General features: G+C 42.6%; 4 protein-coding genes across 10 annotated transcripts in view; all 4 read left to right on the forward strand.

The window, feature by feature from the left end:
* The window catches only part of LOC131557773 (patatin-like phospholipase domain-containing protein 2), a 16,932-nt gene extending 13,970 nt beyond the window's left edge, over positions 1-2,962 (forward strand). The window contains exon 9 of the mRNA XM_058805229.1: positions 801-2,962. Coding sequence (XP_058661212.1) covers positions 801-1,092 — 292 coding nt within the window. The 3' untranslated portion in view covers positions 1,093-2,962. The remainder of the gene's footprint in view (positions 1-800) is intronic.
* A 1,296-nt stretch (positions 2,963-4,258) lies between these two features.
* SAMM50 (SAMM50 sorting and assembly machinery component) lies at positions 4,259-18,995 on the forward strand. 3 transcript variants are annotated; one of them, XM_058804580.1, is made up of 15 exons: positions 4,259-4,389; positions 6,033-6,143; positions 7,159-7,260; positions 7,711-7,798; positions 8,307-8,413; positions 10,324-10,454; positions 10,662-10,749; positions 11,238-11,366; positions 12,027-12,098; positions 13,172-13,258; positions 14,608-14,678; positions 15,088-15,155; positions 16,002-16,151; positions 17,245-17,386; positions 18,781-18,995. In XM_058804580.1, exons 1-15 carry the CDS (start codon positions 4,369-4,371, stop codon positions 18,824-18,826), a joined length of 1,413 nt encoding a protein of 470 aa, XP_058660563.1. In that variant the 5' UTR covers positions 4,259-4,368; the 3' UTR covers positions 18,827-18,995. The 3 variants fall into 3 exon arrangements, with proteins under 3 accessions (XP_058660563.1, XP_058660565.1, XP_058660566.1); XM_058804582.1 differs by having other exon boundaries at positions 16,005-16,151; XM_058804583.1 differs by lacking the exon at positions 4,259-4,389 and adding an exon at positions 5,261-5,278.
* Positions 18,996-25,519: 6,524 nt separating this feature from the next.
* Positions 25,520-76,653, forward strand: PARVB (parvin beta). 5 transcript variants are annotated; one of them, XM_058806103.1, is made up of 13 exons: positions 25,520-25,806; positions 44,969-45,058; positions 46,893-46,963; positions 53,493-53,595; positions 56,833-56,973; positions 57,329-57,444; positions 62,622-62,680; positions 64,283-64,302; positions 65,513-65,574; positions 66,760-66,828; positions 67,727-67,828; positions 69,384-69,456; positions 73,629-76,653. In XM_058806103.1, the coding sequence occupies exons 1-13, from the start codon at positions 25,692-25,694 to the stop codon at positions 73,703-73,705; spliced, it is 1,098 nt and encodes a 365-aa protein (XP_058662086.1). In that variant the 5' UTR covers positions 25,520-25,691; the 3' UTR covers positions 73,706-76,653. The 5 variants fall into 5 exon arrangements, with proteins under 5 accessions (XP_058662086.1, XP_058662087.1, XP_058662089.1 ...); XM_058806106.1 differs by lacking the exon at positions 25,520-25,806 and adding an exon at positions 26,100-26,167; XM_058806107.1 differs by lacking the exon at positions 25,520-25,806 and adding an exon at positions 37,584-37,634.
* A 1,242-nt stretch (positions 76,654-77,895) lies between these two features.
* PARVG (parvin gamma) lies at positions 77,896-99,062 on the forward strand. The gene is made up of 13 exons (XM_058805261.1): positions 77,896-78,034; positions 82,827-82,928; positions 83,429-83,493; positions 86,276-86,378; positions 87,306-87,446; positions 87,841-87,956; positions 88,841-88,896; positions 89,776-89,798; positions 91,760-91,821; positions 91,933-92,001; positions 92,841-92,942; positions 96,354-96,426; positions 98,391-99,062. The coding sequence occupies exons 2-13, from the start codon at positions 82,850-82,852 to the stop codon at positions 98,468-98,470; spliced, it is 969 nt and encodes a 322-aa protein (XP_058661244.1). The 5' UTR covers positions 77,896-78,034; positions 82,827-82,849; the 3' UTR covers positions 98,471-99,062.
* Positions 99,063-120,791: the final 21,729 nt, after the last annotated feature.

Genomic DNA, 120,791 nt, shown 5'->3' on the forward strand with positions numbered 1-120,791 from the left:
TCATGGAAAGAGTCATAAAGTTCTGGAATGGTCTGCCCGGGGAGGTGGTGGAGTCCCCATCCCTGGATGTGTTTATTAAAAGACTGGATGTGGCACTCGGTGCCATGTTTTAGTTGAGGTGTTAGGGCATGGATTCGACTCAGTGATCTTGAAGGTCTCTTCCAACCTAGTCATTCTGTGAATAAATTTGGAGATTGCCACCTTCCTGCTTTTACCCTTATTTAGCAGTCTCTCATATTCCAGTTTTACCAATCCTGAATCTCTTAATCTGAGACAGGCTTTGGGAAGACACAGAATCACAAGTTTGTCTCAGAAATAACTTCTGAGAGAGGTTCTTTGCTCACTGCATCACGAATAAACAGAAACGCGGTTTTCCTTGTGGAAAAGCAGCTCAAGCAGTGTTGAAGTGTCTGTGTATGGCAAGTTGAGGTATTTTTGTTTGTGAGAGGGATTATGGCATGTTGTTTTGTTGGGTTTTTGTTGTTTGGAGTTGTTTTTTTCTTTCCCAAAAGCACTGCAAGAGAGAAGAGAAAACTTTAAAATAAAATACGGTGTTCTTGGCTAAAACTTCAGTTTCCTGTTTCTCAAATTGGAAAAGGCTAACCTGGTGATTCAAGTGCTGGTTTAGTGTAGATAAGTTCTGTTCCAGTTGTTCAGGTTAGTGATTACAAGCTGATTGTAAAGTGGAATGCAGAGATAGCCTTTGGGAAGGTAAATGACTGTATTTGCTATTTGTAAACATGACAAAAATGCCATTGAAACACTAATAATCTCCTTTTCCTTCCTTATTTTTTAAACAGGAAAGACAATTATGCATCACTAAGAAAATGTCAGACTGTCCCATCTACTGTGGAATTTCATTCTTCATACTGCCACCTTAAAATGCCTCACTCTGCTGCACACATTGAGAGCTGGCTCTGGGAATCTTCATGCTTCATGCAGTCAGCTATGAAAAATGCTCCTGCTGATATCCAGGAGCAGTCTGACTTAAAGTCCTATCCTAATTTCCTCCCAAATCCTGATGAATCTGCATTGGAAATAGATGTTGACTCTTCCTCAGAGACAAGTTTCCAAACTGCTCCAGAGTATTAGTAGGGAAGTACATCCCACAGTTTCCAAAATTGAAATTGGGGAGAGAAAATTAAAACCTAGACTAGGGATCACTTTGTTTGTTGCCAATAAGTCTTGGAAAATTACTTGTTTACAGCTTCCTGACAAATCTGCCTTGGGACTCTTACTGTTTTAAGGATTATAAAAACAGTGGCTGCTATACTAAGTAACAGATTATAGCTCTGTCGAAGCACCAGCTCAATCAGCTCTACTAAGACTTGTAGTTAAACAGTGTCTCTCTGGAAATAAATATTTTTAAAAATTCCTTCCAGCATAAAAATGTAAATTCTGTAAACAGGTTGTTAGACAAATAGGCATATATAACAGAACGTTTTTTAAAATGGAACAATATTGTGTGTTAGGATTACTTTTATAGCACTTAAATGAAACTGGAATTTTTACTCCCTGAAGAGGAATACACAAGTGAGTTTCTTAGTGGCCTCCAGTGTCCATTTGCCTTATATTTAAACATACTGTTGTGTTTATGGAAAATTGTCTGCAGAGGATAATGTAGGAACAATATTATTCTAGGTTGTTGTATGTACTCTGCAGTTCCTATTACCTTTTCTCTGTGTCTCTTTCTCTCCTGAAATACTTCAGGCAAAAATGGCATGAGAAATGGGACACCTTCCCCTGAAGTATAAACAAGTACACTTTCAGTGACTTCAGAGGACTTTTTTTTTTTTTTTGGAACTTAACATAAAGGCTTAATACTTGATCAAGTATTGAAAAGTAGGTAAAATAGTAACTGTGGTTAGTAGCAAGCAGTATGTGGAGAAGGTGTTAAACTTTACAGAAGATCTTAACAAAAATCAATTTATAGCAAGTGGTGAATCATGTTTAGGTTGTCTCTCTAATTGTTGCCCCATTGTTTTGGGGGTATTTTTCCCCTCCAGTTTCAGAGATTTTTCTTTCCTTCTTTCACTTACCTGTTGCTAAAGGAAGAAAAAGAAAGGTGTCCTTCCTATCTCAGGTAGGTAAGACGACCCAAAGGAAGTTCCCCAAGACTGTCAGGCACAGCAAAAGTGTAAGGCTTGGTGGAAGTATCAATATTCAGGGAGCTCTGCAGAGGTCTCAAATCATAGGTAGAAAATTTAGCCAAATCATACCTCTATTGAGAAATGGCAGCTTAAACCATTTCCACTACAAAGGTTCTGCTTGACTTTAACAAAGACAATGCATTAGTGGATGAGAGCATCTGGGAAGGAAAGTAATGTTAGGATTAATTGCTGTTCTCATGGCTTATCAGGTCTTGTACAATTTTTGAGTAGAAGGAAACAATAATGGCTTTAAAGTTGATTTGCACATGTGTTTGGGGGAGCCTTTCAATCGAGAGGGAATTCTGTACAACCCAGGGAAGAGCTGCTTGAGGACCTCTTGTTCAGAGAAAGGGGTTGGATTGTGATGGTCAGGAGCTGGGATATGGGAGTGTGAGCTTTGGGCAAAATGTAGCACTTGAATTGGGGCTGCCTTTCAAACAGTGTCTCAGTTGTGATTTCCCTAAGCTTAGAATGCTGCATTTTACAATATTCAAATGGATTTTAGGTTGGGAATGAAGTGCTGAGCTCTCTATTTCTGTACTCTACAAGGCTGGTGCTACTTTACTTCGACTCTTCTGATCATTTTTTGGGTGTATATATCATCAGACTTGCAAGAAAAAATGTTGGAATTGTTACTCTAACTACAATTAAAATATATAAGATCTGTTTTATATTGTCTTCATTCATTAGTTTACCAGTTTGTTTTAGAATTAAATCAGGAATGCCAAGTTTTGCTTCTGTTCTTTGTTGGAATACTTCTATTAACTACATTTAAATCAACTACTTCTACTGTTGGGCACAGCTCCCATTTTGTCTCCTTTTTCTAAAATAAAAACACAATCTCTGTTACTATGGTCTCTGAGCTTTCTTGAGTGTAATTCACCCTAGTGCAAGTTAAATGTCATTGATGGCTCTGAGGTGTTTTTTTTAAGAGTACTACTCTGAAGTTTGAGAGATGCTTGTGCATACTCTGGCTGGATCTGAATGTCACCTCACCCTAAAGTTTTGTGGGGTTTTTTGTCTTTTCTGGGGTTTTGATGGGATTTTTTTGCTTTCTGCAACCAGTTATTTTACAAATACTTTGTTGCATTTAAACAAATAATTAAAAACCAGAGAAAGTTGGGTGTGAAAGGAGAAAAAAAGGGTGTGTTGTTTCTGAGCTAAAACTAACTTAGAAGATAACTAAATATAAATAAGATAATAAAAAACTATTAAATAATTTGTTCCATTGATAATAGATGTGCTAAAATATTTATTTACATTTAATATAGATATTTTTAAACATAAATATATAATAACTATATTATCTATAAATACATAATACAAATATAAAAATGACATACAGAAATAGCTAGATATAACAATTTCATGGAATGTAAAATAAATAGTAGTAGTAATAATAATAATGATAATTACAATACCAACAATTTAAAGTAATTTACAACATGAGCTTTCAGTTTCAAGTGCCCAATCTGCTTTCCCGGGTTTGGGGCAAATCCCATGGGTTTGGGATGTAACACGTGTGTGAATTCCCCGGGTTTGGGACAAATCCCATGGGTTTGGGATGTAACACGTGTGTGAATTCCCCGGGTTTGGGACAAATCCCATGGGTTTGGGATGTAACACGTGCGTTTGGGGTGAATTCATGGGTTCAGGGTGAAACGAACAAGTGGGTTTGGGATTAACCCCCCCGGATTTGGGCTGAATTCTCCGTGTTTGGGTTGAATCCCGCGATTTTGGGGTGAATTCCCCGGGTCTAGGGTGAATCCCACGGGTTTAAACTGAATCCCGCGGGTTTTAGGGTGAATTCCCCGGGTTTGGGATTAACTCCCCGTGTTTAGGGTGAATTCCCCGGGTTTGGGATTAACCCCCGGGTTTAGGGTGAATTCCCCGGGTTTGGGATTAACCCCCGGGTTTAGGGTGAATTCCCCGGGTTTGGGATTAACCCCCGGGTTTAGGGTGAATTCCCCGGGTTTGGGATTAACTCCCCGTGTTTAGGGTGAATTCCCCGGGTTTGGCATTAACCCCCGGGTTTAGGGTGAATTCCCCGGTTTCGGTGACCCCCGGCCGCAGGAAGCGCTCCCCTGGCCCCGCCCCTTCCGCCGTTCTGACCAATGGGCGCCGGGCGGGGCCGCCTGTCATGGCCGCCCCCGCGCTGCGGCCCTGAGCGCCCCGAGTCCGCCGGAGCCGCCGAGGCCGCGCCCGCGCCGCCGCCGCCATGGGCACCGTGCACGCCCGGGTGAGCGCCGGGGCCCTGGGGGTCGGCCGGGGCGGGACCCGCCGGGGGTGGGACCCGGGCAGCCGCCCCGGAGCCGCCCGAAGGTCGCAGGGCCCCGCGCTTCCCGCCGCGACCTTCGGGCCGGGCACGGCGCGGGCGGGAGCGGGGCTGGGGCTGCGAGCGGGGGCCGTGTCCCGCCTCAGCCGCTCCGCGCCTCCGAGCCCGCCGGTTGTGGCACAGTCGGGGCAGAAAGAAGGGGTCGGAGTCTGTGCCAGTGCCCAGAGGCGCCTTCCCTTCCCTGCTCATTTCTGGGGATTTTATAGAATCAGTGATACTGACGGCTTGGGAGCGACCTCTATGGTCGTGTGGTGACACGTCCCCGCTGCCATGGGCAGGGACACCTTCCACTGTCTCAGGCTGCTCCAAGCCCCATCCAGCCTGGCCTTCCATGTAAGGAGCAGCCACAGCTTCTCTGGCCAGCCTGTGCCAGGGCCTCACCACCCTCCCAAAGGAGATAAATTTCTTACTACTTTTCTCCCTATAGAATACCTGGGTGTTTTCCCGGTCTTTCCTGAGGCATTCGCAAAGCTGACCTCCCCAGGGGGTGGGCTGGCAGGAACGAGGCTGGGGAAATGAAAAGAGAATAAAAACGACCAAAACCAAACAAAACCCCAAACCAAGCAGCTGACAAAACACAGTGCAAAGAGAAGCGCCCTTGGTGAGACTTGGAGGCTGGAGCCTTGCATTGCTTGGAGAGGGCTGAGGGGCTCATGCCTGAAATCATCGTGAATATATGCACAAATCTCCAAATCCATCTACCAGTGCTTAAAGAAGAAACACAGAGGTCTAAGTGGTCAGTTTTAAGGCTGAAGAACAGCTGCAGAGAGCTGCCTCCAATTAAGGCTCTAGAGTATGTAAATACCATGACTAATGTAATTTCTGTTTCAAGATTTTTTGCTTGCATTCTGTGTTTTGTGTCCATCTATCGTGTGAACTGCTAGATAATATTATGTGGATACAAAGTGTTTCACACTTGTCTGAAATTTGTGGGAGTAGTAGAAGCTTCTGTCTTCCTTTGACTGGATTTTGATATGCAACAGCAGTTTACTATTCAGGAAAGCAGCTATTCTGATAAGTCCTCTTTTAGGACTCTTTCAGGTATAATAAATAAAGCCATGCTGTGTTTCATTAAAGTGTTTGGCTCTGGTGGTCAGAACCCGAGGTTCTTGAGCTGTATTTGAAAAGAATAAGGCTAAAAATAAAAGAAATACTGAAATATAAAGGCAAATAAATACATGCAAAGCAAACTAACATTCTGAGAACACCCTTTTTATTTTATTGTTTGACATTCCTAGTCTTCTGCCTCCTAAAACCCAAACTAGAGAAGTGACAGCATGAGCTTTTAGGGTTTTTTTAAGAATTTGGAATTAGTTTTTTTTCAGAAATCATTCAATGTGGAAGCTATTTAGCTTTCATTAAAAATTTCAGCAAGCAGGTAGGTGTCATGTGTTTTGGTAAATTCCTTTCATTTTAGTTCTCTTTTGCTTTTTTCCCTTAGGATTGGATGAGCTCACTGTTGAGAACCATGGGTATTTCTCTTTACAAAAGGCACCAATCACAAATCTGTGTACCCTATTAAATGCTGTTTTCTCTTATGCTTTCAGAGTTTGGAGCCTCTTCCAATGGCTGGGCCAGACTTTGGTTCCTTGGGAGAGGAAGCTGAACTGGTTGAAGTTGAACCTGAGAGCAAGCAGGAAATTCTTGAAAACAAAGATGTAAGTGCCTGAGCAACATCTTGAATTTTTTGGAGAGCAGTTTTTTCAGCAATTGGCAGTAATAGAAGGTTGCTGTTATTTTGCTGTTGTATAATACATAATACACAGAGTCATACAAATATTTCTGATCGAGTTATAATATGCATAGCCTCTTTTACAAACTCTGGTATAGAATTGTTTAGGTTGGAAAAGACCTCTAAGATCACAGAGTCTTAACTGTTAACCCAGCACTAAACCATGTCCCAAGTGCCACATCCTCTTGGTTTTTAATCTTCCCAGGGGCAGTGTCTGCCCTGGGCAGCCTGTTCCAATCCTTGACAACTATTTGAAGCAGATTTTTTTTGACATTTACCCCTAAAATGATAATTCACTGAAAAGATTGGAAAAATAAGGGAAATACCATCACTGGACTCCGTTTGTACTGGGTAGTGTGGAAGGTGCTGTGATTTTTACAGTAAAATTGTCTCAAGTGATTATGTATCAAAATGAAAGTATAATACCTCATAGTGGGAGTGATTTTCAGCTGCATTTCAAACTGCACTGCTTCTGTGGTAGTGATGGTTTTAACAGAGTTTAAATATTTTTGGCTTGTACACTTGCTTGATTTTCTTCTTTTAATTCTTTGTTTATGTATAGCTGATAAAAGAAGTAGCAAATAACTACAACTAACTACATAATTCTGGCTTATGTACTTATTACTTGTGTGATTTCTGCAGTTGCTTCTTTGTCCAAACAACATTTATGACCACAACCCCAGCAGCTGCAGTCCATCAGTGTTTCTTCTGCTACATCCAGTGTTAACTTTGGTGTCAGAAATCTCTTTTCTTTTGTTTTTCTGCTATGGGAACAATGTCCCAGAATCTCAGAAAGCAGTCATTTCTGATGATGTAGGTTAGCAGGAATTAGCCCTAGGAATCATCAGGGTTTCTCACAATAATTTTTGTGCATTAGTGACCTTGATCCTCGTTATTAGATGCAAATCCAGTACTTGTGTGTAAAGATTTGTTGTGTTTAGGTGGTGGTTCAGCATGTGCACTTCGAAGGACTTGGAAGGACCAAAGATGACATCATCATGTATGAAATCTGTGATGTTTTCAAGGCAAAAAATCTCATTGATGTAAGTGCTGCAACAAATAACAGACTTGCTGTTTAGACATTAATTTAAATTTTTTCTCTCTTTTTCCTGCTTTGGGCAACTCCCTTCAGACATGGGGCACCTCTGTCAAGAACAGGGGCCCCCTAAATAAGTTGTAGCTACTGGAACCTATTTGAGTAACTGTTCTAACTATTAAAGTAATTAGGAAGCAAACTAACAAAAAGTATGAAGGTGTTGAGCCAGATGCTCTAGATTTAAATTATTTCTGCAGATGCAAGTGTTAAAGTGGTTGTGTTCTGTTCTGAAGATGCACATCTGTGAATATTTTACAACTTAGCTGCATTTTAACTAATTTATCCTCATTATTTTTTGTTAACCTGAAAGACTCGAAGGGACCAAATTATCTTGAAAGCCCCTTCCATCCCAAATATCCTCTGATTCTGTGACTGAGCAACTTTTCTCATGCTGTAGGTGATGAGGAAATCACATGAAGCTCGTGAGAAGTTGCTTCGTCTTGGAATCTTTAGACAGGTGGATGTTCTGATTGATACCTGCCAAGGTGTGTATTCCCTCACTTATCCTCACCTTTATTCTCTTATGTTCATAACTGTAATATATATTTCCCTGTGTAATAGGTTGGGTGTTTTTTGTGTGTATAACTTAGTCTTGTATACCTTCGTATGTATTTTAGAAGAATAGGTGGGTGTGCTGTGGGTACAAATGTATCAACATCAGTTATCCCTATGAAGGAAATCTATTTGCATGTGTTTGAATATATGTGTATGTCAATGAGTGAATTTTCAGCACTTACAATGATTACAGTAAGCTTTTCTTAATCCACAGTTTCAAGGAACATGTGAGGGAAAGCTTGAAAATGTGTCCTGTACTTGTATTGCACATCACATGCACATGAAATTATTAAAGTCAGTAATCCTATGATTGAGTCAAATTCTGCACTCACATCCAATTATGCCTTAACTCAGTTTTCAAATAATTCAAGTAACCTTCTGTCTGCAATTTTTAAAATATCTCTTTAGAGATAACATGCACTTCATTTATTTCTTTAGGAGATGATGCCCTTCCAAATGGTTTGGATGTGACCTTTGAGGTAACCGAACTGAGAAGGTTAACTGGGAGCTATAACACCATGGTTGGCAACAATGAAGGCAGCATGGTATGGATTATTTCAGATTATTACTAATGCCTTTTGATATTCCTCTTACCTTCAGTTTCAAGCCTAGCTAGGAATTTGGTGATCCAGTCTTGATCCAGCCTTACTAAGACTTTGTCAGGCCTTTGTGCCAGGCTTTCATTCAGCAAGAGCCTATTTTGAGCTGGGGGACAATGCTGTAGATTCCAGCTCAGCATGTTAGTTTTTTAATTCTTGAAACTTCTTGAATAATTTCTTGCTACTTTTAAGATGTTTCATCTCCTGGAGAGATTAGCAAGGAATTTGCCATTTTGTTTCTATGAGATATACTTGAAGTATTTTTCTTCTCAGTCAAAATGCTTTATATTTAACCTAGAAATTTTTCTTGTTTTTTTCTTTTAGTGTGGTATCAATTATTCTGGGCTGTAGGTTTTCATGAATTCTACAAACTTTGGAACTTGTTTTCATATGACTCAATTAAGGATGCATCAGATTAAAGTCTTGTATGAACAATATTTGCCAATTGCCCCAGGAAGCACCAGCTGTACTGCTGGTCTGTGAATGTGCTTTTACCAGAGGTGCTGCTGTGAGCAGGTTGTGCTTTCAGGTGCTCATCCTGCACCCTTTTTGCCTTCTCACTGCACAGAGCAGCTGTGCCTGGGGCTGGTGGATAACCCAGATCAAGGGGCTCATCCTTTTCCTCTTAGGGATATTTTTAACCTGAGTATGATCCCACATGACTCAGGTGATGGTGTTTTGCATGTGCAAGGAGAGTTGGAACTGGGTGAGTTGAGAGCTGCTTATGCAGCTCCACTGCCAGGAGCCAAGTTCATGGTGTTGTGGCCTGAAGGAAACCAGCAGGGAATCCTACCTGTTGCTTCCAGTGCTGCTCAGAACTGACTGAAAGCTGCTTGGGTTTCTCTTTTTGTGCTCAGCTTCCTCTTCTGTTTGATTTTAATTTATCACAGAGAAGTAAAACTTGTGAATGCTCTAAAAGCATGATTTGTATACACTGATATTGGCAACCCAGATTATGTTTCCTTAACAGTTGAATAGATTTATTTATTCTAATCCCATAAATTCAGCTGAAGTTTATACATCTAGTACTTCATACTAAAAGCCTTTTCCTTTTTATGGCATAATAACCATCATTACAAAGCTCAGGTTACTGGTTTGCTTCCAACAGCTGTCAGACAAGGCAGTCAGGATTTGGGAGTTTTTTAGTATTCTTTTCCAATAGAACACACAACAATAGTACAGTGGTAGTGTCTGTGTTGGTAGGAAAGCTGCTCCATCTTTTCTGTCAGAGGGCCAAGAGCTGGCTGAAGGATGCAAGGAATTTGTGTCAGAATTGGCAAAACTGTTTCAGTAGTTTCAGGAGAATTATAGAATTGTGTTGTGCCACCAGGTCCAGTTGCAAAAGGATCCTGGTGCTCAAAACAAAACTACAGGGAAGTGGCTCCATAGTGATAATTTTCCCTTGCTTTGGTTCTGATGAACCCTCCCTGACATGGGTTTCTCCTGAGGATCACTGGGAGGGTCTGCAGTTGCAGGGCAGCTGCTTGTTGTGCCAAAGATTTGTTCTCCGGGGCTTTGAGACAGGCTTGGAGATTTTGCTGGAAGTAATACCAGTACTGATGTCTCAGTGAGAGTGCAGATTAAGTAAGCAGCTACTAAACAGCAATAAAAGTTGGATGTTTAATTGTAATTTGCACTGTTGGCTTTTGCTGCCAGTGCAGAGAGAAAACTAACAGAAAAAAACCACACTCAGTTATGTGTATTTTTAAATATCTTAATTCCTAATTCTCATGATGTCCCTGTCTTCAGCATATGATTTAGATGCAAGGCAGCAGACAATATAAAATGTTATGGTGTGTGGAGGTTTTTGTTTGTTTGTCTAGTGTTTTGGGGTTTTTTTTATTTATTTTCTGTAGGTACTTGGGCTGAAGTTCCCAAATCTCCTTGGACGTGCAGAAAAGGTGACCTTCCAGTTCTCCTATGGAACAAAAGAGACTTCATATGGCCTGTCCTTCTTCAAACCACGGCCTGGAAACTTTGAAAAAAAGTAGGGGATGTGGTTTTTGCTACTTCTTTTTTTAGTGTAGGAATGTAAAGCAATTAAAAGATCTTTCCTCGAGTAAGACTTATATCTATTCTTTTCTGAGTGCCTGGTAATGATGTAGCAGAGCTAGTTTCTTAAATTTTTGTAGTTGCTCAGAGCTGTACCTTAAATAGTTTCCCTTTCAAACCTGCCAGTAATGTTGTGTTTCAGTTTTTCAGCTAATGTATACAAAGTAACTGGACAGTTCCCTTGGAGCTCTCTTCGAGAAACAGACAGAGGAATATCAACAGAATATAATGTGAGTGTAGCACAAGTGTAACACATGCTTAATTTAGATTTCAGTTGGGCTCTTGGAAATACTTGTTTTACTTTTTGAATAATTGAATCACTCATGCACAGGGCTGACTTGTCTTTATTTGAAAGAGGTCAGTGATTTGAAAAGGACAGAGGTTGTGCATCTTGGATTTTTTGTTACAATTCATTCTCTTTTTGGCCATATAAAAATGCCAGTATGTTTTTCTTCAATTTTTTTAAAATTATCATTTCAGAAAGGTAGCTGACTGCCTAGTTTACTGTATCAGCCCAATTCAAGGTATTTTTCTTTGGAATGGATTCATTAGTGTGCATCTGACTCTCTTTGCTGGAGCAGAATTAGCATAACTCAAATGGAAAAGGGTTTCTCTCTGTTTCAAGAAGTTTGGGAAGAATTTTAGACTCAAATATAAAAAATATTTATTTTAATTTTGTAACAATTGTTTTAATGACTTTCTCAATCCTTTATTGTAGTTTCCCATCTGGAAGACCAATCACACAGTGAAGTGGGAAGTTGTGTGGAGAGAGCTTGGCTGCCTTGCTAGAACAGCATCCTTTTCTGTTCGAGAGGAAAGTGGGCACTCTCTAAAATCTTCTCTCTCTGTAAGGCTTTTTCATTATAGTATTTTAAAAACACATAACTTTGAGTCATCTCATACTTAGGAGTGATACCAAAGGAGCTTTTTGTCTTTGGAGTGAATGTATTTTCCTTCAGACATCTTTTGCTGTGTCCGGTCATTGGCATGGAGAATCCAGGAGGCCCAAAGGGAAAACAGGGAATTAAGAGAATTATAGTTGACTGTTAGGCTTTGGCTTGTTCTCCCTCTGTCTCACCTGCCATTTCTTTTTGCAGAATTGCTTTGTTGTGTAGCAGACAGGAAGAGTAAATTTCCTCATCCTCAGCCTTTTGTAAACATTCTCCCTGATGCCAGCTTCTGGTCACTTGCCATCTTTCACTTACAGCTTACAAACTGTAAGAGATAAACTCTTTGCAGATTGGTGGGTTGCAGTTGGGCTGCTGCTCTGTTTCTGGTGTGTGCCATGGCAGAAAATACAAATGTATGCATTTCATGTGGCCTGTAAATGTCAAACAAAGCCAGTCTACAGGGGTATTGTTCCCAAATCCATGTAGCTGTACTAATCTTAGCTGGAGCTGTGCTTGTCTTCCACTGTTTGCACAGTTTTGGAAGGAAAATAATGGTGTTGCTCTGAGGCATTCAACAGATATGAGAACCTAACCCCAATTTTTTTTCTTCTTTTCAGCATGCCATGGTAATTGATTCCCGGAACTCCACAATCTTGCCAAAACGAGGTGCTTTGCTGAAAATTAATCAGGTAGCTTTAAATCACTTGTGCTATTATTGGGGTTTATCTGTGTGTTCAAATAAGTCTTAATTTATCTAATTAATGTTCATGTTCAAAAGTCTAAAGTTAGAAATTAATCTAAAATTGACTAGGGGACAATGCAGACTACTAATTACCTTTTCTGTTTACCCAGTGTGCCTTTTAAAATCATGAAAGTATTTTTATGGTGGAAAATTTTCATTTGTATGCCATTAGTCAAAGAGCACAGCCTCTCCATCAGCCTTAAATTATTTATTAGCTGAGAGACACTACCCCTGACAGTATTTGCACTACACTTTCAGTGGGTTATAATTAGCCCTTCTTTTTTTTAACACTGTCATGCAGAGACTGCCAGGCTGCAGTCCTGTTGCTCCTTACATAATTTCTGAGAGTTAAAAATGAAAGACTGGGTAAAAACTTTCCAAGGCATATGCATGTAACATTTTGGCTGAGAAAATGCTTTTCCCTCTTGTTACAGTCAGAGCCTTTCTAAAAGCAGGCTTTTCTGCTGTGTGGGTAATACTTCAGAAGCATTAATTTCTCTAGTGCTTTAGAGGCAGATTTAAAATGCCGCTGGAACTAAAAGTAAGCAGCAATGGACTGTTGTGAGTGAGAAAAGTGGTTGTAATTCAGGGTTTAGGTACTGTGTAATTTGTTAGATTCTGCCTCTTAACACTGAGTTAGTTCAGTCACTTAATGAGAACTGAACATAACAAATTGCATCATGCCTTCTTCAGCAGATGAAATCTTCTCAGATCTAGGAAAATACAGTCTTGATTTTGGATGCTGCATTTTCTAGCTCCATTCTGTCTTGCCTTCATTTAAAAAATGGCTTGGAAAGCAATAGTTTGGTTTAATATTTGGAACAGAAAAAAATGCAGCTCATTTTTCTGAGGCTCAGAGGTTCATGCATGGCTCAGTCCAAAAATCAGCAGCCTCACCATGCCAGTGTTTCTGTATTTCTTGTAAAGAAAAATACTTCCTGTGCTGATGCAGACATGCTGGGCTTTTAGAGGAAAGAAACATATATCTGTTGCAACTTCCATAAATTTATGTCTTTGCAGGAGTTGGCTGGCTATACAGGTGGAGATGTGAGCTTTCTGAAAGAGGACTTTGAATTTCAGTTGAATAAGCAACTTCTCTGGGATTCGGTAAACTTTTTAAAGATATTTGAGTAATTGACCTGAGGTTTTTCTGGAGCTATTAAACCTGTGTCTTACGATTATTTTCTGCTATGGATTAGGAAAAAGATTGTGAAAAATGGCTGGAGTAGATAACTTGATTCTGTTTTCTGGAAAATGGACTATCTGTATTTTTAACTTTATGTTCCTGCTCTGCACAATCACTTGAATACTGAATCACTTGAAAAGTGGGAATTTTGGAGAGAACTTGTTTCACAGTTAACCTTAAGAATGTTTTTCCTTCCAGAAGTGATGTTGGTTGTGTCTGTTCTTTGCGGTCTTCCTTAGAAGGGATTTTTCAAAGATCTTGGAAGTTTTTGAAAAACTTAGAAGTTTTAAACCTTCATGAATATTCTGTATAATCTTGGTTTAATTTCCTTTTTAATTGAAATGTTGAATATATACCTGTTCATCTTGGTGTGATAGCATGTAATTGTTTCTTGTGTATAAGATTATTGGGAAAAAATTGGAAGGCTGATTTCAACAGCATTGATTTAGTATTAGGTGGAAGTAGGATTTTGAATTGAAATGCTGAAAAACTGTAATAAGAATTTCAACATATCCTGGGAGTATTTCTAACTGAATTTAGAAAGAAGTTTTTTATCACATGGAGATAGTGCAGTAAATTCTTCTCAGAGCTGAATGGGGAATTAAACAGCAACTTCCATCATGAAGATTTTAAAGTCAGGGGTTACAATAATTTCTATCCCAAAGGTACTGACAATAGATGTCACTGTTTATCAGTGACACCTAGCACACAGGCAGCAAGGAAATTATTAAATATGTTTATTTCAGTGACTTGAATTGCAAAAATTACTTTTTATAGATAAAGAATAACTCTGTAGTTTATTTGATGTCATTATAGTGAGTCGCAGAAGGTGGTTTCATGTAATTATAAGGGTAATTTACAGACAAGTTATAATTGTACATTTTTGGCAGCTGCTTGTTGGACTCAGTCTCCTGTGAGTTTAAATTGCCAGGAATAATTGATGGCAGCAGTGTTGTCTTAATTCAGGACATGAAAATTCTCAAGACAAGAGGTTGACAATGAGGTTCTCAAGACAATGAGGTTGAGTGCTCCCTTAAGGTGTTGTGGAAGTAGCATTTGGTTCAATTGTGCTATATTAACATTTTCAAGGCACAACACTGCATAAAAGAAAGAGGGCAGCAGCCATCAAGAATTTCTTGAAAATCCTGTTGCAAATCTGACATACAGGCTGTGATGTCCAAAGGATGTGAGCAGCTGTAACTCTGGGAGACTGATGGGAGCTCTGCCAGAGGAATAGGTACTAATAAGCAACTTGTTTTTCTCTCCAAAGGTTGTTTCAGCATCATTATGGGGTGGAATGCTGGTACCTATTGGAGACAAGCCATCCAGTATAGCTGACAGGCAAGTTTTTTAAATGTTTGGGGTTTTTTCCCCAGTCAACAGAGGTGTTGTATATAGAAAACTCTGCACAAGAGAAAAACAGTAGTAGTTTTGAGGAGAATAAAATGTTTGCAGTTAGCTGTAATTGCATGTTCCTACTCAAGCCATTTTCATATTGGGCTGGTAAAAATTTATAAATGGCTGTGTAGTAGCTCTGCCTGCCCATATTTCTGGTTGCAAAATGGTATTTACCACCTGCAAAATTCTGTAACAAGCATAGGTTTATTCAGACACAAAGCCATATTTTGACTCTGTTCACTCTGTAGCAAATTTTGCCTTCTGATGCTGGTGTTTAAAGATCACATTACTAAAGCTGTTGCAAAGTCACCTTTAGGTGAAGCATTAAAGTAAATTTATCTCTATTCACTAGGTTTTACCTTGGTGGACCAACAAGTGTGCGTGGATTCAGTATGTACAGCATTGGACCCCAGAGTGAAGGTCTGACACTTTTAAGTCCCCCTTCTCTGAACAATAGTGTAAATATTAGTGTGTCACAGAGAATCCTTAAACTTTGTATAGCCTGAAAATAGTTACACTCATTCTCTACTTTTGAGAAGTGTTATGGCTTCTCAAATATCAAAATATCAATATATCAAAATATGTTGTTTACAGATCAGTTCTCAATGGGATAAAGCCAGGTAGTTCTTAGTTAAGCTGTGATTAATTACTAATGTTATCAACCATGTGTGCGTTCAAACTTGCACACTTCCAGTGTGTCATTTTAATTAGTAAGCAACCTTCAAGCTGGAAAAGTTCCCAAAACATGGTTATAGCAACAGTTTGTTTGATACAGGTTATGTTCAGGTAGCTTAGGGAGAAAGATAATCTGCTCAGCAGAGGTGTTTGGAGGGCCAGGAGCTTCCTCAGTTTTTTTCCTTACTCTGCTGTTATCAGTGGATTCAATATCCAGTCTATTTTGAAATTAATAGTTCAGTTGTATCAATTGCCCATTTTTATTACAAAGGGAAGTATTGCAAAGGTGGCCAGGACATAATTCTGATGAACTGTCATGCCTCAGGCTGTTCTGGTGAGGGAAGGAAGAAAAATGTACTTCCCTTGGAAGGTTTAAAGAAATGTGGAAGTTCTAATTTTTCAAACTAATAGTGGTGAGTTTGGAGTGAGTTGGAAGCAAATGGGAAGAGTTGTAAAGGGTAGAAGTGGAATATAAACTCATGGAACGTAAAACAACTTATGGATGATTTTTTGTGCCTTTAATAAGTGATTCTTTTAATATGTTCCACAGTAAATTAAAATTAAAATGTTTATTCCAACATTTTTTCCAAGCAGGCGATTATTTGGGAGGAGAAGCCTACTGGGCTGGAGGGTTGCATCTCTACACCCCTCTCCCTTTCCGGCCTGGCCGTGGAGGGTTTGGAGACCTTTTCCGAACACATTTCTTCCTTAATGCTGGAAATCTCTGCAATCTCAACTATGGTAAGACTCAACAGAATAAAAACCCCCTCTTCTCTTCACATAAGAGCAAAAAGGAGAGTTCTGTGTCTGTTCACTCAGAGGCACTTTGTTTACTGCATATATTTTGGTGTTTGTCTAAAACCTGCTGCTTTTAACTAATATATTTGACAGATTGCCAGTAGTTTATTTAGCTGTCTCCATAATTTCCAGCAAAACTTGTAGGAAAGAGAGCCAGGAGGGTAATGGTACTGTCTACGAACAGGTGATGTTTGCAGACCAGTGTGTAACTAACACTTGCTATCTTACACCATTCTGAAGGGAGAATGAAAGATGATGTTTTAGTGGGGTTCTGGTGTTTACTGGGATGAACTAAAGAAAAAGTGGTAGCATTAGAAGAGGGTGTGGTAGCTGATGGGACTCTTTTATCTCCCATCCCTAACTCTATTCAGGATACATTTCAGTGTATTAATGTATGACTTTTCAATATGATTTCATTCAGTTTTAGAATATAGTGGTATTTGATGTCTGCCTCATTTGATGTAAGAAAGGTGACATCCATACAGGAGGGAGATAATTCAATCAACTTAAAAATAGTAGAGACCCACTGAATCATAGAATACGGTCCCAGAATGGTTTGGGTTAAAAGGGACCTTAAAGCTCATCTTGTTCTTCTGCCTGCCCTGGGCAGGGGCACCTTCCACTATCCCAGGTTCCTGCAAGCCACATCCAGCCAGGCCTTGCACAGTTCTAGGGATGGGGCAGCCACAGCTTCTCTGGGCAACCTGTGCAGAGCCTCAGCACCCTCACAGGGAACAATTTCTGTCTCATATCCAATCTAACCCTTCTCTCTGTCAGTGTGAAGCCATTCCCCCTTATTCTGTCACTCCAGGCTCTTGTCACTTGGTCTCTCTCTATTTTTCCTATGGGTTCCCTTCAGGTACTGAAAGGGAGCAGTAAAGACATTGAAGTCTTTAATACTCATTTCCTCCTTCTTGCTAGTAGATGCCCTATAGTGGGACATGGAGAGCAGCCAACAATCCAACTGAAATCACAGTATTTTAATTCTAGTTCTGCTCTCTTGCTGTGCTGCTCATCTGTTGGTGTTTGACTGCAGGTGACGGTCCCAGGGCACACCTGCAGAGGCTGGCAGAGTGCATACGCTGGTCCTACGGCTTGGGAATAGTGCTGCGCCTGGGAAACATCGCCAGGCTCGAGCTCAACTACTGCTTCCCCATGGGAGTACAGCCTGGAGACAGGTTGGTTTGCTACACCAGCTTCTGCAGAGGCTCCTGCACTCCAGTCTGCTTTCTGAGAGAGAGTTGTGATTCGTGGGTTTGTTTAGTCCATACCAACAGAGACATCTTGCTGCTTTCCCAGCCTGTTTTATTCACCTTGGTTGCACAGTTGGGTGAAGACTTCGCTTCCCAAGTGCCACAGTTCATTTATCTTGAGAGCAGCTGTTGATATGTGCAAATAGCTGTGCAGCAGCTTCATTTCTTGTGGGGAAGTGATCACTCAAACAGCTTGTGGGGTGTTCTTAAGCCTTCTAAACCCAAGTGATTGGATAAATACCTCATTTGCTGTCTTTAATAAATACCTAGTTTAGCGTCTTTGCTTGAAAAATGAAAACAAGTTTATAAAGAGGAAAGAAGAACAAATTCATTTGTTAGCAACCAATTATCCTGCATCAAGCAAATATTATAATGTTGTCATCTTACTGCAGAAGTTCCATACTGTTTTCTCCTATCACCAAAGTTTCATACTGTCTTGGTGTTTTCTCATGGGGTGCTCCTCTGAGCACTGACTCTTCACAAAGCAGCCAACTGATTCCAGTTCCCTTCTCAACCAGCCACCCCACTCTTTTATAGCACTCTTCTTCTCATTGGTTACAGCTGTGGCCTGTTAAAGTCAAGCCTGTTCCTAATCTTTAATAATTAACCCAGCTGCAACTCCTTAGGGGTAAGATTACTTTCTACTCTGTAGGGGGATAGAATATAAGTAAATAAAGTTAATATAGAAAGTAATCTTACCCCCTAAAGAGTTGCTGTGAGGTAATTATTAAAGATTAGGAGCAGGCTTGATTTTAACAGGCCCCACCTGTAGCCAATCAGAAAAGTGTTATAAAAGAATGGATTGGTTGGTTGAGGGGAACTGGAGTCAGTTGGCTGTTGTGAGGACAAGGAAGAGTCAGTGCCTAGAGGAGGTGCCTACGAGAAACATCAAGGACTTATGAAACTCTAGCAATATGGAACCCTTGCAATATAATGATAATAGAACTCTTGCAATAAATGACAACACTACTCTATCTTTATTTTATTTTCTTATATTCTATCCCCCTACATTATAATATGCAATAAAAAGCTTCAGGAGGCCTGTTCTTGTTTGTGAATATTGTGTGAGATAACCAGTCTTTCATACAGGAGGATTGTTTCTGTGGGCAATGTGAATATATAATAGCAATTTCAAAATTATAGGCTTTATTTGGAAATGTAAATGCTCCATATGGATGGCAGAGTGTCAAAGCATTTATTTTAAAAAACTAATGTTAGCTAAAACCTTTGGAATTTGGGGATAGGGAGAATTGATTTTCATTTCATTTCATTAGTGATTTATGGATCGCTTACATTGTTTATTGTTTGTTTCTTTTCAGGATATGTGATGGTGTTCAGTTTGGAGCAGGAATAAGATTTCTATAATACAGAGATATTTTACATCACGGAATGAAATTGTAATTTGGAGATGAAATCAAGACTATAACATAATTCAAAATGGTCCTTTTTCCTTGAAATGCAGATATATAGCTGAGTGATTTACCTCTTGGACTCCACAAGAAACTACATTAAATAATTATGCTCTAAAGGTTCATTGTACCTCTGATTCTTATCAAAGATGGGAGAGTGTTTGTAGGATTCTATCTTGCAGCTTTTAGTTGTTGGTTTTTACTTGAAGTATTAGAGTTGTGTCAGATATTGGTTCTTGGATGTGGTTCGTATCATTAGAGTTCTATTGGTCTGCACAGCTTTCCTTCCTCCAACCACAAGTCCTTGAAAAAGCTGTTACAAGTCAAAAATGATACCATTTTAATGGTTCTAAATGAATCACAATGTTCTGATTTGAATATATTTCAGTTGTAATTCACCTCTGTTTAAATTTCTAAAATCTGAATTGCATACTGTAAAAATTCAAGTCATCTGTCTAGCATAGTAAATACTAAAATGATGATTTTGAAAGGTTCAGGGCTCTGAACTTCGAGTGTTTTAATGCTCTCAGCAAAGCTGTTGATTTGTCTTGCAAAAGCAGCTTTTTGTAGCAGTTGCAAAAAGTGACTCCAGACATACAAACATGTGGAACTGCCTGGTTTCTCTGTGTCTTGCTCCTGACTTGTTGAGATGCTAATTTCATCTCCAAGTCACCTCTGACTTTATCACTTGGGGTATAATTCAGTTTATAAGAATGAACTTATTCACTACTTTGGTCCTAACATCTTTGGAGGTAGTTGCATACTGATTTTTTTTATGAGCATCAACCCTGTGTGGTCATGCTGAGAGAATATGAACTTGGAGTGCCCTTTCCCTGTATCACTTTTTGTTGTTGTCAAGTGTTGTCAGGTTTAAAATCACAATACAAAGAAGATTCTGGGGGAGCAGAACAGAAATACATGAGCTGTTAAACTCCTGATTTCTTTTGTGCTCAGCTAAAGACAGCTTTGGATATGCTGGTGCTCTCCTTGACTTTGCTGAATATGTCAGGACTGCCATGAAAGCTCATTCCAAATCAAGTCAGCACTCAAACTCTACCATTTTAAAGAGAACATAGTTTTATACATTGGTTTAGCATTGGTATGTATTGCTGTGGGTGTAATACACTAACTAAATCTGGTTTAGTTGATAATTCTCTAAAATATGAAGGCTACAAACTGGACTGTCTGGATTTGCAGAGCTCTGCTTGATTAAACATCCTTCCCCTCTTAAAAAGTAGCAGCACCAGGCTTACAGATATTGAAAATGGTGTGAATGACAGAAGTCAGCTGTTTCAAATAGCAAAATTTGATATAAAAAACTTTTTCAGTGTGTTTATCTAACAGATACTGCAGCAAGTACATATTTAACCTAGCATTTTTGATGATTCTTTTGTTGTCATGAGATAAAATATGAAACTATGTCAAGAATGTCAACAAATGTTAATAGTTTTTTCCAGCACTATCGACAATTTGGCATATAAAAATATTTTTAATGTGAATGTTTAGATACTGAAATACTCTTAGGCTTTTCTTGTAGTAGTTCAAAGTTAGCTGCATTCTGCAGCCTTGAGAGCTCTCTTTTGTGCACACTGTGTTTACTCAAGGCTGCTCAAGTGCCATCCTCTATCATGACACAAGACCCTAAGCTCAGCTGGCTGTTTGAGAGGGCTCAGCAGTGTTCTGAGTTGAGCAGGCCTAGGGAGAGCCCCGAAATCAGTGTGCTCACCACACACCAGCCAGGCCACAATGAAGCTTTGAGAGACTCTGTGAGCATCAAGGGAGGAATGGAAGAAACTGCTGAAGGCTGAAGAGAACTTTTGAGCACATCTTCTCACTGTGCCGCTGAGCAGAGAATTGTCCAGTAGGATAACAAGGGCAAAATCATGTTCCATGAGGCTCCACCTGCATCACTGTTTTCCTACTGGCATTGCACTAGGTTGAAAAGTTACATTTTCTTATGGCATAACACAAGTGCACAAAAGCTATCCAGTACAGAAAGTATGTCTGAATTCCTCTGGAAGAAGCATCTGTATGTGGTTTCTTCTATGGAATACTGTATGATTAATATATTTCCATTTAAATTTTGCTGCAGAGGCCCAGATACTTCAAGTGGATAAGGTAGAAATCAGAATTCCAGTAAAAGCTGCCATAGTGTTCAGTGGGAGAGCTTTGGGCAGATCTGAATCCTTGTTCTTCGTGGTTGTGTTTCTGGCCAGAGTTGAAAGGATAAATGGAGTAAGGCCTGCAGTCAGAACTGTGATTCAAAAGCTTGGTGCTTGTTTACATGGACATTTTTGGATATCAGTTTACCTGTGGAGTAGTGAAGATGCTTTTGCTTTTCAGGCATGCCACTGTTAGGGACACCAAGGTGGCAAGGAGTGTCCCCAGACAGCACACCTGGAATGCGCTCGTGGTCTCCTGATTTCATGTGAGCAGTGCTGAGGCTGTAGGGCCCACCAGGCTGGCAGAGTCCCTTCAGCTGTGGTCTTAATTCACTGCTTGCAGCCCTTTCTGGGGGCTGAGGGAGGCGTGGGGAGGAGAGGATTGTTTTGGGACAAGGTTTCAAGGGTCTCAGTGATGTGTCAGGGCACCCACGAGCCTGGGAGAAGGTGGCAGTAGCATGTCAGAAGTATGGCAAATATTTCCATCACCTCTTCTAAGACAGGGGTAATTTCTAGCTTATATAAAAAAGTTGAAATTGCTCTTTATATTTGGAAGATCTGGTGTTCTCAGGTGCTGTTAATGAGTGAGTTTCTAGGGGACTTAGGTGAAAGTTGAAGAGGAAACTGGGAGGTTGTGAGAAGGTAAGGGGCAGGTTTGCTGCCATAGTAAGGCCATAAATGTATTTGATTTGAAAATAAAGCTTTAAAAATAAATTCCAATGTTGACCTCAATAATGCAGAAGTGTACTTCAACATAAGTGCCTTTGCTGTCACTCGGTGCCTTTTTTCACACAGATCTGGCTGCCAGTCTTTGCAGAGGTGTAGCAACTAAGGTCTAGGACTTCTACCTTTGCAAAATACCTGCTGGTTTTGTCAGGTATTTGTGTAGAAACAACTGTCCCTGTTGTGCCCTTTGAGGGAAGTGTCCCAAGACTTTCCTATGTGTGATGAAATACGGAAAAGTGAGGGGAGGTCACATCGGCTCTCCCTTCTCTGGGCTGGGTGAGCACTCACATGAAAAGGTGTGAATTTTTACTGTGGTGTTACAGGGAAAGAAAACCCCATGAGTGCTTTGTGGGACTATTAAGGAGCTGGTCAGGTATCTTGAAGATTATCCAAAACTTTGTATGGGAGAGCATAAGAATCCCAAAATTATGGAATTTGAGCGTACACTATACTTTGTTCTGCTATTCTTGTCTTGTTTTCAAGAGGGCTGGAACTTGCAGCCACAGCTTCAGTAGGAATCTTTTCCAGGAGAATTTTTGCACAGCTTCTCAACCGTAGCAAACTTGTTGAGATAGTGGATGTGTGTTTTGTGAGAGCAGTGCTAAACTGCTGTTAGCAACTGCAATGCTGTTGGATGGTTTTACTGTAATAGGGATGTGACGCTGTGCTGAGCATATCCTGTGCTTGTTAAGCAAAAAACACAACCCAGAGCCAACATCTGCATGGGATAAATGGTCTTTGTACAAGCTGTTCAGTTAAATAGAATTCATAATAGAAGGCACTCTGAAGCAAATCAGTGGCATCAGTTACGTGGGACATTCCTGCCTCAGTATTTAATAAATAACATTATTAACCCTACCCCCCACTCCCCCAGCCCAGAAAAACCCCAAACAACAAACCAAACCCAAACACCAGCAGTCACACTCCCAACACAATTCATTTGTCTGGCAGACCAGGAGGAAAAATTAACTCTGTCTTCTGTCTTTAAAGTTTATTTCCAAAGTCAGTACAAGTGGTGTTATAATAGAACAAGACCAATGATTTGCTGGTTTAAGAAGTGGCTGGGCTTGCCTTGCTTCAATATCTGATGAAGAGAGACCATATATTCAATGTCACTGTCATTCTGTGATATATTTAATAACAGTAACCTCAGGTGGTCTAAAATTTTGAAAGTAGTATAAAGTGCTATGAGGTTCAAATAAAGGAAGCAACACCTCTATCAAAAAGGTGAGCAATGTTAAAATGAGCAGATGTGGATTCAGACTTTTAAATGTTCAGCTAAATATTAAAGTAGCAGTTCAGTGCTGAAAATAAAAACAGATTTTAAACAAGGCTTAGTTTTTTTAGTGTAATTCTCTCATATTACATGTTTATGCTCTGGCAATTTTTAAAATGAGAATACACTCATTATTGGAATATTGAATATATTCTTATAGAAATACGTAGGAACTTCATCCGTAATGAGTGGAAGGTACAAGAGAGAATTTTCTGGCTGCAGAGGGCTGATATTTCATTCATTATGGCGAGTTTAAACCACGTAGCTGGGCTTGCTCTGAGCTGCAGGCCACTGACCTTGCGCAGCAGCAGCTGTGTCCCTGTTAGTGGCTATTAGCCAGTTAAATCTGCACACTAACACTGATCAAAGCAGTCGTGGAAGCTCTCCATTTCCTACTTGGAAGAGCCCTATTTGTTTGATGAGTCTTTAAAAGGCTCCAGGTTTTGTTTTGGTGTTTCTGAAGTGTGATTTCACTTTTTGTTGCCACGGGCTCTCCTGTCTCAAAAACTCCACCTCCTTTTTTCTTTGCAATAGGCTGAATGCTTTTTCTACTTAGCTATAGATTGAAGCATTTTATAAATAGATAGGACATCAAAGTCAGAGGTGAATGGATCTATCTGTGTGGCTTTATTTCAATTATTAAAAGACGCTTTCTTTTAAGGGGTTACATCTTGAGTGTTGCACTGGAGTCAGTGAAGTTTTATTTACCATTTGTTTCATGTGTGTAAATTAACCAGTTTGCTTTCTTGCTCAAAGTTTGTACTAGTACATTTTCTGATTGTAATTTCATTTAAAAAAAATCTGGTATGAGAACTGATTGGGCTTTTTTCCCCCAGATACTGGATAAAATGCTTTTTCCACACTGCCTTAATGCTAAGTGTAATCTAAGATTTCAGTAGGTATTTTATGAAATGAAAATATCCACTCTACTAGTCCTGTTGGAGATTAACATTAATGTGTGGGTTTTGTATGAATTCAGGTTATTGATGAACTGAAAATGGAGCTTGAACTTGTAAAAGGTCTCATGTGGCTTATGCCAGGAGAATGCAGTTGACATCCTCGCTAATTATTTAGTTTTGCAAAGTGGTTTTGTAACTGGTATTAATCCCACCCCTGGTAAATTCTCATTTGCAGTCTAAAAGCCTCTGCTACAGGCAACACACTGTTGTAGCAGGAAATGAAATTTATTTATTGTTCCAAAGGAGAGTTTCAATAAAGTTCACAGAAGTGTGCACTGCCATTCAAAAGAGCCTTTCCAGCCTGGTCATGTGTGCCCTCCACTTCCCTTCTGCTGGCACTTGCCCTTGGGTGACTTCATGCTCAGTCACACTGGAAAGCTTAGCCTCGGTGATTTTGGTTTTTGTTTGTTGGGCTTTTCTTTTAGTTGCCAAAGTGACTGTGGAAAAGCAGCTGGAGGTGAGGGACAAGGGTGGGTCTGGGTGACAGAGGGGATTAGCTGGGGTTAAATCTCGAATGAAACTCAGAAAATTGTCTCTGCTACATTCTGCTCTGGATGTGTCCTGCCTCTGTGTCAGGTCAAGCCTGCAAATCTGTCCCATATAAGCTGGGTGTGCAGCTCCTGAGCCAAGCTGTGTTGGTTTGAATGCACTCCTTTGTTGGGGCTAGGGCTGCCAACAGGGACACTGCTCGCAGGAGCACAGACAAAGGTTGTGTGTGACTTTGGGGACCCAGCAGTCCCGTTAAAATCAGTGGGATCACTTCAGGGGCTTAAACAGGACCAAACCCTAACACTAGAAACTCCTCAGGCCCTGTTTTTAATGTGTATTTCACAGCCCCCTTATCACGCTGCTGTGAAATGATGAGGAATAACAAACTCTCTCTGTGGGGTCCCAACCGAGTGTCTGGTTTGGGGCGTTTCTGTGCACACAGCGTGCCGATGGCAGCAGCAGTGCGGGGACACCTGGGAGGTGGTGGCTTGGCAAACACAGAGCCCACGGCCCCTTCTCCTCCATCCTCCCACAAACGAGATGTCAGACCTGACCGGCCACGTGCCAGGAGGAGAAAGCAGGCTGGTCTGCCAGAAGGGGCGCATGGCCGCAAAATTAGGCGGCACACCTGAATAGAGCCAGCAAGGAATTGCGGTGCCCTGACAAATGGCACATGCTGAGCGTTTGCTTCCAGTTGTGTCCAATTGTTGTAGAATGTGGACTATATAAAACGGTTCCTAAGACAGGATGTCATTTCAAATTTGATCTTTGTGTACTTTCAAGCCTAACACCATTCTGGTCCGGCTGCGGTGGGAGCGGGGCTCTTGTTTTGCCGCAATGCTTTTTATCCATTTTTCCTCGCACCCGCGTGGGTCCGGCGCACCAGGTGCTCTGGGGGAGCGGGGAGGGACCCGCCCGCCCGGCCGCAGGTGATGCTCGGGTGGGCTCGGTGCCCGCCCCCGGCACCCGGGGGTGTCCGAGGCTCGTCCCGCCCCCGCCTCCCTCGGACTTCCCGGCCGTGGCAGGGCGCTGTGGCCGCGGCGGCTCCCAGCCCGCCTCCAGTGCTGCGAGCGCACACCGCGGGCTCGCCCCGCTCGCTCGGGCCACTGATTCCCCGCTGCTGCCGGACGCGGTTCGGCTCCGCGGGCCCCGCAGCCGCCGGGCGGGATCGGGCCGGGCGGGCTCCCCCGGCGAGCCCCGGCAGAGCCGATGTCCGCCGCGCCCGTCCGCTCCCCGACGCTGCGGCCGCACAGGATGAAGAAAGAGGAGTCGTTCCTGGGCAAGCTCGGCGGGACCCTGGCCAGGAAGAAGAAAGCCAAGGAGGGTGAGTTCGCCGGCGCGGGGGAAGGAAGGAACGTGCTCGGGGCCGGCGTGACTCGCGGCCGCTCCGCCGTCCCAGCCCGCCCCGTCCCGGCCCGTCCCGTTCCTCCGCGGGAGCAGCGGCGGAGCCCCCGAGCCGCGCTTTGTTCGGCGGCCCCCGAAGGGGCCGTGCACGCCCCCGAGAGCCACAACGCGGCCGGGCACGGGCGTGGGGGGCGGCTGGAGCGATGGGGGAAGACTGGAATCATGGGAGATGGATGGCAGCGATGGGGAGAGGCTGATAGCAGTGGGGGGAGGCTGGCAGCGATGGGGGAGACTGAAGCGATGGAGGGCGGGACATCAGCTCATGTCTCGTGTCCGGGAAGGTAAGCCCAGAACCCTTTTTGTGCTATAAAATAAAGTCCTAGTGACCAGCGAGACTGTGGCTGTCGTTTTCTTGTGGTCTGAGAGATGAGGACCCTAGAGGGAATGGTTAAGTCCACCCCTGTTTCGTTCCAGGTCCGCTTCATCCATAGGCTTTATGTTGGTGTAGGCACAGTGCTCAGAGACACACCCATCCTGCCCACCTCACTGTGAAGGGTTCCGCATGGGCACACATCGCCCAGGCTGTACCAGTGTGTCCGTGTGGGATGTCGCTGCTCGTGCTACCTAGGCAGGGAGGCAGGAGCCTTCCCTTCGCTCCAGAGAGCACAGAGAAGCTCCCCAGCCCGAGCCCAATGGACCAGCACCTACACTGGGGGCTCAGCCTGTTGCGCACCCTGACCTGGGGCGTGGGCACATCAGTGAGGCCCTCGCCAGGGCTGTGCAGATAGCAGCGTTGTTGCTGTTGGAAAAGGGAGGTGTCTCCTTGCTGGACTTGATAAAGCTGGCCCAGTCCTGAATGCTCAAAGTGTGCCCGTCCTCTGGCGATGGTGTCTGGTGTTCTCCCCAGCTGCCCCGACTCACCAGTGCTGGTTTCTGTGGAGAAGATGTGTCTGTGTTATCCCCAGGCTCCCGGCATCTGCCAAGGAAATATGTGTGTCCTTGCCCTATGGCTTAACACAACTGTGACTTGATGGCTGGCCTTGGTTTGTCCTAGTGTCTGCTGTGTGTAGGGTCGGGATGTAATTCAAGTTTCAGCCTCCTTTCATCTGACTGTTGAGCATGTTTTGCCTGTATTGAGTCTATGAATTGCCAGCAGCATTCAGAAGACAGCTTTTTAATCTTAAAAAACACAATATTCGGCCTTGAAATCTGGTTCAAGGAAATTGCTTCCCTTTCCTTCTGCTGCCTGTTTTGGTGTGGCTTACTGGTGTTTCCTTTGTTATCTATTTTTAATCAAGTTTCCCTGACGTGGTTCTACTGAGGAGCAGCACAAGCAGTTGTGTCTTCCTGAGATGATCTCATTTGCTTTTCAGGAAGATGGTGTAAAAAACTCATCTCTGGCAAGGAGGCCAAGCACGTGCTCCAAAAAAGTGCATGTCAAAGGTGTCTTCAAAGCTGAAACAGTTTGGCAGCTTCCCTTCTTAGGCATTTCAGCCTCACTAGGCCATGTGGCCACTTACAGCAGGGGCCAGCTGCTGGTTTTGCTGACTTTGCCTGTGGTTTTACCTAGTTGTGTGGCCACAGCTCCTCGTGGCATTGGAAGGGCCTCTTTTGGTCATTGTGCCTGGTATTTGGTGGGGAGCCACACCACAGCCTCGCAGCCCTGCTTCTGTTGGTGTGATGGGGAGGAATCTGCAACACAAGGGGCAGCTTTTCATGAGAGCATTCCTTCCAGTCTGAAATGCCACTGTCTGCAAGACTGAGGAGCCACTGGTGTGACACTCCCTGGTGCTGCAGGGGCTCAGCCCTTTGTTGAGAAGGGATATGGCCTTTTCCCTTTGCAGAGCAGCTCTCCAGTGGAGGCTGTGCCAGCCATGCCTGTGCAATGGGAGTGGGCCAAGGGGTGAGAGTGATGAGCTGCAGGGTCTGCACCAGGGAGAGAGAGCCTGGAACACGTCTTGAGGAAGGACCTGGGCAGCCTCAAGAGCAAATTTCAGGGCTAGAAACTAATTTTTTTTTGTTTTTATGTGAGTGTGGAGCAGAAGTAAACTGGAAGATCATCTGAGTGGTGTTCCTTGAAAGAGTTAGTAAAAGCAGATGTGTTCAGCATTTCCCCATGTGCTCAGCCCTTGGGAATTCCTGGCCTGCCTCCAGGTTTCTGCTGGGTTTGCCTGAGGGGACCAGCAGAGGTCAGAATGATCTTCCCAGAGTAAATCCTGTCCATGGCAAATGAGAATGCTGAGGCTGCCACAGCCTGAAATGATCCTTTCCTCCTCTGCCTCCATCAGCTCCAAAAGCTCCAGCCTGAGGGCTCTTTGTACCTTCTGCTTGCTTTCACTGCCTGTCTATGTATTGCAGCTGTTATTGTCCCAGCTGTGCTCAGATAGTGACCTCTGATGGGGTCTTTGTGAGAGCTAAAATGCACTTATATCAATCCTTTTCATTTTTGTGCACAACTTCTGAGCCATGCAGCTCAAAGCTCCTTGTAATGATACTGAAAAAGTTCTCATTTGTGGTTTTTGTTTCTTTAATCGCAGGTTGTAAATAATCATAATGTGTGGCTGCTAACAATGAGCATCTAAATTTAATTTTTTTTTTTTGCTAATTACTCCATACCTTATTGCAATGCATTTTTGGGGAGAGTTTTTAGACAGCCTTAACTTGAGAGAGAAAGCAGCTCGTGGGGAAGCTGTTTTTACCCTGGTTTCCTATGGAAGCCTGGTGAGTGATCTCAGTGTCTGTTTGGCTCCTCCCTTCCTCTTCCTTCCCAGGAATATTTTTAACCCCTAGTTTGGGTAAAAATGTCCCAGGGAGAAAAGTCTTGCTGATTATTAATGCCTGCAGGCTATGTCAGAATGGGTCACCAGTGAGTATAGGAACATGTCGGAGGAGCTCTGCAGTAGGAAAACCAGCAGATGAACTCAACCACACCATGACAGTACTGAGAGCCCACTGGGGAGGGACTTGGCCAGAGAAAGGACAGGAAAGGCCATGGGATAGCATGGAGGGAGATGTGTGTTCCTTATCTTACAGTCAGTCATGATGCACATCCTTAGAAAAGTGGGATGTGTCAGTTCCAGTGCTCTGTGACCTCTTTGGTTTTTACTTCTCTCCCTGTTCCCCGTTTAGGCTACATGGACATCTGCAAATATCTGTTTACTGTTCCACGTCTCTTTCGTGGTGTATCTGAGATTTACATTAGGTATTAGGAAGAAATTTTTCACCTTGAGGGTGCTGAGGCCCTGGCACAGGGTGCCCAGAGCAGCTGCAGCTGCTCCATCCCTGGCAGTGTCCAAGGCCAGGCTGGATGGGGCTCTGAGCAACCTGGGCTGGTGGAAGGTGTCCCTGCCCATGGCAGGAATGAGATGGGCTTTAAGGTCCCTTGCAACCCAGACCATTCTATGATTCTGTGATTTTGGTCTTTCAAAATGTGCCACCTGTTCAAGAGCTCCAAAATCTGCTTTAAATACCTTAGAAAAATGTTGGGGTGCTGGCAGGGCCCATAGAGGATATGGTTTTTAAAGCAGATGATTCCTTAGCTTCTTTTCAGATTTTGTAGGTTTCAGGTAGTACTGCATTTCAACTTCATCTGCAAAAGGAAATTGAAAAATCTGCCCTTCCATGTTTGTCAGAGTGATGCTGCTGTACTGAAATAAAGGAGGGGGTTTTGCTGCAAGCTTCACTCCCAGCCTTGTTGTTGCAAAGCTTGATTTTCTTTTCCTCATGACACGCTGTATGGAAGATCTGGGCAGCAGGTGTTTGGCTGAATAAGCTTTCTGTTATTGTATCTGTGTGTGTGCATAGCCAATATGGGGCACTCAGTGAGAGAAATAAAACAGAAGCAATTGCTTAGTGCTGTGTCCCAGTGACATGATGGAGGGTGGACACAGGGCTGAGGAATCTGTTCTGGAAAAGTGCCATTCATTTGTGCCTGATGAAATCAGGTGGAGAGGGGAGTGAAAGAGAGGATAGCACTGCAGAGGGCAGGATTATTGCAACAGGAGCTGAATCTGGGGAAAGTTTTGTGCATTTCAAGGGGGGCTGAAGCGCTGTTCTTGGGATCCCTGTCTTGGTGTTACGATGAGATGTCCTGATGGTGTCTCACCCCCTTCTTAATTTACTTTCTGCACTCACAGGATGTGGCAGTGAAATTTTAGGCAGATGGAGAGACAAATACAAAAGGAGTGGGGTCTAATTCTGTTGTCTTGCTTCACACGAGTACATTAGCTGCAGACTGAGAGGATGCTTGGCTGGAGAAGTGTGTCTGTGCATTGTGATGTGCTACTGCTGCTGAAATACCCCCACAGAAGATGAGAGGAGTGCTGGTTAAGTAGAGGGACTTGCTCTTTAAGAAAGGAATTTGCAGTTCCTTTCTGCAGTAGTAGTAGTTATGTTGAAGCTACACACTGTTCCAGATATGTGTGTATATATAGAAAGTCTGTGCAAACACACGTAGATAGATTCATATTTCAACCTCGACTTATTATCCTTTCTACCACTGATTTAGAAAGACCTAAATTTGCAGTTGGAACCTGTGTAGCCTGATTGCTGTTTCTACTGTAGAGCTCAGGCCTGACCAGGTCTGGTTGCAATCTTGGTAGAGTGGTGCTGGTTTGGTTCTCTGTTCTATTCTGGCAAAAGCTGTACTGGGAATATATTTTGTGTTAATATCTCAACTGAAATGAACTTTACATGCACAAGAATTGTGCTTTTAACAGTATCATAACCCCCACATTTTTCTCCTGTAGCTGCACTTAGGCTAGGATGGTTCACCCAGTTAACCTTCAGGCACAATCTCCTGGTGAGACAAGTGAGTTAGGAATTACAGCTCCCAGTTTTCTTCCCGATGGGATGCAGCAAGACACACAAAATAGCTCTGTAGCTCTTCAGTAGTGTTAAAGGAATGCCTTGCCTTCCTTTGAGGAAAACAGGCATTCAAAAGTCATTTTATTTCCAGAGTTTCAATCTTTCAAATAAGATTCATTGTAAGAATACTGTTAACCTTCATTGTAAAACCTTAGCAGGGTGGTTATCAACATTTCCAGGTTTCCAAAACCAGAATTCCAATCCTTTTCTCCCTAAAGTCTACCCTTATTTCAGAGCATTTTTTCAATGATACCTGTTTTAATTTCTTCTAAAGGATTTATTAATTATGACGCTGGAGAGAGAGACTTTTAGAAGGAGGCATCTGGCTGTGTCCAAGGAGTTTATGGGTGAGACTGATGTAGTGCAGAGCTGCACATGGACTTGATGGGAATGGGGGAGCTGCAAAGTCACAACTCACGGAAAGTCTGTGTGAAGGGGGACTCCTGATCTTGTGGTGAATCTGTGCAGGGACATCAGGCTGTCTTCTGCAGTGCATTATCATCAATACATGAATCTACTGATTGTGTGCTTGTGTTGGTAAGCGTTGGGACACTTAGATCACTTCATTAACATACATGCATCCTGCTGATGTGCACACTGGCAACAGGGCAGTGCAGAAGAGAGAGTATAGTCATGCATGACAGTGCTGAATGCCTTTTTATGTACTTCAAGGACTGTTACAGGCCAGTGGATCTGAGAACAGATGGAGCTGGTGGAGTCTTCTAATGCACTGCTCTGAGCTTTGGATTGTCCTTTGATGTTAGGAGATTTGGGAGATTAGCTGGCAAGCTTTTTTCTTTGCAAAAGCATGTCAGAACAACTTGCTGCTAAGGGATCCAGGCTTATGTGGTCTGAGGCTAACCCAGGGCAAGACAGAGTCTGCTGGTTGCAGGAATTGGTGTTTCAGCAGCCACAGCTCTGCTGTTCAGCTGGAAGGAGCTTTGGTGTGTGTGCCTTGTGCGCACAAGTTTCACAGTCACAGTTGAGGAGATTCAGGTTTGTAGCTGTGGAAGTCCAGCAGAGCTGCTACTTCAGAGCTGCCCACGTGGGATTTGGATGCCAAATTGCTTTCAGCTTTCAAATGCAGCCAGTCAAGTGTACAGATCTCTCGGGCATCACTAGAAATCTCAGCCTGCAAGATTCCTGCAGTTGTCTCTGTCAGTGTTTCTGGGATATGATGTCTCAAAGGGGAATGTGACCATACAGAGACACTGGTGTGTATCACAAGGAGAAGGAATTTTCTGCCTCACCTGTACCATCACTGGTTTGTGATCCTTGTCACTCCTGCAGTGCGGGAGGGACTGTATGTGCCTTTTCAGCCCTGGAGTCTTGTTCTCTTTTCAGCCCTCCAGCTCTCTCAGCCCTTTCAGGAGATCTGGAGGTCAGCAAGGAAGAAGGAAAGGAAATTGACCATGTTTCTCAAAGGCTCCTCCTTGTGCTGACCTCTGAGCATTAGAGAAATTGTAACTTCAGCACACTTCCAGATTCTTTGAACTAACAGGCTTCTCTTGTTAGAGAAGCCAACTACCTGAGGGTCATGGAGGTGGTTGCAGAGAATGATCTGACCTGTGCCAGTGTCAGGATGAGGCTGATGGCATGATTTCTGTTCTGCTCAGCTCTCACAATATCCACATGCCTTACTCTGCCCAGCCTTGAGCTCTTCTCATGGTGACCTTGGTAGTTGCTTATCCCCACCCTCGTAGAGCCACTGCGTGCTCTGTGGGATGTGCTGTGGGTGTGCACTGTCACTGATGAAGCTCAGCTTTTCTGCTCAGGGCACAGCCCAACCGAGTTGTTCACTCACTCACAAGGGATGGTGTGGACTGGCCCTTGCTTTGCCTGGTGGAGGCCTTGTGTCCAGAGGAGGGCTACAAGCATCCAGAGCAGGCTAATATGGTGCAGGGCCTTGAGGGGAAGCACATGAGGAGCAGCTGAGGGCACTGGGTCTTGTCAAATGGAGGAGACTGAGGGCAGAGCTCACCAGGGCCTGCAGCTCCTCTTTGGGGGCGGCAGAGGGGCAGGCCCTGATCTCTGCTCTGTGTGACCAGGGACAGGACCCAGAGAACAGCTGGAGCTGGGTCAGGGAGGGATGAGGTTAGAGTTTAGGAAATTTTCTTCCTCCAGAGAGTGCTGGGGCACTGAACAGGCTTCCCAGGAATGGTCACGGCCCCAAGGCTGCCAGAGCTCCAGGAGGGCTTGGACAACGCCCTGAAACACAGGGTGGGATTGTTGGGGGGTCTGTGCAGGGCCAGAGTTAGACTTTGATGCTTTGTGGGTCCCTTCCATCTCAGGGGATTCTGTGATTCTGTGGTGGCTGTAGCATACCTGTCTCTGGTTTGTGTCATAGGCTGCATCAGCATTGGTGCCCTGCTGAGGGAGGTGAGAATTGTTGTGAGGAGGATGGAAGTGGAAGGGAATGAAGGAGAGTGTGACCAGTAGGAGAGCGTTGCTTGTCCAGGGCTTCTGCCAGGCTGCCTTCAGGAGGGGTTCCTGAAGCTGGGTGCTGGAGCTCTGCTCAGGACAGGCTGCTCGGTGCCTGTGGGCAGGGGTCTAAACCAGCAGCTGTGTGTAAGCAAACCCTGTTTGCCTTTGGGAGTGGGCACAGCACTGATGGGAAGGGGGAACAGAAACCTCTGTGTTGTACAGCTAATAGGCCAGCGGCCAAGTGATCTCTCCAGGGTGAAGCATATTGTGCTCAGGTGCAGATTCCCTAATTTATACTCTTCTGATGGCCAAGTAGAAAGCTGCAACCTGAAATTCGTGACTTCTGTTGTGTATGTCTGGTTTGGCTGGAACAGGATGATAGGAAATACGTGGTGTCAGCCTTCTGTAATTTGAATCCAGTGAAGCCTTGCTCTGAAAACCAGATGTGGAGAGAACAGGCACACCTGGCAGCACGTACTGGGAGCAGTGGGTCTGTAGGCTCCAGGCCCTTAAATCACTGTCACTTCCTCCTGGAGGAACAATGGGGCTCCTAATTATAAACCCTGTACACTGATTTGTTTCCTTGCACTCTCTGCAGACCTCTCCAGAGCCCTTAGGCTGAGAGGGGAGACCATGGGATGAGAATCTCATTTTGGCTTTTCTGGTGGTGAGAAAACTGGGAATTCAGTTCTGCCTCTCAATGATTGTTTCTCCAGGTCAGAAAAGGTTTCTTTATAATCCCCTGTCTGGCAATCAGATACAGACTTTTATGAAAACTCTTTTCAATGTGTGCTGCATGTTGGTCATAAAACAAGCAAACTGTTCTGGCTCCTGGAATCCCAGTTCCTTCTTTAGTACTGCTTTCATTGTGTGGTTGGATAATAATGAAATCCACTGAAAAAAATAGTGTATTTTCCATTATAGCTGCCATATGGCCTAACTGCTAATTTTTAATTAGCTGTGGGAAGGTTGCATACACAGTTTATTTGGAGTAAGGAAGGAGACAGAACTGGATGAGGAGATGTCTGTATAGAGGCATGGTATCGTGTCTCTTTGAGTGTCTTTAAATAGAAGAATGTGTAATCCTCAGAAAGTGTTGTTCCACTAGTCTGGCAGATGCATGCATTGGTGCCATTAAACAGATGTAGACACTTCTGTCATTTTAAAATAGAATAGTGTTGTTTACTCTCTGGCTTGCCTAGTCCAGCAGATGGATCTGGAGGCTTTGCAAAACTGACAGTATTTTCTTCAAAAATGATTGGAAAAAGTAACCACTAGCACTTCCCACTTAACATTCTCCCACAGGAGCAGGGTTATGAAATTGTACCTCAGGATTCCTGTTTGCCTTCTTCCCCATGTGTGGCTCCCAGTATTGTTGCAGTGAATTGGTTCCACTGGAAAAGAAGGCATGGTAACTCTGCAGAATTTGGTCTGACAGGAATCTTGATGCTCTACTTCGAATTCTGGAGTTAAGTTGCATAAGATCATCAAGTCCAATTGTTCCCACAGCACTGCCAAGTCCATCCCTAAATCATGTCCCCAAGTGCCTACAAATCTTGTAGGTACCTCCAGCAATGATAACCCCAACATTTCCTAGGGAGCCTGTTCCAGTACTTGACAGCCCTTTCAGTGAAAACATTTTTTCCTCATATCCAACCTGAACCTCCTCTGGCACAACCTAAGGCCATTTCCTCTTTGCTTCATCATTTGTTCCCTGGGAGCAGAGCCCGATCCCCCCCCGCTGTCCCCTCCTGTCAGGGAGTTGTGCAGAGCCAGAAGGGCCCCCCTGAGCCTCCTTTTCTCCAGGCTGGGCCCCCCACTCAGCCCCTCCTGGTGCTTGAGACCCTTCCCCAGCTCCGTTCCCATCTCTGGACACGCTCAGTGTCTTTTCTGCCATGAGGGGCCCAAAAGTGATTCCAGGATTGGATCTGCTCCCTGGCCCTGTCTTCCAGCTCAGGGGCTGGGTACGAGGAGAACAACCAGTCTGATTGTTAAAGAGTGAGGCAGAGAAGGCATTTGTACCTCTGCCTTTTCCTCAGCCTTTTTCATTATGTGTCCCCATTGCAAGCAGTAAAAGGTGGGATTTTCCTTAGCACTCCTTTTGCTGCAGATGCATTTTTAGAAACATTTTTTATTGTCCTTTATGTTCTGGTTGGGCCTTAACCCCCTTAATTTTCTCCCTGCATAACCTCACGCCATCCTTGTAGTCGTCCTGAGTTGCCTGCCCTCCTTCCAAGGTGATAAACCGTTTTCCTGAAGAATGTCCAGCCTTCCTGGACCCATTTTCCCTTCAGAGCTGCCTCCCAAGAGACTCTAACCCCTTTGAGACAGATGTATCCCATGTGTCACCACCAGGCTTTGTGTCACGCAAACTGATCCATGATAAAAAAAATCCAAAATTCAAGACCCTAACCAGACTTGAAGCCAGGTATTGATCTGCTGGCTCTCACAGCTCTCTGCAACTGGAAGCACAGGTAATGAAATTAGGTAATTAAATAAGCTTGTGTAATGAAGCCATATGATTGGGACACTGGATTTTAATTGCATCCAGGATGTCATGCTGCAAAATGGCCCTGCCGTGCCAGGAGCAAACCAGATGTGCTGCCTGTGAAGCAGATCTGATGCTGTCTACCACACACTGTGGCTGGGTTTTATTTTTGCATGTGGAAGGGAAGAAGCTGTTGTGCCTGACCTAACCTAATGCCGCAACAGTCCAGCTTCAACCTGAACTTTTTAGGTCCTTCCAAGGAAAGTTTCTCTGATTATGGTCTCCTATTTTCTGAGTTTCTCTCTGTTTCTGAGTTTTTTGAGGGTCCCATTTTAGGAAAGAGACAGATGGTAATGGAAGATGAGAGGGACTGGCCTCCACTCTTTGCTGTATGGTTGAGGGAAAAATTTATACAATTGTTTCCGTCTGATAAAAGAAATTTTAGTGAGGGACTTTTCTTGCTGTGAATGGCATTAGGTATAGATGCCATGCTACCCAGAAACTTGATGGCAGGCATCCTCAGTGGAGTGCTTCGTTTGCTGTTGATCCAGTGGTTGGTAAGAAGTTTCTCCAAGACTGCAGACACAATTTGAAACTGTCTGAGCTGGGGAATTTCCCTCTTGTGCTGAATGCACAGGAGATGGGCACTGTTGTTTCAGGGGGTTGGGTGGTTTAGCACGCTGCAGCATAGCTGGCCAGGTGATTCTCTGTGGGGAATGTGTAAGATTCCACATCCATTGCAATCATGGACAGAGTAAGAAGAGATGCAGAAGACGAGGGAGAAGATCCTCTGGGCTACACCTATGCTGTGTGAGCTCTTTGTCTCATGTTTTGGGATGTATCCTGTTCCCTGATTTGGGACTGACCTGTAAATAAGCTTCAAAGTCTTTAAGATGTCCAGCACCACTGAAGCACCACCTTTTCTAGCTCACAGGGCCTGGTGTTACCAGTGCAAAGGCTTTGAAAGGGACCACAGAAAGCTCTAACTGCAAATCCCATGAAACTTTGCTGTGCTTACTAAGTAAATGAATAAAAATAGCGGCAGGTCTTTTTGCTACTTTGTGAAATGTGATGTTTTCTGGTGCTTTGGACTTGTTTTGATTTGATTCTTTGGCTGGCTCTTGTTTCATGATTGCATTTTGATATCCCTAGAGGGCTGTGCTTGGGAGACTGGACTGCAAAGTCAGTTGAAGGGCTCCACTCTTTCTATGTAGTCTTCAGCAGCTCCATTAGGAAATTCTGGGGCTATTTCTGACTTAAACCCAGCAGAGTAAATCATCTAAATGCTTTTATGGCAGCCACCATCTCCACTGTACCTTCCCTTCATGGACTGGCTTTTATCTGGTTGTGGGCTCTGAGTTCCAGGCTTTTACTGTGAGATCTGAAGTGCTTTTCACTGAAGTGCTTGTCTTGACAGGCTCCTCTGCTGCTGAAAGCAAGAAGTAAAATAATTTCCCTCATATGACATATCTGGAAAAAAGTGAGAAAGCTCCCTTATATTTTGTAGCTTTTACTTACACAGATCTTTCATCTCAGTTCTAACACACTGCTTTACTGCCCTGAGTGCAGGGAGGACACAGGAAAGTGCAGCTGGACATGAGCAACCTTGGGATATGGTACACTGAAAACTCTGTGTTGAGTGTTTAGTGTAAAGCTTCTAGTTTGGAGTATGGCCTGTCCCTCCACTGGTCCTCTGGTATTTGCTAGCAAACTCTCAATGTGTGTGTTGCAAGTGGAGTTGCTGCATGGAAGTGTTTTTCAGGGTTTTCCTTGTCTTTCTGGGTGACATTTGGGCAACTGCAGCAATGAGGCATGTGCACTTTTTGTGGTCTGCAGAACCATTTATCTTGGCTTGTTCTTCCTGTAGAATCATGTTCCACGAGCAAAATAGTTGCTTTTTTTTGAAGTGCAAGTCATATCTGCAGCCTCCTTTCCATTCCCCTGGAGTTTGGCTGTTGAGCTCTGTCCTGTCAGCTGTGGAAGACAGAGCCTTGCTGCTGCTCACCATCCTGCCATCAGTGCCTTTAGAAGTGAGTCTGTTACTCTGTACTTCTCTTGGCATGTCCAGAAGAACAAACAGCCTAAAACATTCTCATATTTGCATAGCAGATTACTTGTGGTGGTGGTGGTGACCTTTTCATTCCTCTGTGCAAAGGATATGGGGAGAGCAAGAAGATAAGGCAGATGACACTGGTTTGGCAGATAACTAAGGGGGGGTTCACTCACTTACCTGCCTACAAACATAGTGCCAAACCATGTGGAGGAGGTGGAAGAAAGTTGGTGGAGGAATGGAAAGCTGGTCACTTGTAAAATATGCTAGCCTGAGCTGCAGTAATTACTTTTTTTGAAGCTGACTGCTCTGCTTGATAAAGTTTGCAGGGTTAGATGTGGGTGTGGGATCCAGAGGTACAGCTTATAGGAGGCTGTAAACTGAAGTGCCCTTTTCTCCCAGATTTCTTCAGATTTCTTCTTGCAGAAGACAAGGGCTGAATGAATGGGTTGTGTGTCTATTCCAGAGTAGTCCTGTTAGCTCTGCTTCTCACAGCTTCTGTTGTCTCTCCCTTGGTGGTTTGCTTTCACTGGACCCATTAAATGTGGATGCCTTAAGCAGTGAGTTGATTTTGGTTTCTAAAGTTGCTTTTGGCTAAAAGAGGCTTGTTGTTGCTTGGCATCTTGTGGAAATCAACCTGCTTCATTTGGGATCTTGGACTGAGTTCCTAGACATGAGGGGGCTGTTCCTTCAGCTTTGGTTGTAGGAGTACACCAAAGCCTGAGAGAGTGCTAAGGACTTCCTAGGAGAGCACAGCTTTTCATGGAAAATGGATGGCAGTAAATTGAAAATGCCTTGATGGTTTTCTACTGGGAGTGGACACAAGACCAAAATCTCTTTCAGTCCTTTTCTTTTCTTACCAGACTTTGTCTTTCCCTCTGCTCTCCTATGTCAGATTTGGCTCCATATCTCTCCTTCTGCTGGAAGTTGTTCTGGTGCTCATGCAGTGTCCTTGGGAGAACATAACCATTCACCATTATTTTGAGGGGAGAAATGACCCTTTCTGTGGAGGGAGGGAATTATAGCTGGGAGAGGCTGAAAAAGTACATTTTCCCCTTTTTCAAGGAGAACTTGGGTGCAGGGGGAGGAATGTAGCTTTCCCTGGCTGTTTTTAGGGTTTTCTTCAGCTTTAATTTTTACCTGGCTTTTCCCAGTCAAAAAGCTTTGGTATTGAAGCAATCTATTCAGGACAAAGTAAGTGCATGTCCTGGAGTGTGGAAGGTATCCGCTGTGCATCCTTGAGGGTATCCATCTATTATTATCTTTTTAAGTGTAACTTTACAAATACTTTAAAACACCATTCTTGTCCACACTGGTATTTCTGCTGTCTGGGGGTGGAGTGGGTTGTTTGTTTGTTTGTTTTTTGGTTGGTTTTGGTAATTTTTTTGTTTGGTTGGTTTTTTGGTTGGCTCTTTTAATTAATTTTGCCCAGCATTAATGTTTGTGTGTCTACACAGTGAAAATTAACTTTATATATTTTCCCTCTTTCTTATCTGGCTAGTTTTCACACAGTTTCCCCGCTGTGTGACGTTCTGTGGCTTCTGGAACCAGTAATGCCTGCAAAAGGAAGGGGTGAGTGGCAGGTGGGGCTCAGGATGAAGCCTGAGTGCCTCTTTGCCATAAGGGATCCCTGCCTGATGAAGACAGCAACATAACACCACCAAAAAATGGAATTCCTCTTTCCACAGACACCCCCCAGACAACTCCGTAGAAAGAAAGGAACCTTCTTATTTGTGAAAATACAAAAGCAGTATTTCACCCTCGCAAACAAAAGAAAGCCCAAATTTCCTATAAATGTTCCCAGCTGGCTCAAGTGTTGAATATGCTTTTACCATGGCAGATTCATGTTTTACCTTTGGCAGAAATAAAGGGGAGATCTTTCATTTGGCAGAAAGACTTACACTTACCTGTGTAAATTTTAACACATCCGCTTAAGCAAGTGTGGCCTGATCTTTGCAACTAAACCAAAAGCATTATTACAGCCCTTTCCTAAAAGTTGCTTTTGGCTTTTGCTTTTCCCTTTTGTTTTATGCCTTTCCATTTCTTTACATACCAGAGTCTGGCCATTGCAAGTGCCTTGCCTGCTGAGGCATTGAAATAATCTGCTTTTTTACCACAGTTCTGCTGTGAATGCAGTCCCTTGATACAGTGCCTTTATGTGGATTTGGTCAAGTCTTTGCCTTTGATCTGCCTGGGATTATTAATTCTCTGTTATAGTTAATGGCTGCTTTGTCTTTCTCCTGCAGCCTCTATGAAAAGATCTCAGGGCCTTTTGTAAATGTGCAGTGATCAGTAGTCTGAGCTGTGTGTGGTTTGTCTCTAGAAAAAAGTGCAGTGTAGCAGCATGTTTGGGCCTGGTTCTGAAACCGTTCAGTTTATCAGTTTTTCTCAGAAAATGTGAGATTTAGCAAAACTGCCTTTTGTTAAATCGGCTTAGAAAGCTTGCAGGTTTCAAGACAACTTTTTGTAAGAGGTTTAGCTGTCAGGTGGAAATGTAGTTGTGGGCATGGCTGCCTGTGTTAGTCTGTGACAGACAGGGGAGCAAGTTAAGAGGTTGGCACTGCAGAGTGTTCAGGGACTTGTTACCTTCTGGTCTGACCTCCCCCATGGAAAGCAAGAGCTCCAGCTGATACCTGATCTTTTATGCAAGGGTTTGCTGCTTAACCAGGGGGATTCTCCTTTGAGATGTGAGTGAAAGGGCCAAGCATGGTCCTGAATATGGGCTTTCTATTTTGCACATGCTGATCTGGACTGTAAGGATATAAATGCAGGCAGGTGAGTTGCTGTCTGAAAAAGTGCAGCTGGTCAGTTTTGTCTCTGGTGAGGAGGAGGAAACTTGGGAAGCGTTAAGAACTTGGGGGCAGGAAGGGAGCTTCCTGTGCAGTTTGAGTTACTGGGGCATTGCAAGTTTGCTGTCTGTGTGCTGCTCCCACCAGAGAGGAGGACAAAGTTACCTGGACAGGTCATTTGCAAGGACCACCATCATCCAAGGACCTCAGAGCAGCCTGATATCTTCCAAAGTTAGGACTGAATCACGAGATGGAAGTGCATCATGTAAAAGTTGTGCTGAGCCAGCTGGGCACTGACTGAATGCAAAGAGAAGCACAGGAACTCTGGGATCAGTGTCACAACAGCTGCTGCTTTCTGCAGGGTGGGATTCAGCCTTGCAGTCAGAAATAACCAGAGCTAAAATTAAGTAGTATTTTCCATCTGTTTTTGTAAGATGCAGAGGCTTGTGGTCAGATTTTTTATAACAAGGCTGTGAATGGCAAAGACTGAAGTGACCTGTGCTGTTGCTGATACCTTTTAAAATTACACTCAAATTAAGAGTGAAGGTAGAAAGCTGTTGATGTCAGTTGACTCTTTCTTTTAAAAAGGAGAAAGCTGGGACATCTTTTTATAGTGCTCCTGCTAACTTTAAAGGCCATCTCCTGGCTTCTGAGAAATCCTTGACAGCTCTGGTGGCACTTCCAGCTTTTGTATCTAATTGGTTTTGCTGTGTGCAGCTTGCCTGTAATCCCATGTCTGAGACAGCCTACCTGGCTTGCAGATCTAGTGCTCTGTTCTGTGTGTCTGTGTGTGTGATCTGATCATTCTATTTATTTGTTTGAAAGGCCAGCACAGCTTCCAATGTGACTTAATCATGTTGACTGCTGACACTGCCAGGAGATTGTAAAAATATTGCAGCGCTGCCAGGAACCCTTGCTGCTTTCCTGGGGACCAGTAGAGCAGCGACCTTTTCATGTGAATTTAAATTTCTAGTTTAGGGGAAAACACAGTGTTTTTGCTGAAAGCCAGTCTGGATTAAGCTGTGCTCCTTCAGCCTCTTCTCAATGTCCTACCCCTTCATGCTGCATGTTTGCTGTGACTGGTCTCTGAAATGGAATGACCAGGCTTTAGAGAAAGGTGTTTTACACCAGCATTGGGTAGAGAGCAAAACACCTGTGCCATCACCACAGGGGAGGCTGTTCCCTGTGGGGAAGGGAAGGGGAAAAGGAGCCCTGTGACTGGGCAGGCAGGGAGCAGTAATACCTCATGTGGGAATTGTCATGACTATAACTTGTGCAAGCACAGCTCTGCTCTCCAGTCACTGCCTCTTGCATGGACAGCTCTGGTATAAGCCTCACAGCAAAGACCCTGCTGCTGGCACTTGCCAATCTTTTAATATCCATAATCTTCTACAGTACCTTTGGGTTTGTGAAGGCATGGGCTGAAAGCCATTCTTTGTTGTACATTTGCATTAAAATACCTGTTGGGTTCTCAGAAATGTACCCGTTGCTCCATTCTGATTATAACTGCCTCGGCTTGCTCATTTGTGGGTTCTCTTTTCTTTCCAGCATTGTGGCTCTGTTTCCTTTCCTGATTCTGTTTCTTTGCTCAGCAGTGATAAGTGAATACTGGGGGCAGTGAGCAGGGAAAAAGTCCTCAGCATTGTTCCAGCACAGCGTGAAAGGCTTCTGGAGTGCTGCAGGTGTGGGGAGTGCCCTGGAAAATTCATGTTCCTGAGTGCAGGTGCCTGTCTGCACACTGCCTCTGGGAACTGTGTGTCCCTGGGGGCCAGCTGTGGACACCCAGCTGTGCCCTCACCAGAAGGTGCAGGTGGCTTGCTTGGGAAGCTCCGTGCACAGCAAACAGCATCCCTAGGTGCCTGCCCGTAGGCAGCCAGGCTGGCCAAGGCAGGTGCTGGGCTCTCTTGGGACAGGGAGGGACTCCTGGCTGGGACCACAGCCCAGTGCTGTGTCCGGCCTCCTGGCCCCTGTTCCCAGCAGCTGGGAGCTGATCCTGGTGCCTGCTCCCGTGTCACTGTGCCCAAATTAGGGCTTTGGCAGTCTGGAGGTGGCAGGGCCGTATCCAGTTGCTGCCACTCCGTCAGCGTTCAGACACCCCATGGGCTCTGTCTGTGACCTGTCCTTGCTGCTGGGGCTGGGATGGCCGGACTGCTGTGCAGGAGGCGCAAAAAAGGAGGTAGGAAATGCTTCCTCTGTGGCAGGAATCTCTTAATGAGGACCTGGTGGGCTCTTCCTGGGAAGCAGCTTTGGGAAGCTTTCAGCTGGCAGAGGTGAGAGAGATGTTTTGGTCCCATGGGATGTGGCATAGCTGCACAAGGTCTGAAGATAAGTATGAAGGTTTTGTGTGGTTCTTCATGTCTTGAGGGATGGGGGCTTAATACACAAATTTGCATTGATGTTTTCTTCCATTTTAGTAAATTGCTCAGAAACTAGGTATTTTTGTTAGGAAGAGTAGAGATAACCTTTATTTTAAAATAAAAGAGTAAGTGCATCACCTTACTTGAACTTCTGGGAATAAATCTAGTTTAGTTGCATTTAGAAGTATTCTGGCTTGAAATGTATGCATCATTTTTTTTCATATACATACACTGTGCCATGCATTCACTGCCCAGAGGAACTTAGCAGCTCTCTGCATTGGCAAAGCACTGGGAACAGCGATGCCCTGAACTCACTGAACACTTGGCATTCCCAGAATGACAGCACTGCTGTGATAATGAAGAGTGCTACATCTAGAAATAAGGCTGGTAGTTCCTAAATAAATCTGACTTAATTGAAACATTTCTAGTCCTAGCAGGGTTTTAAAAATCAAACCTCAGTTTTCATGTGAATTGTCTTATGCCCTCCTGGCAGCATCACAATGTAGGAGTTGTTGGGGTGAGAAAGTTCCAGTTGGGAATAATGCAAACAGGGCTGGGTAAAGCACGTTGTTAGAGCTGGTTGGATCTGTTGTATGATGCCTTCTTGCTCCTTGACTTTTTTGTTTGTGGACCTTTTCAAGAAAATGAGAAGGAATGCTGAAAAGGGGAACTTCAGAATTTCTGTACCAGCGTCTTTATTCGGGAGGAAAAATCTCGGCCTGAGGACCCTGTGTTCTGTTTGCAGTGGGGAACCATGGGGCATAAACCCTCAGGTCTCAAAATACAAGACTGGGGTTTATTGCTTGCACTCCATAACGAGGATGTTAGTGGTGATCAGAACCATGCTGTGAACCAGAATTAAGTAACCTCTTGAGACTTCAATTAAGAAATGTGAGAACTTGTTTTAAGCACCTGTTTCAATTTTCTGTGAGGGAAGGAGTGGGGACTGCAGTGTATTCTTCTTCCCTGTCCTCCCCTGTGGCAGTAGGATCTCTGTCTTTTCCACTTGTATGGGGCAGAAAAACAGCAAGTCCTGATACAGGGTTTTGTAACCTTCACAGACTGCATGCTAATGTCAAGCCTGTGGAATGTTTTTCCAGTGGGAAAGGGGAATAATGGCTGCTCTTTAAGGGGAGAGCTTGCAGGGACACTGTGACCATTATTTAACTGTTCCTCCTTTTCTTTCCTGAGAAAATTTTGTCTAGCAAACCTTATTTATCTCAAAGTCCTTGCTTTTTCCTGAAAAGAGTGTGCGACCCCTCCCAAAGGAGACTGCACTACCACAAGTGCTGCCACAAGTCATTTTAGTTCATGCTTGCACAGAACTGTCACTGAAAGTACAGGGCTGCTGTGGTTTCATGCCTTGTAATCAATGTCATCTGAGCTTAAGGGGAGATGTGCCTTGGAGAATGTGAAAGTGTTACAGCAATGCTGTTGCTTTTCTTACTGAGAAGCTCTGGGAAAATACTGAAGAACTATTCAGTGTTTGCCCTCAAGTTTAGTTCCTTCCTAGTAGCAGGATGCATGGAAGTATTTTAACATCCATTTTATTTATAAAATGTGCTTTACTGAGCTTGCCAATGTGAGTTGTAAGTTTAGGACAGCTTGAAGTAGAAAAATTCCTATTTGTGTTCAGCAGATCATGGCACATCTATTTTATCAAGTGGCAACACTGGAATTAAATACATTTTCATCTTTATTTAGTGGGTCTGCCTGGAATTCTCTGAGGATTTAACAAGGGCACTAGCAAGTTGCATGTTCTGCAGCTGGAAAGGGTGGTGGTGAGTGGTTGTGCTGTAAGAAAAGGGGTTTGTTTCTACAGTTTGATGTCTGCTCTAGGCTGGGCCTGTCCTGCAGGCAAAGCTCACACCCCTTCCTTCTGGAGAAACAAGCACTCCGAGCTTGTTCTTACCGCAGAATTGGTTTTCTTTTTAAAAGTTTCCAGCCACTTCTGTAGTAGCTGTGTTTAATAGGAAGCTATAAAAGGATGTTACTTGGATTTTATTTTCCACTGTGGCTGCAGTTCTTCATGCCATAAACTGTGGTCCTGTTCTAAAATGGATCTACCAGATGTTGTCTGTTACTATGAACACTGTCCCCAACCCCTACATATACACCAATTCTGCATTTATTACACTCTTTCTGTTGTTTGTTTTTCTTCTATCCAGTGAGTGACCTCCAAGAAGAAGGTAAAAATGCCATCAATGCACCAATGAACCCAAGCACTGTGGACATCCATCCAGAAGACACACTATTAGGTAAAGTTTTGTGCTGGAGGGATGGTTTGTGAAGGGGGCCACTGTGGCCCCCACGTCATTGCTTCAGTGCTGAATGTAGATTGTCCAGTTGGAGCTGAGAGGATTGGAAGTGACAATTGAAAAAAGTTGCATATTACTTGTAGACTAGAAATTAAAAAGGCTAAATGGAGTTTGAAGAGCAATACCAAGCGAGGTAGTTTATGGACTCTCTCCCATGTCCATCCCCATTCCCGCACTCTGAGTCCCTACAAAAGAAACAGCATAATTTAATAGCAAAAAGTGTTAAAACTTGTTGAAATAAACCACTTTTGTCTCTCCTGGCCACATATCTCTTAATCTATGCAATTAGTTGAAGCAAGCTAATTATGAAAGAGTAAATCAGACATCAGGATAAATGATAAAATAGTAAATTAAAATGAGAAGGTGTTATTCATTTGGATTTTCTGATTAGGAGAGTAGCAGGAAATGCAAAGTACTTTTTCCTAAGATGTGGGTGAAGTGTTGGTTGCTCTGTGTTGATATGTCTGGACCAGGAGTGTCTCCAGTCATTTCTTCTGGATACCACTAAAGCTGGGTATGTCTTTAGAAGATGCAGAACTTCTGCTGAAGGCCTGTCCTCCAAAGATGTGATCACCACGAGTTTTGTGGTAAATCATGTTCTGTTATGGGTCAAGTCCAGTTCAGGGTTAGTGTTTCGGGTGTGTAGTGGGTGTCACTTCCTTATGATGACTGCCTGAATTCACCGTAGGCAGTAATGAGGAAGTAAAGGAACAGGGTGGGAAAAAAGGCAGCAAAAGAATTCATGTTTTATTCATTGGTTTGTGAAAATTTTTCACGCGTGTTTAGGTAGCACAGTCGTATTTTTTTTTATAAAAATGAAGAGCCCTGGAAAATCTTGACCCCAAAATGTGTGGGTGAGGTCTAAGGTAACCAGTCAGACGCTGGTTACTAAACGCTGTGTAGTCAGTCTCATGACCAGGATGTGTCATGTTTCCCATCTGACAGCAGTGAGGTCTAGCTCTGCAGTGGGAAGTCACTGTAGGCTGGTCACTGCCAGGTTTTGGGATTCACTGAGCAGTGTGACAATGGCCTGACCAAGGGTGATACCAAAACTTCGTTGTCCTGATAGGAAGAAAGAATTGAAAAATCAATAGGAAAATTGGATTGTATATGGCCTGCCTTCTGGCCATTAGCACTTCTCACACATCTCATCAGCAGAAGAAATGGAAGACTTTACACCAGTGAAATCTATTTTATGTTCTTCCCCCATGCACCAGCACAGCTGATAGAAAGTGGGGTAATTTTATTTCATAAGCTTAATCAAAGGTTGAGGAGTTCCTGCACTCAGGAGCACATGTGTGACCAAGTTTTGGGGAACCAGAGGGTGGAGGCACAAACTCTCAGCCCAAATCTCAGCAACTGCACTGAATGTAGTGCATTAAGCTCACTTTTTTCTTCCAGGTGCTGCAATTTGGGACAGGTGTTTTCAATTAGAACTTAAATTCAAACTGAGGAGAAGCAGAAAAGTAGTTCACTGTGGTTTTTGGTTTGTTACTATGAATGTGCCCCACATCAGGACAGGGATTTTCCTGAAGCATTCTGCATAGGGCAGGGCTAGAACAGGGGAGGGTCAGGGGGGACAATCCTGGTTTAGGGAAGTGGGGCTGTGCTGTCATTCTGTGTGTCTCTAAAACTGCCTGACACTGGGGTCATGGGACATCCCCTGCCATTTCTCAGTCAGCTGACAAGCCCCTTAATGGTGTGGAGTTGTTGCAGTTTCAGCAGTGCACATTTGAAGTGGATCTCACTAAGGTTTCCCCTCTTACTTGAACAGAGGAGAATGAGGAACGCACTATGATCGATCCTAACTCAAAAGAAGACCCCAAGTTCAAGGAGCTGATCAAGGTAGGAAATCAATCTTTGGTCCTTCCTTCTTCAAACCTTTAACTAGTGAGCTGGAGTAATTTACAAGCTGGTCACCCAAGAATGTAGTTGAGGAATGGCAACTTGTTACTGGAATGTAGCTGTGGAAACTGAGAGCAAGGTCAACAACAAGGTAAGGCTAAAAGAAACAGTGAGAGGGGCAAGGAAAGGCTGAATGTCAGGGTGCCCATGGAGTTATGGAGTTAAGCTCCATTGTCCATTTCTATCCTTGTGATGATGACAGCAAGGATCAGTGCTTGGTTTGAATCCCTGCACATAAAATGTAGGTACCTTCTGTTTCTGAAAGCTGGGAAGGAGCTCTGCAAAGCATTAGTGAGGTTTCAGGAGAAGAAAGAGTAGGACTGAAATGTTAGGGAATGAGGAAGGAACCTCTTGTGTTCTGGGAAAGTTGGAACTGAGTTTCTTCTTGCCCTACATTCTGTCCTCAGTTTACCTGTGTGCTGGGTCAGGGACAGGTGGTTCTGAGTCTGTCTCGTTGCTGGACACAACTGCCCTAGGTGTTGGTATGGTGTGCCCAGATGTGCTGATGTTACATGAGAATTCCTGACTCAGCAGTGCCCATAGTTCCTGCCTGGCATGACAGAGCGCTTGCTCCTGAAGGATTTGTGTTTAGGAGAGAGCCTTTTCTATGCAGAAAGTTGTTGGGGTTAATGTAGTGCAAGCTTGAGCATGAAGGGAAGGGATGACGGGCCTGAACAAGTGGGATCTCTTTCAAAAAAGTATTGTGCTGGTGTTACACCTCCCACTGCACTTTTGCTTCATTTCTTTAAAGTAATTCTAAAAATAATTTTGTTGGAAATGACAATCTGGCTATATCTGTGTGGCTATGAAAACTTTTTTTGGATAGTGTATATTATTTCCTGAGAGGGGGCTGAGCATATTCCCTGCTGAAAACCTGATGCACCCTGGCTGCACGCACCCTGGCTGCTTCCCCAAAGCCAACTGTTCAGCAAATGCCTCAGCAAACTGCTCACCTAGTACATCTTTAAAACAAGCCCAGTGATCTGTTATTACCACTGCAATAATGTGTTTAGCATCACAAAACCACATCAGACTGAGCTCAACAAGGAACTGTGCTCAAATTTCTGTTATTCTAATTCACCGGGAGTACATTGTGGTTTTGAATTAAGCGACTGCACATTCTTTCTATGTTAGTACCTAAATCCATTAATTCTCTGAAAGGTGCAGTGGTCTTGCATCACCCTCTCAGAATGTAATGTGGTTTCTCTTCTAGTGGAGCAGTGATATTATCATGTGAACAAGAGTCATTGCAGTGGAGGAACCAGATGTACTCTGAGATTCAGGAAACTTGATATGGAGACTCTAATTGCTTTTAAATTGTGAATTTTCCTGCTGAGTTTAATACAAGTTTGAGTCTTCCCTGGATGGTGTAGTCCAGTAAGGTTTGGGGGTTTTTTTCAGTTTAAAAACCTGAAAGCCTCCAGGAGGAATGAAAACCAGGGCCAGAACAATGCTTGAGGATAATGTTTGAGTGTATTGCAGAGTGAGGTTCAGGGTCACTATGCCAGTTCACACTTGCACAAGGAGAGAGGTTCCAATGGAATGGGATCAGCTGGTGCAGGGAGCAGCATGGAACTGGAGATTGTTTCCTTGGGATCATCCCCAAAGGAGAGATGTGTTCTGTAGAGTGCCTGTGTAATTTGGGTAATTGCTAATAACTTGCATACCTCTCTGCAGTTAGAGTTTTTTACAGAGATTCAGCGGTGTTGGTGTGAATTCACACTGTGTTGGTGTCAGTCTGTAAGCCAAGGGGAGGTTTAAATTATGCTGGCAAAACTTGCTTTTTACTACAGAGTTTGGATAATGAAAAAAAAAAAAGAGTAATTTATTCTTTGTTTTCTGTTCCTTGGTGGTAATGGCATTTTCCAGGGCTCCAGTGCTGGATGAGAATTGCTGTGCTTTATAAACCCAGCCAGCAGAAAAGTGTCTGCCCTGCAGAGCCTGAAAGGAAAGCTCTCCATGGACTAGTGAGGAGTGGGAACTTGGAATAGATGGAGGTTTTTATAGTTCCAAGTGGTTCCTTCTCTCTCTTTCCCCTCAGACAGGAGTGTGCCAATAACAGCAGCAGATCCTGGTGTCTTTTCAAAGCTGGCAGTGGAACTCAATTTCATTGGGACCAGCCCAGGTCTCTTTCAGCACCAGAGTTAGACATGCCAACAGCTTGCCATTACTGATGCTGAGTCTTTCTGTCCTGCCAGTTGAATGCAGTGGGGTAAATGGATCTCAGTGCAAAGAAGCAGCAGAGATCTCTGCTGCTGACACCGCTTTAGCACCTCTTTGTCTCCACCAAATGTTGGTTTAATTTCTGCTAACTCCATGCCATAGGAATTATATGCATTGTGGATTGGGCATTTGGAAGTGATTTTGATAGAGTCTTTGTAACTCTAGAGGGACAGACTGTACAGCATTGTGGTCATACAGAGACCAGCAGATGAAAAACACAAGAAAAAACCTCATTCCTCTCTCATAGTAAAGCAAATATACAGAGAATCTCCTTGTTGAAGGCTGCTTAGTTGGGGATGTGAAAATACCTGCTTTAAGTCTTCTTGCACATATGAAAACCATTATGCCTGTAAATGTTGTATGCTATCACCATGGACAGTTTACTAAAAATAGTCACAATTTGTAAGTATGAAGTGTTCAGCAAAGTTCCCTCTCTGGCCAGCAGCTTTTTTAAACTCACTTAATTGGCCCAGTGTGTAATGAAAATTTGGTAGATGGTTGAACAGACCTAAAACTGAAAATTCAGATCAGGGAAAGAGATAAGTTGCTGCTATTATTTATATGTGTGTATAAATATTGCATTCACAAAATGCTCTATTTTTAATGTCTGAAATATGTCAGCTTCTTTTACTTCTTGTCCAATATTTGCTCATTTTCTGTATTTCATTAGGAAAAATATGAGAAAGGGCTTTGGCTAATTGAATGCAAAATTTCAGAACATCAGCTTGCAAGAGTTGGGTCCTGTCTGAAAGTGCCTTGACCACAGGTAGCAAACCACAGTTGTAAGGTGGTTTTCCTCCCTGCAAAGCTTTCTGTAAGATTGACTTAGAACTGCAACAACTTCTAGCCTTTAAAAGACTCATCTAAACTTTACACAGGTCCAAACACTGCTGCTCTGGACACTGCCTGAAAAGAGTAAACGTTCTCATTTGTAGTAAAACACTCACTGTCCTGGAAGATACCAACTTTTCCCATCTCTGGTTTTATGGCTTTTTTTAGATTTACTGAGGTAAAGAGAAAACCAAAATGAGGCCACTGTCCTTTGACGTGTGGTTTGTCACTTGTGACCAGATGAAACCGAGCTCCTGAAATGCTCTGTGATCTGCATTTGGCAACAGGAGGCCTTCCCCTTGCTTACAGGATGCCAATGCTTTGTGCTTAGCCACGAGGCCTGAATGTGAATTTTTGCTATTAATTTTCATGCTCAGCCAGTTTCATACCTTTGATCTCTGCTTCCTGATTTCCCCAGAAGCAGAGGGGAAGTGGGTCATTGAAGCCAGGGTTTTCTTTCTGGGCTGTTTTTGGTGGCTGGGCTTCCTGTTTTCCCACTGTGCCAGATGTGTTCATGTATTTTGAGTTGTTGTGCATTTTCTCTACTACTGTACAGTGGTGACTGTGGGGTCCTTATGCCCTTGAACTCTGAATTTTTGCAGCTACAAGTGCATGTGTCTGAGCATTTGGCCCAGTTCAGAAGTGCCTTAGATGAGTGCAAACGTGCAGGAAATGTCAGGCACAGTTGTGAGGACATCAGAATATCATATTAAATTTTTAAAACCATGCTACTAGCCCCAAATATTATAGAAGGCTATAGAAAAGCAGCTTTTCATGAGCCCAAAATGTAATATTGAGCAAGCACAGGAAGGAAGGAATGGGTAGAGTGTGAGACCAGACACATCGAGGTTAAGCATCTTTTCATGCACAGGAGATGCTCTTGTCTGCTTCCCACCACGCATCAGTGTGCCTGTGTCAGGCTGTTAAAATTTTGAGACATTCAGGTTATTGAATATTTCCTGCTTCTGCATTTTTATGAAGGAGAAATCACAAAGAACTGGAGAGAGCTGATGTTCTGTGAGCATAATCAGAAACTATTTATGCACCTTCATCGTTTCAATGGGCAATGTGGTGTTTCCTCTGTAAAAGTTAAAAAGAAAAAATCTGTGCTGAAAGCTTTTCCAGGTTTCTAATTAAGACATAATCAAGGAATCAAGAAAGGCTTGGGATTTTTTTTCATTGCAGTACTTTACAGTCTTCAACAGCTGCTGGAAAAAAACACCTGGATTTTTTTTTCTTTGCAAACTCATTTTTTTTTAGTGGAGCTAAAGTTGTAGTCTGAATAGTAGAGAAGTTAGAATGTTTTTTGGGATATTTTTCTTTGATTTGGGTACTAAACTCTGAAAATAATAAAATAATTGTGACTAGACCTGTTTAATTTGTCTTTTTTGTAGTTTTTACTTAAAGTTTTTCAGTTCTAAATTTTTGTGGAACATTTAATTAGCACATAGTGCATATATTTTCCTTTTTTAAGACCCTGTACTGTGTATCTGCACTCTTGGAAATGGGATATTGGATCTTACATTTTAGTCTTTTATTTACAATTCCTTGGCATTTTCTAGATTCTGACTTCAATACCATTCAGCACAGGACAAGCAAAATAAAATGTTTATTAATGGTTTCAAATAGTTTAGCATTCTGAGTCTTCCTTTAACAAAGCTTTTGAGGACTTCTTGAAATCCAACCTCGGGTCTGGAATGGGATCTGAGTATATTAAATATCTTCTGCTGAACTTCAGATAATTTTTGAAAGCCTGTTCTGTAAATCTCACAGAAGACCTAAACCTTTTATGATTTTGATTTCTTCAGTTGATTTTTTATGAATGTCAGTGTTTCAAGCTTGTATAATTATGGAATTAGGCAGTCACCTTTAAAAAATTCTCTTTCTAGTTGATGTCTTATCTAGGACTGATTTTTCTGTATAACTGGGGAAGTTTTTGAGGTGAAAGATAGCATTGTGCTTCTCATTGGTGATCTTTTGCTGACTTGTCCTGGGGGAGCAATGGGGTGATGATGTTGCTGCTGCAGAGCTCATCCTTGTGTATCCATATGTCCTCACTCACCTCCCCTCTTGTACCTGTGTGAGAGAAGACCTCTTCTGACACAAGATGACGATATTGAATAGTGAATAACTTAACAGAAAACCTTTATTTTCAAAGGCAGATCTTTGGAAGAGTAATTTTTATTGTTGAGGTTTTAATCCTTCTGGACAGTTTAGAGGGCAAAGGTGATTTACCTGGGTGAGATTGATGCTGACCCTTGTTTTCTATGGAATGAGCACTTGCCAAATCTCTCAGCCAAAGCTTCCTTGCCAATTACGCACCGCCCCTATTTTTAGAGCTGACTTTCACTCTGCATTTTCAGCATGCTTTGGAAGCACTAGAGACATGGATTAGAGGCACATGAAGCATTAGTATTTCATGTTTGGGTTGTAAACCTTTTCATGGTCACTAAGCCTAGCCAGATTTGAGTTTCTTAGGTTGAATGAACATCAGCAGCCAGGCTGAATGTCCTTGTGCCCAACACATTCAAATGCTCTTGTTCCCTAGGAGTCCCAGGGTGGCTGTTTTCCACTGCAAGCCTGCATATATTTTGTTTATTTGCTTTTGTTTCACAACCTCTTGTGTAATAAAACCCCAGAACCTTCTTAGCCATCACAACTGCCAAGAAGAGGCAGAAATATGGGGTCCAATCAGAAGTGAATTAAAAGAATCTGCAACTTTTTATGAATGCAAACTAAAGGTTACAGAATCTTTAAATTAAACTTATTGTTTTGGGTGGCTCTAGTCAATGGATTTTTCACATCTGTGATTGGCAATACTCTTATCTTATGGAACCTAGGAAGTAGCAGGAGCTAACATTGTGTCTCTTCCCACAGAACTGTGCTATTTTTGTGAAAATAATTTAAATTTCCGAGTAGTAAATTGGAGGAGAATGATACTACCAGCTTCAAACAGTCAAAGTTTGTTTTCCTGTAACTGTTCAGAAAAAATTGTCTTTGGCACCTGGGAGATCTAGCTCAGTTCCTTTTCTTTTTAAAGATTCTTTATGCTCATTCCAGTTTTACAGGTGACTGAATTATTTTCATAGTTATGGTAGTCAGCATATGGGAACTGTTAAAATGGTAGAATTATTATCAGACCCATTTGATCAAGATTTTAATTCTGGACTTTTGTATTCTGCAATAGCTGAGGATAAAATGCCTTGTCCTGTTGTCAAGACCTGAATTTAAAACAATAAGGGACAATCAGGTGCTTTTATTCTATTTTTTTTAAATTCAGATCTCATCTCTGCAAATTGGAAATACATAAATATGCTTGCAGTTCATCTGTTTTATAGTCCTGATTACTGCCTTGAATGGAAGGAATGTATTTTGTTTGGTTTTAAACATTTGCCTCCTTTTTCTGTGCTTGCAGGTTCTAATTGACTGGATTAATGATGTGCTGGTGGAGGAGAGAATCATTGTCAAACAGCTTGAAGAGGACCTGTACGATGGGCAGGTGCTGCAAAAGCTGCTGGGTGAGTCCCTGTCAGAGAAGGAGAAACCAAAGACTGGGAGGGCCCAGAATTAACCTCTCCCAAAGCTGCAGACTGTGCCGTAACTCAACATCTCAGGGAGATGGTTGATGTCACTGAAAGCTGCCTCAGCTTCTCCATCTGTTCTGCTCAGGCTGTCTGCTGAGAGGGGAAGCAATCCAGGTAATCCCTAGGTATCTGTTTCATGGACTGACTGTAGTCCAGGCAGCTGAAATGTGGGGTAGAAAAGGAGTGAAGAGGTTTGTGTTTGTGGGGCCAAGCAGAAGCCATGTGGTCCAAAATTTTGACAGTGTATTTTGCTTTTGAAAGCTTTTGGGCTGAGAGATGTTTTGAGGTCCTGATTAAAAGTATTACTTTTTGAGGGGAAAAAAGAAAAAGAGAATAAATGACAGCAGACATGTGCTCAAAATGTGCACCTCTGTGTGAATGACACATGAGGGGATACACTCTATTGAGAATTTGGGATTTTGCAGCCCCCTCCCATCTTTGCAATGTGTGTGTTGATGCAGGAAGCACAGTGGAGAAGACTGAGGATAATCCGGTGATTTATGAGAATGCTTTTAGAAAACAAAAAGGCTTGAGGCTTCCAGTACTGTATAATAAATACACACTTTTTCTTTGCCAGACTGCTCTCAGCTCACTTCTGATGTGTTTTCAGGAGTGGGCTGGGCTGTGGGATGTGTGTGTGTCACAGTGGGGCAGGAGGACTTAGTGCTGCTGGTTCCACTGGCTGCTGGATTTTCTGCACAGGCCCCTTAAATGAGAGGTGTTTTGATGTACATCCACAAGCTTTTAAAATTAGTTAATGACAATTACCTTTGTGTGCAGTTGAAACTCCTCAAAAACAATAACTTGAGGAATGAAGCAAGAATACTTTCAACACTTCTGGGTTAGCATGGAGCCAGGAGCCTCCAAATGTTGTATGGATCAGCAATGTACAGGCAATTTTAACTGGGGAGTATTTGCTTGAATCCAGTTGTTCTTCGTCACTCTGTGGAGCTGGGGAAAGGGCTGAGGGAGCTGGGGGGGCTCAGCCTGGAGAAAAGGAGGCTCAGGGGGGCCCTTCTGGCTCTGCACAATGCCCTGACAGGAGGGGACAGCCAGGGAGGGTTGGGTTCTGCTCCCAGGGAACAGGATGAAACAGTCTCAAGCTGTGCCAGGGGAGGTCCAGGTTGGATATTGGGAAAATTTTTCCACTGAAAGAGTGGTTAAGCTTTGGCACAGGCTACCCAGGATGGTGTTGGAGTCACCATCCCTGGAGGTGTTCAGAAATCATGCAGGTCTTGCACTTGGGGATGTGGTTTAGTGGTGGTCTTGGCAGTGCTGGGACTCAGTGATCTGAAGGTTTTTTCCAGCCTTCCAAATGGTTCTATGGTTCTTTGTGTAGATCAGTTAGGAAAGATGGACTTGGACATCTTGCAGCCTGAGATCTTTCACTGCACCAGCTTTTACTCATTTCCTGCATTTTGGGCCCCTGACTGGGGAGCAGATGCATCTCCTCTGACCTGGAGCTACCACAGCTCAGCCCCAGTCTTGTGCTGTTCTTCAGCAGTGTCTTTGTTCCTTCCCTCACCTTCCTGGAAAAACTAACAAGGTGTGGTCATTAAACTTCAAGTAGTAGTTAACCATTCCTTTTGAGTGAGAGGTGTTTTGTCTTGATAGCCAGGCCCCCAAAAAAGGATGAAAGACAACAGCTTGTCACTGGGCTTATGCTGAAGGGATTGGAAGTAAGATATTAGTAAATGACTGATGGAGGTGGCGCTCCTTGTTTAGTGAATTTTATCCAGGTGCAAGCAGTGCCACTCAGAGAAGCTGGAATGGCCTAGTACACATGATATTGGCGTGAAAGGAAATAAATTTGATTGCTGACTGATAGGTAACCTGGGCTGAGAATAGGTAGAAGCCCTAACATGTGACCGAAAAATTATTTTGTTTTCATAATCTTGATAAAAAAATATTGATTAAAAAAATCTGTACTTTAGATTGCTAGAAACATTCAAAACGTTCAAAGTATTTGTTAGTTGATAACCTCCAAGTCTTTTCTCTTTGGGTTACTCGAGTGCTTTTTGTATTGCTGCCACTTTAAAAACAAAAGAAAAAAGATATCTTCAGCTAGATAAAACATCCAGAAGAAGCATGCTTTTGAGAGCAGAAATATCTCCATTATTGGAAAAAGAGGAATTTTGATGACTCTGAAACATTTCTGAAAGAGTCATCAGAGTCTTTAGAATCTCATTTTGTGAAAACAGTTTTGGTGCAGTATGTTTCTTTGTTTTAGAGAGTGGAATAGTATATAATTAGAATATGGCCAACCAGTCCTGACATCGTGGACAGATCAGCGCAGTGAGTTTGGCCACATTTTTTTATGGGTGTGGAACAAGAACAGGGATGAGCTGTTCCCATTGCTCTGATGGCTGGAGGACTCAAACCCACCTTCCTCAGCTGCTTGGTTTTTCTTTTTTTTAGAATGTTGGCTTCTGTCTCTTTTGCAAGGGCCACAACACAGAGAAAGAGAAGAACAAGTTGTCTGTGACTTTGGCCACAAATAGTTATATTACATCAGCAGAACTGAAATTTTAGTAATGGAATTTTACATATTTTCCTGTTTTATTTCATTTTGGAAGTAATCAACTATGATGTGACAATGTCAACAACATGACAAGATTGTACCAATTTACGTTTTAAATTAGTTCCACTGAGCTAATCCTGGTATGAGTCTTGAGGGTTTGAGGTTGCAAAATGTGCTTTAGCTTAAATTCATACCTTCAGCTGACTTGAAATTAAGCTTGTCAAGCTAAAGTAAATGTTCATACAAAATATTTCCCACTTATTGTCCTAAACTAGCTTTAAAAAAGTCCTTTGTACCTGTGCAGATTCCTTGTGCAGTGAAGGCTGTGTTGTGCCAAATGCTTTTCTGCAGCGAAAGAAAGTGGGAGGTATAATTAATATTGCTGTTACCTTGATGCCTAGCTGAAAGTTGTTACAGATTTTGATATCTGATTGATGAGCATGTTCAGCCAGACTTCACCAGTTTTGTCACATTTTTATTGGAACTGACATATTTTGGTAAAAGTTTTACTTTCAGCTATTTTTCCATCCAAGGAAAATAATTATCTTAGAAAAGCTCTAGTAGACTCCAGTGGTCTGTGCTTATCTCCACACAGTTTAATCTGGTTTTGTCTGCCCTTTTTATTTATTTTGTTTGTTTTTCAAATGCAGAAAAACTGGCTGACCGTAAACTGAATGTGGCAGAGGTGACACAATCTGAAATTGGTCAGAAGCAGAAGCTGCAGACGGTCTTGGAAGCTGTCCATGATTTACTCCGACCCCATGGCTGGACAATCAAGTGGAATGTTGACTGTAAGAACTTTTACTATATTTTCTGTCTCAGTAAGTGTGTTATCACTTGGGAAGTCTGCTAAGATCATCCTTCCCCAGTATCCTCCAGTGCAGTGGAAAGCAAGTGGTTGGGTTTGCCTGTCTGTGATCAGAGGGGGTTGGGACTTGTAAGTTATGCTTAAAGGAAGGGCTGAATGTAGGCTTTGCTACCTGTGAAGTTACATTGTAGGCCTTACTAATTTTGGAAAAAGAGGAAGAAGGATAAAAAGACTGTGTTGACCAAAAGCATTTTTCACTGCCTTTTCCCCCAGAGCTGTTTGTTTAAAATAACACCTCAGTGTCCTTTGACTGTCTTCCTTTCCCTTGTTCCCTGCAGCCATCCATGGCAAGAATTTGATTTCCATCCTGCACCTTCTGGTGGCTTTGGCCATGCATTTCCGAGCTCCCATCCGGCTGCCTGAGCACGTGTCTGTGCAGGTGGTGGTTGTACGGGTGAGTACCAGCTCCTGGCAGGAGCAGAGGGCATTCTGCACGGCTGGGCTGCCCCCACCCACTGCCTCCCATCTTTTTGTCACTCAAAAAATGTGTGTCCCACTTGTTTGGTGAGTCCCATGCTTGGGAATGCATTTTTGGGTTGCACATGCTTAAATGAGACCCCAAAGGCAGCACATCTTTAGTAGGTTTGGGGCCACCCTTTGCTATTGTAATAGCAAGCTCAAACATGCAGTGGGATTTTGTATAAGGGAGCATTGGGCTTGTAATTTCTGTCACTCTGGTACAGTTTTTTTTGCCATGCATTTTTTGCAGAGAAGCCATTGAAACCTAAACAACACAGCAAGGAGTCTCAGCTCATAAAATCTCCCCAGTCTGGAATGCCTGTTAGCAGTGTGGTTTTTCCCCTATGACTTCATGTGCAGACTTAGACACGTTGTTTTCCTTGGCAAGCCTGATAGACTTTCATAATTTCTTTCACAGTTCTATGTTTTTGTTAGCTTTCCTTAGATATGGGAGAGAGATCTGATCTAAGGAACCCTGACTGCTTCCCCCCTGCCCTAGATACTGCTCTGGTTATTCTTTTCTCTGCTTTGTGTTGACCTTTCCTTCTACAAAGGCTCTACTTTCAAGCACCTGTACCTCTTTTTTTTCCTTGCCTTCTATCCCAGGGAAAGTTTCCCATGGGAACCCAGTTTTTCTCCCAGCTGCTGAACCTCAGGCAGATGTGTTCCAGCTGGCACTCTGCTCTGTAAGTGCCTGTTTGCTGTGGCACTCACTCTGCAATTTACTGTTCCAGCTGTGGGTTTCCTTTCAAGAATGAAGAGGATAAAGTGATCCCATGCCCTGTTTTGCAAACCTGGATCCCCTTACAAGATGCAGGGTGGTTGATTAGATGAGCTTCATTTTGCCTTATATTCAATAATGGTGTTTCCAGGTTGCCTGCCTGGATGCACTAGATGTGCAGGGTGTGAGGTAAATGAGAAATTGATGGATGTTCCCTGGTTCATAATAAATGTGTGTATTATCTATAGGAGGTGGTTTTGAATTTAAGAACAGTGAGTTAGTTATAAAGTAACATGAATGTAAATAGGAGACGGATTTATTTTTAGATTTCTTTTGTCTGTCTTGGAAAGATAAGGAGGAATATATAAATATAAGCTGGTCAGCAGCTCTCTCACACCCTGATGTGAAAAACCTCATTCTGCCCAGTACAGTCAAGTGTCTTCTATAACTGCTAAGGCAGAAAAAAATATGAGGTAGAGAGATAAAGCCTCCCTTTCCTTGTCCTTAGTTCAAGCTACAGAACCATCCACCTCTACAGCAGAAAGAAGGCTGTGGAGAAGGTTTTCACTTCTTTTCCTGTTGGAGGGATATAGAGGAGACTCCATCTGGCTCACCAGAGTCCCTGGATCTTGAGACTAGATGACAGGGTGACATAAAGGCTGACAAGAAGCTAGGCAGGAGAGAGAGCAACACCTGTGTCCCCAAGGAGTCAGGTATAGTGGGGGTTAAGTCAAATCCTAGAGGCTCTTGCTCTTGGATCTAGAGCCTGGAGTCCTGGCAATGGGCATGGACACAGCTGGCCCTGTGCAAGAGGAGGCTTCTCTCAGCCCCTAACCCAGTGCTAGGAAAATCTTGCAACTCTTCATCTTTGTTTATTTAAATGGAAAGCAAAGGGTGGTATGAAACAGAGCGTGTTCATTCTGGAAAAAAAACCTTCTGCCTTCTAGTTTGGTAAACTGAATTTTTGTAGTTCAGCATCCATAATCTAGTCTAAAAATACATGCTGGTTCAGTAACACAGATCTCTTTAAATGAACTTTGTTTGGTCTCTGTTATTCTAATGACAAACAGAATGGTGATGAGGTGAATATTGTTCCTAATCCGAACAAGAAAACTACTATTAAGAAAATTATTGCCACTATTACCAATTTGTTTTGAAGTGATCTCTTGTTACATATCCCAACAATGAACAGGGTTCTGTCAAACTAGATCACAGTTAACATAAGGTGTTAACTGAGAGGTTTTCATTTAAATGCCTCTTTTTGCTTGGATATACATTTGAGGGGGTAAATAAACAGTTTAAGTGACTTCTGTGCAAATCTTTCAGAACTGACCCTGCAGCAAGACAGCCATGCAAGGTGCTGTGGGAGTATGGTGCAGGAACACACCCACACTGAAATTTTCAAAACTAGCTAAGTCTCATTTTCATGGGTGACTTTGATTATTTTTATCCACTTGTTGAGCTGTCCTCACACTGTGCAGATTCCTGAGGTGCTTCTTCCCCAAAAGGACTGTGCTTACACCATGAAAATAAAGTGGTTTAGCAAGTGACTGCTCAGCCAAGATGTGTGCATTTCCAGAGCCCATCCCAGAGCAATGCAGAGCACCTTATGAGCTTGTGTAAGTGCTATGGGCTCTTTTTTCCTCTTACTTTCAGTGTCCTAATGCACAAAGTGAGATAATATTATGACAGCACATGGGAGGTGTTTATCCAGATCTCCACAGTTCCATGGTAATTCTGCCCTTCCATTAAATCCTTCTCTTCCTTTACCATCTTGCAGTGGCAGACTGAGACTTTCTTAAGGTGCTGCATATGTTTTTTTAATTAAAAATAATTGATTTAGAGTCTGAGAAATATCTGTAGCTCAGTCTGGGTCTGTCAAACAATGCACTATCCTTTTTTGTTCTGCACTGTTAGTTTGCTCAGAAACCCACAAGCATTTTGGAGATGACTTTCTGTTTTACCTTCCTTGGCAGGAAGAACCTTTAGCTAGTTATCCATTTTTCCATATTTTGTTGAACAACTACAAGACCAACCCAGCAGAAAACCACTTATCTTTTTATTATTTCATAATGGCCTCTGTGAGGGGCTATTTCATAATAGCCCCTCTCAAGAGCAGAGTTCCTGAAATAGTTACTTGGAAGTAACTTGAAAACCTTTTTGAAATCAACCTCCAGAACTAGTTTTCTTGCTGGTTTCTTTGTGTGAAGTAGGAAACTGGGGGATCATGGCAATGTATACCCAAGTTATTCAAGAAGGGTCCTGGCAGAGCAAGGGTGGGTCTTCTAGTTAAATTCTGTGAGCGGCTACTCTAAGTGCTGAGTTGAGAGTCTAGGGTGATACATGCTTTAATGCTGGTGTCACTCAACACATGCCTGTCATTCCAGCCCTCCTCAGTGAGGGCAGGGAGGAGAGAAACTGTTGGTTTTGGTGGTGCTTCCAGTGAGGACTGATATTTTCTAGCTGACTCGACTGCCTGTTTTTCTAAATGTAAGCTTGCATGATGAAGAAATACCCCAATTCAGGAAAACAAAAAAAAGTTCTCAGAATTAAGTGGAAAAAATGTGCTAAAGGCTCACTGTATTGGTTATTTTTGCAAGGCTCAGGAATTGTCATCCTTTATGCTTAACTCACGTCAGCCTCATTCTTAAAATTGCAGCATGTCCCAGCTTGGTGCTGCTGGGAGATCTGGGGTATTTTTGCAGTAATTCCCTTTTAGTGTGAGTTGCAGACTGAAAGGTCAGAGCCAAGCCAGGATGAAAAATAAATGTGTCTGGTGCCAGTGGTGGAAGGAATCAACATTTTATCAAGGAATGACATTTGCTTTTGGATTGCAAGGTCAGGAGACCTAGGCTTGCTGTGAGAGAAGCATGCTGGGCTGCCTGGGAGGGGGACAGTGCTTCCTTTTCTACCAGCTGGGCAGCCAGTGCTGGAAACTATTTCTCTTTCTTATCAGGCACTTGGAGGCATTACTCACGAGTCATCACTTACTGAGGTTTTGTTCACAGGTTACACCATCTTCTCCCTGGGGTTCAGGGTGCCTGGAAGGTCCTGAGCCCTGTGTTAATAAAGCAGAGATGTGGTGGGATGGAATAAAGGCAGCATTGTTTTGTATGCAGGAAAACACTGCCCTGTCAGATGCCTCCTCATTTTTCCATCCATGCTGTCATGCTGGCTTTTCCCCCAAAGCTGCTGGCGTTGTTCCCATGGCTCCCTCGGGAGAGCAGGATGAGATAGGAGTGTGATAGGGAAGTGAGGCTGTGCAGACGTGGCCAGCTGGCAGCACAAAGCCCTGGCAGGCATGGAGCTGTTACAGCTCCCTCCCTTCCAGCAGCTCTGTCTGCCTTCATTACTTCAGTAGGGAGTGGAGGGGCAGGAGCTCTTCTTACAGGTTTTTAGATTTCAATTCTCATTTCTCAAACTGCTTCTGGGGAAGGATGTGTTTCTCCTCAAAGCTGTTCTCCCTAATAAGTTCTTGCTTGAGGTTTGACTGAGATGGTAAAGATGTGCAGAGCTTGTGCTTGGGGGGGTTGTTTCCCTTAGCCCTCCCCTAAGTCATTCTGACAGAGCTGGTTCCGAGATGGCTGCTGAGATTTGAGCTCTTTCTGTCAGCTTTTTGAGCACGCAGAAGGGAGGAAAGAAATTCCTCTATTCAGGCATAGTTTTGAAAGGAACCCGTGGAGATGCTAAGCGAGTTTTTTCACTCAGGTGAAAGCACTTTCACCCTCTGAGGTATTTTGAAACTGTCTCAACACATGCTATTTCTCTTGGGTAGAGACTCCTTATTCATGCAGAAAATTATGCGAAGGAGAGACAACCTGGTATCAGGGAAGTGCTGAAATCATTAGCTGAGCTTTTTATGCTCCCTGTGTTTCCTTGCAGGATGTGTGTGTCTGTGTCAGGTGTGTGGCAGTGGCCCCAAGTGCCATGCCTGTTCTAGGAGAGCTGTGCAGCACTCTGGAGCCCTGGCCTGGGCACAGCCATCCGTGTCATTTCAGTCCCAGAAGAGTCAGGCTGCCAGATGTGCTGAGCTGCTGTCAGGCACTGTGACACAACCAGCTGCCCTGCAGGGATCTAAAGTGGGGCTGACAAACTCCAAACTGTATTCCAGGCATGATGTTCACTGTGGTCTGAGGAGGAGGAGGAGGATTGCCAGTGAGGTGGTTAGCTGCAAATAGAGGTGCAAACACATTTCACACATTTCTCAAACATCCCTGTGGCTGTCAGCCTGATCAATGCCACTGTTCTGGGCATGAATTCTCCTGTGTCAGCTGTTTCACCTCTGCCTTTGTGAAACTTAGTGAATTCGTCCAGTTCTGTCCTCTGGTGCTCTGAAAGATGCTGAATGAGCCTCTGATGAGCTTCTTTGCTAATTCCATCTTCCTTTCCAGAAACGTGAAGGCCTCCTTCAGACCACTCATGTTTCAGAGGAGCTGACGACCACGACAGAGTAAGCACAAAATGCTTCTGTGCAGGATGTGAGACCATTTCTAAGCATGAGGGAGAAGTTTAATCATCCCCCATTCTTGCTAAATTAATGAAATCCTTTCATGTGGTGTTTTTTTAACTACATGAAGATGACTTGGTCTCTGAAAATATGCTACAATGGAGAAGTGTCCTCTGGAAATTCTTGTCTCCTAGAAGCTTTTAACTGAAAGTGACTTATGTGAGCCTTTTTCCCCCCCTGCCTACTGGATGTAGCTATATATATGCTTTCTGCTTAGTGTTATTTTCTCTATGAAATGAAGGGCTAATGTAGATATTTTGGGGGAGAATTAGTTTGAAAAAAGGCAATTCTTTGACATAGCTCTCTAAACTGAAGTGATGCAGTTAGAACTGTAAGGAGAGAAGAGCTCAGCAAAAATAAATAAATAACCCTCTTCCCTCTCCAGTTTTTGTACCAGCTTACTTTGCTGTATGTTTTTACAGTCCTTTTTGTAAAGAGAAGGCTAGACATACATTTTGGCTTCAACTGAAAGCTGAGGTTTTCCTTCACATGGCCTGAAGGCAGCTTTTCTAGGAGGGGCTTACACAAGCCCTCCCTCAGTGTATCTGTGTATTGGCTCCCTGTAGAGTTGGCTCAGCTTCCCATGGCTTTGAAGATAAAATGAAGCACCATGTGGTGCTTAGTGGGGAAGGTCTTTCAGATGGAAACACACAGAAATGAGATCATAACATCTCTGTGTGGACATTAAAGATCTCATAGTGGTTTTTGTAGGATCAGAGCTCTGGCTCAGGTTTGTGGGCCAAAATTCCTCCTCTCTCTCTTATGCCCTTGAACAACACAGTGAGCTTGTTGTGCTCTTCTCCGGATGTGTTTTGCAAGATGTGATCTGCAGGCTGGGGCTTGGACATTTTTTAGCAAGAAAGATGTTTGCAGATTTGCCTGTGTGTTTTTTATACATATATTTTATGGAGCTAATTAATATTATGCAGTATTAGGAGGTTACTGCTTAATGTGTTGCATATCCAGACACAAGTACACCTATGGAAAATGCAGTGATCAGCAGAATCCAACATTCACTGAATACTTTCCAATTCCTCTCTGCAAATCAGGGCCTGATTCTCAGCTGATAAACATCTACATGTCTGGTGATGTCACTGGCTATGTATGTATTTCATACATGGCAGTTTTATTTACATAATGTTCACATAGATTGTGTTTTCTTCAGAGAAAACAGGTTAAAGTGAGATAGATGGCTTTGCTTCTTGTAAGCTGTGTGGTTTAGATTATATTTGTGGAAATACACATACAAGCACTTTTAGTCATTCACCCTTCATCATAAAAAGTATGGATAAGAAGTCATAATTGTGTGCAAAATGTAATTAAGTATTTCCATTAATTTCAAATGGATTTCCCTGACTTCCCTGGTGCTCTGCTGGGGGCATTCCTGCAGCACATTGGGTCTGCTCTGTGATGTGCTCAGACCCCTGAGTCTGCACAAGTTGTTGGCCCTCTGCATATTAAAGGACAACTCCTTTTAGGGCCATTCTCTTCCCAGACTGATTATTCATGAACTAACTTCATGTTTTTGAATTCTCTGACTTGCAGGATGATGATGGGAAGATTTGGTAAGTAACAACTCTGAATTTTTTTTTTGTTTGATTTTTGTCAGGCACAGAAATCTGGTAATTTTTTTCTTTCAGCAGACCAAGACAATGGGTTGAGCAATTCCATGAGGTTGGAATGTGTTGTGGGGGCAGGTTTTGTTACTCCATGCAGATACGGAGCATAATGGGTAGGACCAGATCTAATTCCTTTGCATGGAGGATCTTATCTCCTTTGTAGTTTCTAGATTTTGAAGTTTAGGCCTTACCAACTGTATGTCTGGTCTTCTAAACAAAACCCATTTCTTTTGCTGTTGCTGCCAAGAGACTTCCTTTTTTGAATTTCTTTTTTTTTTAGAAGCATTAAGTAATTTCTCATGTTAAGAAGTATGCTCCTGTAAGGGATGAAAAGAAGTAATTTATTTTCTTTATTTGCCTATTATGTCAAAACTATCATTTCTTTTCTTGCAGCATATCTACATTAAATATTAAAAAGGCACTGGAAAATAAGTAATGTCAGGGAGCTATAGGGGCTAAATGATGTAACTTCAGATACCAAAAGAATTTAGATAATGAATGTTTGTTTATTTGACAGTAGAAAACTATTAAAATGTGTTCTGTAAATAAAAAGTATTTGATCATGGAAAAACTGTTAAAAACTATGTTGAAAACAGATTTGATTAGATATTGATAGACAGTGCTTTGAAGGTAGAAACATAATTTGAATCTTTATGCTGTCTGTAGGCTTTGCTCTTCTTACACTGCTGAAACAGAATTCCCTTGAGTTCAGTTCTAGGCTTTACTGATGTCAGGGATACTACCAGTAATTTTAAATTAACCTAATTAATGTCTGAATTTGACACTGAATGTGGATGCAACCATAGCTGTTTAAGTTAGGATTGGGATATAGTCAGAATTTGTGTTTCATTTTAATTTTTCTTTCACCCACATATTTTGTGTACCAATTTTGAAAGGCAGAAAAGTGAAATCAGTGAATATGTTTTAGTTAGTGAATTCAGTTAGAAATCAGTGAATTTATTTTCAGTTACTTCTGAAATTCCCAGGGCAGTTTGCTCTTGCATATATCCAGACACCAAAATAGGGTGCTTTTAGCTTGGGTCTCTGTTTCGTGACTTTCTGAGGAGAAAAACCTTTAGGTTTTGGACAGGAAACCTGCTTTCCACACTTGTGCTATTGGAGGTGTTCTGATTTTAATTTTTTTCCCCCAAACCAGAGCGTGATGCCTTTGACACTCTTTTTGATCATGCACCAGACAAGCTCAGCGTAGTCAAAAAGGTAAAAAGTAAAATCCTAGCTTTATTTTCCACAATTTATTTATTGCAATGTTTTTGTGCTTTTGGAAAGATATTCAGAAGCATCCAGCAAATAACAGAAGAAGAATTTGAAGTAATGAAAGGGGTGTTTATCCCCAAGGATCACTGTGTCAAAGCCAGGTGATGTTTTCCAAATGTAAAAATGTGATTCACCCATAAAGAAGTTTGCTGAATATAAAGCTTTTACAAAAGAGCTGCTTTTGCCCAGGTGCTAAGCACTTATTCCTATGGTCCCTTGGTTTGTCCTTTAAGGCTGAGCATCATTGCACAGCATGTCCATCCATATTTTTGGCATGGCTTTGTGTTAGAGCAGAGGGGTAATGTAGCTGTTTATCTCTCTCTGCCAGCTCTTGCTGCTTTGGGGGAATATATAAGAGACTCCATGTAGTTCCATCAGATAGTTGCAGCCTGGCTGTTAAGCTGCTTATTAGGAGAGCAGTATGTGAAGATCAGTGTTGTAAAATGTCCCTTCCCCTTGTGTGAAATAAAGGATGTGTGCTTTTAAAATAATGCTTTGAAGTCTCAGGAAGATTTTTATCTTTCCAGCCTGAAATGTCTTTTAGAAAAGTCCTTTTAAGTGGATAAAGAACTAACTTAACTCTTTACACACAATAAAAGTGGTAACACTGTGCTATGTGTCCCTTCTGTAAGTGGTGTAAGTGGGCTGACAGATCTCTGTGCTTCAATCCATTGGCACAGGTCTGGTTTGTAATGGCAGGATTTGCATCAGGAATAGGAATCCCAGACCTGGGCTACATCCTGGCTGTAATCCTGCACACATCCCTCCAGGAACAGAGTTGTGTGCACACCACTGTGCTGTTGGCACCTTCAAGAACCTTAATAAATTACTGGGGACAGTAAATGCACCTAGTGCGCACTTCATCTTCAGGCTCTGATGTCATCATAGCACTTTCCCAGGCCACTAAAGTTTGCCTGATGTGCTGGGAAAGCTGCATGTAACAGCACCATCTGCTGAGTTCTGGCATCTGGTGCAAACAAATAAGTCCTGCATACTTATATGTGCAAAAGCAGGCAGTAAACATGCCTATTGCGTTTTTAAAAATGTCTTCAAAGATTATGTTAGCTTTTTCACCTCAGCACTGAGTGTAGTGTCTGACATCACTGTTTCTGCTGGTTTTTTTAATAGTCTCTGATCACCTTTGTGAACAAACACTTGAATAAACTCAATTTGGAAGTAACAGAGTTGGAAACCCAGGTAGGAAGCTTTGTCTTCTTGGATGTAGTCTGTGTAAATTGCAGATTTTCAAATATGGCTTGGCTAAGCAGAAGCAGATCTTCTTTCCAGAGTTTACTGAGCCATGAGAGATGGTTATCTTACTGTCCCAGCAAAATGATAAGCACAGTATCCAGAGAATTATACCAGGAGTATGGGTAATTCATTTGAGCCTGGCTTGGTGTAATACCAGTCATTCATTCACTGCTATTTTACAGCTTTGCTGAAATAAATGGGCAACTGGATTTGATCTGTCACAAGAAATTGTTGCCTCAGCCATACCCAAGAATTTGATTTTTAGAGGATGTCACATGTGCCATATCATGATCACAAGTGGGAAGTCTTAGAACTGCATAACATTATCCCCCTTAGCCACTCAGTAGCCATCTGGTCTGGTAGGAACACTGAATAGGGTGGCTGAAAATATGTAGGATTTTATTCAGTATTTTCTGAAACCATAAACAATCTATTTTGACTTTGGGGAAAAAATTCTTTTATTAAATTCAACTTCTTACCTGTGACAGGGGAGACTTATTTTCAAGATTTGATTAAGGGCAAAGATTTGAATGTCTAACACACACAATTTAAGAGGGATTGTGGTTGAAATTACCTGATACTGTAGCAGTAGGACTGGGAGTATATAATGTGCCCCAGGAAGTTTGGGGTTTTTTTAACTACTGCTGTGAAGTTGGCAGGATTCCTCAAGCAAATTAAATGAACATGAGGAAAGCAAGAAAAGACTCCTGAACCATCTCACACTTCTGTGCTAGCAAAAAAAAAATAAATCATCTAAATACATAATTTGGGCCAAGCATTCTTTCTTCTTGTTTATGAATGGTGATTTACAAAACAGATGCTTTCTCCTCATATTTCTCTTTAGTTTGCAGATGGTGTTTACTTGGTTTTGCTCATGGGTCTCCTTGAGGACTATTTTGTTCCTCTTCACAACTTCTACTTAACACCTGAAAGTTTTGATCAAAAGGTGGGTAGAAACTCCAGGTTATGCTCTTTCTGCATTATTATCACATGGTTATTTCCAATTGTTTTATCTTTTCTCCTTGTGCCAGGTGAAACTGAAGCTGGTATATTTTCTTCTGAAGATCTAGCAAATAGGCTGTGGCACTTGATGGTTAAAACCTCTAAAAATTATGAAATGAATGGGTAAATTCCTCATAGTTAAGGAAGAAAGATACTCTGTTCCTGGCATCAGACAACAAATAAAGCTTACTAAAGTCCAGGGTGAATGAATACAGTAATGAGTGCTCTGTACTGTATAGTATTTTGCATAACCAAAGTAATTTTTTAGATTGTAGTACTGCCTGAAATGTGCTTCTGGTGCTCACAATGAGAAAAGTATTTAGGCTGTGTTTTCATGTCACAACCAAAAGTTTGCCTCTGTCTGCACTTGGTCCCAGACCTGCACGTGCATTGTGTATATTTGGTGATGGTGTATCAGAATACCCTGAGCCTGGTCCTGCTGCAGTCCTGCAGGTGCCCCCTGCTTTTCATTGTGCCAGGTTCTGCAGGGCAGAGGACAGGTTTTGTGTTGGCTGAGCTGCAGCAGGAGGGGGCTAGGTCAAAAAGGGAAACATTGGCTAAAGTTTAAAGATGGAATGCTTTGTGAGTGTTTTTAAAATGGGGTTTTCATATTGGCTCCTGCACACATTGTTGCTGTCAGCCCCTCAGCAAAGGTGCATCTCTGGGAAGGATAGTTCTCTACTACATCTCACACATCTCTTAGTGCTTTTTCTTGCTTCTTTATCCCATTGTCTTCAATTTTTGCTCTTGTTGAAATGCAGGATGCTGAGTTGCAGCCAGCATCTGTTTGGTTACAATTTTATTACTAATGGTTGGAATTCATAAAGATTATCCAGTATTACAGAAGTGTGGTTTTGTTTGGAGACTTAGCCTTGAGGAATGGGGATTTGTAAATTGAAGAAGGAGAGGTAGACTCTGTGTTTTGGGGGGGAAAAAATACCATGTTGGAAGTGATTGGCTTTGTCACAATGAATAAGGAGGAACTGCAGCAGGTAAAAGAGATTATTAATAAGTCCTGAGTAGTAAACTATGTCTCTCCAGAACTGTCATGTGCAGTGACAAAACTGCATAGAATTCATAATGTTAATTACCTTGCCTAAATTTCAGTAAGTGTGGACAAGAAATCTGCTATGCAGATCTCTTTAAATTGTAATTTTTGTTCCTCAAAGGAGAGATTAAATGAAGACACCTGCCTTCTTTCACTTTCCCTTTTGGTCCATTTTCTTTTCTCAGAATTTGTGCTCCTGTGTGATCTCCAGGGGCTTGTTCAGAAGCTCTTTATGTACAGTTGTGCTTAGCTTATTTTGCAGATTCTCTGCCACTCAGGAGCTGCTGTCACCAAGCACTTTATGGTTCTGCTATGCTTAATCATGTAAATGTTTAATATTGATTTAAATAGAATTATCAAGTACAGAGAGAATAAAGCTTCTAAAAAAATTTGATTAAAGGCTTTTGATGCCTATATAACTCTGAGATTCTAAACCTTTTATATCTTTCAGGTGCACAATGTTTCTTTTGCTTTTGAGCTGATGCAAGATGGAGGCCTGAAGAAGCCAAAAGCTCGACCTGAAGGTATGGATGTGCCACGTGGCTTTAAACTGTGTATAAAGTCATCAGGGCACGTGTATTTCAAGTGCAATTCCATTCAAAGTAGTAATAGTACCACAAAGTGGAGCTATGAATGGGCCCCTTGAGGGTTTTCCAAAGTATTCACTGTCTGTGCCTGGGGTATATCCTGCCCATGCTTCTTGTCTGGAGCAGATTCACTGAGGTGTCCAAGTGGAGCTTTAGTGAGTCATTCAAGAGCTGTTCTGTGCTACATGATAAATTCAGCTGGTGTTTTCAATAACAATCCAAGCAGAAAGCTTTTCATGGTCTAATTCTCGTAATTCTTGCAACTGGTGCTAGTCTGGACTCCTGTGATTGGATTTCAGTGGCATATAACTGGAAGGCTTTAAGGGTTTTTTTAGGAGAACCAGTACAAAAAATCTTCATTTATGTGGATGTAGGGGTTGGAACTAAAAAGTGTAAAACCCAGGTTTTCCCGTTAAGTCTCTGAACTTCAAAATTATTTAATAACTTTAATAATTGATGAGGTCTGCATTGTTCCTTGCACTAGGGATAAAAAGAGGAATTAAAACTTTATGACTGCTAAATGAGCAATTTTTATTCCTGATGTTACAGACTTTGTGTTACAAGCTTCTGCATAACAGAGGAGAACGAGGACCCTGCAAGAAACATTTGTTCTGACATAAAATGGGAAAAATTGTGATAGTAAATAAATTAACAAAGAGTGGAGATGGTTGTAGAAGGGAGAAAAGGCAAAAGACAGTATTAAATGGCTTATACATGCTCTCAGTACATTGTTGTAAACTGGGGAATGAAAAGTGCTCCTGAAGAATGCTGAAAAGAATGATGAAAACCAGAAGAGGTTACATTTTCATGAGGCTTTCTTACATTATCATGAATGGTAAAACACTATACCAGATCTTGCTTGTGGAGATTCAGTAAGGAGCAAAATATGCTTTTAAGTGTTTTACTGGTTGAAAATGTAATTAATATAAGCTGGAGAGCCAAATTAGCTCGTACAACATTCCTTTTTTGCTTTTTGCTGCTGCAAGATGTACCATCTCTTGTGTGTTTTCCTTCCTCTTCTCTGTGTGTGGCCATTCCTGGCAGCAGTTCCCAGCTGTTGGAGTGAGTGTGCTTGTGTGGTATCTGTGAAACTGACTGTGGCTCCTGAAAAACTGCTCCCCTGGAGAGGGCAGTCACATCTTGGGAATGGCTTGTTACCGTAGTGTCATTTGTAGGATCTCATCATGTATTGCAATATGTCTTTCACAGAACAGTAATTAATTTTGACAGAGAATCTTAGGTTCTGCCAAAGAATTCTGTGTATAGTTATGCTCTGTTAATGCCACACTCTGATCCATTGTTGGTCATCAATAGGCTGGGAAGCCTGTCAGGTGAATCCATGCTCTTTAGCATGAATTGGGTAGTAAATGCCTCTTGGATTAGAATCATAGAATTGGAAAAGACCTCTAAGACCATTGAATTCAAGCATTAACCCAGAGCCACCATGTTCACCACTAAGCCACATACCCAAGTGGCACATCTACACAGCTTCTAAATTCCTGCAGGGATGGGGGCTGCACCACTTCCCTGGGCAGCCTGTTTTGATGCTTGGCAACCCTTTTGCTGAAGGAATTTTCTCAATACTCAGTTGGGGAAACCTTCCCTGATACAACTTGAGGCCATTTCCTCTCATCCTGTCCCTTGTTCCCTGGGAGCAGGGCCTGATGCCCCCCAGATGTCCTCTCCTGTCAGGGAGTTGTGCAGAGCCAGAAGGGCCCCCCTGAGCCTCCTTTTCTCCAGGCTGAGCCCCCCCAGCTCCCTCAGCCCCTCCTGGTGCTCCAGCCCCTTCCCCAGCTCCGTTCCCTTCTCTGGACACGCTCCAGCCTCTCAATGTCATTTCTGATGTGAGATTCCCAAAACTGCCCCCAGGATTTGAGGTAGTGGGCTGTGGCAATGTTCACAGGGGTCCCAGGATGAGGGAAGAGATGAGAATCTTGACTCCATGTTTCAGAAGGCTGATTTATTATTTTATGATTTATATTAAAAGAAAATTATATACTGAAACTATACTAAAAGACAAGAGAAAGGAGACATCAGAAGGCTTGACAGGAATAGAAAGGAATGATAATAAAATGTTGTGACTGCTCACAGCCTCAACACAAGTGGCTGTCATTGGTCATCAAGTGAAAAGAATTTCACATGCTGGGTAAACAATTCTCCAAATCACATTCCAAAGCATCAAAACATGGAGAAGCTGAAGCTTCTCATCTTCTCAGGAGAAAAGACTCTGGCAAAAGGATTTTTCATAAAATATGTCTGTGAAAGTGGGCCTTTCTGTCCAACCAGTTTAATTACTTGTAGGATTTAAGGAAAAACATTGTCTAGAGCAGAACATTGTTTTTATCCCCACAGCTCATGCTTCTGCAGTGCTTGGAAGAAATAGGTCCTGTTAAATCTTGCATGTGTCTGTGTACAGGTGTAAACAGAAAGAGACCATACAGGTCATTTCCTCTTCTCTGTTCTTCCAGCCAAATTCAGTGGATTGGGCCAGCAGCAGAACTTGGTGCTGAGTTATTGCAGCAGAACTATGTTGTGGTAGATTAATTTAGTATCCTCTAATGAGGTTGTTATGGACTGTGAGAGTTTTAAATTAATGGATTATTTTAAAGTAATTTTAGAGTGTATGGTCACTTTCAGTTAACATTTTATTAGTTGTTGCTGTTGGTAATGATATAGCTGTGCACGTTTTATCTTATTATAAGAAGCAGGAGGCTGAGAATGGTTATTCTTGGAAATACCTGTTAGACACTGATCAATAAGCAACACTGTAGTTGCCTACCAGGGAGGATGCACTGCACACTGTGTAGTCTAATACAGCAGTCCAAGACATAACAAGGTCTGAAAGTTAGGGAAATGGTAAACTGGAATTACAGTATAACTTTTGCAGCAGTCGTTATTAACCATTGGTCTCTATTATCAAGGAATGGAGATGGAACTTTCACTACTGGAAGACAGAAAAAAAGAAAAATAAGAAAACATTCAGCATTAAACTTGTGTTTTAATTTGGGTATCAACTTTCTGTGATACCTGGAAAAATTAGAAGTTTTGTATTTCAGTTTTCTGGATAGACATTTTTTTTCTGGATGCATGACTTCACAGCAATTAGGATCTTTCTTTGGGGCAGGAGAAGATTCTTCTGCAAATGTGAACTGAAAATCGTAAATGAAATATGTAAAATAATACAGGCAAAAAGGGTAGAAAGAATATTTAAGAGATTATTGAAAATGCCAGATGAAGTGTGGGGATAGAGAGTGGTATCCAGTGTGAGGTGGGAGGGAAGGGTGGAGAGGTCCTGGCAATGAGTCTTCAAAGCAGACAGTGGGGGGCTTTCCCTTGGACCTCACATTAATTGTGCTTGGTCTCTTAACAGTTTGCTGTCTTCCTAGGACTTCTGATGATTTTTTAATTATCTGTTCTTCCTCACTTCTGCTTCCATATATATTGGTCACTGTGTATTTTTTGCTGCTTCCTACTCATTTCTGTCATGTTATATTCAAACTTTCTTTCTACCTTTTCAGCCTTCTCTGTCCTGTTGCCTCCCCTCAGAATCCCTGCATTCTTGGCATTTTATTGTAGTATAGGTGGAGAGGTGCTAACAGGAAAGGTTTTACTTGAGAGCTGTCCCTGACCTGTTCCCTGGCCTACCATGGCAAGAAGAGTTATTAAATAATAAAAAGCTTGGAGTCTGCTAAGGATACAGGCTTTGTTAATTCATGGACCATATCAGAGCTGTGGATGTGGTTCAGTACCTCAGGATGTGCGTGACTGCTTGTTCACTGCTTCTGTGGCCCGGGAAGTCATTAGGAGTATTTCCCAAAGCCTTTATCTCAGGTCTCTGACAGAAGCAGACTTTCTCTGTAGCCAGTTTTAGCTGGGGAAGGGAATTACCTTCCTGTTTCCCAGGGAAAAGTCAGCTGTCACTGTGTGATTGTCAAGCTGTTTTGAAGCAAATTGTGCAGGACATTTAAAAGGCTTGGGGAGATCAGAAATCTGTGGATTTTTTTTTATTCACAATTCCATCAGCTCAGAGAAGTGGGGACTTCTGTTCCTGTCAGGACAAATGAGGGAAAACACAATGCAAATTAAGGATTTCTCCTTTTCTTCCACAGATGTTGTCAACTTGGACCTGAAGTCTACCCTCAGGGTTCTGTACAACCTTTTCACCAAGTACAAGAACGTTGAGTGATCCTGGAAGCTTGTGAGACTCTTCATCCTTCAGCCTCCCCAGGCAGAAGTTACAATAAACACGCCCTCTGCATGCTCCCATTGTGCCTTATGCTATGCACTTCTTGCATTCTTCCTACAGCTGATGTGTTCTTTCTGTAGCTGTTTGCAAGACAATCCCACTAAAAATGATGCATGTATATTCTCCAGGTCACTTGAAAATGTGTAGGTATTTCACACTTTTGCCAAATGGATCTGTTGTAACCCACAAATGTTCTTTTGAGAAAGGAAATACACCACTAACTACTTTAATAAGCAGGGAGAACATGAGACTTTCGTCATGGCTCAAGATTCTTTACTTCTGCAGAAGACTTTCTTTTGCATACTCCTTGGTTGCAACTGGCATTTGATGATTTTCCAGGCTTAGAGTGTTAACAGTAGAAAATCACCTTTGGAATTTATTTAGAAGCTGAGCCTTTTCTATGAAATAAGGGTTTGTGTGTTCTGTTGGGTGGGTTGGCTGAGGGGAATTACAGGCACTGTCTGAAGCTAATGGCAAAAGCTTCAGTTTTTGTGTTCACCTCTTTCTACTCAGTGTTACTTCCATTCAGTGTTTACACAGAATAAGTCTTGCAATGGGATTACCAACTAATCCTTTGGTGTCTATTTTTTATTTAATCTCTTCTAGGAGAAAATTTGGTTGCTAGGGCCACTGTCACCTGTTAGGCAGCTTCAGTCAGGTTGGTCCAGAGCTGGTCACACAGGCACAGGCTGGGTTAGTGCATTTTCCCCTGTCCTTCCTGAAACTAACAGAGGGAATGTGCTGGAGCAGGAGCTATCTGAATGGATTTTTGAGGAGAGCTTTGTGGAGGAAATGGGATTGGCAATTTCAGAGTAAATGATATGTGGAATATGCATTCAGTATCACCCTTTTCCTTTGAGCACACAGAGGAGAGATTTGATTGCTGCTTTTATGTATCACAGCAGCAGCTTTTGTTTTATGGGCATCCATTGTTTATGGGCTGAAACACTAGGCAGAGTGCCCTGAAGGAGAGCAAGTGCAATTGCTCTGCTCCGTAGGCTCACTTGAGTCCTGTTGTAAGTCAGCGTCTTCTTTCCCTAAATTTCAATTTTTTTGCACCAAATATTATTTGCCTTTGAGCTCAGATTCAAGAGAAAACATGCTATTTGAACAGTATAATTTTACATTTGGGATTTTCTCCTTCCCTTCTCAAACAGTTTTTCATCTCGGAGAGAAAGGAGCTTCTGCTTCTTTGCTTTGTATTTTTGGGTTCTCAGTTCTAGTATTTGGATTACTTGGATCACCTTCCCTCACACCTCTAAAAAAAAGAAAGATGGAAGGAAGTTGCCCTTTTTTTGCATGAAAAAATCAGGTCTCCTGTGCTCTGCAAGGCTCTCTGGGGAATCTTTGCATGCCTGTGCTTTAGGAAGGAGCTGACCTCTCACTGTTTATACTGAGCCTGGAACAAGGATGTGCAGTTCATATGGGGCCACTGAACTCCACCACAACACCAACAGAGGAGACTTGCACCAGGAGAAATGCTAAGGCCTAGTGGACAGCTCTCCTGGCAGGTGAAGGAAATTGGTCTAACTTTTGTGCTGAGAAATAAAGGTATCATGAGGCTTGAAGGTCACTGAGCTGAAAAGTCTCTCAAACTTTTAGTTGAATGCAGGGTTATTTGCAGGAAGCAAGTCTGTTAAATAGTTGTTATTCCATCCTCCTTCCTTCAGGTGGAGGTGCCAACTCTGTTTATATTCTCTGAGTTGCTGGGAAAGACCTCCAGAGAGTGTAGTTTTTGAAATTGCAAGCAGTATTAATATCAAAAGCAAACAGAAGATAAAAAGAAGACATGAGTGAGGGTGATTTGGCTTTAGAAAGGGAATGGTTGTTTCTGAGCTGGGATCATAGAGCTGGCATGTTCAGGGCACAAGCAGAGGTGAGCAGGTTATGAAAGAGTGTTTTGTTGAATTCTGTGTTTCTGGTCCCCTTGCTACAACCACAGGTCTCCTTTAGCATTCCTTCTGTTAATGTCCCTGTCAGCAGGACTGCGCCTGGATCAGGAGTCACAGCCTGTTCTGTTGTGGTCTTGTTTGTTGGTAGATGTTGCACAGGGAAAATACTTTTTTCATTCCTTGGCTCCTGGCTGTCTGGCCAGCTCACTGTTCTGTAGACACTGTATTTATTGTTAACCAGATTTGTGAGCAGGGCAGATTGAGCTGAAGTGTGGCTTCATCCCAGTGAGCCCAATTTCCAGGAGAAGCCATGTAGGTAAAGCTTCTCTGAACACCTGCTTTTGTCCTGCCTTTCTGTGACACATGCACCATAATTCTTTGCCTCTCAGAAAGCTGAGTCAGTGTTAAAGATGTTATTCATGATATTTTTGTGTTACTGGGGTTACATATGGGTACCAGTCTGAATCCTTTAGAGTTCATCTCAAATGCTGAATGCTCTGCAGCATTAAAGCTCCCACATTTGTAAGTGCTTAATGAATGTCTGTCTTTTCCTGTCCATACAACTTGACTTTTAGGTGCATTTACTTGACACACTCAGTTACAGTGAGCTCTGTTACCACTGAAAAAGCTCAGATAGTCCTCAGCTTCATTCTGTTTTTCAAGATGAAAAATGGACAGTGGCAGATTTTTTAAAATCAGTTTAAACTGTCTAGGATTTCTTACCCCTCTTCCCCACACCCCAGTACTGTCAGTATTAATGTGTTTTTTAAGAGTCTTTTCTACTGTTTTTAACAGTGTTTACTCTGGATTTTCTAACTACTAAAAACCAGCCTTGCAGATAAAATTCTGGACTTGTCATATGTTGGAGATATCCATCTTAGTGATGAGTTGTGTACTGTAAGCAAATTACAATGCAATGCTATGTTTGCTAAAATTCACAGCAGGAGTGTTTATGCATGGTTTTTGACAGTTGTACTATTTATTCAAATAAACAAATAATGATCACTATGTTTTCTACTTTTTTTTTATTCTCAGTGGAAATATCTGTGGGAGGAACTTAGGAATGATGAGCCTCCCTTTGCTCTGGTGTGCAGAGAGTGTAGAGTGGCTCTCAAATACAGCAGGGCTGTGTGAAGGAGCAGGAAAATGCATTATCAGAACTTGTTATTGCTGTTGAATCCTTGAATTGTTCTTCAGTGGCTGTTTTCATGTGGGGGCCAGGTGTTTGTGGTGGGGGTGTGTGCATGAGATGTGCTTTGAGAACTTAGAGAAACACCCACCCTGGGTCAGCCCCTTGGAGCTTGTCCAGGGACTTCTTTGCCCTATTTTCTTGCCATGTCTCCTCAGATTCTGGTTGCAAAACAAAATGTCCTTGTTAGAGCCTCCCTTCTTGAGATAAAGACTCAACAGAATTTCAGGAATGTTAAAAGGGATTGCTTATTACTGTAAAATCTAAGAGAAAGGGTAGGAAAACTCTAGGAGCTATATAACCATGTATTAACAGTCATCTGCAAAGCAACAAATACGTGAAAAATGTATAAAAAGCAAAAAATATTTAGGCATCATAGGCATGACATCAAATGCAACTCATACAGGATTGACTACTGCTGTCTATGTAAGTCTGGATACTCCATGCACTGGTCATACATCAGGTTTTGGAGGGAAATAGGTGTGTTAATAAATGCAGCTCACAGCTGGAGGAAATGTCCAGGGAAAGTGGTTTCTGTGGGGAGCTCTTCCTCTTTAATCACTGATGTGAAAGGGGAGTAAGAGCAGCAGCACTGCCTGCTGGACATAACTCATATCTCACATCAGGGGTTTTGGCCCTGGTGTGGCTAACTTCCTCTCTAAGGATAAATAAATTAATTTTGTAGGTTTCTCCTTCTGTCAGGTAGGTAGAGTGGTGCTGTTCTGCTTTATAAAATACTGGAAGGAGCATGAAGAAAAGGTGTATTGGAACATGATGTTGTCTGCTTTTGTCTAGTTTTTTATTATTTACAAAGCAGAAGTGCTCTGTGAGTCACCCCAGAGGCAAATTGGCCCAGTCATGCTGGGCAGTGCCATCCAAGAACAATCATAACTTTTTAATACTTTCTGGCGCTTCAGGAGTTGCAGGGCTGCATGTTGCTGCACTTGTGTTCCTGTTTATTTCAGTCTCTGCAGCAGGGACCAGCACATACAGTTAAGTTCCGGATGGGACCACGGTTTCGTTTTTAAGAGCAGAGCACTGCGGCATAACTTCCCCTTTGTGTGCTTTGTGCTGCCCTGCATGGGAGACCTCCAAGCCTGGGCTCAGCCCTCACCCCCAGAAATTGCATCCTTACTGCTGGGACGAGGTCTTGGAAGAGCTTCTGGAGAGTTACTGAAGGAGAGAATAGTAAGTCTGGAAAGTGGGGCTCCTTTCGTGCTTTTTCCCATAATTAATGTTCTTAACTGGGAGATTTTCTGTGTCTGTGTGTATTGTTCTTACTAAGATAACATCTCTTCTTATACTTATGAGCAAAGATGGCTCCTGAGAAGTCTGGTACTACACAGGGAAGTGAAAATAAATTTTAAACTGGGTGCACAATGTGCATTCTTTTTCCCCCCTCATTTATTTTTTAATTCTGGTTTCCCAAAGGTTGAAATATTAACATTCCCATTTGGTTTTTTTCTCCTCCTTTGTGTGATCTACTTGTTTGAGCTAGGCAGAGTGGGACTTTTGTCTTTTCAAACAGGAAATGAAACAAGTGAAAGAGTTTGGTAGCATTGGAAAGTGCCTTGTGAATATTCTACAGCTGATTTGTAAGCTAGAGACCCCCATTAGTGCTTTGTGTGGTGCTTTGGGGATGTCTGGGAGCCAGACCCTGTGAAGGCTCATGGAGGAAAAGTGAGCTCTGACCCAACTTGAATTAGTATGTTATCAGTAGATGTGACATGGCAAGTTTGTGCAATAGCCTAACTCCTGACCTAAGAACAGTTCTCTTCTTGGCAGCCACTGCAGGTGGCACACAAGAAATCAAACACCCCTTGGGTTTAAAGGAAAGCCTGTACATCCAGGGCATGAGCATTTCATTCAGAGAATGCCATTTCCTTTGAATAGTCCATAATTAAACATCTATGTTATTTAAAGATGCTGTAATGAAATGCCTGTACAGTCAGTATTCGAGCAGTTGTCTCTTACAATGTATTCCAAGTACTGATAAAAAAACTTGTGCAGGAGGATGGGGGCTGGAAAACCAGATGTCAGCCACAGCTCTGAGCAGCAAATTTAGCTGGTGGGAGGCAGGAGCTGGTTGCAGCAAAAACGGAAATTTGTGTGTGACAATCAACTTTTCTGACCTTTCCTGTTTTTCATTAAACAGTTCACCCAAGGAGGTGTCCCAACCCTGGCATGTTCCATTTTGTGTTGTTCCTGCAGTATGTTATTCTCTGAAAGGCTGTTGCCTGGGACCAAGCCTCACCAATATGCTGCACAGCCACATGAAGGGCTGCTTGTGAATGCTAATTATGAGTAATAAGCAATGGGTCTATTAAATGCTGGAGAACTGCAGGCTCTGAAATGCCTGTGGGAAATCAATACTGATAAATGTGAGCTGAAATACAATAAATTATGGGCTCTCATTGGTGTGTTGCTATGTAGGAATAAGATCTTGGAGATCTAATAGATAATTTCCAATAAAGGGTCAGCAGTGATGAAAAAAACAAGCAGGACTTAGGAGGAGAGGAGTAGATACCACTGTGCATGCTGCAGTGTACCCTTCTAAATCTGGGCAGGTCTGGTTCCTAGCACTTCCAAAAGGCTGTGATCATGCTGGAGGAAGCTCAGAAAAGACCCCTGAGGATGAACAGCTGGTTTTCCAGGGAAGGGTAACTGTAGGCTGTCTTTGCTCAGTTTTGGAAAGAGATGGACACAGAGGCTTTGGGCTTCTAGGGCAGGAGTGACATGGAGCATTAACACAGTGGTGTGAAAAATGTGGATCAGTTGGTGTTTGCCTGGTGCCTGCAGGAACAGCCGGTGGAGAGCAAGAAACAGGAGATGGGGCTTCAGGTGGTGTGGGGCCACACTGCACCTCCCCACTGCTGAGGGCTGAGGGACAGACACATGTTCAAGGGGTGAGCAGGGAGTTCATGGGGAGCAAATGTGCTGACACCTCCTAGTGACCAGGCCCCCCAGCTTTGCTTTAGGAAGTCTGAACTGCAGACTGTTAAAGTGTTTTGGAGAAGTGTCTCTATATCCTTGCACTGCTTGCATGTTTTGGGGTTCTGGTTTTTTTCCCTAAGGTACTGAAAGGGAGAAACCAGGCAAGTTAATCTTACCCAGGGTAGCAGTTTTAACTCTGATTGACACACAGGACTGAGGCCCTAGAGGGTATTATGCCACCTTATTGCAAATTCTGAATTTCAGGCCTTTCCTTACAGGTTTCCAAATTTTAGAGTGGCTTCTGATGTTCAGGTTCCTTGGCCAAAAAGAGCCCGGGGGGTGTGGCAGGCAACACACCACTTTGATAGCTGAAGGAAGTAAAAGATACACAAACGGAATATTGCAAAGCTGAGTGAGAATAAGTTGTGGCTTACACAGGCCATTTCTGTTATAAGCTGGACCTCCCCAAGGCATCACAGCTGTCAGAAACCTAATTTAAAAATAAGTTGTCCTTTGGGTTGCTCTCTGTTAATTAACTTCTCTCAGTTAATTTCATCTGGGCAGTCTTATCTCACACAACTCAGTTGTTCCTCAGGCACTACATCACTCAATTTCTCCTATCTTTTTTAATCAAGCACCTTTTTACAGATGGCATTCAATTTTGCCACCACCATAATTAAATGAATTCTCTTGTGACCCTTTCTCCTAGTGCCTTGCTGGCAATTTTGTACCAATTTGTTTTACCAGATTGATGTGCAAAAGTATCCAATTACTATTTTCTACTCATATTCTGTCAGCTTTGGCAAATCTTTGTTAAAACACATGTTCATAACATACTGACTGGCCCTTGTAAGAAATATGTGAAAGCCTTCAGAGCAGCACTGTGCTCTTTGGTGAATAAAGCTATTGAGCAGAGGAAGGCCACTTTGGAGATGTTCTGTGCCACAGCATTTTCAGCAGGTGCCTTGCTCTGAGTGGTGGAAGCACCTCACTTCAGGCACCTGCAGCACCAGCCAGGTGCTTGAAGTGCACTTTAGGAAGTTTCTTTTCCTAAAACTAGTATTAGCTACTCATTTAAATGCTCTGGGTTGTTTTAAAAAAGTCCCATTTCCACTCATTTCACAGGAAGAGTTAGAAAACAGGGCTCTCAGTGTGGGCACCGTGGGTAGGGAGTGAAGAACTCTCCTGCAGGAACCTCTGGAGCATCTCATTTTCTGTTAAAAAAAGCACAAAACCAGTCAGCATCCCCTCTCCCTCTCCTACAGTGGCCCAGCAGTAAAAGACTGGTCATGACAACTGCTCTGCTCTGACTTCCAAAGATTTTTGGACTGTTGGGAAGGATGAGTTCTCTTACTCATGCTAGAACTACAGTCTGCTCTAAGTGTCCAGAGCCCTCATCCTCCTGTGATCTCTTTCACCTCTGCAGGCCACAGTACAGTTGCAGTTTGTAATTCTGATTTCTGGCACTTAAATCAGTGTGCATTTAGTTTATGAAGAACCATTTTGCTTCTTGCATGTCTGGAAGGCTGGGCCCAGAAAGCAGTGGGAAATGGAGTCAAATCCAGATGGTGACCAGTCCCAAGGAGTCCCCAGGGCTCAGCTCTGGGGCCAGTTTAATGTCTTTATTGATGATCTGGACAAGGGGATCAAGGGCACACCCAGTCAGTTCATGGACAGCACCCAGCTGGATGGAGTGTGGATCTGCTGGAGGGCAGGAAGGCTCTGCAGAGGCATCTGGACAGGCTGGATCCATGGGCCCAGGCCAGTGCTCTGAGATTCCACAAGGCCAAGGACCCAGTCCTGCCCTGGGTCACACCAACCCCCTGCTGCTCCAGGCTGGGGCAGAGGGGCTGGAAAGATGGGAAAGGCCCTGGGGGTTCTGGGGACAGCGGCTGGACAGGAGCCAGGCGTGCCCAGGGGGCAGGAGGCCAATGGCACCTGGGCTGTGCCAGCCATGGTGTGGCAGCAGGGCCAGGGCAGTGACTGTCCCCTGGGCTGGCACTGCTGGGGCCACACCTCAGATCCTGGGGCACTTCTGGGAACCTCAGGACAAGAAATGGACATGGAGGGGCTGGAGCGTGTCCAGAGAAGGGAACGGAGCTGGGGAAGGGGCTGGAGCACCAGGAGGGGCTGAGGGAGCTGGGGGGGCTCAGCCTGGAGAAAAGGAGGCTCAGGGGGGCCCTTCTGGCTCTGCACAACTCCCTGACAGGAGGGGACAGCTGGGGGGGGATCAGGCTCTGCTCCCAGGGAACAAGGGACAGGATGAGAGGAAATTGTCTCAAGCTGTGCCAGGGGAGGTTCAGGTTGGACATGAGGGAAAATTTTTGCACTGAAAGGGTTCTCAAGCATTGGAAGGGGCTGCCCAGGGAAGTGCTGGAGTCACCATCCCTGGAAAGATACAAAAGAAATGCAGATGTGGCACTTGGGAACACGATTTAGTGGTGGGTGAACAGTTGGGACTCAATGTTCTCAGAGGTTTTTTTCCAATTTAACTGATTCTATGACTCTGTACTAGAATTTGTGAAAGAGACTATTCAGATGCCAATAGCTGTCCTTGTTTCCCCACAACTGTACCAGCTGGTCCAATAAAGGAAGCTGCTTATATTTAGTAACTTGTTCAGTAATATAACTACTGTTTTCTTGATTTAATAGTCCTTAAGTACTGATAATTTTTATATTTTCGAGCATTCATGGTATTTCATGTCCATGAATACCTAGGGAAGCTTGTTTTTCACTTCAGTTGAAATAGTATTTTACTTATCTAATACAGGGAAAATACAACTAGATGTGATTAAAACAAGTTTTAGTTTAGGTCTTCAGGTCTTTTTTTCCTACATTTTGATGATTACCACAAAAAAAATGAAAATTGTTTTTGGCTTCTTTTTCTTTGCACACATTTAAATATATTTTCAGATTTTTTTAAAAGCAGCTAGTGATGAAATAGTAACTGATAAAAAACCCCCCTTCAGTTTGTTTGTTTTCTTAGTACTAATTTGGATCTTTATGTCTCTTTATTCATGTTCCCTTCCCCCCAATTTTTTACCAGTTTACCAGGAGTGATTAAAGACAATGGATCCAGACTTTTTAAATGCATTTACACAGCCTTCTACACTTGATCGATTCCTAACTGAAGATGTCATTACTAAAGGTATGTGCTTTATGAACCAGGACAGAAAAAAAGGCCAAAGAATCACCTGAAGGGCCAAACAGAAAATGTGCCATACAAATGAATTCTATATTTTTCAACAGTGATCCCATGGCTGTATCAGAAATGAGTAAGCCCTATGTTTGTCATTTGGCTGCTGACTCTTTGGGGGCAGATCATGAAGATGCAAAACAAAGTCTAGCTGGTTCTTTAACTGAAATTTAAGTTTCATACATATCTGACCAAGTGTGTTTTCCTCTTTCTAGAATTGTCCATCTAGATCTTATTCATTTGAAGTACACTGAAGCATAATTTCCAACAGCAGGTTTAGTAGTCCGCTATACCAGTGTTTTGCTCATAAGGAATTAGCTAAAGTGAAAAATAAATGCTTCTACATCAGGCAATCAGCCATACTGGGAATATCAAACTGATAGCAGATTTAGCTACACTTGCTTTAGTCATATCTGATAACTGTGATGGATCTTGTTTGCTTCCTTCCACAGGCGAGAAGAGGAAACTCATAAAACCAACCTCAAGCAACAACCCCAAACTAGAAGAATTGAAACTGGTATCACTTCTTTTACTGCACTGTTTAACCCTCACCTCGAGTTGTGCTAAAGCAAACAAAGAACCTGGCTCTTTAACCTCTTTCAGCCCTGTAAATTGCCCAGCCCTCTGACCTCAGTCCCCAGTCTCTACAGATGGGAATGAACTCTGCTTTTGGCATTTGAGTTTCACACAAAGGATGCCAAACTTTTGTTCCAGGACAGCATCAGGGTGGCTGGGGCCATACAGGATCCAGCATCCAATGCAGTGAGCACTGCTGGGTGTGGAGTGCAGATACAAACCTGAGTGGCTTCTGATGTGACACCTCTCCTAACCTGGGCTGCGTGGGTGAGCCACACCAGAAGCACCCAGTCGCTCTTTCATTGTGAGGGTAACGTAGCAGCTACAAGAATCCAGGGATTCTTGGGAATCTTGGGATCTCAAGCAGAAATGTCAGCATTTGCTGTGACTAAAAAGAGATATGGTGCAGGTTTGCTGCACTGATCCCATGGTAACTTTTAGGAGTGCTCTACTGATTTGCAGCAGCCTTCACCAGCAGCTGGCTCAGCTGGCAAGGTTAGCAGAGAGCAGAGGGGGATGGGATGAAGAGTATGCAAGTCACCAGGAATTCAGGATGAAAGCTTTCAGGCCCTTCTACAGTGCATTACCTTCTTGAGGTAACTGTGAAAGATGAGTCCTATTCCACAGGCAAGTACTTTATTTCCATCTAATTTTGAAAGTCTCCCCAGTGAGTTCAATCACTGTTTCAATTTCTCTAATGACACAGTCCACATAATAAAACTTCCAGGAAGAAAAATGGCATGTGTCTTATGCACTCCTTGCATTATAGAGGTGCTGAAATTGTTATAAATATTATGAAAAGCAGCTTAAGATATGTGCTGTTGTTTGTATTTTGTAGCATTTATAAATATGTAGGGGTGTTTCTATATTAGGTATTCATGCACATTTGATCAACAAGTTTTGATTTTGTGTCAGGTTTTCATGATGTTGTTATACCAAAGGGAAAGTCTGAAAAGTGGTGCTGCAAAATGCAATTATGTTGTCTACAGAAAGACTGGATTTGTTATTTTGAGATTGCCGAAAATGAAGAGTTTTCCTCAGTTATGAAAATTTCTGTGAGTTTCAGTGCTTAATCCATTTCCTCTCAGAGATCCCTGAAATGATGTTCATCACTGTCTAATGTCTTTTCTTTGGGTGATGAGGAGATGGAAATTGTGTCCTGAGGGAGACAAAGTCCTCTGGGTTTCCATCAGTGCCCCTTGATTGCCTTCCTAATCTAATGATTTGATGGCTTCTCTACAGAAACATCTGGGATGGAGACAGGGACAGGGAGGAATCTTCAAGGGAAGAACAAGGGAAGCAAAGAAACTCACTGGGGAGAGACACTTTCACTGCATTTTCCTTTTGAGGTGGTTTAGGAGAAGTGAGAAATACAAAATGGCTCCCTGTAGCTGCTATAAATATCCAGCTGCATGTAAAATAGAAGATGGTTAAATTTGGAAGCCAGCAGCAAACTTCACAAAGTATTCCTTTTCTCCTTTTCTTGTTTGCTCATTTGTAGACAGGAAGATCTGCTCTGCAGCTGACTGGGGCCCCCACAACTGAGCAGAACTGTGTGAGCTGCAGGCTGGGAGAGCAAAGGAGGGATGCCATAGGGCTGCTCGGCAGTGCTTGCTGCTTTTCTGACTTCCCTCTGGCTGGACTCTTGTGTTCGGGGTTCTGCTCTACCCCTCACACCTCTGAAGTGTCACCAAGCATCAGCTGAAGAGCACAGCTTTCTGCTCTTATTTCTTAGCTGAGGATGCCTTTTACAGTTTGACACCTTCCCAGTTCAGGCTTTTTTATTTCTTGTGCAGTTTCAAGCTTCTCAGAGATTTCTCAAACCGTTCTTACATTTTTGTTAATGTTGGCGAGCTTACAGGAATCTGGTACGAATTTTCTCCTCTGTTTACAGCATGTGAGAAGGATATAATCCACTCCAGACACTCACTCATAACAATCACAGCAATAAAAGCAATACCCTTCCCTCTTACAAGAGGGATGCTCATGTTGGCAGCCAGCTGGGGCTACTGCTTTTCTGTTCTGCTTCACCAGGTCATATTCCCTTTCCCTCAACACATGTGAAAAAAACACATGCTTGGAGAAGCACTGAGGAACTGCTTTGTTCTTCCATCTAGAAACACATGTGGTTCCTTTCCTTTTGTAGCCAGACCTTGGCTTCCTGAGCAGCTTCCTCTTTGCAAAGGCAGGAAGAATATTGGAAGAACAGTGGGAGGACTACCATGTAAGAAAGTTCCAAGGAGGTATTTGGGGATTGAGTGGTACAATATTACAGAAAGAAAAAGAAAACAAAACCAGGGGATGAGAGGAAGGAGTGCTAATAGTGTGGATGAGTACAAGAAACTACCTACAGAATGAGCCAAGATGCTTTTCCTACAAACTTCTGCCTGGCAGTTGAATTTGTGTGAATTCTGTGATGTGGGATGAAGGCAGGGGATGGGAAGTGTACTGTGCAGCCTTTTCCCTGGTGGAAGTGGGAAGAGTGTCTCTTTCCTGAGCTGTGTAACATAATTCCTCAGACTATAAGTAGCGAGATGTCTGTCTCACTTGAAAATTAGGAAAAACGAACCCTTTAGAAAACTACCAAAAAGCACAAAGGAAGTGGAGATTGAAAGCAAACCAAGATCTGAGATAAGGGACTGAAGAGAAGTGAAACAGAATATAGCACCGAGTGCTGTGCTGTCTGAACCACAGGATTATAATTGCTTTGTTTTCCCCTGCAGTTCTTGACTGAGTGGATCAACAGAACTCTGAAAGAGGAACACATAGTAGTTAAAAGTCTAGAAGAAGATCTGTATGATGGGCTGGTACTTCATCATCTCCTGGGTGAGCTGGTCCTTTGAGTTTAGCTCTTGGAGACATCTCATGGAGGAGCTTTCCAATCAGAGAATAAACCTCAGGAATCACAGTAGCAGGGACCTGTCATCACTTCTCACTGCACTGAGGGCTAGCTGTGATAATCACAATTCTGAACAAATTCCCACTATTGTTTCATATGGTTATTTTACTTCTAAGAAATTATTAATACCTGCTAGTTGACATAATGAAAAGGTTAACTATGAAGTGTGAAATTCAGCACTTCTGAAATGAAGGAGGAACACAAACAAGGAACATAAACCAGGGACACAAAGGTGGCTTGTGGTGCTACCAGAAACATTGGATGGAATCAGCATGGCAATGTATGTTTTCCTGCATTAAAAAAAAAAAAAAAAAAAAATTAAAGGCTAGGTCCAAAGAACTGTTCTGGAACTTGTAAAATCTAAGAGGCTTTTGGCACTATGTGGTGCTGGTATAAAGATGTGGCCTCCTAGAGCAGCCTGTTACCTATTTCTCCATCTCTCCTGTCCCTACTATATTTTTCTTTCCCTTTTACTCTCCTTGGGGTTGTCTTTTAAATCTCCTTTCTACCAGGGCTGAGAGCAGCAGCATGAGCAGGACTGGCTGATTTTTCATAGTTTACTTGCCTGAGCAATGAACTTCTATATATGAATTGATATGGACTTTGTATATTATCTACAGAAAAGATTCACTCCTTGGATTTCTGTAGAAGAAATGGAAAGAGTTAGGGCTAGGGGATGATGCTACAAGGAGTGACTTGAGTCCTGTCCCTTTTGTAAAGCTCTTAAATGATACTGAACATTAAAAACAAGAGTTTGTGTGCTCTGCTGTCATTTTATGTTTCTAATTATTTTCTTTTTCCCTACAATGATGTTAAAATACATCCTTCTTCTTCCTATGGATCATCTGTAAAAGAAAATTTAGGATCTCTCCAGCTGGATGTTGACAAGATTGCATTAACAGAAAAAAAACAGCGAAAGAAACTCTCAGTGATTCTGGAAGTCGTGGCCAAGTGTTTGCAATTGGAAGAAAGTCAGCTGAAATGGAGTGTGGAATGTAGGTGCAGAAGTGAAATTGAAGAAAAATTATCCATCACAGGCTTCTTGTGCTATAAGGCTGCTGTGAGGCAACGTGCTGCCAGAACAGTAATTAAACAACCTGTTTTCAATTACTAGTTGAATCAAAAGTGAGACAGAAATATCTGACCTGCCTGGGTCTGCCTCCTCTAAGTGTGTGGCTTGTGAATCACTTAAGAGTCCTCAGTATCCCTGTATATCTCACTTTTAAGCTGTGCTATTGCTAAATTTTGATATTATACAAACTGCAATCTGGTGTCCCACCGGTGTTATGGCCCTCCATGACTTTGAGGTTCTCTGCACAGGGAGAATTCATGATGTTGGAGGGAAGTTCACGTGTTTTGCACACTAAGCATTGTTTTCTTCCTTTATAGCTATCTTGGCAAAGGACTTACTGAGCACACTGCATCTTCTTGTTGCAATAGCAAAGCACTTTGAACCCACCCTGGCTCTGCCTCCAAATGTTCAAGTGGAGACAATCACCATCGAGGTATTTGTAGTTTCAGTATTTGTTAAAGTAGATCCTAGAGTCCTTTCACAAGGCTAACCTGCTTAGAATTAGAAGAAATATGTGTGCAGCTGTGAAAGAGATACTCATATTTTCTGTGAATTACACATTTCAATTTCTGAGTTTGTTGGATTAGATTGAGTATTCAGTTTGGATACTCTGTCTTTAAAAGGGGAAAAGCACTATGCTGTTTTTCTTCCTCAGCCAAACAAGGGAATGGTCAAAACTGAAAACAGATGTTGATCTCTGTAAAGAAGAAAATGAAGAAATTCTACTGTTACTGTCTCTAAATATTTTAAAATAGAAGATTGTATTCATAAATCATTAAGTATTTTTGATGCTGAATATTTCTTTCTTTAGGTGATGGGAGTTTTTACTCCCTTTCTGTTAGGGTAACATTTTGGTATTTTTCTCTACAAGCAGATATCTACATGTCTTCTTCCTCTATTTTGTTTCTTAAAGTCTGTTCTGAGACTATAGGAGACGATTTATTTATTTTACTTATTTTATTATTATATTTTATAATATATATTTATTTTATATTTATTTACAATAATATATTTAAATATTTATAATTGCAAAAATTACACCACCAGTGTATGTAACCACAATGTTTTTCACTGCATGAAAGGGAAGAGCAGCAAACACCAAGGACTTCCTCTGATGAGGAAGTAAGAGATTTCCCGTTTGAGACTGAAGAGAGCAGAAGGAAGCAGAAATCTCTCAAAGTATCTGTGCTAATTGTACTGGAGTTATTGACTAAGTGCCCTCTGATAATCATTTAAGGCAGCAAACAGGTCATGAAAGCTTGTTTATGGAATATTTTTGTGTGACAAACCCAACACTGTTTACTGTCCTTTCAACAGTCCATCTCTGGAGGATTAAAGACATCAAATGCGGTGGAATATATCACAGAAAACAAGTAAGAGGGGACATAGCTGTTTTTTACACTGTCAGTCAGAAAAGAAACATTGTGGGTATGTTCCCCCTTGCAAAAAGTAGCTGGGATCATGATGATGACAAAGGTGTAAGCCCAGGCAGGTAAATGCATGTCAGCTATTTCTCTGATTTCTTCTCTTTTGTTTTATTCCCCTCTTCCTGTTTGGCATTATGGTGCAATCCCTTTATTTATTCTATATATATAAAACAATATGTATGATTGTTCCTTAAACTTAGCATTTGTTATTGCCATGGAATTTCATAGCAAATATAGTAATAAAATTCCAGTCCTGTAAATTTACCTGTGCCACACTAAACTGGAAATTTTCTAAAGCCACAAAGGTTTAAATCCACTTTAAATTTGCTGCTTTTTTTTATAAATAAAGAAAAAGAAGGCAATTATTTTCTTATTTTACTGTGAAAGAAAAGTTTTAGCTTGCTGAGTGTGCGAGGTACTGCCATTATTAAAGGAGTTTAGTAGGATACCATTTACATAACCAAAAAAACACGCGCATCATTCTAAGAACTGTAAACACATTTTCCTACTGTCATTTTTTATATGCCAAAACATCTTCAAGCTCTAATATCATGAGCAGCTTTTTGGAAGAGGATATTGAGTACTGTGCTTGTAAAATAAATGTTCATTAGTGTGTGGGCCAGTTAAAATCTCATATATTTCCAAGACCTTACACAGATATACAATCTACTTTAAAATGTCTATTGGAAAGTCACTCTGAAATAAAGTTAATGCCACTTTAAACTCTATCTCCTGCTTTACAGGAGAGCAGATAAGCAAAGCTTATGAACAAGATCAGCTCTGCTGAATCATTTTTCTAATTCTTGCTTTTTATTGCACTTCCAGAGAGAATATAGAAGCTCAGTCAAGTAAGTGCTGCCATTGCCAAGTTCGGTGTTTTGTTATGTGTTTTTGGACACCATGTCCTGATCCATTTTTACCCCGTGATAAAATCAGTATGCTCCCACTAAAGTTAATAGAGATTCATGGATTTTTTTCCTCGTGTTTTTCTCCAAATGTCTTCTGTTACTGTCTGTTCTTACCAACAGAATACAGCTTGGAAAATGGGTGGTCACTTTGCCTGTAGGCTACAGGCAACAGATGGGAGGGGAGACAGGGCATGAAAGTGGGTTGATGACCCAAAAAAGAAACCTGGCTGGAGGCAAAATGCCAGCTTGGATTTGTGCATGGACCATGTTCACTGTTGGAACTATTTATAAAGGCTTCAGAACTGTGTTTCTCATTGCTACTGGGTTTTGTACTTTCCTTCCCACAGTTTGCAAATGAGATTTTGAAATCCACTGGTACTGGGTCGTGGATGGCAGCTCAGTCAAACATCCCCAGAGATTTTACCCTTAGGGATTTTGAGGGCTGGGAAACACTTGAGGTGAAAAATGTCCCCGTGGGCAAAGCCTGCAGAAGCTCTGGGTGCTGCTCCAGGTTCAGTGTGAGCTGCTCTTCCCTGATGCAAAGGAGCACACTGCACCCCTAGAGAACCAAGGCAACCGTTTGAATTCTCTTCTGTGTCCTTTATTTTGGCATTTTCATCCTTTGCAGAGGTGCAAACGATATAATTTAATATCCATTTATCACTTATTCCACTGAGTTTTCTATAGTGTGGGCTGAAATTGTGAAAAAACTCCAACTCTCACCCCCTGCCCTAAGCAAAAAAAAAAAAAAAAAAAAGAAAAAAAAAAAGAAAATAAAACTAGAAAAAAAAAATAAAGGAAGAAAAAACCCCCAACCCATAATTAGGTGTTTCTTGTAGTGGGCTGATTCTGCTGGGAAGAGAAATCTGCAATTCACTCTTCAAGATGCTCTCTCTCTATTTTTGACACGGCTTTCTTAGCCAAGAGAGAAATCCCAAAGCGTGGCTCCAGAAGAGGGCTCTCTCTGATTTGTTCGATGGATTCACCTATTCCCTGGCATTGCTCCTGCAGCAACCCGCAGAACAGAGAAACCGAAGGAATCCCTTTCACCAAGGAGGCTGCTCTGTCACCGTCGTTTGGGAGGAATTTCCCTTAAGCAAAGCTGCCTCTGCTTTCCTGTGCTGGAGAAACTGGTTCTCCATTTAACTGAGCTGCCAGAGCACCTCTCCTTGCTTGGAGAGTTTCAAATATTTTGCTCATGCTTGAACCAGAGCTAGGTTGCGGCTGGGTGAGGAGATGGATCCTGCTTTTGCTGCACCTGGGCAGAAAGGGGAGGTGAGGGTGGGACTCGGATGGATCTCATTTCCTTGGAAGTTTTAGACTACTAGTTCTCTGGCACAGCTCTGCTGGCACCAGCTCCTCACCCACTTTAAACTGGGTGGCAGAACTGGCCATTTTTGAGGTCTCTTGTCAGAGGAAGGGTAGAGTCTCCATATCTTGCTTGTGGTTTTTTGAAGGGAGGAGGATGGGTATTTTTCTGCAAATTTGGTGTAACTGACATTTCTGTTTGAGGAGAGCAGTAAAACATACAGCTCTTCTGCTCCCTGCATTTTATCCCAGAAGTTCAGGGTAAAAAAACCACCCAAGTGAAAAGAAATAAATCACAGTATTGTGAAACTTAGCCAGTGTTCAGACTGGTGGCAGCACAAACTGAGAACCTCTGCGGATGAAAATTACAGAGCTGAATGAAGTAAATTGTTTTCTCTGATGTGGTCAGGCTGAAGGGAAGCCTGTCATCCTGTCGTCTGATAAATATAAAAGCAGCATCTTTCTCTGCCTCCCTGCTACTCTTTTCCTCCTTGGATTGTAAGTTGCAAATACCTTTCTCCTTCTGTAGCCACATTAAAGCTCTGATCTCTCAGTTATTAAAAATGAAACCAATTAATGTTGTTTTGATACAGAAGATGATGCCTTTGATGAATTATTTAGCTGTGATCCAGATAAACTGGATGCTGTAAAAAAGGTAATTTACTTTTTTAGTTGACATCAAAATCTGTTAGGCTGAGCTTAAATACTAGAAAAGTCTAGAAAAGTTATTTTTTCCTTTCCGCCTTTCTTCCCTTTATTTCTTTAGGCACTTTTGGAATTTGTTGACCAGCATGTTGGAAAATTAGGATTAAATGTGAAAGACATAGAAACTAAGGTAGGGTGCTCCAAGCTGCATGGTACCCATGTTTTGTCAGCTGTCTGGGTGTTTCCTCTCACCATTAGGAATTCTCCTTTTTATTACAGTAAATTTGAAATTTGGCAACATAATGATTTCCAGGTTTAGGTTAAGATATCAAGCTTTGGTCTCTGAAGTTTCTGAAGCTAATAATTAATGCAAAAATACTGCCTTTGTATTGAATGCTGCCCTTTGTAATGCTACAGGGAGTAATTCTCAGAGTCTGCCCAGCTCCTAAGGGTGTTCTCTTTGTCAGGATGGAAATAAAGGTCTCCAGAAATTAAAATGGAAATCAAGTTGATTTTTGTATTTAGTGATTGTTGATGTTGCATTTGCTTCATGGTATGAAGGCCTTATTTTCATCACATTTCAAAGTCTCATCCTTGACTGTAGAGCTTCTTTAGAATATGAAATTGCACAAGAATTTGGACTGAGCATCCTGGGCTCTGGTGAACAGGTGCTCTTCTGAATTTTTCCAGTGGGCAACTGTAAGAAAAAAGGGTTTTCAAGCGTTTTGTCATACCTAACTAGGCACAATTTTCTATTATTTATAGTTATGCATTTGTGCTCATCTGAAGTGTTTTCCTATTTGGAATTGTTTGTTTTAACAGCTATCCCTTTACAAGGTTGCATTTTCACAAATGTGAATTTGGGAGCCTTACCTAACTAAATATGAAGTTCACTGTGGAAGAGGTTGAGGGAGCTGGGTCATTAGACTGTCTGCTTGCCTGAGTAACATCTAAATTCCTTTGTTGCTAGAATGGCATTTACTGGAATAGCTTACTAAAGGCAATAATTTTCAGGCAATTCTTATCTAGTTTTCAGATGGGGTTGTCTTACTTCTCCTAATTGGACAACTAGAGGGCTACTTTCTGAATTTAGGGAATTTCTTCCTGACTCCGGCCAGCACCATGGAAATGGTAGGTTGTTCTGTAATTATGTAGAGCTTGAGCCATAAAACTGTGTGTTCTGCCTCTTGCTTGCACTGCTGCTGCTGTGTGTGAAGTCCCACACCCACAGTGTTTGCAGGAGGGGGGTTTGGGGCAGTGCCAACACAGGCACTCAGTGCTGTCAAAACATCTCAGAATAGGTCAGTGTCCTCTTCAAAATTAGCTTCTCATGGGAGGCAAACACCTGTTACTTGCACTTGTTTGGCATTGGCCATGCTTCTGCAGCCTTCTGGTGAAATCCAGGGCTCTGTGTGCTGGAAAATGGGTGCGTTGTCTTCTACCAGTCTGTGCTGCAAACAGGATTTGAAGAGGATGACACGTCTTGCATAGCAGAAATGGCTCTCTGTGACTTCCTTTAGGCTGCCCTAAAAATATGCCTCAATCAAGACATGGCCAGAACATTCTGAAGGTCCCTTCTGTGTTTGGGTAACTCTTGAGAGTTTACATCCTTTCCTCCCCCAAGGCTGGGGGCTGTAACATACTCAGCCAGACCTGCTTGGCACCTTTTTCCACCTCTACCAGGCAGATTTCATCTGTGCTTTAAAAGTAAAAGCTGTCACCAGCCAGAAGGAAGTGTGTGCTGGGCTGCCTCCTCCACAGGTCTGGAATGTTGATATATTTTAAGATATTTGAGGTATTTTCAGATTGTCTCTGGTGTGGGTAGGCTTTTATTCACTTGGGTCTCTGAGTAGCTCTGAAAATCTTGAAACTGTAGATGTTTTTCCTGTTTTGTGCTCAAATCTCTGGAAGTGAAATGTGTCAGATCTTTTTTGCTTGAGAGCTGCCAGAGAAGAAATTCTCTCCTCTGGTACGGCTTCCCCGCACAGAGGAAGCTTTCATCTTTTCCCCAACCTTGGCACAGTTAATGCCCCTGGGTAATATTTATTTGTAACAAAAATTCTCAGAGGTCCTATATTAACAAATAAATATTCCCATGGAGCTTTTCATCAGAAAGTTTAGAAGCACAATTGTTTGACACCTAGGTTCAAATGTTGTCAAAATTTTATTGCTGTCAGTGGGTAACTGTTCAAAGTATTAGGAAAATTTTTTTTTGTTTGTTTTATGTGTTTTTAAATCCAAGAACAGGGAAAATACATTTTGAAGCATCTAATTAGACATAATCAAAACATTTCCTTAGAGTTGTTTTTCTTCCCTTTCTCTTCCACTCAGTTTTCAAAATTGTTAGGTCTGTTCCCATTGAGTTGGACAGAAATTTTTAACATTTCCATTAGCTTTATTCAGAAGAAGTCACTGAATATTTTCTTATTTAAAAATTCATAAATAACTATTTTCCTTTTGGTTCAGCCCTATTCTAGCCTCACAGATGTCTTTCTGGAAATGAGATAGCCCTGGTACAATTCTGGTGCAAATCAAAGCTCAGACTTCCTAGTTCCTACCCTGCCCATCACTGGCATCAGAGAAGAATAGAATGGGGTTGGGTACTGCTTCAGTACAATAATTTCATTTTAGCAAAGTTACTCCTAAGGACTGGACTTGCTGTCAAACAGTTTGCCAAAAGCGGGATGACAACGAAAAATATCGATCAGCCATAGTCCAGCTGTCATTTGTACACAAAACATGTCTTTCAATTCCCCTGTGCTTTCTAACTCCCGGTTATTTTAGACCTTAATTGGTACAGTAAAGTATGAAGACATAGCGTCTGCTGGGATTTAAAAGATCACATTTGTTTTTGGAATGGTGACAACCACATGCACTGTTGGGATCAGTGTGGTGCATCCACCTTACAGTTCCTTCTAACCAAAACAATTTCATGACAGAAATTTAGGAGGTGATCAATTTTGAGGTGCAAGAAGCTAACACTGCACGTGGGTAGGTTTGCAGCAGGGGGTTTTTTTGGGTCTTTATTGCTAAAAATGGCATTTACAAGGAACTGTACAGAAATGCAGCTCTGGGTGCTCGTGAGTGTAGAAAGGTGTGTGTTTTCTGAGACAAAGAATACCATCACAAAATAGGTCAGACAAAACTAGGGGTGATATCTGTACAGTCATGAGATGAAGACTATGATGACGATGGAGGGCTTGTGTGCTTGTCAAAACTGTGTGAATTTAGTTCTTTTGCCAAAACAGGCCCAGAGCTGAAACACCCCAGATGTCCTGGCTGCTGTCCAGTTGTAAATTCTAGAAAACTGTCCAGATCTTTTGAGTCAGAAAGCACAGCTGGAAAAAGCGCCTTATTTTCAAGGCTTCCCTTTCTTGGGGAATTACTGTTATTTCTGTCTAAAGATTCTTTTTGAAATGCACATGTTGCCATTCCTTGAAAATCCCCAATGTATTACAGAGAGTGTGCCCTTTTTGCCTGTGCTGGTTCACCAAGGAAACGTTTGATTTATTCATTCCAATCAGCAAATTGTGTAGAACTGCATGGTCTTAAGCTCTCCTGTCTGCTGACTATCAGAGGAAGGAAACAAACCTGAATCCAAACAGGCACCCTCAGTTACTTGTAAACCAGAGAACCAGGTGAAACATAAATCTGTTGCTTCACTTCAGAGCACAGGGGTTTTGCCTGGCTTATGCAGGGGGGACTCCTGTGCTTATTGTCACAACATAACAAGGAACAGCAGCTTCCCAAAGGATAAATTTCCCAGATTGCCCAGTAACTCAGGGAAGGCAGGAAGAGAAAATCTGAAGTTCATTCAGGTCTTGTTACTCCTTTAGAGGAAGGGAATTTGGTAATTATCAGCCAAGTATACAACTACCCTTAAGCTGTTAGAAGGCGATATTACTTTAAAAAAATCGTTTATAACTACTGCTCATGTGTGTGATGCTGCTTTTATGTGGGAAGGGAGAGAAAAAAGCAGTGAGGAAAAATGAGAAAAACCCCTCAGCCTTCATTCATAGACATGGGCTTAATTTCTGATGAGTGTTATTAAGGATATCATCACTGCTATTAATGTGAATAGACATTTTAGAAGTACAGCAGAAACTTGTAGCTAAAAATCATACCTGATCTTTGCAATTCTGAAGGAAATATAGAGAACTTTTCCCTTTTCATTTGTTCCAAATGTGGTAAGCATATGAGCATTGCTTAAAAATACCCAGAAATACACTCCATGCATCCATTAGATCCAGTTAGGGATCTAGCCTGTTTTCCCCATTAACACAAGTCTTTTACATGCAAGGTCTGTTTTTAAACAAATGGATTCTTCTGCCCACCTCATGGGATATGTTTTGCTGGAGATGGATTTTACATATAATTTTATATGATAATTGGTAAAAATTCTGAAGGGCACTTCATCAAAACTAAGGAGAGGAATACGAATACATATTTATGAATCAGTTCTTCAGCTACTAGAGAAATACTTTTAAAACCTTTTGTTGGTTAGAAAATATTGTCAGCTATATTAATATCTCTCTCCAACAGCTCCACAATGTTAACCTGGCACTGGAGTTGCTAGCAGAGGGAGGCCTTCTGAATTTTCCTGTGAACTCTGAAGGTGAGTCATGACATGCAAACTTACCTGGAATAGAACTGCTAACATCCCAGCTTAGCAAATGTTCAGGTAATTGCAGGAAGCAGGTTCTGGAAATGACACTGGCACATTTCCTTATATGGCTGCCCTACAGCTCCAAAAGACCTTTTTTTTAAAAAAAAATCATTATTTCTATACTAAAAAAGTTGGGTTGTTATAAGTTTAGTAACTTTACACTAAACTTAAACTGTTTAGTAATTCAGTATTTGTTAAAATTTAAACCAGTGACAGCTCCTAGGGAAATTACAGCAGCTGAGCTGGAGGCAAAGCTATTTTCCTGTCTTATAAAAGCTTTCAGTGCATTAAAAGCAAGCTTGTTTCTGTGGGAAGATACCTTGAAGAATTTCTCTGGAAAATCAGAAACACTGATCACTCTATTCAAACTCAGAAGAGTGGTGGGTCAGTCTCCTGAATATGAAAGTCACAGTTTTTTTAGTGGCTTTTATGCTTGGTTAAGACTTGGGAGCTCAATCTTGATCTCCTTCATTCAAGTGAATGCTTCCATCCCTGAATCAATGTACATGCATGCTCCTCTTTCTTTCTTGACCACAAAAACAAGCAAACAAACTACATTTGGATGAGTCCAGTTTTCCAATTAAAATACTCCACAGAAAAATTTGGTGATAGCTCTTGAGGGGAGGAGGGATGTGGTTAATTAATGGGTGGTGCTGTGGTTGCAAAGTCTGATTTCTTGCAGGGCACATAATCCCTGCATTCCTCTACAAGCTTGTTGCTGAAAAAGGAAGTCAAATCTTTATTAAAAGTAACAAGTAGTATTCCAGTTCTAGCTCCCTGTTAGTTATTTGTGAGTGGGTGCATGTGTTGGGTACATAACACATGGTATCATGGAGAGGGAAAGAGAGGATTTTGGGCTTCCTTTGTTTTTCCTTTTGTTCTCTCTTCCCACTACTGCTTTGGTGATGTCAGCAGTTTGCATGCTGGGCATCCACAAACTGTAGGCTTTTTGCAGTGCTGCACAGAGCAAGGAGCCTGGAAAGCTAAAGAGCTTTTATTTATATTAACATTAATAGAGTAATGGGTGTGGGCTCAGGTTTCCATGCTGAGATCCATCTTTAGTGTGAAAAGAAATAGATCTTTTCCTTCCTCCCCTTTGGCTTTCCTTCCTCCCCTATGGCTTTTCTGCACTGCCTCAAACACAGAGGTGATCAGTATAAGAAATACTAGTGCCAGCATCCTCAAGTCCTTTACCTTCACTGTGGAAATCCTCAGCTAGTGAGTGAATATAATACTATTTAGGAGTCATTGCTAGAGCTACACTATTTAGATTCTAAAAGGATCTAATTTTACTAGTATTTCTTTGTTGGTCTTTCTCCCAGTGATTTACAATACCATAAGAAGAACAGAAACCCCTCTGAATCCATTACCCTCTTCCACTGAGATTTTTAAATAAAAGAGCAGTTTATATAGCCAAGAAGAAAGAAGCTGAAAACTAAATGAAAAAAAAAATACTCCATACAACAGAAACAAAACAAAACCAATAAAAAACAATGCATCAAATGGCAGCAAAACATGATGGAAACACTACAGCAAAAATAAAGTGTCAACAAAAAAAGTGTACAACAAAAAAATAATGATTCCTAACACAGAATAATCATAAAACCCTCAAGATATAAAGCCCTATTAAATTATCTACTCTGCTCTTTGCTAATTAATTTCTTGCTCTGCATTATTTGCCCTTATTTGTCTTCCAGCAGCAGAAGTCCCTATTCTTCATATTAATTTAATAAATTATTGGTTTCTACCTCTGTAGTTCCTGTTTTGCTTCCTGTTGCAATTCAATTGTCCAAGTTCACATTATAATTGGGGAAATGTGGGAGACTGTCTTTGGCAGGAGCAGTCTCATCCTGTTCCAGGGATTGCTAATACTTCCCATCTGGTTTTGTTGTGTCTGTTTTGTGTATCCACAGATATTGTGAACGGAGATACGAAGGCTATAATGCGAGTTCTGTATTGCTTGTATTCCAAATACAGAACCAAAGAAGCATGAAGAACAAGGCCAAGAGCTTGAGCTGCCCTTTTTTTTGTTTGTTTTGTTTTGTGGTTTGGGGTTTTTTTTGTTTTGTTTTAGTTTAGTTTTTTTTTTTTTTATTTTGTTTTGTTTTGTCCCTTGCAGTCCATGGTATGGTTTTTGGATTCCCAGCTCTGTTTGCCACTGCTTCTGGGCATGCACTGGTGTTTGACACTTGCTGTGTTAACACTGTATAGCAAATATGTTGTTCATGCAAGGTTTCACATACACAGCCTGAGCAACTGTAAATGTGTTTCCACAGCTGGTGTTATTCTAGGGCTGTAGCTCTTCTTCTAGATCCTGCCTTCTGTATTCTCTGAGCCCTCCCAATGCTGCAAAGAAATTAAATGTGTGTTTTTTCTGGGCCCTGTATTCTTTGCTCCTGAAGGTGACTTTGAAAGTTGTTGCATCCCTCCCCATTTTCCTGCTTCGGGAAGTCATTTGGAAAACTAGAGATGAGAAAGACCCACCAGAGAGGGAGGGCTGAGACACACCTCAAGTTCAAAACCTGTTTCAGAGGGGTGGCCAGTGGTGTCAGACAAGACGATATGGATGGGATGCCAAATGAATAGATAGCAAAAATGAAATGTGAACTTACCAAGTGTTTTATAAATGTTTCAGTGCTCATTTGCTTGAATATGGAAAAGGCACTCAGTACAACATGCTGGTGTGAAGCTGCAGGAACAGGGGGTTCTGCTGCACAGCTGTAGAAGGATGCCCTTATTTCCTTGCTAAGCCAGTGCCAAATCACGTTCAGCTCCAATTGCAGCCCTGACACCAACTCTAGCTAGTAGGGATGCCAATCCCTGTCTAGCATGCTTTGAGAGGGAGTCACATCTGCACTTTATCTGCAGTAAAAGGTGGGCAGATGTTGGCTGAGCTCTGCAGCTGGTGGTGATAGAGGCCACTACGGGTGGGAGCAGTGGATTCAGCTTCACAGTGCCTCTGACAGCTGAGTCATCTCAAACTCGTCAGGCTCTCCTAGGTGAATTTGTCCAGCAGTTTCCTCTGGGTGCATCAAGGTAGCCACAATTTATTAATCATCACCCTCGGTCTTTCTTGGGGGATTTAAATCAGAACTCCTTTCAAAACCTCCATCTATTCTCTTGACCATAAATTTATGTCATGTTGTATAAAACTAGAGATATAATTAGAAAAAAAAAAAAGTTTCAGTATTTTTTTTCACTTCCATCTAAACTGAATAAATTTCCTGCCATGGGTCACTCTGACATTTGATCTCTGGTCTGATCCTCCATCTGTGGGTTAATGGGAAACCAGAGCTCACCAGGTGTGAGTGCTGACATTTACAGAGAAGAATTTGTTGTGTCTACCTCTGGATCATGCAGCCCAGGGAAGATCCTTACATAGCAATACTGATAAGTCTTTTGAAAATGGTAACACTGCAAACTGCCCTGAGACCAATCTCTTCTCCACCAAGAATTAGCCTGTGACATTTTTACAGAGAAAAATACAATCTTTGGTGCCAATGAGCGACCAAGATCACTTGATTCCCCAGCAAATATTAGTCGTGGTGCTGATCTGGGCAATTTAAGTAAAGAATACTTGGTTCTTTCATTTGCAAGTTCCCACAGGCACCTTGCTTGACTCCTTAATGGGCTTCCAAGAATCAACTGGGAAACCTGAGAAGTTCATTCTTGCTTCACAGAATTTTGTAACACTGCACATAGAACATGCATTCATTGTAGAATGAAATGCTATTGAGCAGATAAACCCAGGATGTGGCTTGTGGAGAGCAGGGGTGAGGGGGCAGGAGGGCCTGGGCAGTGATTTGGTAGCAGTCTGGCCTTTTCCTCCTGGGAAGCTGTCCTAAACCTCTTGCCCTGTGCTGGTGATCAGAATTCAGTTCCAGGGTGTGACTCCAGGCATATGACCTGGGGTAGGAAAAAGCCACCAGTGCTAGGAGGATTAGCTAGTGCTGCCCTGGTTAGATGGTTCTGCTCAAGGAAACAAGGAAATTTTAATCCGTGTGCTCTGAGTTTTGTGTTCCATGCCTCTGGCATAAATAAATTCAGTGCTTGTACTTCCAACAGGGGAAGTCTAGATCTTGATATTTAATGAAAGAAAGGATCATATTCCTTTTCCAACACCAGCTTGCCTAAACCTGTTATAAACAAGTCATTCTTTTGAAAACATACAGGGGAGAAAAGACAGTTAATGTGCTTGAATCAAAAACATGCTGAGACCAAAAATTAATGTTTTAATCTGCTTTTTATGCTGAGAGCAAATTTCTAATACACTTGATGTGTATGACCTCGTTGATAAAGGATCTGTCTTTGATTCCTAAAACATGCTGTGGAATTTTACTAATCCATCATACAGACACCCACTCCATAAATTGGTGTAGTATACAAATGCACCATTTACACTTGAGATGTAGCCACAGTCTTGGCACCATTTTAGTAATAAATATAAAGTGACAGAGCCAAAAAGAATATGCCAACACCTGGTTTAGTGGAAGGTGTCCCTGCCCACAGAAGGGGTGTGGGAACTGGACAATCTTTAAAGTCCCTTCCAAAGCCCTACAGGAGCTTCTGTTGCTTTTCCTGTCTCACAGGCCAGTGGTGCTGTGGCTTTGGGTCACAGCAGTAGCTGGAAAGTGGGACAGATCTGAAGGGTTCCCAACTCCTGCTTGCTGTCATCTTTCCATCATCTACCCATCCAAAATACCCAGACTCATCCATAAAAATACATATTTCTGGAGGTGGAGTGGCAGGGCTGTGAAGAGAGAACTGCAGGTGGAAGGGGCAGAGTTACCAGGGTGATTTTAGGTGAATGTGGATGCACAGAAGTTTTCATTAACAGGATCAAGCCACTGACTGAGATTGGTATTGCCTGTAAAGCCTGAGACAGGGAATTCAAGAGCTGTCCCTGCTGTCAAAACTTCTTCTTCTCCTTGGGAACCGGTCCTGTCAGGATCACACTGACATTTTTGTCGCCCCCATCATGTGGCTGCACCCTGGAGTGAGGCCCTTGATGCCTTGCAATGGGGCAGGGGAACTTCAGATAGAAAATTCTGGCAGCCTTCACCTGCTTGATGGGTGGGGGTGCCAATAATAGTGTTTTCCTTTCCCCTTTCCTTCCTTTCCATTTTCCCCCTTCCTTTATTCTTTCCAAATGGTTTCTATTATGTTGTTTCTTGCAGGGAGCCATGCTCACAGTGGCTGCTGTAAGTCTCTTTGGCAATTAGGTTTTCAAACCATGAAAGTAGCTCATTCAAATTCTTCTTCTCCAGGAGCTGTGTTTGTGTCTGTATGAAGGGACCTTGTTCTTTCTCTTACAGGCTGCTAAAATTTCTCCAAAGAGTAAAAGCCATTGTTAGCTTTTCACAAGTGATTTTTTTTTCTAGTCAATTAATATTTTTATAATGACTTGATGAAAGTGTTACTTTGAAGGAAACAAATGAGTGTATATGAGCCTTTCTGCTCACTGTGGAGATGGATGGATTTCCTCTGCCATTCAAAATTTTCTAGGATGGTGAGACTGTGAACAGGATGTAAAGACTGAGGTATTGAGAGATGAGTTTTGAGACAAGTGAAAATGAAATCAGGACAGCAGTACTGCAGACTGGCACATCTGTGCTATCCCGTCTTCTCCATTAACCAACTCTACTTTCTAGAACTTAAAAATGAGGAGGAAAAAAACCCAAACACAATGAATCACTTCTGGGTTTTTTGCATTTTGTTTTCAACAAAGCGCATCAGGGTACCTTTGCCATTCACTTCCCCCCTGAGTTTTCTAAGCCTTTTCCCCTATGTCATTCCTTTATTATCAGAGTCCCCCAAATCATTCTGCTCTAGCCACTGGCTAAAATTAAAGTTACTAAGGATTTTTTCCATTGGTGCCCTCTCTCAGCCTGCACATAACTCTTTTCACACCTCTCACCAAGGAGCCAATAAAATAATAGAGAATAGCAGCTAAATATTAGTGGAGAATGGAGTAGCTTAGTCATAAACTGATTAGTTTTATCTGTAGAACTGTAACTGGTTGCTTAGATGGGAGTTCCCCAAATCTGCTGTCATGAAATGCTGGGGAATTGCAGTTGGGGTGCTTCATGCTGTTCCCTGCACTCTGTTGCAGGTGCCTTTGGGATTTACCTGCTCCAGAGAGCTGCAGCCTGCACTGAACTTATCCTAGGGCTGCAGGGAGCACACACCGCATGGCAGTGGGGTGCTTCAGCTTTCTTTGGGGAATAGAGCCCAGCTACAGGGTTGTGCCCATGTTGGTAAATGGAAAGTTGAAATATATGATCTGAAATGGCAGTGGTGTAATGAAAATGTGATCTGACCCTAAACACAGCTGAAGAACACAATTCTGTTATAAAATAGGAAAAAGTCTGGATAATTTGGGCCACATTAATTATACCAGTGTCATAGTAAGATAAAGACTCCTAGTGGAGTCAGATATTTGTATTTTGTCAGATATTCTGCAGACACACTGACTAAAATTATAGAAAAAATGAATAAACCTAAATTTGCAGCCTCATTCTAGCATCCAATTTTTCTATGTGTGCTTCCCCCTGCATATTTCAGTATTTTGGCATTCTGACTCCTTGTCCACCCCAATTTTCCTCCCTTTTGTGCCTCCCTTGTGGTGCTGACATAGGTGGTCCAACAACTCCTTCCCCTCTTCATACTCTGAGCTGCCAGGATGTCATTGGGAAGGTATCTGGTAGAGAAGCTGTATTTGAAATGCAAAAAAGCTGTGTAAAAACTCTGGAAACACCAGCTGGCTGCTGTGCATAGGAACTTAAAATATTTCTCAGTGGTGCAAGAAGAATTTCTTTGTCCTTCCTCCAACATTAAAATAATATCAAAGATAGCAGATAACATTTTGACTGAGCCAGCATCTTAGGGATGTAGAAGTACAGCCAGATCCAGTAATGAGCTAATTTTTCTTCCCCCTTTTACCTTTTGATGCAGGGCAGCTGAGATATGTGTGTCTGTCTGTGCGTAGTTTTCCTGGCTGTATTCTCTTTTTTGGCAGGAAAATGTTGAATATGGAGGGTTTGAAATTTTTGGAGTGTTTGAAAACTCCAACAGGTCACCCTCCTCTGGTGCAGTTGTTGTATCCTGGGGGTTTTTTGTGGTTGTATAGGGGATTTCTGGATGTAGGAATTGTGTGTGCAGCACTGGGTGTGTCAGGTTGGCAGTGAACAGGTAGGGCTGGGGAAAGGGGTTTTCCTGGATCTGGGATACCAAGAGGGCAAGAGCTGTTGATAGAATTTCTTGTAGGGGATCCCCACTGTGGAAATATTAACTCTGGCTCACTGCTAAGTTTAGGACCATGTGAAACACGTACCCTGGACTTTAAGCAGAGCAGATGGTCCAACAGGCTTTACTGCTTGGAGTGTGTCAAATAACAGATTGTCTAGAAAAGTTTGCTTGCTTTTGGCAGACAATTTAATTCAGCTCATAGTGTGTTACTGAAGTTCACTGCATCTCTGCAGAAGTGGGCAGCTAACACATTTTGTGTCATCTGCCATACCAAAAGTTTTTAAAACAATTAAAAAAAAAAACAAAGTAGAAATTGTGTCCCTACTTGTTCTCTTGAGTGGAGGTAGGAAAAGGCAGCTCCAGTGTGTGAGTAGAAAATGAAATCCAGAAAATTGATTCATGTTCCAAAGCCACAATCTCCTTCCAGCTGGTACAACTTTCTTTTTTTTTCATTGTCTTTTAATTTGCTCTTTGAAATAATTCCTCCCTTTATTTTAGAATCAGGAAAACATAAAAGTCTCAGGCTTTATTGCAAAAAACCCACAAAAATAGATTCTGCAACTTTTAACATCTGCACAGAGTAGGCTATTAAGTGTAGTACCACTATCATCAGATTCAAGAAACCCAAGTAGTGTTCAATGAGAAGTGAGCATACACAAACATGAATGTTAAAGCACTGATAAAGCTACCAGACTGATCATATTAAGAATGATCATCTTGTGAAAACTTCCTTGGAAGAACTAGATTCTTCAGGTCCCTTTAGGTAAAAGTCATATTTTTCACTTCTTTGAAGCAGTTTATTGAAAATATTGTAGTGTAATACAGGCAAAAGTACCCCATTTGAGCTGCCTCACCTAGACTGGTCTGTAATGCTCAGCAGGCATGGCAAGGCTTTACACCCAAATGATTTTCTGTGGTAATGCTCTTTTAGCTTTATCTGATGTGTGACAGTGTGAAACTACTGTCCAGCTACCTCCTTGCTATTTAGCTGAGCTGATATATTGAGCACCCCAAAGACCTGGCCTCAGACAGTGTTTACAGGTAATACCTGAGGAGCATAAAGACCTGCAGACTGTGCTTGTACGTGATCCCAAGGGGTGGCCATGTCTTTAAAATGGCCTTTAATAAATATTGTATCTGCAGCCGTGAATCACTGTCCATGTTTTACGTGTCAGCGCCGCATTGCACATCTTGCAGGTGAAATCCCTTTGCTGAGGTGAACCTATTTGTGCCCAGCTCAGGCTGGGAGTCAGTAAGATCAGTGAGTTCTTCAGTGTGAGCCCTAAAACCCAGTCTTTTCCCTTCTGCAGACCATTACTCCAGTGACTGCCTTGTCCAAATGGGTGGCCATCATGGCCAGCAGTGTGTCACATGCTGTGACTGGTATGTAGGTGCAGGGTGGGACTTCTATTGACAAGGAGGAGGGTGGGGGGACGCCCTCACTCTCCACAATTCCTGTGCATCTTTCCAGACCCAGATGACAGCAGGCTCCCTCCACACTAATCCAGTCCTGCTGACAGACCACGCTGTTGCCAGCTGGCACAGTTTCATTATGACTTTATTATTAATCAGGGTTTGTCAGTTTTCTATTGCTCAGCTTGTCTCCTTCTCAGCAGTCGAGCTGCCAGAGCCCCCAGTGGGGTGAGGGGACTATCATTTTCTGTACCTCTTTTCCACAGTCATTTGCTATCTCCTGGGGAGAGCAAATCTTGCCCAGAGTCTCCTGCTCCATGGATGAGGGGATGTGGCAGTATCTCTGAGGAAGTGACTGTGGAGAGTATTATTAATAATTGGTTAGCTGAGAAAGGCCACGCTGAAATAATGCCGCTGGTTAAGCTGAAGGAGAAAAGTCAGAAGTCAGCAAGCTAAAAGGAAAGGTCAGCAGTGACCTTGCTGCAACATGAGGAAAGGGAGTAGAGATTAGTCCTGAATATATCCTGAGAATATGTGAAAAGTATCAAAAGTAGAACCATAGGAATGCAGAAGTAGGCGTAGGTGCTGATATGTAACTGACCAATCCTGAGCTCCACTTTTGCAATATGTATGAAGCTCATTATTAACTGTATTTAACCCGCCGTACTGATCAATAAAATTGGGCCTGTGATGATCAAATTGATGTCTGGGTCTCCTTCCGTCGACAAATGGTGGAGAATGCGGGCATAACCGAATCTCTGCCCTTTTTCTCGGATTAAAAGAAAAAGGGATTACGCCACAGTCGAGGAAGTTGGATTTGGGTCCTTGCAGCCGGGACGGTGCCAGAATTTGAAGCACCCTTAAGGTTCACAACGGTGACTTAAGCCAATACGTGTCCGCCGGAGCCTGGAGAGCTGCAACAGCGCGCGCTGATTAATAGGTATGGATAGGCAAGCGGCATATGATTTATTCGCCCCATATTTAGAGTGGCGAGGGATAAAAGGGATAGATTTAAAAAAGGAGCTACCAGGGTTATTAGCCTATGGCCATGCTAAGGGTATCTTTTCTAATCCTCATACAGTTCATGAGCTAGCAGAGTGGAAGAAGTTTGGGGAAATATTGTGGGATACAGTGTTAGACGATGATAAGTCAGCAAAGAAAATCCTGAAGTTATGGCAGGTGGTGTATAACACGTTACTTCAGCAGGTCTCTGAGAGAAAGGCAGCAGAGAGGGCGACAGAAGCTCATAAGAGGAATATAGGGTATGGTCGTGAGGATGATCCCCTGGCACCTTCTGTAACTAAGATACTTATGCCTAAGAGTCCCCAGCAAAGTGGTGTGGAGGATTTTCCTATAGGCGCAGTGGAACCGTCTGCACCTTTCCTGTCAGAGGGGGAGGGCGAGTCGGATGGTGGGGGTAAGAGCAAACCAGCTTTGCCTCCGCCACCAGCTTCAGGTGGGTCGGACGGTGGGGGGTGGGAGCAAGCCAGCTTCGCCTCCGCCGCCAGCCTTGCCTCCGCCGCTTCCCCTCAGCGAGCCGGCTCCGGTTACAGCTTCGGCGGGGGGGGGCCCATTCCCCCGCCCGAGCCGGCTCCAGCGGGGGGGCTGATTGCCCCCCGCAGGCCGGCTCCGCTCGAGCCGGCTCCGGTTTCACTGTCAGCTCCAGCGGGGGGGCTGATTGCCCCCCGCAGGCCGGCTCCGTTTGAGCCGGCTCCGGTTTCACTGTCAGCTCCAGCGGGGGGGCCGCTTCCCCCGCGCGAGCCAGCCTCTGCTTCACTGCCTTCCCCGTGCGAAAACTCGGTGTCTGTACCGAAGCGCCAGCAGCATAGCACCCTTAAAGAGCCAGATCCCATCCCAGGGGCACACCGTGATCCATGGGGGGAGATGGCCAAACAAAGGAGGGAAGCTTGGGCTGCTTTGGCGAAGGAAGTAATGCAAATGGGGGATGGTGAAGCGGTGGAAATAGCTTCTAGTCTTGCATGCCCAGTTACATACACACCACAGTATGATGCACAGGGGAACCTTACGCATAATATAGAAGAATATACTCCCTTAGATTGGAAGCTGTTAACTCAGCTACATTCTACGGTTAGTCAGTTTGGAGTAAAAAGTGAACCTGTTAGGCAAATGCTAGATTATCTTTTTAATACTCAGGTTTTATGTCCTAATGATTTAAGAGGAATAGTTCGGTTGATATTCACTCAGCATCAGCAGTTATTGTTTAATGCACATGACCCATTACATGGAGTAACAGTAAAGGACCTGATGGGCTTAGAGGCATTTTTACGTACAGAGGCACAGATGATATCGGGAGAAGATAAACTTAGGGAGTCTATGTGGTTAGTGAGTGCTGCAATAGACATGGTTAAAGAGCCAGGAGGGTTACCGGTTTATATGGGCATTAAACAAGGTAGAGAAGAATCATTTGGAAATTTTATCGATAGAACAGCTACTGCTATAGATTGGGCTGGTGTTGCAGGGCGCTATTGAAGTAGTGTGCCTTGCAAAATAGCAATCCAGCAACCCAAAGAGTGTTAGCTACTTTAGGGGCAAATTGGCCTATTGAGGAAGCATTAGAGCGAATGGCATTAATGCCAACAGCTTCACAGGCATTTATAGCAGAAGCCTTAAAGGAATTAGGATTAGGGTTGCAAAAGCATAGTCTACTCAAATTCAGGTGTTAGCTGCTCTTGCTCCTCTCCAAAGCGGCTCACTGGCAGTCACGTAAGGAGGCTCGAGACCATTCATCAAGTATTACCGATGCGGCAATGAGGGACAGACACAAGTTGCCGCCGTGACATCGGAGACACCAGCTGCTGCCGTAACATTGCTGCTACCTCCTGTCTGCAACCCGCAACAACAGGGAGCCTCGGCTTGGACTTAACAGCAGCAGTAGACGTCACACTAATGACGAACCGGCCTGAGAGGATACCCACTGGAGTAAAGGGCCCTCTTATATTAAATGGACAAACATGTGGAGCATTATTGCTGGGACATTCCTCTATAACTATGTTGGGATTATTTGTTTTGCCTGGTGTTATCAATGCAGATTTTACAGGGGAAATACAAATCATGGCTTACACCCTTTATCCTCCGATTAAAATTACAAAGGGACAACGCATTGCACAATTGGTACCACTGTCACAAATGACATCAGGAATACAATCATTTACTGGACACACACGGGATGAAAAAGGTTTTGGTTCTACTGGTGTTACACTTTTAACTGTGGATTTACAAAATAGACCAAAGCAAAAAGTTGAAATTACTTATGGGCATCAAAGCATAACCCTTTATGGATTATTGGATACAGGAGCAGATACCAGCATCATTTCTCAAGAAGCATGGCCACAACATTGGCCTCTATTTCCTTCATCAAACATGCTCACAGGAGTGGGAGGATTTACATTGGCAAGCAGATCGCCGTCTTTGTCTGTGTGTATTGAGAATCAACAAATATCTGCTGTGTTTTCAATTGTTCAACTGCCTCCTACAGTTTCTTGCTTAATTGGAATGGACATTTTAACACAATTGGGAGTGGTGTTGACTAATCAGCACCCTTTGGGGTAATTGCCATTGCTTGGACTTTCCCCATTCCACTCACCTGGAAAACGGATACACCGGTGGTGGTTAAGCAATGGCCATTAAAAGGGGAGAGTCTTATGCATGCCCATGAATTGGTACAGGAACAATATACAAAAGGGACACCTACGTTTATCCACAAGCCCTTGCATATTCACTTGTTATTGCTGCAGAGAAAATTCAGACTACAAAGCCCTGGAAATATTTGGGATGGACTCTGATAGATCAAATAGTAATACCACAAAAATTGGAATTACAATTGGACATTAAAACTCTACATGATGCACAGAAGTTGCTGGGAGACTTACAGTGGCTGAAGCCTATTGTGGGAATACCAAATCATTTATTAGAAACCCTACGGCCTTTGTTAAAAGGCGTGGACCCTACTACTCCTGTACACCTGACAAAGGAGCATCATCTTGCCTTGCAGCAAATTAGTAACTGTGTACAGCAAGGGTATGTGTCTCGTCGACAACTTGGTCACCCCATTGACCTTACTATCTGGAATAGCCCTTGCCACTTGCTTGGTGCTCTCTCTCAGTTGCAAAAGAAAACGGGGGAGATACGGGTGTTGGAATGGTTATCACCACCACTGCAGCATAAGAAAACACTATCTTCAAAAATTGAACAATTGGCTGCATTAATCAAAAAGTGGCGTCTCAGAATTCTTGAAGTGGATGGTAGAGAACCTGCTACTATTAGATTGCCTATGGAAAAAGAAACCTTGGACTGGTACTTGATTAATTCGAAGAATTTACAAGAAGCATTATTGATGTCACTTGCTAAAGTAGAGACTAGTAAATTAGTGCCTAGAGTTTTGCAATGGATGACAGAATGGAACTGGATCACGCGACCTTTGAGAGAAGAACACCCCATAGAAGGAGCTATTACAGCTTTTACAGATGCAGGAAAGAAATCAAGGCGTGCTGCTGTCACCTGGCAAGAAAAAGGACAATGGAAGCATCAACTCCTCACAGCAGACCCTGCAGATAGCTTACAAACTTTGGAATTGTTAGCAGTAGTATGGGCGGTGTCCAACTTACAGGAGCCTTTAAATGTGGTCACAGACTCTATGTATGTTGCAGGAGTAGCCAAACGAATAGAGGAAGCAGCAATTAAGGAAGTGAATAATAAATGATTGTATGAGTTACTGATACAGTTAAGGAAGGCTTTACGAGAAAGAAATGCAGCATATTCTGTGATTCATATTAGGAGTCATAAGTGGTCTGAAGGTTTAGGAGAAGGGAATGAACGTGCAGATAAATTGGTTACCCTACCCATTGATAATTTTTGTCCTATTGACAAGCTCACATTGGCCAGAGAAGCACATAGTAGATATCATCAAAATGTAAGGGGTTTAGCAAAACACTTTGAGCTGAGTTTGTCAGAAGCCAAGGCCATTGTCAGAGCATGTCCAACATGTAGTTATCATAATGGTGGGATAGGTCTAGGCATCGGGGTTAATCCTCGAGGTTTAGAAATAAATGAGAAATGGTAAATGGATGTTACACACATAGCCAGATTTGGTAAAGTCAAGCATGTGCACGTCACCATAGATACATATAGTCATTACATATGGGCTACGGCTCAGGCAGGAGAGAAAGCTATACATGTTATCAGACACCTGTTAAGTTGTTTCACTGTTATGGGAGTTCCAAAGAGTATTAAAACCGATAATGGTCCAGCTTATGTAAGTGCTAGGGTCCAGAAATTTTTGAATCAGTGGTCTGTTAAGCACGTGACAGGTATTCCACACTCTCCTACTGGACAGGCAATAGTGGAAAGAGCAAACGGTACCCTTAAGCAGTATATTGAAAAACATCAAGATTTGGCAGATCCATAAGCATGTTTGGCTAAGGTTTTGTATGTGATTAACCATTTATGCATTTTTGGGGAAGATGATACCCCCCCTGCAATGAAACATCATCCGAGGTCAGGTCAGGAAAATACTAAGGAAACAGAGATCTGGGTTAAGTATAAGAACCCAAGTACAGGATTATGGGAAAAACCTGCAAAAGTATTATATTAGGGTCGGGGGTATCTTTGTGTTTCCTCACCTACAGGACCTTTGTGGGTGCCTGCTAAGTAGACTAAACCTGTTTTTGATGCAGCCTCTGGTGGATCGCCTCACGGAGGAGGACAGGGAGCGACTGGGGAAGAAACTGCTTCTAGTCCTACAACCACTACTGTTACAATTGAAGGGGTGCTCGGAAGCGGTGGACAGAGCACTGACACGTCGCTATCGGACGGCCCAGGAGCTGATTGGTTTTATTGACTCATTATCAACTTTTCGTTTAACAAATTCAGCGAAACTACATTGTCTTGACTGTCACAATCCACATTGTGCTGCCTGGATAGCTCTACGTTGTGGGGGTTGTGAAAGAACTTTTTGGATAGAACAATCACTATTGTGGGATTTGTGGTGTCATACTTGTGAACACGAGCACACGTGGGGTAAAAGTTGGCAAGATGAATTAAGGAGACAAACAGGGCAAAATGCATATATAGCTTTAAATCTTTATGAGTCTCCTGAACAGAAAATTCTTGCTTATTATCGATGGGAGGTACAATGTATTGTGAATAGAATTAAGGTTCAAAGTAAATCACGTATAGTTTCTATAAGGTGTAGGAAATTAGTGCCTTTAACACAGCATTCAATTGTAGGACCCTTCCAAGGGGATCCTGATAGAGCATTAGATTGCTGCATTGACAAGTTGCAAAAATTGAGTTTGCAAGTGGCAGGACCAGTGAAATCAGGAGCAGCAAGATTAAAGACAGATAAGAAAAAGAAGGCAAAAAGGTCTCATTTGAATAAGGGTATCAGTGATTGCTAATTAATTTTCTATGATTAGAACACTTTTACAGTTGTGGGACCCTCGGGAAGATATAGTTGTTGAGGAGGATAACGAACAAGAACTACGATTACGGAATAAGATACGCCTTGTGTTAAAGAAATACCTTGAGCTGTTAGCCTCATATAGTAAAAAAGCTGAAGAGGCTTTGCGATCACCACCATTGAATTGGTTGCTTTGGGTTGAAGAACCAGACTTTTATACTGGTCCTTACTTATATTCACTTCCTTGTTATGTTTGCAAAAGGGATAATGATAAATGCTATGCATGGGTAGCTTTGCATTGTGCAGATTGTAATCAGGTTTATTGGTATTCACAGAGGTCAGTAGATTATTTATGGTGTAACCCTTGTTCTGGAAGGTGGATTTGAAATTTTTTCTGGGTTAGAGCTCTTGAACAAAGTACTGGCCTGCCAGGACGGACAGGATTACAGCTCTTTGAGAGTGCAGAACAAGTGATTATAGCATATCTTAGGTGGAAGTTGCAGGAAAACCTTAGAGTATTTGAAATTACTAAAGCCTCACGCATCATAGCAGCTCGCTGTAAAGCTGATTTGCCTTCAAACTTACCTCATGCTATACCTGTGAGCAAGGATGCTGATTTAGAATTAGATCAGTATATTCAAAAATTGACTCAGCCTTACAATAGACAATCTAACAAACCAGGGAAAAGACAGCGAAGAAAGGAAAAACAACGCAAGCAGAAGGAAGAAAGGGAGAAGCAAAGCAAGCAAAAAGAAAAATGAGGTTTGTTCTTGTTATGCTGCTCAATGCTGTAGCAAGTGAAGCAGTAGGAATAACACACTTTAGTCAACCAAGGGAAAATTTATGGGTGACACTTGCTAATCAAACTAACCAATCATCACTTTGTCTTAGTCTTGGAGGAGTCACTAACCCATTTCGAACATGCCTGGTAGGACTTCCGCTGTGGTCTCCTGGAGAATTTTGCAGTTTGATAAACAATCAAACCTTATGTATGTCTAACATGTCAAACATCACATTGCCAGTACAACAAGGGTATACTGCAGGTCAGAGTGATGGCTATCGTCAATGCTTACTAATCTAATCACTTAACACCTCTTTGCATTCTCCTCCTGAGGAATTGGATCTTTTTGGAAGTACAAATGCCAGCGTATCTAACACTACAGCTGGTGGGTGGTTTAGCTTCAGACTTTCGGGTGCTCAGAATTTAAACCAACCTAAAGAAACATGGGCCACCCTAGATTCATCCCTGAATTTGAGTAAATTCTCTCCACAGCATTACAGTCAATGTAACGGCACAAATATCACCGCACCAATGAAATTACCCACAGGAATATTTTTGATTTGTGGAGACAGGGCGTGGAATGGTATACCAGCTAAACCACAGGGTGGACCCTGTTATTTGGGAAAATTGTCACTGTTTCACCCTAATGTGTCCTTGCTAATGCAGCTGAGTCAAAATTCAAACAGGAAAAAACGTAGCATACATGACTTAGACTGCAGCAAGATAGGAGATCCACGGTTTTGGGGCACATTCAAACAGGTGGTGGTTTCAACTATCTTGCCAGGAGGATCTGCCAATAAAGCTATGAATTTAGCAAAACAATTAGGGTGCTGGGCAAGGGATGAGCTGAACAAGACATCACAAATTCTAGACATGTTAACTGCAGATGTGCAAAGTGTTAACCATGCTGTTTTGCAGAATAGAGCTGCTGTAGATTTTTTGCTCTTAGCACAAGGGCATGGATGTGAAGAGTTTGAGGGAATGTGTTGCATGAATCTGTCTGATCATTCGGTGTCCATTCACACTAAGATAAAAGAATTGCAACAGGGACTTCACAAACTTAAGGAAGAAGACGGTTTAGGAATTGACGAATGGCTTAAAGGCTTAGGACTTGGACCGTGGCTGAGGAACCTTGTGATCTATGCTATAGGCCTGCTGGGTGTAATCTTACTGTTTTTGCTTATTTTGCCTTGTATCTTTAACTGTATTCAAAACATGGTCAGCCGTACAATAGCAAAAACATGGCAAACTAATCTCCTTGCGCAAGAAGAAAACGGGGGAAATGTGGAGAGTATTATTAATAATTGGTTAGCTGAGAAAGGCCACGCTGAAATAATGCCGCTGGTTAAGCTGAAGGAGAAAAGTCAGAAGTCAGCAAGCTAAAAGGAAAGGTCAGCAGTGACCTTGCTGCAACATGAGGAAAGGGAGTAGAGATTAGTCCTGAATATATCCTGAGAATATGTGAAAAGTATCAAAAGTAGAACCATAGGAATGCAGAAGTAGGCGTAGGTGCTGATATGTAACTGACCAATCCTGAGCTCCACTTTTGCAATATGTATGAAGCTCATTATTAACTGTATTTAACCCGCCGTACTGATCAATAAAATTGGGCCTGTGATGATCAAATTGATGTCTGGGTCTCCTTCCGTCGACAAGTGACCTGTGAGGAGGGGCAGAATTCACAGAATTCACAGAACTCACAGAATTCAAAAAGTCACTAGGTTGGAATAGACCTTCAAGATCATTGAGTCCAACCCATGCCCTAACATCTCAGGTAAACCATGGCACCGAGTGCCATATCCAGTCTTTTTTAAACTCATCCAGAGATTGTGACTCCACCACCCTGGGCAGACCATTCCAGTACTTTATCACTCTTTCTGTAAAAAACTTTTTCCTAATATCCAACCTGTATTTCCCTTGGCACAGCCTAAGACTGTGTCCTCTGGTTCTGTCAGTTGCTAAGTGGAGAAAGAGACCAACCCCGCCTGACTGCAGCCACCTTTCAAGTCGCTGTAGAGAGTGATAAGGTCCCCCCTGAGGCTTCTTTTCTCCAGATAAACACCCCCAGCTCCCTCAGTCGTTCCTCACAGGGCTTGTGTTCCAAGCCCCTCAACAGCCTCATTGCCTTCTCTGGGTGTGCTCAAGCCTCTCAACGTCCTTCCTAAACTGAGGGGCCAGAACTGGACACAGCACTCAAGGTGTGGCCTCACCAGTACAGGGGAAGAATGACTTCCCTGCTCCTGCTGGCCACGCTATTCCTGTTGCAGGCCAAGATACCGTTGCCCTTCTTGGCCACCAGGGCACACTGCTGGCTCGTGTTCAGCCAGTTGTCGACCCCATGACAGTTGTGAGTTGTGGCAGGGCAAGGAAGGAAGTGGATTTCAGTTTTACCTGGAGAAGGAGAGCAATCAGGCACAGGTAGCCTGGAGGAGGAAGAAACTTGACTGGTACGGGGGGGATAGCTACAGGAGGGTACACAGGGAAGGTTTAGATTTTCTCAACAGCCTCACAGTTCTCCTTGTCTAACCTTCCAAGAAGTTGCTGACCACAGAAAGACAAAGTAACACAGGCAAGAAAACACAATCCTGATGGATGGTTGGGAACCTTCAGGTCTGTGTCCCTTAGAGGAAAGGGTTCAGTGACCAGCAGGCTGAGTGTGGTGTGCTTCAATGCCAGTTCTGAGGTCCCAGCTTGTGCTGCTTCTGATGGTGCAGAGCCTGAGACAGGTGGCCTGAGTCTTTGCTGGAGCCCAGCTGCATGTAAGCTGTCACATAAATGCTCAGGAGAATATCCATTGGGGAAATGCTGGCGGGCAGACAGTACTTCCAAAGAGATTTTTGTAATGGCTCAGTAATCAAGTGTATCAAAATCCATCAGCAAACAACCTTACTGAGCATGCTGGAAAGTGCTCTCTGACTTCTCACTGCCTTGTTCTTGTGAGGTTATTCCTACAAAGCTGGGTAGGAAATGCTGCCAGTACTGGTGGTAATAAATGGGTGGAAGTGACCACACAGCTCTGAGGGCAGAAGAATAAAGGTCTCTCAGAGGTGACTGTGTGCGAGGAGATGTGGAATGTGTGCCAGGCAGGTAGTGCCTTCCCTCCTACCTCCTCTACCCACAGGAGGCATTGATACTGTCCAAAAATGGTGCTTTCTCTGGCCCGTGGGTGTTCTTTTTTGAAGACTCCCACCACTGACTTAGCTGTGAATTCGGTGGGAGTTAAACCAAATTAGAGCATGTTGGAAAATCCTTTTCAAAATACACAGTCTGCCGTCATGGGGATGCTGCATGGATGCCTTCCAGGGCCACTCCTAGACCAAGCAGGATTGTCACAGAGTGCTTGTGAGAGTGACGGACTCCACCCATGGGACACAAATGGAAGGCAGGGTGGGAGGAGTGTGGGCGCCTGGGTGCTGACCCGTTATGGGGAGAACCATGGATAAATGTCTGGGAGGTGATCCCACCTCCTCCTCATCACAACTTTCCTCTGAAACAAAATCTATCACAAACTTGGTGGCTCCAGAAAATCCACTTGTTGCTGGCTTAGTGCCAGTGCAATCAAGAAAGCCTCCTTTGTAATCCTAGGAGCAGCATGAACTGCTCACTCTGGTTTTGCTTATAAGCTATTTTGGATTAGCTGCAGATAATTGTGCTGACTGTTCAGTGGCAGCCTCTCTGCATACTTAGCTATATTTGCATGTAGCAAAGAGTATTGCTCCTTATTACTTTCCAATATCTCTGATTTCCTCTCATCCAAGCATTGAAGCAAATCCAGCATGAGGGATTTAAGAATTAATTGTCTATCAGGGAGCTAAAGCAAGTTTATGGAAATCCTGCTTGCATTATCTTTGGAGAAATGCTGTGGATAACCAGTAGTTTCCAAGCAAGGGCTTTGGGTTTTAACTGATTGATAATCAGGCATGGCAAAATCCATCAGCAAATAGCCTGAATTAGTGTACTGGAAAATTAACTAATAGCTGGAGGTATGTTCTTCTCTGGAATTATTCTTTCTGTGATTTGACAGCTCTAGTAATCCAATTGCTGTGAGTTTAATTTCATATTTATCTTTCTGTGAGGAGGTGTTTTAATGCTCATTTTAGCTTGCTGACTTCTAATGAAGATTATTTATTTAAAAAATATAAAAGGAGGGTGCTTTGCAAACAAGGAAAGCCAGGATGAGGTGCTCCTCATGCCATATACTGGAAGCAGGGCAGGGGTGGCCACGGGTGGTCTCCACAGGAAAACATCCCACTACCTATCCATGGCAGGGTCAGGCACTGCTCCTGCAGAGGGAAAGGGACTCTGGGGAGATGCTGCTGCATAACCTGTTTTCCAGGTGTTTTTTAGGCCCTGTTGCTTTTCATTTCACAAAGCTGTTTCTCACCTCTCTGTAGCTTCTGACTGTATGGAGGGTGTGTGTGTGTTTACTCATCTGCCTTCCTGCATGAGAAAATATGTATAAAATTCCCTTTTGAGGTGCCCAAATGAACATGCTGACTAAATGGTGAAGAATCCAGTAAATGAGAAATTTCAAGAATTTATGATATGAGAAGCTGAAAATCTGAACAAACACATGCTGAATTAAAGAACTTTTCATGAAGGTGAGGGTTTGGCAGAAAGACTATTGTTAGATGCAAATCTGCATTTCTCTGTGATTACAAATCAAGGCAGAGATATCCTTTAATTTGCAAAGGGAAAGAAAAAAGCACTGATGTAAACCAGCACCTCTAACTGAGCTTCTCTGTGCTAGAACCTTGGAGGATGTCTCTGCTTGGGTAGAATCTCCTGCCTGGCTGTGATGGAGTGGCTGTGCCCTGGGACATGAGACCACCTTAGGTGTGGCCGTAGCTCTCTTCACAGAGAGCAGCAGGCACAACTTTCCCAGGAAAAATCCCCAGGAAACCTGTGAGAAAGCTCAGAGAAAAAATAAAAACAATTGTTTTCTCTATTTGCTACTCTGGTTGCTTGGCACATGAGGATTGTGTTATGGAGATTGTTTACCAAAAGGTAGTTTCTTAATTGGACTCTGGTGATGGTGTTTTGATTTCATTTGACCAATGGGAGCCACATATGTATCGGACTGTCAAGCAAGGGCGCTGGGTTTTTCCTTTTAGTATAGAAGTAGTATAGTGTTGGTGTAGTATGTAGTGTAATATTGTATAGCTTAATAAAGCTTTTGTTCAGCCTTCTGCAATCATGGAGTCAAGGTTTGTCATTGCCTGCTCAGGGGGCTCCCTGCAACAATACTTACGAAGGTTATTTTTTTTAAGGCACAATGGTCACACTTAGAGCCTTTTTTCCCAGATTCCAGTGTCTGAAGTATATTCCTGATAATTACCATGGGAAGACTCCTTGTGATAGTGGTATCTTTGTATTCCCTTGCGGAAAAAACAGCCAAAACCCAGTCTTTGAAGCAGTGACTGAGTTGTATTTTTAAATTCTTCAATGATTGCCTTAAGTAGATGTCCTGGATATCCAAGCAAATTGTATTCCATTTGCTATCTGTATGGCAGTTGTCTTCTGTTAAGTGGGCAGTTTTCCTTATCTCTTCCACAACCACTCCTCCCTCCAGGGAGACATCTGCTGATAACAGGCTATTGAATATCACTGCATGGCTGATAAGAACTATAGCATCCCATTGTGAGATGTGAGCCCAGAGGGAGGAGCCAAGCATTCCTAGCTGGATATAATCATGAGATTCTGGAACAACAGCACTTCTTCTCCACTGGATTTTTCCAGAGGAACAGCTGCCCCTTCCACTGAATCTTCAGTGGAAGACTACAGCCTTCTACAGGATCCCTGCTCCAATGGAACCACACCTGACATTCCAATTGGACTGCTACCAACACCCTGACCAACAAGGTGCCAGGTTGTGTTCTGACTCTGTCAGTATTGTTTTGGATTACTGCATTGTTTATTTTATCTTTTTTTTTCCCTTCCCCAGTAAAGAACTGTTATTCCTGCTCCCATATTTTTTTGCCCAAGAGCCCCCTTAATTTAAAATTTACAGCAATTCGGAGGGAGGGGTTTCACATTTTCCATTTTGGGGGAGGCTCCTGCCTTCCTTAGCAGATACCAGTTTTTCAAAACCAAGACAGTAGATGAGAGCAAGTCTCAGATAATGGGTCTAGAAAAATAATACTATTAAGGGTGTGCTCTCTATAATTCCTAACAAAAATATCCAGACTTATCTGCTTTCAAAAGGGCACTCCACTGTCTTGTTATTTAAACAAAGAAACAAAAAAAAAAAGAGGTGTGGAGCTGCCAACCTTTCTTTCCCATTCAGATTCTAATGCCATTATCAGTTATTTGTATGCAATTTTCCTAATTTTGAAATAGAGATTTTTGGAATTCACTTGAATTAGCAATATGAATTAAGCATTTAAAGTTTAGCCTGTATAACTATGTATTGAATTTTAACTTTTTTATTTAGGAAACCTCTGCCATGGTATAAAAAGCATAAGAAAATGCAAATTTCTGAAGTTTCTTGCATAAAGAACAACACCAGAGAACACCAAGAGATGCAAAGAGCCCAGATAAAAAGACTCCTCTGTCTCCAAGCTAATCAAGGCTGACAGACATACTCAGATAAGTGCCAAGAGACCAAAAGCGCAAAGGAGAATAGTTCAAAAGTTCAGTCATGAAGACAACCACAATCTTCAGCCTCAGAGACCACCAGAGACCCCCGTGCAACCACCACAGAAAACAACGCATGCCCAGAAGGGTGTAGATCTGATTGCCATATGAGGCGAGAACAGGCAGGGCCAGGAGTTAAATATGCATAGAAAAGTTGTACAATGTATTGCATACAAAATACCTTTGTGAATAAAGATGTGAGACTGAAGCATGGAGCACAAGTTTTCACGAGAGCTATCTCGCTTGTGCTGAGCGCTGACATACATACCCACTTCATAACTATATGTAGTTGTAGAGTTTATTTATTCTGCGTATCGCTTCAATTTCTTCTGGGCTTTGCTTCTTCCCCCCTCCCCATTAAACTTTGCACTTCATCCTACACCATGTCAATAAATACTAAGATGGAGAATCTGGCTGCAGATCTTTGTATTTTGCCTGACTCTGCCTTGTCCTTCCCTCTCTGGTGCTCTGGGGAGGCTAGGGCAGGAGAAGAGAGAAATGCGTAAGAGGCACCTCTGACATTGCTTCTCTTGTGAACTTCACCCACAGCTTTTGTTGGTCTGAAGAGAGGCAGGTGCCTTCTTCATGCCTCTGTCAGTATTTTTAAGGAGGAATCATCCCTCCCTCCAAGTATACTAACCCTAGGTGCTGTGGTGTGACTAGAACGAGGAGTTCTGTTCCTCTGCTCTCATCCTGGCAGATAATAACATGCCAATATATGTGCTAGAACACGATGAAGACATGAAACGACTATCTAAGAATTTCTGCCCGCATTTTAAGTGACAATCCTTGTGTAATGCTATATAAAATAATTTGATGGAAGAACTCCGTTGTGTTGCTCTCCTTATTGGTCATAGGGTGAACCTCAGGTGCTGGAATTAAACCCTGCAGATGTGCATGGAAGGGTCTTGGTGAGACCACAGAAAACCAAGCTGTCCCTGTCTGGTGTTCATCCTCCAGGTGTGAGAACCCTAGCCTATGGCACTGCTGGCATGTCATGAGGGAGAGGACAGCCCACAGCTTCAGATGAGCGTGTCACCACAGTGTAGGAGAGGGCTATACCACACTGGCTGGTTGCATGTTCATTCCAAATCTGTAAAACTCCTAAAATGCTTATACCTGACCTAAGATTTTGCCATCAATTTGTGCTTTGGGTCAGCAAAAGGTGGTTTGGCAAGAACCGGCTTTTTTTAAGCCCTATCTGTTGTGTTGTGTTTGCACAGTTTGGATTGTTCTGTTTCCCCCTTGTCTTGTAATGGTTCTGCCCTGGATCTCCCTCCCCTCCCTGCCGCTGTCTGTTATCCTAACTCCTCCCCAGTTGTCCTGGTGACGAATGTATCCTGTCCCAAACCCCTCCCCGGTGCCCTGCCAGTCTCTCTCTGCTCCCACTTTTTTCTCTAGAAACGTCTACCTAGAGCACTGAGTGATTGGCTCGGGAGCCGGGGCCCCTCCTTCAGTTTGTTACTATTGGTATATTCCTTATGTCAGTCCTCTGTACCCCACTCCCTGCTGGACCCTCATTCGCCCAAGGACGGGCTCCTCCCCTGTATCCCTTCCCCTTTATAAGCTGATGTACCCACCAACTTGGGCTATTCAGTTGTTGGCTTGCCAGGGATCACAGTAAAGCTGGATTTGCCCCAGCTGGAGAGCGCTCTCTCGTTCCTGCTGGTTGTAGCCAGAGCTGGCCTCGTCCTTTCACCAAGGCAACACGACTGCTATAACATGGAGTGAGATAGTGCCCCCCGTGCTGCAAGCGGTGCTGGCCACCTTGCCGGGACGTCTGAGAAGGACAACCCTTCTCCCTGCTGGACCGCTTCA

Source organism: Ammospiza caudacuta, chromosome 5, assembly GCF_027887145.1.
Source record: "Ammospiza caudacuta isolate bAmmCau1 chromosome 5, bAmmCau1.pri, whole genome shotgun sequence".
Lineage (NCBI taxonomy): Eukaryota > Metazoa > Chordata > Aves > Passeriformes > Passerellidae > Ammospiza > Ammospiza caudacuta.

Excerpts from the sequence above, each read along its gene's own strand:
- PARVB (XM_058806103.1), top strand. The coding sequence starts at position 25,692 with ATGTCCGCCGCGCCCGTCCGCTCCCCGACGCTGCGGCCGCACAGGATG. Across the intron at positions 46,964-53,492 it reads AGTTCAAGGAGCTGATCAAG|GTTCTAATTGACTGGATTAA; the intron begins GTAGGAAATCAA and ends CTGTGCTTGCAG. Across the intron at positions 69,457-73,628 it reads GCCAAAAGCTCGACCTGAAG|ATGTTGTCAACTTGGACCTG; the intron begins GTATGGATGTGC and ends TTTCTTCCACAG.
- SAMM50 (XM_058804580.1), top strand. The coding sequence starts at position 4,369 with ATGGGCACCGTGCACGCCCGG. Across the intron at positions 8,414-10,323 it reads GCAACAATGAAGGCAGCATG|GTACTTGGGCTGAAGTTCCC; the intron begins GTATGGATTATT and ends TATTTTCTGTAG. Across the intron at positions 15,156-16,001 it reads CATTGGACCCCAGAGTGAAG|CAGGCGATTATTTGGGAGGA; the intron begins GTCTGACACTTT and ends ATTTTTTCCAAG.
- PARVG (XM_058805261.1), top strand. The coding sequence starts at position 82,850 with ATGGATCCAGACTTTTTAAATGCATTTACACAGCCTTCTACACTTGAT. Across the intron at positions 88,897-89,775 it reads GAATATATCACAGAAAACAA|AGAGAATATAGAAGCTCAGT; the intron begins GTAAGAGGGGAC and ends TTGCACTTCCAG. Across the intron at positions 92,943-96,353 it reads CGGCCAGCACCATGGAAATG|CTCCACAATGTTAACCTGGC; the intron begins GTAGGTTGTTCT and ends TCTCTCCAACAG.